Genomic DNA, 144,179 nt, shown 5'->3' with positions numbered 1-144,179 from the left:
TAGGTAGCACACAGGAGGATATTTTTCTCTGTTGAGATAATTTCCTTTTGAATTTCTAGACACGTAAAATGTTCCTGTTCTGATTATTTTAATAGAATGTGTTAGGTCCGCTTTATACCAAATTAGCATACACCCTGAGTTCCTTCCCTGTTTCACACCTGGTAGTTTGGTGGATGGGACTACCAGCTCTCTGTAACCTAGCGGGCAACCAGCGGGACCATCTCCTCTATACCATGTTCATTGTAGGATGACAATGTCTGTATTTCTAATTTCTTTGGTAAAGTCCAGGTTCCTGCTCTTTAGGCCAAAGGCCAATGACCTCAAGCGTGGGATATTCCAGGATGAGATAGTGAAGGCTTTGTGTTCCATAAAGTGTCCAATGTTGTTAGTCGTGTGGTTTGGCCTCCACAGTAAGTGTGAGCAGAGCCTGCTAAGCATCTGATACATGTCTCTCTCTCTCTCTTGTGCCAAAAAAAGAATCTTTCAGTCTGTTCTTTGCATAGATTAAAGCTAGAATCCTTAATTGAAACAATAACAAAGTGCACACCAAACCTCTGTTTTTCGGTAAAAGGCTAAGGGATGGGCCTGGAGAAATGTAGCCACTCTCAAATTCATAGCGAGAGCTATGGATGCAAGGACTGATCATCCATCATATCAAAATTATAGTTTTAACCATGTTTTATACAGTCTTTGTTTACATTTACGTGGTTCTGGTGGGGTACGACAGTTGAACTAAGCTCTCAATGCATTTATAAGTTATATTACTCAAGAATAAATGGGTAAATATTATTAATTTATAAGTCCAAAAAGTTATGTAGCAATGAAGGATTCTAGCTTTAAGGCATACGTCAAAGAATTGTATTTAGCCCAAGATGTGAGGACAAAACACCTCTTTGCTTACCTGCCATTACTTGCTTACAGTACTGTACATTGTCGTACAGTGTATGTGTGTGTGCGTGTGTCTCCATCCCATCTTTCATTCTAAGCCTTTGATGAATAATGCCTCATTGAGCCAAGCATGTCTGGGCTGGATGGGTTTAGTCCACCAATGAATTCAAATGGGAAATGGCACAGTAGTACACTGTAGTCCTTGTCAGTCCACAGGGCATATGACTGACTACTGCTGGGAAGAGAGTGGAAATAGGAGGAGAGAGTAGACTCCACATGGAAACTATTATGACGTTGATTTCACAATCTGGCTCTGATGCGCACACACACACACACACACACACACACACACACACACACACACACACACACACACACACACACACACACACACACACACACACCATTTTGACACTGGTTAATCGGTCCACAATCTGGCAAAGCTGTCTTCACGTGTTTGGTTGCACGTCGGGGGGAAAACCACACACCAGAACAACCCAGTAGCAACACAAAGGAATCTCTTTCATCCTTATGTTCACCTTGGTGTGCTGACTGGGAACAGTCTCTGCTGTGATCAAAAGAAACTTAGTCAAATGTGTGGGGGAAGGTTGGTGTTGATGTGAGTTAGAGAAACATTGTGGTGAGTTGTCATGGCATCCACCAGTGTGCTGAAGGCTGGTATCACTGAGGTGTTGGTCGTCTCTCTGTGTAGACCATATTCAGTTTGACATATCATTCAGGATTCAGGATTCAGAACAGTGTTTTATAGTGTGTGTAGTAGGGATTATATTGTGTGTTGGGGTGGAATTAGGGTGGATGTGTGGGACATGATGTTGTTCCCATAGAGTTCACAAAGTTAAATTATTTGAATTCAAGGATTTTACTAGAATCTAGGATTCCCAGTACTTTCTCCCCCAATGTGAAGTTGATAGATAGTATGTGAAGCCATGCGTGGGAGTGAGGTCGGTTGCATATCAGACAGTGTGTTATTGTGCTTTGACCGCTTGCGTAGTATGAGTGTGTGATGGTGCAATGAAGTATATTGTTCCTTATGATAAATTATGAGGTATATTTAAGCTATAAAGCCCGAGGAGGTGTGGCATATGGCCAATATCCCAACGCTAAGGACTGTTCTTATGCAGGACGCTACGTGGAGGGCCTGGATACAACCTTTAGCCGTGGTATATTGGCCATATACCACAAATCCCTGAGGTGCCCTATTGCTATTATAAACTGGTTACCAACGTAATTAGAACAGTAAAAGTAATGTTTTGTCATACCCATTGTATACGGTTTGATATATCACGGCTTTTAGCTAATCAGAATTCATGGATCAAACTACCCGGTTTATAATGTTCCTTATAATAAATTATGAGGTATATTGTTCCTTATGATAAATAATGAGGTACATTGTTCCTTATAATAAATAATGAGGCATATTGTTCCTTATGATAAATTATGAGGTAAATTGTTCATTACAATAAATGGATCACGGAGAGGAAAAGTGAAGGAACCAGGGGTTGGAACCGGTTCAGGGAACAGAACCGAAAACCGGAAGATGAATACTTTTCTCAAGGAAGAAAAACGGAACCTGGAACAAAAGTGATCCAAACTGTTCCAGGAAATACCTGTTATTTTAAAAGCATGGGAACTGCTTAATAACTGTATTTTAAGTTCCAGGCATTTTTTCTAGTTCCACAACAAAGTGCCTATGCAAAGCCCTCACTCTGTCACTCACAAACTTTTTCCAGTGTCTGCCTGCAAGCTGAAAATCTTTACCTGTGTGTGTTTAGGCTACCTGCCCCTCCCCCTCTGAAGCATAGGCTACTGTACTGTCACGTCCTGACCAGTAAAAGGGGTTGTTTGTTATTGTAGTTTGGTCAGGGCGTGGCAGGGGGTGTTTGTTTAGTGTGTTTCAGGGTTTGTTGGGCAATGTTCTATGATAGTCTAGTTCTATGTCTGTGTCTAGTTATTCTATATCTATGCTTAGTTTATTGCTTTGACCTTCAATTGGAGGCAGCTGTTCCTCGTTGCCTCTAATTGAAGGTCCTATTTAATAGGGGTGTTTTGTCTATGGGATTTGTGGGTAGTTGTTTCTCCATATAGTCATTTGTCCTTACGGGACTGTTTTTCGTCGTTGTTTTGTTCAAGTGTTTTGACAGAACTACCCACCACCAACGGACCAAGCAGCGGGCCCAGGAGGAGCAAGGATCCCGGGCCAGGGAAAGAAGGGAGTGGAGGACGTCATGGACATGGGAGGAGGTAATGGCAGGGGACAAGACCCTGCCATGGAAACAGGTGGAGACAGCGAGGGAGGAACGGCGACAGTACGAAGAGTGAGCCCAACGACGGAAGCACGAGAGGCACCCCCAAAAAAATGTTTGGGGGGGGCACACGGGTAGTTTGGCTGGGCCAAGGATGAGCCCTAAGCCAACGCCCCGTGCTTATTATGGGGAGCAGCGGATCATGAGAGCGCCGGTCTATGCGGAAGTGCGCACAATCTCGCCCATGCGCACGCCCAGTCCGGTGCGAGCGATCCCAGCCCCTCGCAAGTGCCGTGCTAGAGTGGGCATCCAGCCAGGTAGGAGTATGCCTGCGCAGCACATCTGGCCACCAGTGCGTCTCCTAGGCCCAGGCTACCCTGCGCCTGCTCTACACACGGCAGCCGTCAGGCCTCTGCACAGCCCAGTTCGCCCTGTGCCAGCACTCCGCCCGTGCAGGACTACTGTGACTACCCAGCCAGGACGGGTGGTGCAGGCTGTGCGCTCCAGACCTCCAGTGCTTGTTCATGGCCCGGTGTATCCAGTTCCTGCTCCTCGTAGTAGCCTTAAGGTGCGTGTCCCTAGTCTGGCGCCTCCAAAGCCAGCACCACACACCAGGCATCCAGTGCGTCAGCACAGTCCAGTACGTCCTGTTCCTGCTCCTCGCACTAGCCCTGTGGTGCGTGTCCCTAGTTTGGTGTCTCCAAAGCCATCCCCACGCACCAGGCCTTTAGTGCGCAGTCCCCGTCTAGAGCTTCCGGCGACAGTGCCCCGTCTAGAGCTTCCGGCAACAGTACCCCGTCTAGAGCTTCCGGCGACAGTGCCCCGTCCAGTGCTTCCGGCGACGGCCCACAGTCCGGAAGCGACAGAGACGCCCTACAGTCCGGAACCGGCGCAGCCAGAGTCGCCCTACAGTCCGGAACCGGCGCAGCCAGAGTCGCCCAACAGTCCGGAACCGGCGCAGCCAGAGTCGCCTTCCAGTCCGGAGCTCCTAGAGTCGCCCTCCAGTCCGGAGCTCCCAGAGTCGCCCTCCAGCCCGAGGTCTCCAGCGATGCGCCTTCCAGCCTGAGGTCCCCAGCGACGCGCCTCAGCCCGAGGTCTCCAGCGATGCGCCTTAGCACTGAGCCTTCAGCGGGGGTGGACAGGTTAGGTTGTGGACTAAGGCCGGAGCCTGAGCCACCTCCGTAGTTGGAGGATTGGGGAGGAGGGGTATAGCACAAGAACCGTCGGTGACGGTGGCCATCCTCCCTTCCCTCCCTTTAGGTTGGGATTATTTTTGTTTTGGGGTTTATTTTTGTGTTTTTTTTGTTTGAGGTGCATCCGGGGTCTGCACCTTTGGGGGGGTACTGTCACGTCCTGACCAGTAAAAGGGGTTGTTTGTTATTGTATTTTGGTCAGGGCGTGGCAGGGGGTGTTTGTTTAGAGTGTTTCTGGGTTTGTTGGGCAATGTTCTATGTTAGTTTAGTTCTATGTCTGTGTCTAGTTATTCTATTTCTATGCTTAGTTTACTGGGTTGACCTTCAATTGGAGGCAGCTGTTCCTTGATGCCTCTAATTGAAGGTCCTATTTAATAGGGGTGTTTTTTCTATGGGATTAGTGGGTAGTTGTTTATCCGTATAGTCATTTGTCCTTACGGGACTCTTTTTCGTCGTTGTTTTGTTCAAGTGTTTTGTTTCGTTTCTTTAATAAATAAGAAGATGAGCATACATATTCCCGCTGCATTTTGGTCTACTCCATACAACGAACGTGACATGTACTGACGTTACAAGCTTGATTCAGAAGATAGGGAGAGAAATGTTGAATTAGATTGAGAAGAATGGATTACATTTTTCTATGCTAGTTAAGGATACTATAGGCCTAGTTATCACGTTTCACATTGGATTTATTAACTAAAAAAAGGAACGACGTGTTTTTAATTCTGGTGCTGCTTTGCACACACAAGCACATTAGCTAGCTAGCTCAAAGGACATTCAAAGTTTCTCCATAGATGCCGCTCTTCCTAGGTATAATTATGTGGACCTAATTCATATAATGCATGTCATAACAAGATGCCCTGCGCTTCAAGCCTCCTCCTGAACCCTCTCTTGATCTCTCCCCACCCGCAAATTTTCAGTCGCATCTTGCGCCATTGGCTACACTTCTCTGTCCATCACGCATGTAAACAACTAGCTTTCCTGCTCTATCCGCACTGATTGGTGAAGTCATTTAATGAGCTAAATGTAAACAACTGTTAATTTCACAGGTTAAAAAGGAACAATGTAAACCTCTACTTTTTGGGGTTCTAACCAGTTCAGAACTTTATTTTTCTGGCCAGAGCAGTGGAATGAAAACCAAAAAATGGTGGTTCTGTTCAGAACGAAACGATTGGAAAATAATTTAGGTTCTAACCCTTTGAATGAACACATGTGGGGAAATGCAATTTCTTGAGTGGATCTTGGTGTAATCTGGTCACCTTGTTGAATGTTAAGTCATGGATCTGACATGCCAATTTAAATGCATTCCTTCGTTCGGCCCAGGCCGTATGAAACTGGAGTCTCTATTTCCTGTTTGGTGGGAAAGAGAGGCCAAAAGATAATGCCTTTTACAGAGAGGCAGACGTCCCACTCTCTGAAGCGGAGGTTCAGGAAATTAATGGATTTCTTGGGGGGGGGGGGGGGGGGGGGGGGGGGGGGGGTTCTCTGTACCACCTGTGGGAGCCAGATTCTTACTGTGTGAGAGGGGGACAGAGGGGTACAGGGTGGATCACTGTAGAAGACGGCAGGTAGCCTAGAGGTTTTAAGAGCGTTGGGCTACTTAACGACAGATCACTGGTTTGAATCACCAAGCCGATTAGGTGAAAAATATGTTGATGTGCACTTGAGCAAGGCACCCCAATTGCTCCTGTAAGTCACTCTGGATAAGAGCATCTGCGAAATGACTCAAATGTAAACATGTAAACATTCAAATCCACTCCTCCTCCTAAACTGCTTCTATAACATTACTTAATCTAAATTGACCAATTACAATCAACCTAGCGCTTGTTCTTTAATGCATGTGTAAAATATTGTGTAAAAATGGTGCAGTACAGAACACAAGGCATGCCGTGTGTTTGTGTGTGTAAACATATGTGTATAACCATGTGGCCGTGTGTGTCTGCATTTGTCTGTTTGAGAATGGAAACCAGGTGTTTTTGTGCTCTTCCAACAACAGTATGTACAACAGCGATTGCAATGTCAGCTAGCAGTGTGACCCCAGCAGGAGCCTTCACATCAAACACCCTGCTGATGGATGAAAAACCCATTTAGTTGGGCCAGGGCTCAGAACAAATGGGAGCAATTTACCCCAGGCAGTAAAATAGCACTCCACTCCCCCGGCCCGGCCCAGCCAAGCCCCGTTATTTTATATGAGATGTTAAATGGGGTAAGAGGGCATGCGTTACACATGGTCGGTGTTCGGTTCATGGGAAAGCTGCAAGTGTAAAAGTCTTGACTGATTTCATGTCAGCACACTTACATTTTTAAAAAAGAGTTAAGGTCTGAAGGGATGTCAGGGGGACTGAGAAAATAAAAGGCTTAAGGTCTGAAGGGATGTCAGGGGGACTGAGAAAATAAAAGGCTTAAGGTCTGAAGGGATGTCAGGGGGACTGAGAAAATAAAAGGGTTAAGGTCTGAATTGGGGGTGGGGGGGATGAAGACACATGGGGGAAAATACACACGGATAAATTATGGTGTTGATGATGTCACTGCATTCCTGTAAAACCTTCAGAGTGTGTGTGTGGTGTGTGTGTGTGTGTGTGTGTGTGTGTGTGTGTGTCTGAGTGTGTAGCTGACACAAGAAATCCAGAAGTAGCAAGGTGAACTTATTTACCATATAAACACTTTGATGCGCAATGATTTACCTCCCATGGAAAAGCTGTAAAATGGCCAACAGATGTTGCAGTTTATGGTACAGAAAATGACTTGCCAACATTCGCGTTACTGAAGTAGCCTGTTCCTCCACTGATGTATGACTAAATGAGAATATATTGCGGTGACACAATGGCTTGACACAAACAAGTCTGACAGATAATTGAATGAGAATCAGGGCTAACTTATACAAATGTCTGAGTTTTGATATACAGTATCAGTAAAAAAAACAACTACTAATTCAAAGGTTTTTCTTTATTTGTACTATTTTCTACATTGTAGAATAATAGTGAAGACATCAAAACTATGAAATAACACATATGCAATCATGTAGTAACTAAAAAAGTGTTAAACAAATCATAATATATTTTATAGTTTAGATTCTTCAAAGTAGCCACCCTTTGCCTTGACAGCTTTGCACACTCTTGGCATTCTCTCAACCAGCTTCACCTGGTGTGCTTTTTCAAAAGAAGTTCCCACATATGCTGAGCACTTGTTGGCTGTTTTTCCTTCACTCTGCGGTCCAACTCATCCCAAACCATCTCAATTGGGTTGAGGTCGGTGATTGTGGAGGCCAGGTAATCTGATGCAGTACTCAATCACTCTCCTTCTTGGTCAAATAGCCCTTACACAGCCTGGAGGTGTATTTTGGGTCATTGTAATGTGGAAAAACAAATGATAGTCCCACTAAGCGCAAACCAGATGGGATGGCGTATTGCTGCAGAATGCTGTGGTAGGCATGCTGGTTAAGTGTGCCTTGAATTCTAAATAAATCACAGACAGAGTCACCAGCAAAGCACCCTCACACCATCACACCTCCTCCTCCATGCTTGACGGTGGGAACCACACATGCAATGATCATCCGTTCACCTACTCATCGTCTCACAAAGACACGGCGGTTGGAACCAAAAATCTCAAATTTGGACTCATCAGACCAAAGGACAGTTTTCCACTGGTCCATTGCTCATGTTTCTTGACCCAAGCAAGTCTCTTTTTCTTATTGGTGTCCTTTAGTAGTGGTTTCTTTGCAGCAAATCAACCATGAAGGCCTGATTCATGCAGTCTCCTCTGAACAGTTGAGATGTGTCTGTTACTTGAACTCTGTGAAGCATTTATTTGGACTGCAATTTCTGAGTCGGGTAACTCTAATGAACTTATCCTCTACAGCAGAGGTAACTCTGAGACTTCCTTTCCTGTGGCGGTCCTCATGAGAGCCAGTTTCATCATAGGGCTTGATGGTTTTTGCGACTGCACTTGAAGAAACTTTCAAAGTTCTTTACATTTTCCGTGTTGACTGACCTTCATGTCTTAAAGTAATGATGGACTGTCATTTCTCTTTGCTTTTTTGAGCTGTTCTTACCATAATATGGACTTGGTCTTTCATCATGCAAGGCTATCTTCTGTATACCACCCCTACCTTGTCACAACCTCTGGCAGTCTCTATGGGGGTGCCACAGGGTTCAATTCTTGAGCCAACTCTCTTCTCTGTATACATCAATGATGTCGCTCTTGCTGCTGGTGAGTCTCTGATTCACCTCTACAGAGACGACAATTCCTCCTTCGGCCGACACCATTCTGTTTACTTCTGGCCCTTCTTTGGACAATGTGTTAACAACCCTCCAGATGAGCTTCAATGCCATACAACTCTCCTTCCATGGCCTCCAACTTCTCTTAAATACAAGTAAAACGAAATGCATGCTCTTCAACTGATCGCTGCCTGCACCTGCCCGCCCGTCCAGCATCACTACTCTGGACGGTTCTGACTTAGAATATGTGGACAACTACAAATACCTAGGTGTCTGGTTAGACTGTAAACTCTCCTTCCAGACTCACATCAAACATCTCCAATCCAAAGTTAAATCTAGAATTGGCTTCCTATTTCGCAACAAAGCATCCTTCACTCATGCTGCCAAACATACCCTCGTAAAACTGACCATCCTACCGGTCCTCGACTTCGGCGATGTCATTTACAAAATAGCCTACAATACCCTACTCAATAAATTGGATGCAGTCTATCACAGTGCCATCCGTTTTGTCACCACAGCCCCATATACTACCCACCACTGCGATCTGTACGCTCTTGTTGGCTGGCCCTCGCTTCATACTTGTCGCCAAACCCACTGGTTCCAGGTCATCTACAAGACCTTGCTAGGTAAAGTCCCGCCTTATCTCAGCTCGCTGGTCACCATAGCAGCACCCACCCGTAGCACGCGCTCCAGCAGGTATATCTCTCTGGTCACCCCCAAAGCCAATTCCTCCTTCGGCTGACTTTCCTTCCAGTTCTCTGCTGCCAATGACTTGAATGAACTACAAAAATCTCTGAAACTGGAAACACTTATCTCCCTCACTTGCTTTAAGCACCAGCTGTCAGAGCAGCTCACAGATTACTGCACCTGTACATAGCCCATCTATAATTTATCCCAAACAACTACCTCTTCCCCTACTGTATGTATTTATTTATTTATTTTGCTCCTTTGCACCCCATTATTTATATTTCTACTTTGCACTTTCTTCCACTGCAAATCTACCATTCCAGTGTTTTACTTGCTATATTGGATTTACTTTGCCACCATGGCCTTTTTTTACATTTACCTCCCTTATCTCACCTCATTTGCTCACATTGTATATAGACTTATTTTTCTACTGTATTATTGACTGTATGTTTGTTTTACTCCATCTGTAACTCTGTGTTGTTGTATGTGTCAAACTGCTGTCACAATTGTCGTAAGGAGTGGACCAAAACGCAGCTGGAAAATGAATACTCATCTTTTTTTATTTGAAGAAGGAAAAACAAAATAAACACGTATACAAAACAAACGACTCCAAACAGTCCCGTCAGGTGCAACAAACACTAAACCAGGAAATAACTACCCACAAACCCCCATAGAACAAACCCCCCTATAAATAGGACCTTCAATCAGAGGCAACAAGAAGCAGCTGCCTCCAATTGAAGGTCAACCCAATAAACACCACATAAAAATAGACCAACTAGAAATAACATAGAAATACACTAACATAGAACATAACCCAAACAACCCCGAAACACCCTAAACAAACACCCCCTGCCACACCCTGACCAAACTTCAATAACAAACAGCCCCTTTACTGGTCAGGACGTGACAACTGCTTTGCTTTATCTTGGCCAGGTCGCACTTGTAAATGAGAACTTGTTCTCAACTTGCCTACCTGGTTAAATAAAGGTGAAACAAAAAATAAATTAAAAAAACAACACAACTGATTGACTCAAACTTATTAAGGAGGAAAGAAATTCCACATATTAACTTTTAACAAGGTCCACCTGTTAATTGAAATACATTCCAGGTGACTACCTCATTAAACTGGTTGAGAGAATGCCAAGAGTGTGCAAAGCTGTCATCAAGGCCAAGGGTGGCTACTTTGAAGAATCTCAAATATAAAATATATTTTGATTTGTTTAACACTTTTTTGGTAACTACATGATTCCATATGTGTAACATCATAGTTTGGACGTCTTCACTTTTATTCTACAATGTAGAAAATAGTAAAAAATAAAGAAAAACCCTTAAATGAGTACTGTAAATTCCGGACTATAAGCCGCAACTTTTTCCCACGCTTTCAACCCCGCGGCTTAAACAATGACGCGGCTAATATATGGATTTTTCCCGCTTTCAATTTTTTTTCTCCCAAAAAAACACATTCTGTGACGTGCTCAGTTTTTTGGCGGTATGAAGCTTTCATTAGACCAATGAAATTGCCGAACGGGTTAAGGTCAAACAACTTTTTTTGTTTACTGTTTAGATTAAATCGAGCGCTCTCAAACTTCCCATCATTCTGATTACGGTAGTCATTTTGTCACCCTCATCATGGCAAAGACACGGAGAAATGCATATGATGCAGCTTTCAAGTTGAAGGCGATTGATCTGGCTGTTGGAAAGGGAAATAGAGCTGCTGCACGGGAGCTTGGTCTTAATGAGTCGATGATAAGACGTTGGAAACAGCAGTGTGAGGAATTGACTCGGTGCAAAAAGACAACTAAAGCTTACTGCTAATTTTGTATTTTTTGTTACAAGCCGTGTTTCGTTAAAGCCTATTTATTTTTGTTACAAGCCGTGTTTCGTTAAAGCCTGTGTAAAGTTCATTTGTTTCAATGTACCGGTAGGCACCTGCGGCTTATAGACATGTGCGGCTTATTTATGTTCAAAATATTTAAAAAAATTGAATTCAGTGGGTGCGGCTTATATTCAGGTGGGCTTAATAGTCCGGAAATTACGGTAGGTGTGTCCAAACTTTTGACTGGTACCGTATATGTTATTATGTCACAGCTCTCTAGCACTTGTATCATTATTAGGATAAAATGATTGCGTAACCAAACACAATAAAAGTGTATAAAAAAGGAACGATGTAGTAAGAGAGACAAATGGACCACAGGCATGAGGAGCTGTATGAGGAATGAAGTTTAATGGGCTTATGGTCCTTCAAACAGTTCAGGGTTTAAACAGTCAGATGGTTATAGAGGACAACGAAAACAACCAGCGCCACCTGTGTTGTCATAAACCACTTAGAGCGTTATACAAACCATTCCTCAACGTTATACAAACCACACGGGCTTATCACAGATCTGTTATTTCTGACACATATTATTGGTGGCCAAAGTCATACATATAAAGATATACTGTTGGGGACTTTCTTTCACCAGAATTCGATTTTGGTTTAAATTTGGGCAAGCATTGGACTATATACCCCATTTCTTCAACGCCCTGCTCACACCTTCCATGGGGATTTAGTGAGGCGTTACTCTCTTTTTTCTCTCTCCTTTCTCTCTCCTTTTTCTCTCTCCATCTCATCACTCATTTCTCTCTGTTAGTTTACTGAGATCAGTGTTACTCTGCTGGTAAAGTAATAGTGATCTCAGTCTGAGTTATTAACACAATGTCTGTATAGCAGTCTCTCTCCGGCCCTGACACACACACACACACACACACACACACACACACACACACACACACACACACACACACACACACATACACACATACACACACACACACACACACACACACACACACACACACACACACACACACACACACCCACACACACACACACACACACACACACTCTCTCTGGCCCTGGGACAATCACAGATTCAGAGATGCTGGGTGACTGACTGATGGACAGACACACAAAGTGCTGGTGGGTGGTGGACAGACAGACAGACATAGAGAGACAGACAGAGAGACAGTGGTAAAGAAAGGCCTGGTCCTATGTTGCCCCATGACAGGGAGAGAGGGGGGCAACAGGTGTGTTGTGGCAAGGGCTGGCATTCCTATTGGTCTGCCATCAACAAATGGGAGCGCTGTCCTGGAGCACATGTCACAGAGTGCTAGTTGTGGAGGCAGCCAATCGCTTCCCTATGTATATCCTGAGAAAGGGAGAGAGAAATATACTGCTAATATTGACAACACAATACTTATACTTATAACTTTAATCTGCAATTTTTTTAACCACATTTACCTGGTTGTTGTATAAAAACAGATTGCTGCCATTAGGAAACAGTCAGGTGGTGGTGGCCAAATAGTAGGCTACTTCATTATCATTACTAAGACAAACTGCATCCCATTATCTCTGCTGGTAGCTAATATGTCCTGTACTTCTCTGTTATATATATACACTACCATTCAAAAGTTTGGGGTTACTTAGAAATGTCTTTGTTTTTTAAATAATTATTTTTTGGGGCCATTAAAATAACATCAAATTGATCAGAAATAATGTGTAGACATTGTTAATGTTGTAAATGACTATTGTAGATGGAAACAGCAGATTTGTTATGGAATATCTACATAGGCGTACAGAGGTCCATTATCAGCAACCATCATCACTCCTGTGTTCCAATGACACGTTGTGCTAGCTAATCCAAGTTTATCATTTTAAAAGGCTTATTGATCATTAGAAAACCCTTTTGCAATTATGTTGGCACAGCTGAAAACTGTTGTCCTGATTAAAGAAGCAATAAAACTGGCCTTCTTTAGACTAGTTGAATATCTGGAGAATCAGCATTTGTGCGTTCGATTACAGGCACAAAATGTCCAGAAACAAAGACTTTCTTCTGAAACTCATCAGTCTATTCTTGTTCTGAGAAATGAAGGCTATTCCATGCGAGAAATTGCCAAGAAACAGAAGATCTCGTACAACGCTGTATACTAATCCCTTCACAGAACAGCACAAACTGGCACTAACCAGAATAGAAAGAGGAGTGGGAGGCCCCGGTGCACAACTGAGCAAGAGGACAAGTACATTAGAGTGTCTAGTTTGAGAAACTGGCAGCTTCATAAAATAGTACCTGCAAAACACCAGTCTCAATGTCAACAGGGAAGAAGCGACTCTGGGATGCTGGCCTTCTAGGCTGAGTTGCAAAGAAAAAGCCATATCTCAGACTGGCCAATAAAAACAAAAGATTAAGATGGGCAAAAGAACACAGACACTGGATAGAGGAACTCTGCCTGAAGGCCAGCATCCTGGAGTCGCCTCTTCATTGTTGACGTTGAGACTGGTGTTTTGCGGGTACTATTTAATGAAGCTGCTAGTTGAGGACTTGTGAGGCGTCTGTTTCTCAAACTAGACACTCTAATGTACTTGTCCTCTTGCTCAGTTGTGCACCGGCGCCTCCCACTCCTCTTTCTATTCTGGTTAGAGCCAGTTTGCGCTGTTCTGTCGAGGGAGTAGTACAGAGCATTGTACGAGATCTTCAGTTTCTTGGTGATTTCTCGCATGGAATAGCCTTCATTTCTCAGAACATGAATAGACGGAGTTTCAGAAGAAAGTTATTTGTTTCTGGCAATTTTGAGCCTGTAATCGAACCCACAAATGCTGATGCTCCAGATTCTCAACTAGTCTAATAAAGAAGGCCAGTGTTATTGCATCTTTAATTAGAACAACAGTTTTCAGCTGTGCTAACATAATTGCAAAAGGGTTTTCTAATGATCAATTAGACTTTTAAAGTTATAAACTTGGATTAGCTAACACAACGTCCCATTGGAACACAGGAGTGATGGTGGCTGATAATGGGCTTCTGTACGCCTATGTAGATATTCCATTAACAAATCTGCCGTTTCCAGCTACAATAGTCATTTACAACATTAACATTGTCTACACTGTATTTCTGATTAATTTGACGTTATTTTAATGAACAAAAATATGTGCTTTTCTTTCAAAAACAAAGACATTTCTAAGTGACCCCAAACTTTTGAACGGTAGTATGTGTGTGTGTGTCTTACCCCACTCCCAGTGTGAGAAGGTGTGAGACCAGCAGTGAGGGGATGAGGATCATGAGGACGTCGGAGGAGAACAGGCCTCTCTTCATCACCTCACTCTTCCTTACACTCAGGGAGCCTGACTGCTGCTTCGGGTGCTGGAACACAAACTCCCTGGGGGAGTGAGCGAGATGGGGGGAAGGCAAACAAGGGAGATGAAGAAAGAAAGAGATTTAGAGAGATCAAGAGAAATGGGAACATAGATAGAAGGAAAGGAGGAAGAGAAGGAGAGAGGGGGAAGACATAAATGAAACATTTTGGTTTGTCTTTTTCCTCAAGATAAAAGGAGATTTCTCAGGAGAAATTCTGTAGTCTCATACCATGAAAAGACAATCATATGTCATGTTCAGACGTAACGGAGAGATATTATCTGTCAGGTTTCAATGCTATTGTACACAGTTTTATTCATTATGTATTAAAATAAGAACTACATTCCCTCTAGCACATCCACAGGCCCCTCGCGAGTCAGTGCTTGTTCTAAGCAGCCAAGTACTGTGTGTATGTTAGTTAATGTGTTCACATAGCAACTGGTCAAGGAAGGTCAATGGAATTAGAATGAATTACGGTGAAAATCAATTTGGAGTCATTCCAATTATATGCGTAGGTTCTTACTTTGGTGGAAGGTTCTCAGGCCGACTGGACCAGTCCCATACCCACTCAGTCAGCCCCCTCTCCCCTTCTTCTTCGGACTGAGACGGGAGAAGAGAGGTAAAGTTAAATGTAATTTAATAAGTACATTTGCCATCATGAAAACACTGACTTGTGTGGTGTTAAAGCTATCTAATAGCAAAGGCTTGCTAATGCTACAGTAAAAGATGTGATGTGAATGTGATGTGTGTTTGTTTAGTACCTGTATGGTAACACAGTCTGTACTGCTACTGCCTTCACTGTGGGGAGGGGTAGCAACGGTCTGTGGAGGAGTCACCACCTGTGGAGGACTGAACACAGAGAGCAAATCAACAGGACTTCTCAGTAACAACACACACACACACACACACACACACACACACACACACACACACACACACACACGCACAGAGTGGGAGAGAAAAAGAGGGAGACAGAGAAAGAAAGAGGGAGAGAGTGCAAGAGGGGCATAAAGCTTGTCTTATTTCTGTTGGTGTAGGCTACTAACCTGTCATTACTCCTCCCATCTACTAACTTGTCATTGCTCCTGTCTCAGCGACTAACCTGTCATTACTCCTCCCATCTACTAACATGTCATTACTCCTCTCAGCGACTAACCTGTCATTACTCCTCTCAGCTACTAACCTGTCATTACTCCTCTCAGCTACTAACCTGTCATTACTCCTCTCAGCTACTAACCTGTCATTACTCCTCTCTCAGCTACTAACCTGTCATTACTCCTCTCTCAGCTACTAACCTGTCATTACTCCTCTCTCAGCTACTAACCTGTCATTACTCCTCTCAGCTACTAACCTGTCATTACTCCTCTCAGCTACTAACCTGTCATTACTCCTCTCTCAGCTACTAACCTGTCTTTACTCCTCTCAGCTACTAACCTGTCATTACTCCTCTCAGCTACTAACCTGTCATTACTCCTCTCAGCTACTAACCTGTCATTACTCCTCTCTCAGCTACTAACCTGTCATTACTCCTCTCAGCTACTAACCTGTCATTACTCCTCTCTCAGCTACTAACCTGTTATTACTCCTCTCAGCTACTAACTTGTCATTACAACTCTCAGCTACTAACCTGTCATTACTCCTCTCAGCTACTAACTTGTCATTACAACTCTCTCAGCTGCTAAACTGTCGATACCTTTCTCTCAGCTACTAACCTGTCATTACTACTCTCAGCTATTAACCGATCTTTACTCCTCTCTCAGCTACTAACCTGTCATTACTCCTGTCAGCTACTAACCTGTCATTACTCCTCTTAGCTGCTAACCTGTCATTACTGCTCTCAGCTACTAACCTGTCATTACTCCTGTCAGCTACTAACCTGTCATTACTCCTCTCTCAGCAACTAACCTGTCTTTACTCCTCTCAGCTACTAACCTGTCATTACTCCTCTCAGCTACTAACCTGTCATTACTACTCTCAGCTATTAACCCGTCTTTACTACTCTCAGCTACTAACCTGTCATTACTCCTCTCAGCTACTAACCTGCCATTTCTCCTCTCAGCTACTAACCTGTCATTACTCCTGTCAGCTACTAACCTGTCATTACTCCTCTTAGCTGCTAACCTGTCATTACTGCTCTCAGCTACTAACCTGTCATTACTCCTGTCAGCTACTAACCTGTCATTACTCCTCTCTCAGCAACTAACCTGTCTTTACTCCTCTCTCAGCTACTAATCCGTCTTTAGTCCTCTCAGCTACTAACCTGTCATTACTCCTCTCAGCTACTAACCTGTCATTAATCCTCCCTCAGCTACTAACCTGTCATTACTCCTCTCAGCTACTAACCTGTCATTACTCCTGTCAGCTACTAACCTGTCATTACTACTCTCAGCTACTAACCTGTCATTACTCCTCTCAGCTACTAACCTGTCATTACTCCTCTCAGCTACTAACCTGTCATTACTCCTCTCAGCTACTAACCTGTCATTACTCCTGTCAGCTACTAACCTGTCTTTACTCCTCTCAGCTACTAATCTGACATTACTCCTCTCTCAGCAACTAACCTGTCTTTACTCCTCTCAGCTACTAAGCTGTCATTACTCCTCCCTCAGTTACTAACCTGTGATTACTCCTCTCAGCTACTAACCTGACATTACTCCTCTCAGCTAATAACCTGTCGTTACTCCTCTCAGCTACGAGCCTGTCATTACTACTCTCTCAGCTACTAACCTGTCATTACTCCTCTCAGCTAGTAACCTGTCATTACTCCTCATAGCTACTAACCCATCTTTACTTCTCTCAGCTACTAACCTGTCATTACTCCTCTCAGCTACTAACATGTCATTACTCCTCTCAGCTACTAACCTGTCATTACTACTCTCTCAGCTACTAACCAGTCATTACTCCTCTCTCAGCTACTAACCTGTCATTACTCCTCTCAGCTACTAACCTGTCATTATTCCTCTCAGCTACTAACCTGTCATTACTCCTCTCAGCTACTGACCCGCCTTTACTCCTCTCAGCTGCTAACCTGTAATTACTCCTCTGAGCTACTAACCTGTCATTACTCCTCTCAGCTACTAACCTGTCATTACTACTCTCAGCTATTAACCCGTCTTTACTACTCTCAGCTACTAACCTGTCATTACTCCTCTCAGCTACTAACCTGCCATTTCTCCTCTCAGCTACTAACCTGTCATTACTCCTGTCAGCTACTAACCTGTCATTACTCCTCTTAGCTGCTAACCTGTCATTACTGCTCTCAGCTACTAACCTGTCATTACTCCTGTCAGCTACTAACCTGTCATTACTCCTCTCTCAGCAACTAACCTGTCTTTACTCCTCTCTCAGCTACTAATCCGTCTTTAGTCCTCTCAGCTACTAAGCTGTCATTACTCCTCCCTCAGTTACTAACCTGTGATTACTCCTCTCAGCTACTAACCTGACATTACTCCTCTCAGCTAATAACCTGTCTTTACTCCTCTCAGCTACGAGCCTGTCATTACTACTCTCTCAGCTACTAACCTGTCATTACTCCTCTCAGCTAGTAACCTGTCATTACTCCTCATAGCTACTAACCCATCTTTACTTCTCTCAGCTACTAACCTGTCATTACTCCTCTCAGCTACTAACATGTCATTACTCCTCTCAGCTACTAACCTGTCATTACTACTCTCTCAGCTACTAACCAGTCATTACTCCTCTCTCAGCTACTAACCTGTCATTACTCCTCTCAGCTACTAACCTGTCATTATTCCTCTCAGCTACTAACCTGTCATTACTCCTCTCAGCTACTGACCCGCCTTTACTCCTCTCAGCTGCTAACCTGTAATTACTCCTCTGAGCTACTAACCTGTCATTACTACTCTCTCAGCTACTATCCTGTCATTACTCATCTCAGCTACTAACCTGTCTTTACACCTCTCAGCTACTAACCTGTCATTTCTCCTGTCAGCTACTAACCTGTGTTTACACCTCTCAGCTACTAACCTGTCATTACTCCTCTCTCAGCAACTAACCTGTCTTTACTCCTCTCAGCTACGAAGCTGTCATTACTCTTCCCTCAGTTACTAACCTGTGAAAACTCTTCTCTCAGCTACTAACCAGTCATTACTCCTCTCATCTACTAACCTGTCATTACTCCTCACTCAGCTACTAACCTGTCATTACTCCTCTCAGCTACTAACCAGTCATTACTCCTCTCAGCTACTAACCTGTCATTACTCCTCTCTCAGCTACTAACCTGTCATTACTCCTCTCTCAGCTACTAACCTGTCATTACTCCTCTCATCTACTAACCTGTCATTACTCCTCTCAGCTACTAACCTGTCATTACTCCTCTCTCAGCTACTAACCTGTCATTATTCCTCTCATCTACTAACCTGTGATTACTCCTCTCTCAGCTACTAACCTGTCATTACTCCTCTCAGCTACTAACCTGTCATTACTCCTCTCATCTACTAACCTGTCATTACTCCTCTCAGCTACTAACCTGTCATTACTCCTCTCTCAGCTACTAACCTGTCATTACTCCTCTCAGCTACTAACCTGTCATTACTCCTCTCAGCTACTAACCTGTCATTACTCCTCTCATCTACTAACCTGTCATTACTCCTCTCAGCTACTAACCTGTCATTACTCCTCTCTCAGCTACTAATCTGTCATGACTCCTCTCTCAGCTACTAACCTGTCATTACTCCTCTCTCAGCTACTAACCTGTCATTACTCCTCTCAGCTACTAACCTGTCATTACTCCTCTCAGCTACTAACCTGTCATTACTCCTCTCTCAGCTACTAATCTGTCATGACTCCTCTCTCAGCTACTAACCTGTCATTACTCCTCTCTCAGCTACTAACCTGTCATTACTCCTCTCAGCTACTAACCTGTCATTACTCCTCTCAGCTGCTAACCTGTCATTACTCCTCTCAGCTACTAACCTGTCATTACTCCTCTCTCAGCTACTAACCTGTCATTACTCCTCTCAGCTACTAACCTGTCATTACTCCTGTCAGCTACTAACCTGTCATTACTCCTCTCAGCTACTAACCTGTCATTACTCCTCTCAGCTGCTAACCTGTCATTACTCCTCTCAGCTACTAACCTGTCATTACTCCTCTCTCAGCTACTAACCTGTCATTACTCCTCTCAGCTACTAACCTGTCATTACTTCTCTCAGCTACTAACCTGTCATTACTCCTCTCAGCTACTAACCTGTCATTACTCCTCTCAGCTACTAACCCGTCGTTACTCCTCTCAGCTACTAACCTGTCATTACTCCTCCCTCAGCTTCTAATCTGTCATGACTCCTCTCTCAACTACTAACCTGTCATTACTTCTCTCAGCTACTAACCTGTCATTACTCCTCTCAGCTACTAACCTGTCATTACTCCTCTCAGCTACTAACCTGTCATTACTCCTCCCTCAGCTTCTAATCTGTCATGACTCCTCTCTCAACTACTAACCTGTCATTACTCCTCTCTCAGCTACTAACCTGTCATTACTCCTCTCAGCTACTAACCTGTCATTAATCCTCTCAGCTGCTAACCTGTTATTACTCCTCTCTCAGCTACTAACCTGTCATTACTCCTCTCAGCTACTAACCCGTCGTTACTCCTCTCAGCTACTAACCTGTCATTACTCCTCCCTCAGCTTCTAATCTGTCATGACTCCTCTCTCAGCTACTAACCTGTCATTAATCCTCCTCTCATTTACTAACCTGTCATTACTCCTCTCTCAGCTACTAACCTGTCATTACTCCTCTCAGCTACTAATCTGTCATTACTCCTCTCAGCTACTAACCTGTCTTTCCTCCTCTCAGCTACTAATCTGTCATTACTCCTCTCAGCTACTAACCTGTCTTTCCTCCTCTCAGCTACTAACCTGTCTTTACTCCTATCTCAGGTACTAACCTGCCTTCCCTGTGGCTCAGTTGGTAGAGCATGGGGTTTGCAACGCCAGCATGGTGTGTGCAATGCCAGGGTTGTGGGTTCGATTCCCACGGGTGGCCAGTACAAAAAAAAATAAAAAAATGCTTAAAATGAAATGTATGTATTCACTACTGTAAGTTGCTCTGGATAAGAGCGTCTGCTAAATGACTAAAATGTAAAAATGATGTCATTACTCCTCCCTCAGCTACTAACCTGTCATTACTCCTCTCTAAGCTGCTAACCTGTTATTTCTCCTCTCAGCTACTAACCTGTCATTACTCCTCTCAGCTACTAACCTGTCATTACTCCTCTCAGCTACTAACCTGTCATTACTCCTCTCTCAGCTACTAACCTGTCATTACTCCTCTCAGCTACTAACCTGTCATTACTACTCTCAGCTACTAACCTGTCATTACTCCTCTCAGCTACTAACCTGTCATTACTACTCTCAGCTACTAACCTGTTATTACTCCTCTCAGCTACTAACCTGTCATTACTCCTCTCAGCTACTAATCCGTCTTTAGTCCTCTCAGCTACTAACCTGTCTTTACTTCTCTCAGCTACTAACCTGTCATTACTCCTCTCAGCTACTAACCTGTCATTACTTCTCTCTCAGCTACTAACCTGTCATTACTCCTCTCAGCTGCTAACCTGTTATTACTCCTCTCAGCTACTAACCTGTTATTACTCCTCTCAGCTGCTAACCTGTCATTACTCCTCTCAGCTGCTAACCTGTTATTACTCCTCTCAGCTGCTAACCTGTTATTACTCCTCTCAGCTACTAACCAGTCTTTACTCTCGAGTTGTGCCTCTAGCAGGATCCTCTGTAGCTCCCCCTGCAGGGCCCAGGAGGCTGTGTCCTGTTCTGGTCCTGTCAGACTCTCCCTGCTGCTCACTGCTGATAGCAGCTCCTCCAGCTCCACCCACGAGTCTGTGTGTGTGTGTGTGTGTGTGTGTGTGTGTGTGTGTGTGTGTGTGTGTGTGTGTGTGTTTGTGTGTGTGTGTGTGTGTTTGTGTGTGTGTTTGTGTGTGTGTGTGTGTGTGTGTGAGAGAGAGAGAGAGAGACAGAGACAGAGACAGAGACAGAGACATGCAACCTGTCAGCAATGTTGCAAACTGAGAGCTGAGCTAATTCTGGAACATTCCATAGTTTACTTTTCAGTTAATCTTTTTCAATCTCCCGGAATAACTTTACTAAATCCCCATTTCTAGAAGACTGTAGGCTAAACCAGGAGGGTTTGGCAACCGCCTATCAGCCAGCAGCCATGCAAGTGAGGGACACAGCATGAGCACACTCAAAATAGACAAATAAATCTGCCCTCCAAGGCATTTACAGCACGCTATGTCATAGGAAGGCCCAGAAGACCATGAAGGACTTCAGCCACCTGAGCCATGGCCTGTTCACCTCGTTACCATCTAGAAGGCAGAGACAGTACAGGTGCATCAAAGCTGGGACCAAGAGTCTGAAAAATTCCAGGCCATCAGATTTTTAAATAGTCACCACTAGCCAGCCTGCTCCAAGTACCCTGCCCTGAACTTAGTCACTGTTACTAGCCGGCTAACATCCATGTCTTTCACCAGCACCTTAGAGACTGCTGCCCTATGTACAGTTGAAGTCGGAAGTTTACATTCACTTAGGTTGTATTCAGTAAAACTCGTTTTTCAACCACTCCACAAATTTCTTGTTAACAAACTATAGTTTTGGCAAGTCGGTTAGGACATTTACTTTGTGCATGACACAAGTAATTTTTACAACAATTGTTTACAGACAGATTATTTCACTGTATCACAATTCCAGTGGGTCAGAAGTTTACATTCACTAAATTGACTGTGCCTTTAAACAGCTTGGAAAATTCCAGAAATTGATGTCATGGCTTTAGAAGCTTCTGATAGGCTAATTGACATCATTTGAGTCAATTGGAGGTGTATCTGTGGATGTATTTCAAGGCCTACCTTCAAACTCAGTGCCTCTTTGCTTGACATCATGGGAAAATCAAAAGAAATCTGCCAAGACCTCCGAAAAATTATTGTAGACCTCCACAAGTCTGGTTCATCCTTGGGAGCAATTTCCAAATGCCTGAAGGTACCACGTTCATCTGTACAACCAATAGTACGCAAGTATAAACACCATGGGACCATGCAGCCGTCATACCGTTCAGGAAGGAGACACGTTCTGTCTCCTAGAGATGAACGTACTTTGGTGTGAAAAGTGAAAATCAATCCCAGAACAACAGCAAAGGACCTTGTGAAGATGCTGGAGGAAACCGGTACAAAAGTGTCTATATCCACAGTAAAACAAGTCCTATATCGACAGGAAGAAGCCACTGCTCAAAAACTGCCATAAAAAAGCTAGACTACGGTTTGCAACTGCATGGGGACAAAGATCGTACTTTTTGGAGAAAAATAGAACTGTTTGGCCGTAATGAATATCGTTATGTTTGGAGGAAAAAGGGGGAGGCTTGCAAGCTGAAGAACACCATCCCAACTGTGAAGCACGGGGGTGCCAGCATCATGTTGTGGGGGTGCTTTTCTGCAGGAGGGACTGGTGCACTTCACAAAATAGATGGCATCATGGGGAGTGAAAATTATGTGGATATATTGAAGCAACATCTCAAGACATCAGTCAGGAAGTTCAAGCTTGGTAGCAAATGGGTCTTCCAAATGGACAATGACCCCAAGCATACTTCCAAAGTTGTTGCAAAATGGCTTAAGGACAACAAAGTCAAGGTATTGGAGTGGCCATTACAAAGCCCTGACCTCAATCCTATAGAAAATGTGTGGGCAGAACTGAAAAAGCGCGTGCGAGCAAGGAGTTCTACAAACCTGATTCAGTTACACCAGCTCTGTCAGGAGGAATGGGCCAACTTATTGTGGGAAGCTTGTGGAAGGCTACCTGAAACGTTTGACCCAGTTAAACAATTTAAAGGCAATGCTACCAAATACTAATTGAGTGCATGTAAACTTCTGACCCACTGGGAATGTGATGAAAGAAATAAAAGCTGAAATAATTTATTCACTCTACTATTATTCTGACATTTCACATTCTTAAAATGAAGCAAATCCTAACTGACCTAAGACAGGGAATTTTTACTTGGATTAAATGTCAGGAATTGTGAAAAACTCAGTTTAAATGTATTTGGCTAAGGTATATGAAAACTTCCGACTTCAACTGTATATACACTACCGTTCAAAGGTTTGGGGTCACTTATACATTTCCTTGTTCTTGAAAGAAAATACATTTTTTTGTTCATTAAAATAACATCAAATTGATCAGAAATATAGTGTAGACATTGCAAATTTTGTAAATGACTATTGTAGCTGGAAACGGCAGACTTTTTACGGAATATCTTCAAAGGCGTACAGAGGCCCATTATCAGCAATCATCATTCCTGTGTTCCAGTGGCACGTTGTGTTAGCTAATCCAAGTTTATCATTTTCTGATTAAAGAAGCAATAAAACTGGCCCTCTTTAGACTAGTTGAGTAGGCTCAAAATAGCCAGAAACAAATATTTTTATTCTGAAACTCGTCAGTCTATTCTTGTTCTGAGAAATGAAGGCTATTCCATTCGAGAAATTGCCAAGAAACTGAAGATCTCGTACAACGCTGTGTACTACTCCCTTCACAGAACCGCGCGAGCTGGCTCTAACCAGAATAGAAAGAGGAGTGGGAGGCCCCAGTACACAACTGAGCAAAAGGAGAAGTACATTAGAGTTTCTAGTTTGAGTAACAGACACCTCACAAGTCCTCAATTGGCAGCTTCATTAGATAGTACCCGCAAAACACCAGTCTCAACGTCAACAGTGAAGAGGCGACTCCAGGATTCTGACCTTCTAGGCAGAGTTGCAATGAAGAATTCAGACTGGCCAATAAAAATAAAAGATTAAGATGGGCAAAAGAATACAGACACTGGACAGAGGAACTCTGCCTAGATGACCAGCATCCTGGAGTCGCCTCTTCACTGTTGACGTTGAGACTAGTGTTTTGCGGGTACTATATTTCTTCATTTCTTTATTAATTTTTTTTGTATTTGCTTGTGTTGTTTTCTATTGTTAGGTATACTAACATAAGGATTTCGCTGTACCTGCAATAACAGCTGCAAAATATGTGTACTCGACCAAAAGCATTTGATTTGATCTAAAGAGGCTTTTTAATTGTCTGTTGGCCCAAGAATTTAACCCTGTGGCACCCCCATAGAGACTGCCAGAGGTTCGGACAACAGGCCCTCAGATTTGACACACTGAACTCTATCAGAGAAGTAGTTGTGAACCAGGCGGGGCAATCATTTGAGAAACCAAGGCTATTGAGTCTGCTGATGAGGATGTGGTGATTGACAGAGTCGAAAGCCTTGGCCAGGTCAATGAATACGGCTGCACAGTATTGTTTCTTATCGATGGTGGTTAAGATATCGTTTAGGACCTTGAGCGTGGCTGAGGTGCACCCATGACCAGCTCTGAAACCAGATTGCATAGCGGAGAAGGTGCGGTGGGATTCGAAATGGTCGGTAATCTGTTTGTTGACTTGGCTTTCGAAGACTTTAGAAAGGCAGGGTAGGATAGATATAGGTCTGTAGCAGTTTGGGTCAAGAGTGTCCCCCCCTTTGAAGAGGAGGATGGCTGCAGCTGCTTTCCAATCTTTAGGAATCTCAGACGACATGAAAGAGAGGTTGAACAGGCTAGTAATAGGGGTTGCAACAATTTCGGCAGATCATTTTAGAAAGAAAGGGTCCAGATTGTCTAGCCCGGCTGATTTGTAGGGGTTCAGATTTTGCAGCTCTTTCAGAACATCAGCTGACTGAATTTGGGAGAAGGAGAAATGGGGAAGGCTTGGGCGAGTTGCTGTGGGGGGTGCAGTGTTGTTGACCAGGGTAGGGTTAGCCATGTGGAAAGCATGGCCAGCCGTAGAAAAATGCTTATTGAAATTCTCAATTATAGTGCATTTATCAGTGTTGACAGAGTTTCCTATCCTCAGTGCAGTGGGCAGCTGGGAGGAGGTGATCTTATTCTCCAAGGACTTTACAGTGTCCCAGAACTTTTTTGAGTTTGTGTTACAGGAAGTACATTTCTGCTTGAAAAATCTAGCCTTTGCTTTTCTTTTCTATTGAGGCGGTGAAGGTAACACAAAGTGGTCTTGTGATGTTTGTTTGGGTTTCTTCAGATCAGAGGGAGGAGGCACTCCATGCGATGCAACTTGGGTCAAGATCTGTTTTTTGCTTTGCTCTTAGGAACAGGGCACGATTGAAAGGAGTGAAAACTGGGGTAGCATTACGTGTGGAGGTGGAGCATTTGAAGTTGAAGATTCCTGGTGTTTGTGACGCCCACCGTTTGGTGTGACGCAGACCCGGTGGTGAGCGTGGTGAAACAGAGGAGTCACTGTCAGTCCTTTTGAGTTTTGAGTCAGAGTCTTTACCTGACAAGGTCATGTTAGAATATAGCAATTATCCTGTTAGAGTGTTTGTGGCGAATCCACTGCACTGTTTCAGGTGCAACGTTTATGGTCATGTCACAGCTGTGTGCAGGAGGGAGATTCCAAGATGTGGGAAGTGTGCAGGAAGGCATGGGATAGAGGACTGTGTAGTTTTGGTGGATAATGTTCTGTGTGTCAGCTGTAGGGGTGCACATGTTGCTGGGGATCAGAAGTGTCCAGTGTGAGAGAGGCAGGTTGAGGTGGCTAGAGTCAGAGTAGTGCAGAAGTTGTGGCTAGAGTCAGAGTAGTTCAGAAGTTGTCGTATGCTGAGGCAGTGAAAAAAGTAGAGGAGGATGGGTCAGTAGTCAGGGATTCTGAGAGGATCCCTGTGAATAGTAGATCTGTTCCAGCAGGGAGGGATAGACCAATGAGTGACATATGCTTCAGTAAGGTTGGCTTAGCATTCATAGCAATGGTTATCAACTGTACCACAGAAATGGAACGTGAATCACAGAAAATAGATGTTGTGGTGCCAGCTGCAGAGAAGTACTTGGGGGGTATGAGATTTGACTTCAGAAGAGTTACAGAGTGTGTTGAGTGGTAGTGTCCCGTCCTCTCAGGACATTGGCCTGGGGTAGGATCAGATAGGGTTAAAGTAGTGGAATTATTTACTGTTTGGTGTTTTAGGCTGGGTTTCTGTACAGCTTATGTAAGAAGGGCTTCATAAATACATTTGATTGATTGATTAGAATAAGTTACAGGTTTTAATTAGTATAGGGTTAGTAGGTAGGGTAATACAATATTTATATATATACATATCACCTGGAGTGCTTTTCCAACTGTCTTGAAGGAGTTCCCACATATGCTGAGGACTTGTTGGCTGCTTTTCCTTCACTGCATTCCAACTCATCTTAAACCATCTCAATTGGGTTGAGGTCGGGAGATTGTGGGGCCAGGTCATCTGATGCAGCACTCCATCACTCTCCTTTTTGGTCAAATAGCCCTTACACAGCCTGGAGATGTGTTGGGTCATTGTCCAGTTGAAAAACAAATGATAGTCCCACAAAGCGCAATCCGGATGGGATGGCGTATCGCTGCAGAACGCTGTGGTAGCCATACTGGTTAAGTGTGCCTTGAATTCTAAACAAATCACAGACAGTGTCACCAGCAAAGCACCACCACGTCATCACACCTCGTCCTCCTTGCTTCACGATGGGAACCACACATACGGAGATCATCCGTTCACCTACTCTGCATCTCATAAAGACGTGGCGGTTGGAACCAAAAATCGCAAATTTGGACTCATCAGACCAAAGGACAGATTTCCACCTGTCTAATGTCCATTGCTAGTGTTTCTTAGCCCAAGCAAGTCTATTTTTCTTATTAGTGTCCTTTAGTAGTGGTTTCTTTGCAGCAAATCGACCATGTTGAGATGTGTCTGTTACTTGAAATCTATGAAGAATTTATTTGGGCTTATTTTGTCTTCTGCAGCAGAGGTAATTCTGGGTCTTCCTTTCCTTTGGCAGTCCTCATGAGAGGCAGTTTCATCAAAGCGCTTGATGGTTTTTATGACTGCACTTGAAGAAACTTTCCAAGTTCTTGAAATTTTCCGCATTAACTGACCTTCATGTCTTAAAGTAATGATGGACTGTCATTTCTCTATGCTTATTTGAGCTACTTTAAGAATCTCAAATATAAAATATATTTTGATTTGTTTAAAAAATGTTGGGTTACTACATGATTCCATATGTGTTATTTCATTGTTTTGATGTTTTCACTATTATTCTACACTGTAGAAAATAGTCAAACTAAAGAAAAACCCTGGAATGAGTAGGTGTGTCCAAACTTTTGACTGGTAATGTATATATTACTATATATTACTGTATATATTAATTAATATAAAATAAAACAATCCTGGTTCCCCTTTCCCATTTTTTATCACAAAGTGTAATGGATCTATACTACAGTTAATTTGGGGCTCGTCCTGAGACTGGTTGAATGAGTTTGTGGACCATTACTTATTAAGTACAATTTTTCACAAATTAAGCTACTGTGTTTGCGTCGCGTTACTGGGCCAATACTAACTTCAAGACCCTAGTGAGGACGACAAGCCCGCAGATGAGCTTCCCTGAGATGATTTCTGACAGTTTGTGCAGAAATTCTTCAGTTGTAGAAACCCACAGTTTCATCAGCTGTCCGGGTGGCTGGTCTCAGACGATCCCGCAGTTGAAGAAGCCAGATATGGAGGTCCTGGGCTGCCGTGGTTACACATGGTCTGCAGTTGTGAAGCCAGTTGGATGTACTGCCAAATTCTCTCTAACTCTGGCAACAGCTGTGGTGGACATTCCTGCAGTCATCATGCCAATTGCACGCTCCCTCAAAACTTGAGTCATCTGTGGCATTGTGTTGTGACAAAACTGCACATTTTAGAGTGCCGTTTTATTGTCCTCAGCAGAAGGTGCACCTGTGTAATGATCATCCTATTTAATCAGCTTCTGGATATGCCACACCTGTCTGGTGGATGGATTGTCTTGACAAAGAAGAGATGCTCACTAACAAGGATATAACCAATGTGTGCACAGCATTTGAGAGAAATAAGCTTTTTGTGCACATTGAACATTTCTGAGATCTTTTATTTCAGCATGGGACCAACACTTGTTGCATTTCTATTCTTGTTCAGTACATTTAGGTCATCTGGTAGACTCGCGTCACTGGGCAGTTCGCGGCGGATATCCTTTTGTAGTCTGTGATAGTTTGCAAGCCCTGCCACATCCGACTAGTGTCAGGGCCGGCATAGTAGGATTCGATATTAGTCCTGCATTGACGTTTGCAAGTTTGATGGCTCGTCGGAGGTTGCGGCGGGATTTGTTATAAGAGTCCGGATTAGCAGCAGCTCTAGCCTTTAGCTCAGTGCGGATGTTTCCTGTAATCCATGGCTTCTGGTTGGGATATGTACGTACGGTCACTGTGGGGAAGACGTCGTCGTAGCACTAATTGAAGAAGCCGGGGATGTGGTCAACTCCTCAATGTTATTGGATGAATCCCGGACATATTCCAGTCTGTGCTAGCGAAGTTCTATATTGAATTGATCTGGTGATATACCGGTGATTATTGATATTAGATGGGTGCACCTGAGGTACTGAAATACCCATAGACTATTTACCCAAGGTATTGAAATACTAATAGACTATTTACCAGAGATATGGAAATGTAACTAGGCCTATTGTGAACATTGTTTATTGTGTGAATCACGTTGTGAATTGTATATATTTTATTATGATAACAACTACAACTATATTCCTTAAAATGCATTTAGCACTTATCTTTAAACCTACTGGTCTCTGGTCTTTAACATGATAATCTCATCACTGCTCCCTCTGAAACTAGTCCGTTGCATTGTTTGAGTGTTCCATGATAAGCACATGCAACACATGCACACGGACGAACACAACACACACTAACACACACAAACAAACAGGACCAAGCACTGACAGAGTGCCCTGGCAGAGTGCCCTGGCAGAGTGCCCTGTCAGAGTGACCTGACAGAGTGCCCTGACAGAGTGCCGCCTGCTTACATAAGATCTTATTTCTGTATGAGATGATCCACCCTCTCCTCTCTCCTATCTCATTAACTCTCTCTCTGGAATGCATGTATGCAAACATCATCAACCCTCATCCCCTCTGTTTGTCTCTTCCCCTTTTTTATTTTCTTTAAGGAAGTGAGAGATCATGTAAATAGTAACAGTGGAGAGGGCATATGAATAGAGGAGAGGGTGGAGAAGAGAGCACAGAGGGGAAACTATGCTGTTGCCCTCGTTTTCCTCCCAGAGAAAGAGAGTTATGACATAATCACTGGCTGCCAGCCTGCTGTTTCTCTCTCTCTTTCTCTCTCTGTGGCCTTGACCATGTTGCACTGCAGCAATATCCAATGCCTGTCGATAGTCCAGTATCCATCCATAGAATTAGTGCCAATCAGGTTTATGTAATGTCTGTTAATATAGGCCTAGTTCTTGAAAAACAAAGCACAAATGTGTTGTTGTGCTCGTTCCAAAGCATTGCGTTAAAGTCCAAGATATTATGGCTTTATAAATCTGTTTACGGTTCAACCATGTCCAATGTACTATTCCCATCTGTGTATGAGTTGTCTATACATACATTGACAGCTGGACAACATCTCCCATTGTCACACCCTGACCATAGAGAGCCTTTTTTATTCTATATTTTGGTTAGGTCGGGGTGTGACTAGGGGGGGTGTTCCTATCTAGGTTGTCTAGTTCTATGTTGGCCTGGTATGGTTCCCAATCAGAGGCAGCTGTTTATCGTTGTCTCTGATTGGGGATCATATTTAGGCAGCCATTTCCCCACTGGTTTTTGTGTGATCTTGTTTATGTGTAGTTGTCTGTGAGCACGCCATAGCTTCACGTGTTCGTTGACCTTTATTGTTTTTGTGAGTTTCATTTAATAAAGATGTGGAACTCTATGTACGCTGCGCCTTGGTCTGAGTATGATTACAATGACGATCGTGACACCCATGTACTGTTGAGGCTATAAGCAAACTGTACGGTGAGCTATAAGCCTCAGGGAAATCTCCCGGGTTTAATTGGCTTAGGAAGATAGAAAAAGGTGAGTCATGAAATCCGTTTACACAATGACATGTCAGTTGCAACAACTCCAAACGGGTGTGCTAACGTTTCTCCCCTAACCTGCCCTTTTAGTCCACGCTATCCATGCATTCTGTCATGGTTAATGATTATATAAGCGTTGTGTGTGAATTAAGTAAAATGTAGCAAACAACCTTCTTCTAATGAAAAAGGTCAATGTTCATGCATCATTAATTGATTGTTACTAACAAATAAGCGTTATAGGCCTAAGGATGAACATAATCATTTATACATCAATAGTGTTATTTTCCTGATGACCCCTTTTGGAATTATTTATAAAGAATGTAACCTAGAAAAACACTTGGACATAGTTAATCCCTATGGTAAACACAGTGAAAGAGTCATCCTAGGTCAGTAACAAGGCTTTTAGAAACATTTGATAGTAACACACAAATCAATCATCATTGACTCGACTTTGCATTGACCCAAAAACAATAAATAATTTGTTATACATTGACACAAAGTAACCACCCCGGCCAGCTCAGTCCCCCAAACCCTTACCGTACAAGCCGTCCTCTGGAGTCTGCGAACCTGACAGAGACATGGTTAGTGGCCGAAGGATGATTTAAATTCAGAGAGAGAGATTCTCACACTGACAAACACGAGCAATGAGGAGAAAACTGTATCCTAAACTGCCTTTTCTTCATTCACTATTGTTATGGTAGCACGTAGACTATGATGATCAGAGCGCGCTAATCCGCCAGCACTCCCTCCCTAACCACGTGCAGAGAAGATCGAGGTAAACAAAACAGACTTGACCCACTGGGCACACACTGGTTGAATCAACGTTGTTTCCACGTCATTTCAAGAACCAACGTGGAATAGATGTTGAAATGACGTCTGTGCCTAGTGGGGAAGCTCAACAGTAAAGAGCCATACTGCAATTTAAGTAGCTGACAACACTTGTACAGTGGATTAGATTAATTAACTCACTTCAACTCCATTCAGACAATCTGTATTGAAAGTTGTAACCTACATTTGAAATTAATTTAAATAATCTTTTTAAATGCACATCCAGGCAATGTTTAAAAAACAAACAAATTCACCCATTGTCACGTCCTGACCCTTGTAAGAGGTCATTTTCTACAGTAGATGGGTCAGGGTGTGACAGGGGGTGTTTGGTTGGTTTTCTGGTTTTCTATTTCTAGGTTTTGTGTTCTAGGTTTTCTATTTCTAGGTTTTTTGGGGGGGTTGATCTCCAATTGGAGGCAGCTGGTCCTCGTTGCCTCTGATTGGAGATCATATTTAAGTAGTAGTTTAGTAGTTTTAGTTTTGGGTTTGAGGGTTGTTTATTTTGAGTAGTGTGTTTTCCTCTCTGCGTCACGGTTTGTTGTTTTTGTATTTTTCAAGTATTTGGTGTTTTGCTACGTTTCACAATAAATATAAAGATGTGGAACTACAACCATGCTGTGCGTTGGTCCAATCATTTGAACAAACGTGACAGAACAACCCACCACAAAAGGACCAAGCAGCGTGGTAGGGAGTATCTGGAGGAATGGACTTGGGAGGAGATTTTGGATGGTAAAGAACCCTAGAGGCAGGCTGGGGATTATCGTCGCCCGAGGGTGGAAATTGAAGAAGCAAAGAGGGAGCGATGATACTACGAGGCGCTATATCCACCTAAAGGCAAGGCGGAGAGGCAGCCCCCAAATTGTTTTTGGGGGGGCATATGTGGAGTTTGGCGACATCAGGGGGAGACCTGATCTAACTTCCCGTGCGTATCTGAGAGAGCCGTGGAGCAGAAAGGAGCCAGCCAGGGAGTCAAGCGCGGAGCTCGATGCAAGATTCCGAAGAGAGGTACTGGCAGAAAGAGCACTACGGAGTGGGCGTGCTGAGGAGCGAGTGGATGAAAGAGCAATGGGTTATGGTGTGATGCGCAATATATCGCCCATACGCATTCACAGCCCGGTGCGCTCGGTGCCAGCTCCTCACCGGTGTAGGGCGAAGATGGTGATTCAGCTAGGAAGGAGTAGGCCTGCTCAGCATGCCCGGTCTCCAGTTCGCCTCCATAGCCCGGTATGTCCTGTTCCTGCTCCCTGCACAAGTCCTGAGGTGTGTGTTACCAGTCTAAGCCAGTTCCACGCATCAGACCTCCAGTGCGCATGCCCAGTTCGGAGTGTCCTGTTCCTGCTCCCTGCATTCGTCCTGAGGTGTGTGTTACCAGTCTGGCGCCACCTAAGCCAGTTCCACGCATCCGACCTCCAGTGCGCATGCCTAGTCTGGAGTGTCCTGTTCCTGCTCACTGCATTCGTCCTGAGGTACGTGTTACCAGTCTGGCGCCACCTAAGCCAGTTCCACACATCAGACCTCCAGTGCGCATGCCCAGTCCGGAGTGTCCTGTTCCTGAACCCTGCACTCGTTCTGAGGTGGGGGTTATCAGTCTGGCGCCACCCATGCCAGTACCACACATCAGGATTCTAGTGCACATTCCCCGTCCAGAGCTTTCGGCGACAGGTCCCCGTCCAGAGCTTCCGGCGACAGTTCCCCGTCCAGAGCTTCCAGCAACAGTTCCCCGTCCAGAGCTTCCGGCGATAGTTCCCCGTCCAGAGCTTCCGGCGACAGTTCTCAGTCCGGAACCTACTGAGACGGCCTACAGTCCGGAACCTACTGAGACGGCCTACAGTCCGGAACCTACTGAGACGGCCTACAGTCCGGAACCTACTGAGACGGCCTACAGTCCGGAACCTACTGAGACGGCCTACAGTCCGGAACCTACTGAGACGGACCTCAGCCCGGAGCCTCCAGCGACGCCTCCCAGTCCGGAGCCTCCAGCGACGCCTCCCAGTCCGGAGCCTCCAGCGACGCCTCCCAGTCCGGAGCCTCCAGCGACGCCTCCCAGTCCGGAGCCTCCAGCGACGCCTCCCAGCCCGGAGCCTCCAGCGACGTCTCCTAGTCCGGAGCCTCCAGCGACGCTCCTCAGTCCGGAGCCTCCAGCGACGCTCCCTAGTCCGGAGCCTCCGGTGACGCTCCCTAGTCCGGAGCCTCCTGCGACGCCTCCCAGTCCGGAGCCTCCAGCGACGCTCTGCAGTCCGGAGCCTCCAGCGACGCTCTGCAGCCCGGAGCCTCCAGCGGCGGTCTGCAGCCCGGAGCCTCCAGCGGCGGCCTGCAGCCCGGAGCCTTCAGCGGCGGCCTGCAGCCCGAAGCCTTCAGCGGCGGCCTGCAGCCCAGAGCCTTCAGCGGCAGCCAGCAGCCCAGAGCCTTCAGCTGCGGCCAGCAGCCCAGAGCCTTCAGCGGCAGCCTGCAGCCCAGATCCTCCAGAGGCGGTCTGCAGCACAGAGCTTCCGGTAATGATCTACAGTCCGATTCTTCTAATAATGATCCACAGGTCAGTGTTACAGAAGCGGAGGGATCTGCGGGCGGAATGGGGGTTACGCCCGGAGCCGGAGCCACCTCTGTTGCTGGAGGATCAGAGGGATAGGAAGGTTCTGGGTTTAGCACCAGAGCCGCCATAGACTTTTGTCACCCTCCCTACCCTCCCCTTGTGTTTTTGTGGTTGTTTTGTTGGTTTTTTCTTTTGTGTGCAGTCGGGGTCTGCACCTTTGGGGGGGGGGGGGTACTGTCACATCCCGACCCTTGTAAGAGGTAATTTTCTATAGTAGATGGGTCAGGGCGTGACAGGGGGTTTTTGGTTGGTTTTCTGGTTTTCTATTTCTAGGTTTTGTGTTCTAGGTTTTCTATTTCTAGTTTTTTGGGGGTGGGGTTGATCTCCAATTGGAGGCAGCTGGTCCTTGTTGCCTCTGATTGGAGATCATATTTAAGAAGGGGTTTTTCCTTTTGGGTTTGTGGGTTGTTTATTTTGAGTACCGTAATTTCCGGACTATTAAGCACACCTGAATATAAGCCGCACCCACTGAATTTAAAAAAATATATTATTTTGAACATAAATAAGCCGCACATGTCTATAAGCCGCAGGTGCCTACCGGTACATTGAAACAAATGAACTTTACACAGGCTTTAACGAAACACGGCTTGTAACAAAAATAAATAGGCTTTAACGAAACACGGCTTGTAACAAAAAATACAAAATTAGCAGTAAGCTTTAGTTGTCTTTTTGCACTGAGTCAATTCCAGACGCTGCTGTTTCCAACGTCTTATCATCGACTCATTATTAAGACCAAGCTCCCGTGCAGCAGCTCTATTTCCCTTTCCAACAGCCAGATCAATCGCCTTCAACTTGAAAGCTGCATCATATGCATTTCTCCGTGTCTTTGCCATGATGAGGGTGACAAAATGACTACCGTAATCAGAATGATGGGAAGTTTGAGAGCGCTCGATTTAATCTAAACAGTAAACAAAAAAGTTGTTTGACCTTAACCCGTTCGGCAATTTCATTGGTCTAATGAAAGTTTCATGCCGCCAAAAAACTGAGCACGTCACAGAATGTGTTTTTTTGGAGAAAAAAAAATTTAAAGCTGGAAAAATCCATATATTAGCCGCGTCATTGTTTAAGCCGCGAGGTTCAAAGCCTGGGAAAAAGTTGCGGCTTATAGTCCAGAATTTACGGTAGTGTGTTTTCCTCTCTGCGTCACGGTTTGTTGTTTTTGTATTTCAGTATTTGGTGTATTGCAACGTTTCACAATAAATATAAAGATGTGGAATTACAACCATGCTGCGCGTTGGTCCGATCATTTGAACAGATGTGACACCCATATAATAATATCTACAGTGTATCCTATATACACATACAGTGTATATATAGTGAACAAAAATATAAACACAACATGTAAAATTGTTAAAATTGTTGCATTTATATTTCTGTTCAGTATACAATCTATGAGCCTACCCCACTTGAACAATTTTTCGTCTTTAATTATTTGAATCAAATAGAGAACTTGTGAGTTGTCACAGCTTGTGGTGGTTGGTGGACAGTGACTGATCTATTTAATTCCTTTGAAAAGTAGCCCAGCAACTAGTGACATCAGCACTCCGCATGTAGACTCAGGCTCGTTCAGTGCCTGTGAAGTAAGTGCATGTTGTTGTGTCCATAGAGATACCATGGTGCACAAGGGCGGGCTGTCATGATGCACAGTAGCTCTTCTGATTCCATGTTTTTGCCCTTTCCTTCCTATCTTCCTCTTCAAACACACACACACATGGCTCTAAATTAATATTGTTCATTGGTAGCACTGGTGCTCCTAATTTTTAAAAGTTAGGAGCACAACATGAAATCTAGGAGAACCAGAATATTTTTGTTATTGATCGATATATAGTATATTGGGCCTATATCTACTTTTGAAGCACATGTTGTGCTCTAGAAACCAATATTTAACCCTGTAAAGATATTTGTTTATTATAAAAAGATAAAATGTTGATACAAAAACCTGTAATTGAAACTAATTCAAAGTCATTTGTGGAACAGTAGGTTTCTACATGGTGTAAAAGCACTACCTATTGAGATGCATTAAGTAGAAAATTCTACACTGTCTCTTTAAGAACGCAACGTTTTTGAGTGACGACATGCAAGAGATCAGTCATTTTATATTGCTATGGTCTTTGATTTTCTAAAGAAGCTAGTCATTTTCCTTTCTTTCTGTGCTCCCAAATGTTTAGATATTCTGGTAAATTAACCAGGTTTTTAACTAACTAATGAGTTAACATGAAGGAACAAGGTGTAAACAAATGCCTGTGAGTGGATTTGGAATGACCTTCGACATGGTTTACGAACAGGGCCTAAAAACGTCATTTTTGGCCCACCAGCCGCTGTGGCAGCTAGATGAAAAAATATACCACACTCAGAATTCTTACCAGCCAATACATTTATTCACCATAATAACACACAAAAAAGATCAAAGACACAGGCAGGAGGCGACACCGCTACTCTAGTTAGCTAGGACAATGGTAAACACTGTGTGTGTGACACCAGTGGTGTAAAATACTTAAGTAAAAATACTTTAAAGTACTACTTAAGTTTTTTATTTTTACTATTTATATTTTTGACAACTTATAATTTTACTTCACTCCATTCCTAAAGAAAATCATGTACTTTTTACTCCATACATTTTCCTTGACTATGTAGATTATGTAGGAGAGGCTTCCATTAAAGAACACCCTCTGTGTTCTGTTAGACAGGTAACTCTTTATCCACAATATAGCAGGGGGTGTAAAGCCATAACACATACGTTTTTCCAGCAGCAGAATACAATATGATCGATAATATCAAAAGCTGCACTGAAGTCTACCAGAGTTTGCAAAACAAAAGACCACACTCTTGATACAAATCATCATGATATCAAACCCAATTTTATTGGTCACATACACATATTTTGCAGATTTTATGACGTGTGCAGTGAAATGCTTATGTTCCTAGCTACTACAGTGCAGTAATACCTAGCAATACACCACAATAACACCAAGTTATCTGTTATGGCTTTTCAATCTCTGCTATTTTGTGGATTCAGAGCTATCTATCTAATAGAACGCTTCTCTAATGTCAAACATGTAAAGTGTGGTGTACCGCAGGGCAGCTCTCTAGGCCATCTACTCTTTTCTATTTTTACTAATGACCTGCCACTGGCATTTAAAAAAATCTGTGTGCCCATGCCGATGATTCAACCCTATACGCGTTAGCAACCACAGTTAGTGAAGTCACTGAAACCCTTAGCAAAGATTTGCAGTAAGTTTTGAAATGGGTGGCCAGTATTAAAATTGTCCTGAACATCTCTAAAATGAAGAGCATCATATTTGGTAAAAAGCTGTGAATGTTGTGGCTGTTGAACAAATTGAGGAGACTAAATTACTTGGTGTTACCTTAGATTGTAAACTGTCATGGTCAGATCATATAGATTCAATGGTTGTAAAGATGGGGAGAGGTCTGTCCTTGCTAATGAGATGCTCTGCTTTTTTGACACCACACTCCACAAAGCAAGTCCTGCAGGCTCTAGTTTTATCTGATCTTGATTATTGTCCAGTTATATGGCCAAGTGCTGCAAAGAAGGACCTAGTTAAGCTGCAGCTGGCACAGAACAGAGTGGCACGTTTTGCTCTTCATTGTAATCAGAGAGCTAATGTCAATACTTGCCCTCATTATGTATTTGTATTCATTATGGATCCCCAAGGTGTTGCTGTTCCATAAGGTGTATTTGTATGTTATTAAATCTAATTTTACTGCTTGCATAAATTACTTGATGTGGAATAGTTTTCCATGTAGTCATGGCTCTATGTAGTACTATGCATCTCCCATAGTCTGTTCTGGACTTGGGGACTGTGAAGAGACCTCTTGTGGCATGTCTTGTGGGATATTCATGGGTGTCCGAGCTGTGCGCCAGTAGCTCAAATACAGCTCGGTGCGTTCAACATGTCAATAACTCTCATACTGTAAGGGCTGTCTTCAGGAATGGACCAAGGTGCAGCGGAGTTAGTGTTCATCTTCAATATTTAATAAAGCAAGAACACTCTACAAAACAAACAAGAAAACCGACAGCCAACAGTCCTGTCAGGTGCAAACACACTAAACAAGAAACAATTACCCACAACCCCAAAGAAAAGCACACACTACTATATAGGACTCCCAATCAAAGGCAACTCAACACACCTGCCTTCAATTGGGAGTCCAACCTCAATTAACTAAACACATGACACCAAAACATCTCTGCCACGTCCTGACCAAAACCAATACAATTGCTCCCTCTGCTGGTCAGGACGTGACACATACAGTGCATTCGGAAAGTATTAAGACCCCTTTCCTTTTTACACATTTTGTTACGTCATAAGCCTTATTCTAAAATATATATTTTTTTTTATTCCCTCATCAATCTATACACAATAACGCATAATGACAAAGTGAAAACAGGTTTTTAGAAATGTTTTTCAATTCATTAAAAAAACTAAAACATAAATACAGCCTGCTTGGAGTTCGCCAAAAGGCACCTAAAAGACTCTCAAACCATCAAAAACAAGATTCTCTGGTCTATTGAAACCAATATTGAACTCTTAGGCCTGAATGCCAAGTGTCACGTCTGGAGTGAACCTGGCACCATACCTACGGTGAAGCATGGTGGTGGCATCATCATGCTGTGGGGATGTTTTTCAGCGGCAGGGGCTGGGAGACTAATCAGGATCGAGGGAAAGATGAGCGGAACAAAGTACAGCGAGATCTTGATGAAAACCTGCTCCAGAGTACTCAGGACCTCAGACTGGGGCGAAGGTTCACCTTCCAACAGGACAACAACCCTAAGCACACAGCCAAGAAAATGCAGGAATGGCTTTGTCACAAGTCTCTGAATGTCCTTGCGTGGCCCAGCAAGAGCCCAGACATGAACCCAATCGAACATCTCTGGAGAGACCTGAAAATAGTTGTGCAGCGACGCTCCCCATCCAACCTGACAGAGCTTGAGAGGATCTGTAGAGAAGAATGGGAGAAACTCCCCAAATACAGGTGTGCCATGCTTGTACCCAAGAAGACTCGAGCCTGTAATTGCTGCCAAAGGTGCTTCAACAAAGTACTGAGAAAAGGGTCTGAATACTTATGTAAATGTGATATTTCCGTGTTTAAAAAATCCCCAAATCTTAACATTTCTAAAAAGCTGTTTTTGCTTTGTTATTATGGGGTATTGTGTGTAGATTGATGAGGATAAGGCTGTAACGTAACAAATTGTGGAAGAAGTAAAGAGGTCTGAATACCTCCGAATGCACTGTAAATACAAGTAGGGATTAAGTCAATCTCTCCTCCACTTTGAGCCAGGAGAGATTGGCATGCATATTATTAATGTTAGCTCTCTGTGTGCATCCAAGAGTCAGCCGTGCTGCCCTGTTCTGAGCCAATTGCAAAGTCCCTTTATGTGGCATCTGACCACACGACTGAACAGTAGTCCTGGTGCGACAAAACTAGGGCCTGTAGGACCTGCCTTGTTGATAGTGCTGTTAAGAAGGTAGAGCAGTGCTTTATTATGGACAGACTTCTCCCCATCTTAGCTACTGTTGTATCAATATTATTTGACCATGACAGTTTACAATCCACGGTTACTCCAAGCAGTTTAGTCACCTCAACTTGCTCAATTTCCACAAGATTTATTACAAGATTTAGTTGAGGTTTAGGTTTTAGTAAATGATTTGTCCCAAATACAATGCCTTTAGTTTTAGAAATATTTAGGACTAAGTTATTCCTTGCCACACACTCCGAAACTAACAGCAGCTCTTTGTTAAGTGTTGCAGTCATTTCAGTCGCTGTAGTAACTGACGTGTATAGTGTTGAGTCATCCGTATACATAGACACACTGGGTTTACTCAAAGCCAGTGGCATGTCTGTTGTAAAGATTGAAAAAAGTAATGGGCCTAGACAGCTGTCCTGGGGAATTCCGGATTCTACGTGGATTATGTAGGAGAGGCTTCCATTGTGTTCTGTTAGACCGGGCCCAGGTGTGTTCCATTTCGCTGATGACCCTCCCACTCTGTTTGCCGGATTCTTCTCTTTGTTCTTGTTTTCCTTAATAGGATGTCAGTGGGCGGAGCTGGGAGGGTCGTCAGTGAAATGGGACACACCTGGACCCAGACACACTGTTGGATTTTGGTTGTGGCATTTTTGTGGCCATTTAGTTTGTTTGCTTTGGCACCTTTCAACACCCCTCATTATCACATCTATGCACGCAACCACTCACTTGCTGACTACATACACCATTGTTAATTGTATATAGGTTGCTTCAGTTAATAAATATATTTTTGTTATTCCTTGATCTCTACGTTGTCTCCCTTTTTGTTAAGGGCTTGGAGTCGGTTCGTAACACAGGTAACTCTTTATCCACAATATAGCAGAGGGTGTAAAGCCATAACACACGTTTTTCCAGCAGCAGACTACAGTGTGATCGATAATATCAAAAGCTTCACTGAGGTCTAACAAAACAGCCCCCAGATTTTTTGTTGCATCAATGTCTCTCAGCCAATCATCAGTCATTTGTGCAAGTGCTATGCTTGTTGAATGTCTTTCCCTATAAGCGTGCTGAAAGTCTTGTTTACTGTAAAATATAGCATTGTATCTGGTCAAACACAATTTTTTCCAAAAGTTTACGAAGGGTTGGTAACAGGCTCATTGGTCGGCTATTTGAGCCAGTAAAGGGTAGCAGAATTACTTTTTCTTCCCTCCAGACCTGTAGGCACACACTCTCTAGTAGGCTTAAATTGAAAATATGACAAATAGGAGTGGCAATATTATCCGCTATTATCTTCAGTAATTTTAGATCCATGTTGTCAAACCCCGGTGGCTTGTCATTGTTGATAGACAACAATAATTTTTTCACCTCTTCCACACTCACTTTACGAAATTCAAAATTATAATGCTTGTTTTTCATAATTTGGTCAGATATACTTGGATGTGTAGTGGCAGCGCTTGTTGCTGGCATGTTATGCCTAAATTTGCTAATCTTGCCAATTAAAAAATTATTGAAGTAGTTGGCAATATCAGTCGGTTTTGTGATGAACGAGCCATCTGATTCAATGAATGATGAAGCTGAGTTTGCCTTTTATCCCAAAATTTCATTTAAGGTTGCCATGTCTTTGGCATCATTAAAGTGAAGACTGTTATTTTATCAAATCAATTCTCTGTAATTATTATTACGTGATTAATCTAATCATGTAAATGTAATTAACTAGGAAGTCGGGGCACCAAGGAAAATCTTCAGATTACAAAGTTATAATTTTCCTAATATAACTTTTGAGATATTTTAATATCTGATCAATTAGTCTTCTAATTAATGAATTATTCTTTACCTCACGTTAGTCTCATTCCACATGCTGTAAATTGTTGGTTATCTGCACGAACATAGTCTTTGCTATGAATCATCCATACATCAATTGTCTTAATCATTTATTTACTAACTAATTAAATAATCACAGAAATGCATAACAAACAAACAAACAGTAGGTATGGTTACAAGGAAATGATAGGGGATGTGCCCTAGTGGGCTAAACCGGTATGGCGGCTTGGTAGACAAAGGGACTGAGAAGGGCGCAAAAGACACTACACATTTGATAATTATAATAATTGAAATGCTAATCCTTTGCACATGAACGCTCACTCATTTGGGAATAATTGCAATCAATATATATATTTACGCTCAGTGTGTCGTCGTGATCTCTGTTGGAATCGTCCTTTTCTGTTGGAAAGTTCATCCGAGATTCTTTCTGTGTCCCTGGAATCTTTGGTTAGAATGGATACTTCAGAGTAACATTCAGAAATGTTCTAATAGATAGATGTTTCGGCGGTTGTCGGTCTTCGCATTCAATGGTACATAATTCCTAGCTGCAGACTAGTAATTAGTATTGAAGATTTGCTCTTATTCTGTCGGTATCGATAGTCTCAGATTTTAACCACATGGTATGGTTAAGAATTCAGCAACCAAACCAACTCAAACCTTAGCCCTCTCGGTAATCGAGGTACGCTTGGTCTCAAGTGGGCTTCTCTAAGTGGGGGTTTTATTCAGAACAGCAGGAAAGGCTATCCCATGACGCCAGATCAATGTCTGTGCTCATGGGGCGGGCCAATGACTTAGTTAACTTTAAAGGGAATTGGATTCTCTTTCATTGAACAGTTTAAAATCACATTACATAATTTAACAAATAGTTTCATCTTTACTAATTCATTTTATATAATAATTAGATGCAAATCTCATAACAGAGACTCTTGTATAAACAGAGTTATGGTAATGTGACTGTATTGTCTCTCAATGAGGTCACAAACTTTAAACAAAATGGACCGGTCGTAGCTGGATTATCCACCGACCGGTTACACATTCTCCAAAACATGGATATTGTTCAGTTCTCAGGTTCTGTGATGTAGAAGAAGTTCCTTTGTTCTACTGTGAACCTTTCTCTCTCTATACTGCATTAGGGAGAGAGTCTCCTCCAGGAATTTACAACCTGAGATAACAGAGCCTGGGTGTAGGGGGAAGAGAGAGGTGGTGAGAGAGTTGGTGCTTGCTATATCCAAAGAGGGCCACGTCATGACAAGGTGCTCCAAAGCTTTTTACTATCATTCTTTATGTAATTTGTATTTTGTTTCATAGGGTAGTTTCTTCTTCTTTTTAATTCAGTTTAGTCACATGATTTCTCAATTTGCAATACATTGGCCAATCGCTTGTGCAGCCAGACTTATTTGTATTTCCTTTTGCCTCATCCCTCTCAACCATACAATTTTCAAATTCCTCATCAATCCACAGGGATTTAACAGTTTTTACAGTCACCTTAATGGGTGCATGCTTATTAGTAACTGGAATAAGCAATTTCATAAATGTGTCAAGTGCAGCATCTGTTTGCTCCTCATTACACACCACGGACCAACACATATTATTTACATCAACAACATGGGAATCACTACAAACTACTTATACACTATATTAGGCCCAGCTTTGAAACTTTGGTTTTCCTAGATATGGCTATGATATTGTGATCACAACATCCAGTAGATTTGGATTTCTGCAGCATTAGTAAAGATGTGATCAATAGATGTGGATGATTTCATACCTGTGCTGTTTGTAAATACCCTGGTAGGTTGACTGATAACCTGAACCAGTTTGAAGCTTTTTCTTGAGTAGGCAGCTTGATGAAAGCAGGTCAATATTTAATTCAACCAGAAAATATACCTCTCTGTTGATATCACATACATTAACACCCCGGACATGCTTAACACCCCGGCGGTCCTACAATCTAAACTAGATGCACTTAATCTCACACAAATTATCAAGGAACCTACCAGGTACAACCCTAAATCCGTAACTATGGGCACCCTCTTAGATATCATCCTGACCAACTTGCCCTCTAAATACACCTCTGCTGTCTTCAACCAGGATCTCAGCGATCAGATGCCTGGTTGCTCTTCAAAAGTGCTTTCCTCACCATCTTAAATAAGCATGCCCCATTCCAAAAATGTAGAACTAAGAACAGATATAGCCCTTGGTTCACCCCAGACTTGACTGCCCTTGACCAGCACAAAAACATTGTGTGGCGTTCTGCATTAGCATTGAATAGCCCCCGCAATATGCAACTTTTCAGGGAAGTAAGGAACCAATATACCCGGTCAGTTAGGAAAGCTAAGGCTAGCTTTTTCAAACAGAAATTTGCTTCCTGTAGCACCAATTCCAAAAAGTTTTGGGACACTGTAAAGTCCATAGAGAAAAAGAGCACCTCCTCCCAGCTGCCCACTGTACTGAGGATAGGAAATACTGTCACCACCGATAAATCTACAATAATCGATAGTTTCAATAAGCATTTTTCTATGGCTGGCCATGCTTTCCACCTGGCTACCCCTACCCCGGCCAACATCTCAGCACCCCCTGCAGAAACTTCCCCAAGCCCCCCCCCTCCCCGCTTCTCCTTCACCCAAATCCAGACAGCTGATGTTCTGAAAGAGTTGCAAAATCTGGATCCCTACAAATCAGCTGGGCTAGACAATCTGGACCCTCTCTTTCTAAAATGATCCGTCAAAATTGTTGCAACCCCTATTACTAGCCTATTCAACCTCTCTTCCATATCATCTGAGATCCCCAAAGATTGGAAGCTGCCACGGTCATCCCCCTCTTCAAAGGGGACATACTCTAGACCCAAACTGCTACAGACGTATATTTATCCTACCCTACCTTTCTAAGGTCTTCGAAAGCCAAGTTAACAAACAGATCACTGCCCATTTCGAATCCCACCGTACCTTCTCCACTATGCAATCTGGTTTACGAGCTGGTCAGGGATGCAACTCAGCCACGCTCCAGGTCCGAAACGATATCATAACCGCAAACGATAAAAGACAGTACTGTGCAGCCATCTTCATCGACCAGGCCAAGGCTTCGAATGTGTCAATCACCACATTCTTATCGGCAGACTCAATAGCCTTGGCTTCTCAAATGACTGTCTCGCCTGGTTCACAAACTACTTCTCAGATAGAGGTCAGTGCGTCAAATCAGAGGGCCTGTTGTCCGGACCTCTGGCAGTCTCTATGGGGGTGCCACAGGGTTTAATTCTTGGGCCGACTCTTTTCTCTGAATATATCAATGATGTCGCTCTTGCTGCTGGTGATTCTCTGATCCACCTCTACGCAGACAACACCATTCTGTATAGTTCTGGCTCTTCTTTGGACATTGTCCTAACAAACCTCCAAACGAGCTTCAACGCCATACAACACTCCTTCCATGGCCTCCAACTGCTTTTAAATGCTAGTAAAACAAAGTGCATGCTCTTCAACTGATTGCTGCCCGCACCCTCCCACCCGACAAGCATCACTACTCTGGCCGGTTCTGACCTAGAATATGTGGACAACTACAAATACCTAGGTTTCTGGTTAGATTGTAAACTCTCCTTCCAGACTCACATTAAACATCTCCAATCCAAAACTAAATATAGAATCATCTTCCTATTTCACAACAAAGCCTCCTTCACTCATGCTGCCAAACATACCCTCGTAAAACTGACTATCCTACCGATCCTTGACTTCGGCGATGTAATTTACACCATAGCCCCAACACTCTACTCAGCAAACTGGATGTAGTCCATAACAGTGCCATCTCTTTTGTCACCAAAGCCCCATATACAGTTGAAGTCGGAAGTTTACATACACTTCGGTTGGAGTCATCAACCACTCCACCAATTTCTTGTTAACAACCTATAGTTTCGGCAAGTTGGTTAGGACATCTACTTTGTGCATAACACAAGTAATTTTTACAACAATTGTTTACAGACAGATTATTTCACTTATAAATCACTGTATCACAATTCCAGTGGGTCAGAAGTTTACATACACTAAGTTGACTGTGCCTTTAAACAGCTTGGAAAATTCCAGAAAATTATGTCATGGCTTTAGAAGCTTCTGATAGGCTAATTAACATAATTTGAGTCAGTTGGAGGTGTACCTGTAGATGTATTTCAAGGCCTACCTTCAAACTCGGTGACTCTTTGCTTGACAACATGGGAAAATCTAAAGAAATCAGGACCTCAGAAAAAAATTGTAGACCTCCACAAGTCTGGTTTATCCTTGAGAGCAATTTCAAGACCTCAGAAAAAAATTGTAGACCTCCACAAGTCTGGTTTATCCTTGGGAGCAATTTCCAAATACCTGAAGGTCCCACGTTCATCTGTACAAACAATAGTACGCAGGTATAAACAGGTACAAAAGTATCTATATTCACAGTAAAACGTGTCCTATATCGACATAACCTGAAAGTCCGCTCAGCAAAGAAGAAGCCACTGCTCCAAAACCACCATAAATAAGCCAGACTACGGTTTGCAACTGCACATGGGGACAAAGATCGTACTTTTTGGAGAAATGTTCTCTGGTCTGATCAAACAAAAATAGAACTGTTTGGCCATAATGACCATCGTTATGTTTGGCGGAGAAAGGGGGAGGCTTGCAAGCCGAAGAACACCATCCCAACCGTGAAGAACGGGGGTGGCAGCATCATGTTGTGGGGGTGCTTTGCTGCAGGAGGGACTGGTGCACTTCACAAAATAGATGGCATCATGAGATAGGAACATTTTGTGTATATATTGATGCAACATCTCAAGACATCAGTCAAGAAGTTAAAGCTTGGTCGCAAATAGATCTCCAAAATGGACAATGACAAAGTTCCAAAGTTGTGGCAAAATGGCTTAAGGACAACAAAGTCAAGGTATTGGAGTCGCCATCACAAAGCCCTGACCTCAATACACATTTCTAAGTGACCCCAAACTTTTGAACGGTAATGCACATTTTAAAATAAATTGTTAATATTTATTTATTTACCTATCATGATGGAATGGTCCCGAACCCTATACCCTAGACACCCACCTGAGTTCTCATCTGTTTTATGGGCCTACTCTACTGTAAGTAGCCTATACGCAGCCAAAACATAAAGATGAATGTGGTCAGAGACCTACTAAAGCAGCACCGCCCCCTCAAGATTCTGAGCCTGCCAGGCAAGGTTGGTCCTACAAGGCCAAAGGCCCTTGATGGGAGAGCATAAAACATGGAAATTCTTAAAGCTGCTAAAGAGAACCTTGGCGACCTTGTACAGTACCTAGCCGGTGGGGATTTCTCTGGGATGCCCCCACCCAGGCAGTGGCAGTGCTGGCAACACTAGCTGCAGTAACCCATGGGAAGTGGGTCACACTCAGACATTCAGAGAGAAGGGGCATATTATTGTAGTCCCGGTGGCACAAAATCATCAAAGGTCTGACTGCACAGAGATGCTTGGGCATATGGTCACAACGGGGGACCACGTGTGGGTGTTTCAGTGGAAGGGGGTGTATCTGATCTCCATCAGCTAGGACTTGACAATGGTTAATCAAATCTCCCTATTTTTGCAAAATTTAGCATGCCTTCTTATACATCTGCAACTGTTGAGCATCTGAGTTTATGGTTGTTTGTGGGGGAAAGGGGTTGCGTGTGTGTGTGTGTGTGTGTGTGTGTGTGTGTGTGTGTGTGTGTGTGTGTGTGTGTATCCCACAACTGTTGCTAGGGAGTAAAGATGATAGGGACAATATACTGTAGGATGAATCACAATAATTGTTTGCTAAAATAATAATTGCCTGCTAAAGTGTCATTTTTGTAATGGCAATACTGGTAAGACGTAACAATCCTTTGCATGAACTACCTACATTATTACAAATAACAATTCTTAATTATGGAAATTAAGATAAGCAGGATTTTATAGAAATATATATTTTTTAATAGCTATATATAATGCAAATGGAAATGCTTTTGGTGGCTGATCTGCTTCTGTTCTGTGGGTGGAACTGTGTGCTCTTTTCGAAGGATGGGTCCCGTTCTCTCGGGGGCCATGGGATCCAGGGGGTCAGGGGTGGTCTGCGGTCACTGGGATGACAACACATCTCGGGATGGGAAGGGATTTTAGCAGGTAGAATAGTGGGGACCAATTGGAGGTTTACTTAGCAAATATCATGTATAGCTTATTTGGACACTCAATCACTATGGTACTTCTTAATGGTGAGTTTTGTATTTGAAACTTGTATTCATTCATGGTAAATGGTGAAATAAGTATAGCCAGTTATAATTGTAATGGCTTAGCAGAAAATATGAAAAGACGGTCAGTATTTACCTGGCTAAAAGAGAAGGAATATAATATCTATTGTTTACAAGAAATTAATTCAACAATTTTAGATGAAGTTGTGTGGAAAAGGACTGGGGGAGCAAAACATATTCATCCCATGGGAAAAGAAATTCAAAAGGGGTGATGACATAAGTAATTTTGATCCAAATGTGTAAATTGTCCTAACAGATCCTCAAGGTAGATGGATGATTTTAAATATGTTATTGGACCATAAACATATATGGCTTATTAACCTATACAGTCCAAATAATGATGATCCATGCTTCTTTGAAAATATATATAATATTTTATCAACTCTACAAGCAATACAATACTCTATTATTATGGTGGGAGATTATAATACAGTTTTAAATACCTCTATGGACCATAAAGGAAATCACACAACAAACTATCACCCTCATGCACTTAAGGAAATCATGAATGTCATGGATATATTGGAATTAGTGGATATATGGAGGCTGAAATTCCCTGACCTAGTGAGATATACATGGCTAGTCGTCTTGATTACTTTCTTATGTCATTCTCTCTGGCACCAAAAGTTTTAAACAAGTGTTGTAAGCAGAAAGAATGCGGTCACATAATTGGCATATATATTACTCTTACAGAATTTCCACGTGGGCGAGGATATTGAAAATGTAATCAAAGCCTACTTGTTTTTAACTAGGACATAATCATTTATAACTAACTTTTTCTGATATAACATAGGTACAGCAGATCCCCTTATTATATGAGACACATTTAAATGTGCCTTTAGAGACAATGCAATTCACTCATCTATAAAACAAAAGCAATTTAGGTCAAAAAGCAATTTAGGTCAAAAAGAGTCCATAGTAACGAAGGAAATTGAAGGACTAATAGTACAGATAGAGAGCAATACAAACTGTACCATAGAGGCTCAGTGTAAGTTAGAGGAAAAACAAAAAGAAATGGAGGAACTTATTGAAGAAAGTTCCAGTGTAATATATTGTAAAAATAAAGAGAACTGGATGGAATATGCGGAAAAATCCTTCAACATAGAAATGCTACCCAAAATAATTTATTGGAACTACAATCATTACTGGAACTACAATCATTTGGTGACTCCCACGATTCACCAAACGATATTTTGGAAGAGGAAGTAAAGTACTTTAACATGCTGACCAAAACCAAATCGCTGGCGCGCATGTAGATTTTGTACCCCTACACAAGACACGATCAGGACGTGCAGGTTGAAATATCAAAACAAACTCTGAACCAATTCTATTAATTTGGGGACAGGTCGAAAAGCATTAAACATTTATGGCAATGTAGCTAGCTAGCTGTTGCTAGCTAATTTGTCCTGGGATATAAACATTGGGTTGTTATTTTAGCTGAAATGCACAAGGTCCTCTACTCCGACAATTAATGCACAGATAAAACAGTAAACCGAATTCGTTTCTTGTCACCTCTTCACCTTCCTTCAGGCTTCTTTTTCTTTTTTGGACTTTATATGGCAGTTGGCAACCAACTTTATGGTGCATTACTACAACCAACTGGAGTGTAGACTTCAGTTCATCTTTCAATCACCCACGTGGGTATATGCTCCTAAAAACCAATGAGGAGATTTGAGAGGCAGGACTTGCAGCACGTTGAGCGTCACAAATAGAACCAAGTTCTATTTTAGCACCTAGCCATGCAGACGCTCACTGTCTTGCCCGAGCAGTGTGGGTGCAATGATTGAATAACATTGCACCCACACTGTTACTTGCCTCGAAGCGAGCATAGAAGTAGTTTAGCTCGTCTGGTAGGCTCGTGTCACTGGGCAGCTCTCGGCTGTGCTTCCCTTTGTAGTCTATAATGGTTTGCAAGCCCTGCCACATCCGACGAGCCTTGCTGTTCACACAGTTTAACTTCTCCCTCTCATATCGACCGGGATCCAGAATGTCAAGCCGGATGCACTGTCTCACCATTATAGTCCCACGGCTAATACCAAGGAGCCCGAGACCATCCTTCACACCTCGTGCCTGGCAACGGCACTCAGCTGGGGTATAGGAAAACAGGTCCGGGAGGCACAGTGTTCCCAGCCGAACCCCGGGGGGGGGGGGGGGGGGGGGTCCTGATAGCCGGATGTCCGTGCCTGACGCGGTCCGCTCCCTGGCGTCTGTGGGGACGACGCTTTTGCCGGCCCACAATGGTTCCTGATGTCTCTGCATTTGTCGCCTCTTGCACAGTGTGTGCTCAGAACAAGACTCCTCTGCAAGCTCCGACTGGCCTTCTGCAAGCTCTGCCTGTCCATCACTGTCAATGGTCCCACATATCCCTGGATATTGTCGCGGGTCTCCCCCCATCTGAGGGCAACACTCCCATCCTGACGGTGGTCGACCACTTCATTCCTCTTCCCAAACTACCCTCGGCCAAGGAGACGGCCCAGCTCATGATGCAGCACATGTTCCGGATCCATGGACTGCCCGTGGACATGGTCTCCGACCTAGGCCCTCAGTTCTCGTCCCGGTTCTGGAAGGCGTTCTGCACCCTCATTTGGTTGTATGGCTATCCAGAAGGTATGGCTATCCATCCGGGGTCATGGAATCCCGCAAGCTCTCCCAACGGTTTATTGGCCCGTTTCCCATCTCTAAAATGTTTAGTCCCTCTGCTGTTCGTCTTCTGTTGCCCTGTACCCTTCGTATACACCCCACCTTTCGTGTGTCCTGAGTTAAACCCATGTCTCACAACCCCTTGTCCTCCTGGTTTTGACCATTGCCTGTCCTGACCCTGAGCCCGCCCGCCTGACCACTCTGCCTGCCCCTGACCTGACCCTACCTGCCATCCTGTACCTTTGCCCCTGTTGCTGTAATAAACATTGTTACTTCGACACGGTCTGCATCTGGGTCTTACCTTGATTCCTGATAAAAATATAACTATTGTAAAATAGAATGTGTCCGTGAAATGTATGTTTCAAGAGGGGCTGAATTGCTTTTCTGAATGCAAGTTTCACCATCCAAAAATTTCAGATTTACAAGTTTCACCAAGAATGGCACCAGCTGTTGCATATGATCATTTTACATTTACATTTATATTTTAGTCATTTAGCAGACGCTCTTATCCAGAGCAACTTACAGTAGTGAATGCATACATTTCATACATTTAATTTAATTCCATGCATTTTTTGTACTGGCCCCCCGTGGGAATCGAACCCACAACCCTGGCGCTGCACACACCATGCTGGCATTGCAAACACCATGCTCTACCAACTGAGCCACAGGGAAGACATAATTATTGTAATACGATGTATTTTGTAATTTAGCAGACTCTCTTGTACAGAGTGACTTACAATAGCAAGTAGGGTTAAGTGCCTTGCTCAAGGACACATCAACAGATTTTTCACCTCGTCGGTTCAGGATTTCTAACTAGAAACCTTTCAGATACTGAACCCAACGCTCTTACCCTTTAGGCTTCCTGTCGATTTGTGCGTGATGTCCATGCTGGCGTTTGTGGGCTACCTGAGACATGAAACAGATAGGTGGGAGGGCACACAGGCTGTCGACAATTTATGAATGTGTATTTTGCCTACATGGGTAATGGAAACCCTTCAACCACCTCATTTTTATTCAACACGGTAGTTTTTTTTTTGTGGGTTTGACATCGTTACGTCCAGCTGTTTTTATCGACGCAAGATAGTTAACTAGAAATGCACCTTAGCAGGCAATTGTCTTTATTTATTTGCAAAAAATCACAAGACAAGTTAATGGAAACATAACTAGTGATTGTATTCTTTAATATTCTTTACATGGAGGCTTTGGATTGAACAAATCTGTGCTCGCTTTTTTCTCTAGGGCATTCTGAAAAACAACTGCCCAGTGAAGCCTATCATTACAACAATTATTAATCAATTGTTGTCATCTCTAATCAATGGGCCTGCAGTAAGAAGATTATTAAATATTGATTATGTAGGCTAATATACACCACTTCAGTTGTTGTTGATGTTGCTTTGTGTTGGTCATACAATTGGTTATCCTTCTCCTCACAGACAACACTGCCACCTGGCTGTCACAGCTCTCAATGATGACTATGTACCATATCACTGCAAGACCTACACTACACTAGAGCTTTGTCCAGCTTTCACACCCAGCCGGGCCTATGTTAAACTGCACTAATATTCAGACACTTTTACTACTGCATTAGTATTCCAAAGTTGATGAGCAACCTAATGCAATTTGAATTGATTCAAACAGAGAAGTGATGAAGTTTTCATATTCACAGAATGCCTTATACAGCTAAAAGCTGAGGGATAAGTCCATATCCCATAATGGTGTTTTTCTCTCAGTCTCTGACCAAAACCTCAGGCCCCTAAAACGCTGGTGCCAAGACTAGGTCTATGATATTGGCTTTCACAAACTATTCTTTTACCCATTTTCTCCTCCCTTCCATTGATACACTTTGTTTCTCATCTCATCTGACCTCCCATTCTGCCTTGAGACAGAAACCCAGAAGTTAGCCATTCATCAAAGGAGCTTAAGATCTCTATGACAATGTTCCGTCTCTGTCTCGTAGAAGAATATGTGCATTCTGGGATGACACGCTCTTAAGAGACCAGCAAATGACCATCCGTGGTACTCATCCATCATGTTTTACGTTTGCAGATAGCGAAAAAATAAAACCTTTTCAGGTAATGGTTGCGGTTAGATCATCCCATTAGACAATGTCCCCAATTCTACAAGACTGCATTAGGAGATGATTGATGACTTGATCTGAGTCGGCACTAAAGGCTTCTGCTTAAAATTCGCTCTTGTAGCAGGCCAGACGTGGCATGCTTGATTAATGAACGCCAATAAAACTAGTTGTGTTCTTTCGTTGGCTCCCGTGGACCAGGGGGAAACAGGATCTGATTGGCTGCCCTGCCGAGCCCGCTTGGATTAGTGTGATAAATAATAATTACAGTTCCCGGTCTCGCCCCTAGAGGACGGACGCCTATTGGCTCAGAGAGGGATCGTGGATCGACACTACGCCATGGTTCTGTGTTACTAAACAGCCAAGGCCTATTGCACGTATAAGCACTCTGCTCACACTTTTAGATGTATTTGATGAATTGAGGGACGTGACTGCAGTCACGGCTTGTTTTTACATAATAACTGGCTCAAATCCACCAAGGATGAGTTCCAGGAGCTTCATGTTAATTAAGTTTAAGTGGCTGTCATCCTCTCGCCACCTCCACCAATGACACTTTGAAGCTTCCTTATTCATCATATCCTATCATGTTATTCATAGTCCTTGCTGGATAGAGAGAGAGAGAATCAAATGGGATGAGATCTGTCTACCCTCCACCCCCCAGGCATTTACCTTATCTCTGCATCCCCTCTCCCAGCAAGCTCTACAACACTAGGTGGATGACAAGTACTGCAGGAATAATGATACAGTCGTAACAATACAAGGAGAAAATTGCTTGAATCAATTGGTTCTAGTCAACAGACTGCGATCAGAAAATAGCATACTCTCTTTCATGTAAAACAGAGAGAAAGAGCAACACCCTGAGCGTGACAGAATAAAACAACATATTAGATTTATCCACTGTGGCGTGACATCACAGCACACTGCTTAATTTGCACATAAACACACACACATGCAAGGAATGTGAAAATATGTGTGGCAGCGCAGTCACACACACACACACACACACACACACACACACACACACACACACACACACACACACACACACACACACACACACACACACACACACACACACACACACACAAAGAAATACACAGACTTGCACAGACACACACACACACACACATACACACACACACACACATGCAAAGACCTCAGCATAAATTGCAGCCAAGGCCAAATTAATCTATGAATCATCACTTGGATAAAACTGCTTATACGTTTTTTTTTTATCAACATCAAGGTGATTTGAAATATCTTTATACGGTAGATATACTGTATCCATACAGAACAGCAGTTTAACCTTCTATTTAAACTGTGTGTGGCAACGAATAGAATTCTAGAATTGGACATAGAATACGGTGTATGCTTTACTCATACGCTCTCCATTGTTCCCCTCATCATGATTCTCTGGTTGTGCTGCTTCTGTTCATATTATGAGTAACATACATCTGCAGAATTAAACCTCTCTTCTTATCTCTTATCCTCCCTCTTTTCTTCTCTGCTCCCCCTCTCTGCCCCTCTTCCATCCCTATACAGCTAACCTTGGTGTCCTGTCATACCTCCTTCCTTTTCCCACCTCACATGCCAGGGTTTCCCTCTCTCACTCTCTTACACTCTCTTACACACTCTCTCTCTCTCTCTCTCTCTCTCTCAATTCAATTCAATTTAAGGTCCCTCTCCTCCTCTCCCCCTCTCTCACACACTCTCTCTCTCTCTCTCTCTCTCTCTCATGCTCTCAATTCAATTCAATTTAAGGTCCCTCTCTCTCTCCCACTCTTTCTTCCTCTCTCAATCAATTCAATTATATCTCTCTTTCTCCTTTTTCCTCACTCCCTCTCTCTGCAGCTGTACATACTCTGTTTTTTAATTAGACAGAGACACAAGCCCCACCTTCTCCTACCTCCTACTCTCTCCCCCATCTCTCACTCCACACTCTCTCGCTCTCCCTCCCTCCCCCCTCCCTCTCTCTCTCTCCCTCTCTCTATCCCTCCCTCTCATTCTCTCGCTCTCTCCCTCTCTCTCTTGGTCTCTCTCCACTGACAAGGATACAGGACTTGCGCGGTGACACAGAGGGACAGAAAGGTCAGAAAGGGAGAGAGGGAGCGAGAGAAAGACAGAGTGAGGGAAACAGAAAGAGAGGGAGCAAGAGAAAAACAGAGCGAGGGAGACAGAAAGAGAAGGAGCGATAGAAAGAGAGCGGGAGACAGAGAGAGAGCGAACTGAACGGCGCATCTAAGAGGATAACTGCCTGTTTATTCACTGTGTCTCTGACTCCTGCTCTCCCTCCTGTTCTCTCTTACACATGCGCCTGCGCACACACTCTGACACACACTTTCAGACTCACACACACATACATGCTGACAGTCACCTGCAAAGCCACTGTGCTCAGGCTGGGAAATGAGTAGGCTTATAGTTGAGGAGATGACTCTGAGGAGAAGAGAGTGAAACAGAGGGCACAGCAGGGAGGGAGAGAGAGAGAGAGAGAGAAGAGGAGGAGAGGGACAGATGGAGTCCTTACTGATGATGCTAGGGAACGGAGAACACCGAGCAGCAGTGAAAGAGAGATGTGAAAGAAATAAAGGGGGAAAAAACTGAAGCGATGTAAGAATGGAACAAACAGAGCATAGGAAAGAAGAGGAAGAAGCATATGAGTGAAAAAGAAGAGAGATAGAGATGGTGTGTGTGACTCTGTTCAGCATTCTGAAGGATATTCCCAGCATCATTTCACTTCTACCCAAACAGCCCACGACAGAGGGAGAGGAGGAATGGTCCCAGGAGAGTAGGAAAAGGGACAACAGATTATCAGAGGACAGGTGTAAAGGAGCAATAAAAGGAATACATGCAGTGGAGTTACTGGTGAGTAACTGGTGAGTAACTGGTGAGTAACTGGTGAGTTATTGATGAGTTACTGGTGAGTAACTGGTGAGTAACTGGTGAGTTATTGATGAGTTACTGGTGAGTTACTGGTGAGTTACTGGAGAGTTACTGGTGAGTTACTGGTGAGTAACTGGTGAGTTACTGATGAGTTACTGGAGAGTTACTGGTGAGTAACTGGTGAGTAACTGGTGAGTTATTCATGAGTTACTGGTGAGTTACTGGTTTCTGCTTGTTTAGACTTGTTTGTGTTTCTCTTCCTTTCTACTCGGGTGTGCAACCTTATCACAACCATGGGGGAAATGAATGGGAGAGAAAGCTGTTTGTGTGTGTGTTGTGTGCGTGTGTGTGTGTGTGTGTTAGGAAGTGCTTTACAGCCGGTGTGGGAGTTGTGTGTGAGATTGCTTATCTTTATGAGCGGCTTTAAAGACCAAGGGGCTTAGATTGGGTTGTCAGAGATGCCGGTTTGCAGATTGAAGCAGAAAAAATATATATAAAAAAGGTTTTATTGTCACATACACTGGATAGGTGTAGTGAAATGTGTTGTTATTCAGGGTCAGCCATAGTAGTATGATAGGTGTAGTGAAATGTGTTGTTATACAGGGTCAGCCATAGTAGTATGATATGTGTAGTGAAATGTGTTGTAATACAGGGTCAGTCAGAGTAGTACAACTCCACTGGAGCACATTAGGGTGAAGTGGCTTGCTCAAGGGCACTGTAACAGATCTTTCCACTTGTCGGCTCAGGTATTCAAACCTGTAACCTTTCGGTTACTGGCCCCTCACTACTACCGCTAGGCTACCTGTCACCCTAGAATGCTGTCAGTGCATATTTTCCATGAGTGAGAGTGTGTGGGGGTCTACGTATTTAAGAGAGCACACGTGTACATTGTCTGTGCACTTAATGAGAGGCATTCCTTTGTGTATACTGTATGAACGTGTATTTAATGATGCACACTGTAACTGGTCCATAGTGATATTGTAAATAATGCTTTCTTGATGTAAATCCTTCACCCACGCAACCTTCTCAAACAGTGTTCTTTATTCTAACACACAGAAAGCGTAATTTAACACACCCAGAGAACAAAGTCAATAGAAAACAGTCACCTTGACCATAAAGGATAGTACATTGGAGTCCTGGTTTTCACTGAATTGTTTAGTTGACACCTGTTTTTTTTACAGTGTGTGTGTTGTCATCTCACCCATAGGGTAAGGAGGTATGTAGAGTACATAGGTAACGCAGATGTTTTTTTATCTTAACAATATCATACTCACACTCACATACTCACTTAAATGTGAACATCAATATACACATGCATGCACACACGCACGCATATACACTACACTACACTACACTACACTACACTACACTACACTACACTACACTACTCTTTGTGGAAACACTGTGTTGTTAGTCATGTCTGTCATCCTGCTTCTCCTTTCTCCCCTCCCTGTCTCCCTCTCTTTTCCCTCATCTAATCACTGTGCATTTTTTGGGTCGGTTTAGGCTCCTCGCCAGAAATGTAACCTTGCTGTTTCCATCATCATCATCATCATCATCATCATCATCATCATCACCATCTCCCTATCTTTACCTCCATTTATTTTCCTTTAGATCTCTCGCTTCATCCACCTCACCTTTTCATCACTATCCCTCCATCTCTCCATCCCTGCATCTCCATCTCCCCATCCCTCTATCCCTCCATCTCTCTATCCCTCCATCCCTCCATCTCTCACTCTCTCCATCTCTCCATTCCTCACTCTCTCCATCTCTCCATCCCTCCATTTCTCCATCTCTTTAATTCTCGTCCCCTCTTCACAGCTTTTTACTTTCCTCATCTACCTCTATTTCATTCTCTACCTTTATTTCTCCCCAGTTATTTATTCATCGCCCGTTCCCATGATATTCAGGCCTCTGAGACTATGCCACCGCAACCACCTGGCATGGGCCACAAAATGTGACTTTACCACTGTTGTGTCATCAGCAAACTTAATGATGGTGTTGGACTCGTGCCTGGCCGTGCAGTCATGAGTGAACAGGGAGCACAGGAGGGGACTGAGAACGCACCCCTGAGGGACCCCTGTGTTGAGGATCAGCGTGGCAGATGTGTTGTTACCTACCCTTACCGTCTGGGGGAGGCCCGTCAGGAAGTCCAGGATCCAGTTGCAGAGGGAGGTGTTTAGTCCCAGGATCCTTAGCTTAGTGATGAGTTTTGAGGGCACTATGGTGTTGAACGCTGAGCTGTAGTCAATTAAAAGCATTCTCACATAGGTGTTCCTTTTGTCCAGGTGTTAAAGGGCAGTGTGGAGTGCAATAGAGATTGCATCATCTGTGGATCTGTTGGTGCTGTATGCAAATTGGAGTGGGTCTAGGGTTTCTGGGATAATGGTGTTGATGTGAGCCATGACCAGCCTTTAAAAGCATTTCATGGCTTCAGACATGAGTGCTACGGGTCGGTAGTCATTTAGGCAGGTTACCTTAGTGTTTTTGGGCACAGGGACTATGGTGGTCTGCTTGAAACATGTTGGTATTACAGACTCAGACAGGGAGAGGTAGAAAATGTCAGTGAAGACACTTGCCAGTTGGTCCGCGCATGCTCGGAGTACACACCCTGTTAATCCGTCTGGCCCTGCGGCCTTGTGAATGTTGACCTGTTTAAAGGTCTCACATGCTGACCACACTGCTTGCGTCCCGTGCGCTCGCGTTGCAAAATAAATGTACACATACATGTTATTCAATCATTGCACCCACACTGCTTGCGCGCGCCAACGAGCGTCTGCGTTGCCAAGCGCTAAAATACAAGTCAATTCTATTTGTGACGCTGAACGCGATGCAAGTCCTGCCTCTCCCATCTCCTCATTGGTTTATAGAAGCAGATACCCACGTGCCATCTCCTCAGTGGTTATACCCATGTGGGTGATTGAAAGATGAACTGAGGTCAGTCGGTCGTTGTGCTAATACTACGAAAGTTAGATGCCAATCGCCATATAAAGTCCAAAGAAGAAAAAGACTGGAAAGAGGAGAGATGACTAGAAATTGTTTTATATGTGGAATAATTGTCGAAGTAGAGGACCTTGTGCATTTCAGGTAAAATAACAACTCAACATTTATATCCCAGGACAGATTAACTAGCAACAGCAAGCTAGCTAAATAGGACAAATTAGCTAGCAACTGCAAGCTAGCTAGCTAAATTTGCCAGAAATGTTTAATGCTTATCGACCTGTCCCCAAATTAATATAATAGGTTCAGAGTTTGTTTTGATATTTCAACCTGCATGTCGTGATCTCATTTGGTGTGGGGGGACAAAATCAATATGCGCACGATGGCGCACGCGCGGGTCCGGTCTGTGCATGGTGTTACTAATATCGGCTGCGGAGAGCGTGATCACGCAGTCATCTGGAACAGCTGATGCTCTCATGCATATTTCAGTGTTGCTTGCCTCGAAGCGAGCATAGAAGTTGTTTAGCTCGCCTAGTCAAAGCTGGTGTAGTACGATTTGATCTAAGTCCTGTATTGACACTTTACCTGTTTGATGGTTCGTCGGAGGGCATAACAGCATTTCTTATAAGCTTCTGGATTAGAGTCCGGATTAGAGTCCGCTCCTTGAAAGCGGCAGCTTTACCCTTTAGCTCAGTGCGAATGTTGCCTGTAATCCATGGCTTCTGGTTGGGGTATGTACATACAGTCACAGTGAGGACGACATCCTCGATGCACTTATTGATAAAGCCAGTGACTGATGTGGTGTACTCATCAATGCCATCGGAAGAATTCCGGAACATAATCCAGTCTGTGCTAGCAAAACAGTCCTGTAGTTTAGCATTTACTTCATCTGATGACTTTTTTATAGACCGAGACACAGGTGCTTCGTGCTTAAGTTTTAGCTTGAAAGCAGGAATCAGGAGGATAGAATTATGGTCAGATTTGCCAAATGGAGGGCGAGTGAGAGCTTTGTACACATCTCTGTGTGTGGAGTAAAGGTGGTCTAGAATTTCTTTCCCTCTGGTTGCACATTTAACATGCTGATAGAAATGAGGTAAAACTGATTTAAGTTTCCCTGCATTAAAGTCCCCGGCCAATAGGAGCGCCACCTCTGGATGAGTGTTTTCCTGTTTGTTTATGGCGGTATACAACTCATTGAGTGTGGTTTTAGTGCTAGCATCAGTCTGTGGTGGTATGTAGACAGCTATGAAAAATGCAGATGCGAACTCTCTAGGTACAGTAGATAGTGTGGTCTACAGCTTATCATGAGAAACTCTACCTCAGGTGTGCAAAACCTTGAGACTTCCTTAGATATCGTGCACCAGCTGTTGTTTACATATATGCAGAGGCCCCCGCCCCGTCTCTTACCAGAGGCTGCTGTTCTATCCTGCCGATAAAGTGTATAACCCGCCAGCTGTATGTTCTTAGTGTCATTGTTCAGCCACGACTCGAATGTCCCGTTGGTAGGATATATGTGCTTTCAGTTCGTCCAATTTATTTTCCAGAGATTGAACGTTAGCTAGCAGGACGGAAGGCAAAGGCAGATTAGCCAAGGCAGATTAGCCACTCGTCGCCTGATCCTCACAAGGCACCCTGATATTTTTGCGCAAAATATCAGTTTCCTTCTCCAGCGAATGATCTGGGCCTGGTCGGTTGTCTATAGCATATCCTTCCCGTCTGACTCATTGAAGAAAAACTCTCCATCTAATATGAGGTGAGTAATCGCAGTTCTGATGTCCAGAAGCTATTTTCGGTCATAAGAGACGGTAGCAGCAACATTATGTACAAAACAAGTTACGAACAACGCGAAAAAACAAACAGAACAGCATGGTTGGTTAAAAGCCGATAAGACGGCAGCCATCCTCTCCGGCGCCATCTTTCAGGCTATATGAGGCTATAATGATAAATTCTCGTTGTAATGTGTTGTTTTTTTGGTTGAGAAGATGTTAAATAACCAGACTACAACTAAACTATCTCTGTTGCTGCCAGATAAAGGCATCTATTTTTCATGACGCTATCAAGGTACCCAGATTACAATCAGATGTATATATACACTACCGTTCAAAAGTTTGGGGTCACTTAGAAATGTCCTTGTTTTTGAAAGAAAAGCAATTGTTTGTTGTTGATTAAAATAACATCAAATTGATTAGAAATACAGAGTAGACATTGTTAATGTTGTAAATGACTATTGTAGCTGGAAACAGCTGATTTTTAATGGAATATCTACATAGGCGTACAGAGGCCCATTATCAGCAACCATCACTCCTGTGTTCCAATGGCACGTTGTGTTAGCTAATCCAAGTTTATCATTTTAAAAGGCTTATTGATCATTAGAAAACCCTTTTGCAATTATGTTAGCACAGCTGAAAACTGTTGTGCTGATTAAAAAAACATTTAAACTGGCCTTCTTTAGACTAGTTGAGTATCTGGAGCATCAGCATTTGTGGGTGTAACGGCTGTCTGAAGAGAGAGTAGACCAAGGTGCAGCGGAGTTAGTGTTCATCTTCAGGAATTTATTAATGACGAAAGAACACTATACAAAAAACAAGAGAACCGACAGCCAAACAGTACTGTCAGGTGCAAACACAAACGAGACAGAAAACAATCCCCCACAAAACCCAAAGGAAAAACAGGCTCCTTATGTGTGACTCCCAATCAGCAACAAAGAACTACAGCTGTGCCTGATTGGGAGCCACACACGGCCCAAAACAAAGAAATACAAAAACATAGAAAAATGAACATAGAACGCCCACCCAATGTAACACCCGGGCCTAACCAAAATAAAGAACAAAAACCCCTCTCTATGGCGAGGGTGTTACAGTGGGTTTGATTACAGACTCCAAATGGCCAGAAGCAAATAACTTTCTTCTGATACTCGTCAGTCTATTCTTGTTCTGAGAAATTAAGACTATTCCAGGCTATTCACTGTGTACTACTCCGTTCACAAAACAGCGCAAATTTGCTCTAACCAAAATATAAAGAGCCATGGGAGGCCCCGGTGCACAACTGAGCAAGAGGACAAGTACATTAGAGTGTCTAGTTTACTATCATATCAAAGTAAATTTGGAGTCATGCAATGATAGGGTGTGTGGTCCTCCCACTACGACTCAGGAAACCATGCAGTTTATTAGGCTACAGATGTTATGATGAACTTCATAGGGTGGTGAAAATGCATGGTAACATGATGATCAATGCTTGACTGCCATAATAATCTCATCATGACTAACCTACCAACAGAGCCTACCTGCACTGTACCTGCAACAGTTTTTGTGACAAAACTATCGCTAGAGTGGAAAATGCGATGGAAACACATTGAACATTAGATTTTTATTTTGTACATGAAAACTTAAGCAAAAAAGTACATTTTGTGTGCACTATGTCATCAAGCACTGATTTTTATCCGCAACAATTCAGTTTGGTGGAAACACCACTGGTTGGAAAATGGCCATATTTTCTTTATACATATTTTTGAATATTCGCATGAAAATCTGTTGCCAATTGGATGTAAACCTAGCTACTCATTGCAAAAGTTGTGAGTAATCTGGCTAGGGGCTAACTTCAAACTGGGAGGTAGTTTGTTAAAAATGTTGAGCTTGGGAGTCATGAGTAACCTTCCCTTAAACCTACATTGTAGAATAATAGTGAAGACATCAAAACTATGAAATAAGACATGTGGAATCAGCTTTGCACACGCTTGGCATTGAGAGAATGCCAAGAGTGTGTAAAGCTGTCATCAAGGCAAAAGGTGGATACTTTGAAGAATCTTTTTTTTTTGGTTGCTACATGATTCCATATGTGTTATTTCATAGTCTTGATGTCTTCACTAGTATTCTAGAAAATAGTAAAAAATTAAGAAAAACCCTTGAATGAGTAGGTGTGTCCAAACTTTTGACTGGTATTGTATCTATATATATTTTTTAACCTTCCATTATGATCCAATGCAGTGATATTCTCAGCAAACTTTCACATCAGACAGAGCTTGGAGCAGGCTCTAAGCTTTAACTGTTACGTAGCTGTAGCCACTGGCTGTCCAGCTATCTAGATTTCTATTGTAATGTGGCCTGGCACCTGTGAAAACATATTGTTCTGTGAATGGCTATCTCGCGCCCTTGCTATATGAGGTCTTATCTGGTCAGCCTACTTGTTAGAGGGGTGGGCTCAGCTCTAGCCTGGAGGCTTGTTTAGCGTTGCTCACTGTACCACAGCTAATATGTTGCACACAGTCCCCACTACATTTACTGTAGGATTTACGGGAAATATCTGATGGGCCGATGTGTGTGTGCATGTGCACGCTTGTGTGTGTGTGCATGTCTGTGTGTGTACAGGTTTTTGTGTTTGTGCTCACGCATGTGTGTTTACTGGGTCATTATCAAACATAATGAAATATTTTCCCAGGAGAAACCTCTGTAGCGAAAATCTTAATCTACTTCATAAATTACAGTTATAAACACACTTAATACAATATGCACCTACCTAGGGACGGCTCCTTGGAGGTGTTTACTGAATTGGACTCGCTCTCTCGCTCTCTCACACACAACAAACACACCACTATTGCCTCTGTTCTGCCTGGCCATAGAAATATAACCACAGGAGAACCCATCACTATTGCCTTGTGCCTTGCTGTGCCTGCCTATAGATTATGTGCCTTTGTTCAGTCATCTCATCGATCTATAAATACAATCACATTGGCTGTGCAGGTATCTATTCTCTCTCTCCCAATGGCTGTGTAGGTATCTCTCCTTTCTCTCCTCTCTTTTCCCTTGGCTTTGCAGGTGTCTCTCCTCTCTCTCTCATTGGCTGTGCAGGTATCTCTCCTCTCTCTCCTCTCTCTCCACTTGGCTGTGTAGTTATCTCTCCTCTCTCTCCTCTGGCTCACTGGGTTCCCAGAAACCAATAACTGATCATGTACCTTTTTTTATTTCCTCTCCAGTTCCCCCTTAAACGCCCTGATACGCTGATGCTACTTATTTACCACTTCACTGAACTCTAACCATGGCATTTCCTCTCCTTCGCTGCAAGGGGGTTGTTCCCTTCCACACTCCCTCCTGCCTCACTCTCTCCTTTTCCCCATCCTCTCGCCTACACCCACCCCCCACAGCTCTCCAGCTATGTGTCTCATTGTCCTTTTCTCTCTTCTCTCTCTAAATATATCCACCCACCCTCTCTCTCCACCCACCCATGTCTATCTACATTCCCCCTCCTCACCCTCACCCCCCCTCTCCCCCTTCCTCTGTTGGTGGCTGTGCGTGTACAGTCCTGTCGGATAAAGTTAGCCATGCCCAGACAATCTAATCTGACACGCCTTTACATAACAATTCAATCTGAAGCACTCTGCCTGCATCCCCTTAAAACACACACACACACACACACATAGCCAAAACTCCAAGGTGCTTTATTTTCATTAAACATGATTTGTAAGATCACAAGAAATGAAATATGTAACACTTAGCCTCTCTCATCTCCTGTGTATATCTGTTACATCCTGTACATGTGCACTATATCTTGTTTTGTCTCTCAATGTCAACATGGGTTAGAAAGCACAGAGATCAAACATGACCTTTGCGCCTTCACACCGCATTTCGCACACTCACACTCACTCAGTGTTTTCATGTCGACGGGCCGCGGAGAGAGGTAGAAACCTCTCTAAGGTGTAGGCCCCGGAGAGAGGAAGGAACCTCTCTAAGGAGAAACCTAGTAAATCTTAAATAATAACAACGGAGAGTTATAACCCGGCTGACATTATTCCGCTGCACACCTTGACTTCTCCTGGCTGCTGTTTTATCTGTTGTCTGCCAATAAAGCTTTCCATGAAAATGTCACATGAGGAAAGGCTTGGCCTCCAGAGTGTGCGGAGCATTAAGAAGCACTGGATTCATTAAACTGTCTGTCAGCGTAAATCTTGATCTGAGGTCAGTTTGCAGACTGAGTGGGAGGAGAGAAAGCGAGGGAAGGAGGTAGAGGAGGAGGATGAGAGAAACTGAGAGAAAAGATGAGGATAATGGGAGAGAAAGAGAGGATAAGAAAAAGAAGGGTGGAGATAGGATGGGAGTAAAAAAAAGGACAAAAGAGAGGATTGGCAGATGAAAGAAAGAAGGATGGGTTGGAATTGGGTTGACGTGGAGGAGAATGAGGGGAGGGTAATGGTCCTGCAACGAGTGTAACTTGGGAAACCTGTCAGGGTGAAAGGTGAATGGAAAACTCTCAGAGAGAAGGAACATTGAGGAGAGAGAGAAGGAGAAATAGGGAGGATGACAATCACTGTTAAGAAATAGTTTTGATTAAAGTTTGACCATAAACAGGAAAAAAAATACAGTGATGGAAAAAGTACCCAACTGTCATACTTGAGTAAAGTAAAGCTACCTTAATAGAAAATGACTCAAGTAAAAGTGAAAGTCACCCAGTTAAATACTACTTGAGTAAAATACTAAAAGTATTTGGTTTTAAATATACTTAAGTATCAAAAGTCAATATAATTGCTAAAATATCATTAAGTATCAAATGGAAAAGTAGAAATAATTTCAAACTCCTTATATTAAGCAAACCAGACGGCAAAATGTTCTAGTTTTTTTACATTAACGGATAGCAAGGGACTCCAACACTCAGACATAATTTACAAATGAAGCTTTTGTGTTTAGTGAGTCCGCCAGATAAGCGGCAGTAGTCCTGCTAAGCATTTGAAATGTAAATGAGTACTTTTGGGTTTTAGGGAAAATGTATGGAGTAAAAAGAACATTATTTTCTTTAGGAATGTAATGAAGTAATAGTAAAAGTTGTCAAAAATATAAATAGTAAAGTACAGACACCTCCAAAAAATGACTTATTTTTACTTAAGTACTTTACACCACTGAAAAAATACAGCTGTATTATAGATACCAGTGAGTTACTGTATGTTCTCAATGCTGCAATGAAAGCGTATCATTCATAAAGACCCGTCCACATCTAGTACGATAATATATAACAATAATACATGCCATTTAGCAGACACTTTTATCCAAAGCGACTTACAGTCATGCGTGCATACATTTTATACATATGGGCGGTCCCAGGAGTGAAATCCAATATCCTGGTGTAGTAGAGTGATGTTGTTCCCCTAGATTATGCACCAAGTTGCACGCAAGGACAGTTCAAGTAGGCCAGGGCAAGAGGGGATGTTAATAACTTAATAACAATAATAATAATTCAATGTGTTTTCTTTATTTAATTACAGCAGCATAGTTAATGTTATTTTTCAGTGTACAAACATTTTTTGATATCTATATTGTAAATACACCTAATTGTAAAAGTTTGTATATTTTGGTTTGGTCCATCGCGGGTTATCCGTACTTGCGGACCCTGTTATCGTTCTCTTTTGCCGGACCTTCAGCTAGCAAGGTATGTTGTCCTTGGCGCCGTAATTTGGCAATATAAAACTGTGGTAAAGTTACATAAAGTGCTGTTACTCAATTATAGGGTTTGTTACAATGTGAACAATTATAACGATTTATGTTAACTTTCACCAGCTCGCTAATTAGGGTACCTATTGTAACTCGGGAGTATTTGGGACCGTGTTTGAGTGAGTTGCTATGTGGTCACGCAGGTGCCCGAGAGCTGTGACTGCACCGAGGGCTAACCTATTGTGTGTTGTCTCTTCGTGTGCAGGTATGTCTTTTATTTTGTTCCGAATATGTTGTATATAATTTTAACTGTATTGTATAGTGTGCTGATGGGCACTGAATGTATGTATGCAGTTCCCGCTCTTTTGCCGGACCTTCAGCTAGCAAGGTGCCCGAGAGCTGTGACTGCACCGAGGGCTAACCTATTGTGTGTTGTCTCTTCGTGTGCAGGACCAATAAACATGATTCAACCATCATAATTCCAGTTGTGGCAGTGTCCTGATTAAAAGTACACAACGCAGAACGAACCACGCTACACTGGCGTTACAAGCGCCATGCTCTACCATCTGAGCTACAGCACGATAACTAAAATGACAAAAACATCTTTCTAATTCAAGCAAATGTCTGTCCTCCCACTACAGTGTTTCAAGGCCGTGATAATCATTAATTATTTCTAAAGTCCATTCATATCCAACACATTAACTATAACAACAAAATCATTCTAATTCAAGTGAATGACTGTGTCTCCACTGAAGTGTGTTTCAATGTAGCGACGTTGATGTATCATCATTAGCAAGTCTGATAGACGCTCCTCAGTGAGTCACATTTAAGCAGATCATCGGTACACAGACACACACCGCAGCGATAACAAGAAAGTAAAACAAGGATGAAATTCTGGGTTCCTCATCCACTAACTAATACACATACGTGCAGGAGCCACAGTTCCTTCCTTATCCCCTTCTTGGGCCTGTCAAGCGTGACTGTAATCATAATCAATCCTAAAAATCATGTTTTTAAAAGGTTGACGGCGGGGGCGTGGAATTGACAAAGATGTTCCTCTTCAAAAAAAAGAAACAAGATATGAAAAAATTAATTAACCCCCATGGGGTCCCTATTCCCTAAATAACCGCTAAGTTGTGAGGCAACACTAACTGTCTCTGGCTCTGCAGAGAGACCGTCAGACCTAAGGAAACAGGCTTGCATCTTGTCACAAAGCATCTTGTCATGGCTGGCCATTTGTCAATCACTGAAAGGATATGTATATGTCCTATTTTTGGTATTCTCTCTTTTTGTCTAATTCTGTTTCTCTGTTTCTCTTTCTCTCTCTCACAAACACACTTACGCTCTCTCTCTCTCTCTCTCGCTCTCTCTCTCTCTCTCTCGCTCTTTGTCAATGCTTCCTCATTCTGTCTTTCTCTCCTTTTCATTACTTCTCTTAAACTAACTTAATCTCCCCTTCTCACGCTTTGTGTGTCTCTCTGTTGACCCTGCTCTTATTAATTTTTTAAAACTGGCTACCTCATTATAAACTTCATTATTATGAGGTCATCTCATTATCCAATGGAAATGAGAGGACCACAATATGAAGACTAATGCTCTTTCTCTCTCTATGTCTTTCTGTCTCTCTATCTCTCAATTCTATTTCAATTCATTTTAAGGGCTTTATTGGCATGGGAAACATATGTTAACATTGCCAAAGCAAGTGAAGTAGATAATAAACAAAAGAGAAATAAAAAATACAAATTAACAGTGAACATTACACTCATGAAAGTTCCAATAGAATAAAGACATTTCAAATGTCATATTATGTGCAAATAGTTAAAGTACAAAAGGGAAAATAAATAAACATAAATATGGGTTGCATTTACACTGGTTGCCCTTTTCTTGTGGCAACAGGTCACAAATCTTGTTGCTGTGATGGCACACTGTGGTATTTCACCCAACAGATATGGGAGTTTATCAAAAATGGGTTTATTTACTAATTCTTTGTGGATCTGTGTAATTTGAGGGAAATGTGTGTCTCTAATATGGTCATACATTTGGTAGGAGGTTAGGAAGAGCAGCTCAGTTTCCACCTCATTTTGAAGGCAGTTTGCACATAGCCTGTCTTCTCTTGAGAGAAGCCCATCTGTAAATAGCCCATCCAACCAACTACCTACCTCATCCCCATATTTTTTTTGTGAATTTTTCTGCTCTTTTGCACACCAGTATTTCTACTTGCACATCCTCATCTGCACATCTATCACTCCAGTGTTAATTGCTAAATTGTAATTACTTCGCCATTATGACCCATTTATTGCCTTACTTCCTTACTTCATTTGCACACACTGTATACAGATTTGTTATTGTGTTATTGACTGTATGTTTTTTTATCCCATGTGTAACTCTATGCTGTTGTTTTTGTCGCAATGCTGTGCTTTATCTTGGCCAGGTCGCAGTTGTAAATGAGAACTTGTTCTCAACTGGCCTACCTGGTTAAATAAGGTGAAATATATATATTTTAAAGAGCCATGTCTGCCTACGGCAGCCTTTCTCAAAAGCAAGGCTTTGCTCATTGAGTCTGTACATAGTCAAAGCTTTCCTTAACATTTTACATTTACATTTTAGTCATTTAGCAGACACTCTTATCCAGAGCGACTTACAGTAGTGAATGCATACATTTCATTATTTTTTTTCTCCCATAAGTTTGGGTCAGCCACAGTGCTCAGGTATTCTGCCACTGTGTACTCTCTGTTTAGGGCCAAATAGCATTCTAGTTTGCTCTGCTTTTTTGTAAATTCTTTCAAATGTGTCAAGTAATAATCTTTTGGTTTTCTCATGACTTGGTTGGTTCTAATTGTGTTGCTGTCCTTGGGCTCTATGGGGTCTGTTTGTGTTTGTGAACAGAGCCCCAGGACCAGCTTGCTTAGGGGACTCTTCTCCAGGTTCATCTCTCTGTAGGTGATGGCTTTGTTATGGAAGGTTTGGGATTCGCTTCATTTTAGGTGACTAGATTGTCATGAATCCCGCTTCCTGAGTGTGTTTTCTGCCTGAGCTGACTGTTTTCTGTTTTGGAGTCTGTTTCCTGAGGTTCCTGAACGCACCCTGTCTGGTTGCCAGGTGATGAAGCTAGGCGGGAGATCTCTCGATTACCCGCACCTGCATCTCATCAGCTATCTGCACACCTGGTCCTGATCATCACCTCTTCACTTTATAAGCTCTGACCTGACATCCATTCCCTGCCGGATCGTTAGCAATGAACAGTATGTTGTGTCAGCGTATCAGCCTCAAGTCACTAGAGTTAGTTTTGTTGTTCTGTACTTTTTACCGGTTACTCACCTCCATTTACTCTGTCTACAGTCATTCTCCCGGAACATTCACCCCCCCCTGCCTGGTCGTCGGTGGCTTCTGTGACATCATTGGATCTGCCTATTCACTCTCATCAACTCACCTCCGCTGCCGCTCCGTCTCCTGGATTATTCTGTTTTCACCTTGACTCTGTAAATAAATACTCACCTTCATTTTACTCACCTTGTCCTGGTCGGCTGGTGGGTTCTGCTTTAGAAAATCGTGACATAGATGGAATTTGTATTTGTGGTCCTGGCAACTGGACCTTTTTTTGGAAGACATATTTTTGTCTTACTGAGATTTACTGTCAGGGCCCTGGTCTGTGCAGAAGATATAGGTGCTGCTGCAGGCCCTCCTTGGTTGGTGGACAGAAGCACCAGATTCTCAGCAAAGAGTAGACATTTGACTTCAGATTCTAGTAGGGTGAGGCCGGGTGCTGCAGACTGTTCTAGTACCCTCGCCAATTCGTTGATATATATGTTGAAAAGGGTGGATCTTAAGCTGCATCCCTGTCTCACCCCACGGCCATGTGGAAAGAAATCAGTGTTTTTTGCCAGTTTTAAACAAACACTTGCTATTTATGTACAGTTGAAGACGGAAGTTTACATACACCTCAGCCAAATACATTTAAACTCAGTTTGTCCCAATTCCTGACATTTAATCCTAGTAAAAAGTCCCTGTCTTAGGTCAGTTAGGATCACCACTATATTTTAAGAATGTGAAATGTCAGAATAATAGTAGAGAGAATTAATTATTTCAGCTTTTATTTCTTTCATCACATTCCCAGTGGGTCAGAAGTTTACATACACTCAATTGGGATTTGTTAGCATTGCCTTTAAATTGTTCAACTTGGGTCAAATGTTTTCAGTAGCCTTCCACAAGCTTCCCACAGTAAGTTGGGAGAATTTTGGCCCATTCCTCCTGACAGAGCTGGTGTAACTGAGTCAGGTTTGTAGGCCTCCTTGCTCGCACACGCTTTTTCAGTTCTGCCAACAAATGTTCTATAGCACTGAGGTTAGGGCTTTGTGATGGCCACTCCAATACCATGACTTTGTTGTCCTTAAGCCATTTTGCCACAACTTTGGAAGTATGCTTGGGGTCATTGTCCATTTGGAAGATCCATTTGCGACCAAGCTTTAACTTCCTGACTGATGTCTTGAGATGTTGCTTCAATATATCCACATAATTTCCTCCCTCATGATGCCGTCTATTTTGTGAAGTGCACCAGTCCCTCCTGCAGCAAAGCACCCCCACAACATGATGCTGCCACCCCCGTGCTTCACGGTTGGGATGGTGTTCTTCGGCTTGCAAGCCTCCCCCTTTTTCCTCCTAACAAAACCATGGTCATTATGGCCAAACAGTTCTATTTTTGTTTGATCACACCAAAGGACATTTCTACAAAAAGTACGATCTTTGTCCCCATGTGCAGTTGCAAACCGTAGTCTGTTTTTTTATGGCGGTTTTTGGAGCAGTGGCTTCTTCCTTGCTGAGTGGCCTTTCAGGTTATGTCAATATTGGATTAGTTTTACTGTGGATATAGATACTTTTGTACTTGTTTCCTCCAGCATCTTCACAAGGTCTTTTGCTGATGTTCTGGGATTGATTAGCACTTTTTGCACCAAAGTACGTTCATCTCTAGGAGAAAGAACGATTCTCCTTCCTGAGCGGTATGACGGCTGCGTGGTCAATGGTGTTTAAACGTGCATACTATTGTTTGTACAGATGAACATGGTACCTTCAGGTGTATGGAAATTGCTCCCAAGGATAAACCAGACTTGTGGAGGTCTACAATTTTCTTCTGAAGTCTTGGCTGATTTCTTTTGATTTTCCCATGATATCAAGCAAAGAGGCACTGAGTTTGAAGGTAGGCCTTGAAATACATCCACAGGTACACCTCCAACTAACTCAAATTATGTTAATTAGCCTATCAGAAGCTTCTAAAGCCATGACATCATTTTCTGGAATTTTCCAAGCTGTTTAAAAGCACAGTCAACTTGGTGTATGTAAACTTCTGACCGACTGGAATTGTGATACAGTGATTTATACGTGAAATAATCTGTCTTGTTGTAATTGTTGTAAAAATTACATGTCATGCACAAAGTAGATGTCCTAACCGACTTGCCAAAACTATAGTTTGTTATCAAGAAATTTGTAGGAGTGGTTGAAAAATGAGTTTTAACCTGTTGGGAGTGTAGGGGGCAGTATTTTCACGGCCGGATGAAAAAACATACCCAAATTAACCTCTCTGGGCAGGAGTAGTAACCAGATTAAATCGGGTACGTTTTTTATCCGGCCATGTAAATACTGCCCCCTAACCCCAACAGGTTAAACTGGTTGCTACTCTTGCCCATAAACTAGAATATGCATATTATTAGTAGATTTGGATAGAAAACACTCTGAAGTTTCTAAAACTATTTGAATGGTGTCTGTGAGTATAACAGAACTCATATGGCAGGCAAAAACCTGAGAAAAATCCAACCAGAAAGTGGAAAGTCTGAGAATTGTAGTTCTTCTTTTGATTCTCTATCAAAACTACAGTTTCTGTGGGGTCACGTTGCACTTCCCAAGGCTTCCATTGGCTGTCAACAGCCTTCAGAAAGTTCTTTCAGCATTCTCCTGTCACTGGGCAGATAATAGGAGCTCAGTCAATCAGTGGACTGCCTGTGGACAAAGGGATTGGATATGCGCGGTCCTGCGAGCGCGCCGTTCCTTCTTTTTCTTCTTGAATCAAATCAAAGCAAATCAAATATGCTATTGTCCGGTTGGAATATTATCGCGATTTTACGTTAAAAATACAATAAAGATTGATTTTAAACAGCGTTTGACATGCTTCTAAGTACGGTAATGGAACATTTTGACTTTTCGTCTCTGGTACCGCACTCGCGCGTTATGCCTTTGGATAAGTGATCTGTACGCACAAACAGAACTGAGGTTTTTGGACATAAATATGGATTATTTCGAACAAAAACAACATTTCTTGTGGAAGTAGCAGTCCTGGGAGTGCATTCTGATGAAGATCAGCAAAGGTAAGAGCATATTTATAATACTAATTCTGAGTTTAGTTGACCCCCGAACTTGGCGGTTACTCAGAATATTGAAAATGTGCTTTCTCCGTAAAGCTATTTTAAAATCTGACAGAGCGGTTTTATCCAGGAGTAGTCTATCTATAATTCTTAAAATAATTGTTATATATTTTGTCAACATTTATGATGAGTATTTTTGTAAATTGATGTGCACATTCACCGAAAGTTTTGGTGGGAACACATTTTCTGAACATCACGCGCCAATGTAAAATGCTGTTTTTGGATATAAATATGAACTTTATCGAACAAAACATACAGGTATTGTGTAATATAATGTCCTAGGAGTGTCATCTGATGAAGATAGTCAAAGGTTAGTGCTTCATTTAGCTGTGTTTTGGGTTTTATTGACACATGTCCTTGCTTGGAAAATGTCTGTGTGATTATTTTTGTCTATGTACTCTCCTAACATAATCTAATGTTTTGCTTTCGCTGTAAAGCCTTTTTAAAATCGGACAATGTGGTTACATCAAGGAGAAGTGTATCTTTAAAATGGTGTAAAATAGTTGTATGTTTGAGAAAGTTGAATTATGACATTTTGTTGTTTTAAATTTGCCGCCCTGATATTTCACTGGCTCTGTCCCGCAGGTGGGTAGCCCATAGAAGTTAATGACTCCAACTAAGTGCATGTAAACTTACGACTTCAACTGTACATGGATTTTATAATGTTGTATGTTTTTTCCCCAACACCACTTTCCATCAATTTGTATAGCAGACCCTCATGCCAAATTGAGTCAAAAGCTTTTTTGAAATCAACAAAGCCTGAGAAGACTTTGCCTTTTTTTGTTTGTTCGTCAATTAGGATGTGCCGGGTGAATACGTGGTCTGTCGTACGGCAATTTAGTAAAAAGCCAATTTGACATTTGCTCAGTACATTGTTTTCACTGAAGAAATGTACGAGTCTGCTGTTAATGATAATGCAGAGGATTTTCCCAAGGTTGCTGTTGACGCATTTCCCACGGTAGTTATTGGGGTCAAAATTTTTTCCACTTTTGTGGATTGGGGTGATCAGTCCTTGGTTCCAAATAATGGGGAAGATGCCAGAGCTAAAGATAATGTTAAAGAGTTTATGTATAGCCAGTTGGAATTTGTGGTCTGTATATTTTATAATTTCATTGAGGATACCATCAACACCTCAGGCCTTTTTGGGTTGTGGGGTTTGTATTTTGTCATGTAGTTCGGTTTGTATTTTGTCATGTAGTTCATTCAATATAATTGGAAAACACAGTGGGTTCTGGTAATCTTTAATAGTTGATTCTAAGATTTGTATTTGGTCATGTATATGTTTTTGCTGTTTGTTTTTTGTTTTTGGCCCAAAAAGTGCATACATCTTTGTTTTGGATAGATAAATCTTCATGTTGTTGTTTGTTCAGTGTTTTCCAATTTTCCCTGAAGTGGATAGTCTATGGATTTTTCAATTACATTGAGCTGATTACTGACGTGCTGTTTTTTCTTTTTCCTTCGTCTATTTCTATATTGTTTTAGTGATTCAGCATAGTGAAGGCGTAGGCTCAGGTTTTCTGGGTCTCTATGTTGGATATGTTTCTCAATTTCTTTCTTAGGTTTTTGCATTCTTTATCAAACCATTTGTCATTGTTGTTAATTAATTTTCTTCGGGTTTTCTGTTTGACATTTTTAGATTTGATAGGGAAGTTGAGAGGTCAAATATACGGTTTAGGTTTTCTACTGCCAAGTTTACACCTTCACTATTATAGTTAAACGTTTTGTCAACGAAGTTGTCTAAAATGGATTGAATTTGTTGTTGCCTAATTGTTTTTTGGTAAGTTTCTACACTACTTTCATTCCATATATAGGATTTCTTAATATTATTCAGTTCCTTTGGCTTTGATGCCTGAGTATTGCTCTGTTCATGTAGACTGTGATTTTGCTGTGGTCTGATATCGGTGTCAGTGGGCTGACTGTGAACGCTCTGAGAGACTCTGGGTTGAGGTCAGTGAGGCAGTAGTCTAAAATACTACTGCCAAGAGATGAGCTTAAGGTGTACCTACCATAGGAGTCCCCCCGAAGCCTACCATCGACTATGTACATGCCCAGCGTGCGGCAGAGCTGCAGGAGTTGTGACCCGTTTTTGTTGGTTATGTTGTTGTAGTTGTGCCTAGAGGGGCATATGGGGGAGGGAATGCTGTCACCTCCTGGTAGGTGTTTGTCCCTTTGTGTGCTGAAGGTGTCAGGTTCTTGTCCAGTTCTGTCATTTAGGCCGCCACAGACTAGGACATATCCCTGGGCCTGGAAATGATTGATTTCCCCCTCCAGGATGGAGATGCCGTCCTCATTAAAGTATGGGGATTCTAGTGGGGGGATATAGGTAGCACACAGGAGGACATTTTCCTTTTGAATTTCTAGCCAAATGTAAAATGTTCCTGTTTTGATTAATTTAATAGAGGGAGTTAGGTCTGCTCGATAACAAATTAGCATACCACCTGAGTCCCTTCCCCTTTTCACACCTGGTAGCTTGGTGGCTGGGACTACCAGCTCTCTGTAACCTAGAGGGCAACCAGTGGGTCCATCTCCTCTATACCATGTTTCTTGTAGGATGACAATGTCTATATTTCTGATTTCTTTGGGGACGTCCAGGTTCCTGCTCTTTAGGCCAAAGGTAGATGACCTCAGGCCTTGGATGGCCTTAGGCTATGTGTTCCATAAAGTGTCCAATGTTGTTAGTTGTGTGCTTTGACCAGTAAGTGTAAGCAGAGTCTGCTGAGCATCTGGTACATACCATTGGCTTGGGCTAGTGTAAGAGTGGGATTGGGTTTATTTGTTTGCCTGCTCACGGCCTGGGCTTATGTGTGACTTTCATGTTGAAGCCCTCTTCGCGGGAGTGGGGGGGGCATGGGGTGGGCAGGAGGGGTATTGGTCTGATCTGAGGGAGCCTAAATTGGGTGTAGGCATGGTTGACTTCGGGGGGGGGGGGTTGATTGGTTTGGTGTGGGGGTGTGGATGTAGGTCCTTTAGGGTCAAGGCGAAGGTGGGCACTGCTGCCTTGTATAGGTGAACTTGGTCGTAAAGGCTATTCAAGTCCAGGGTGGAGTGGTGGGCCAGGTAGACATCTGGTTTTGAGGTGCAGTCACAGGAAATACTTGCATTTACCCGCTGTATGGTAGCAGGTTGGAAGTCTTTTCGAAGAAGCAGGGTGGAGATAACCACTTGTGCTTTTGGGAAAGTAGAAGAAGCTTTTTTAATCTCTTTCTTGAATGCTGTAGTCACCCTTTCCTGTTGTGTTCTCAGGTTGTTTGTGCCTGTGTGTATTATTATGTGGCTGGGTGACCTTAGTTGGTCCTCAGACAGAAAGTTCTAGGGTGCGCTTGGTGTTTGGACACCAGAGTTTAGACATTGTGTGTTTGGGAAAAAGTCTATTTTCTTGTATAAATTTCCAATATGAGTCCATAAGGAGTTCAATCTGTGGCTTGTGTATGTACTCAGTGGGTGTGCAGGGGTTGTCAGGAGGGCTATCAGGGTGGCTGACGGAGGGATGCTCAGAGAGGGTGGGTTGCCCTGGGCTTTGGTTTCTTCATTTGTCTGTCCTGCTGTGATGCCGAGGCTATGGTCAGGGTCTGAGGTGGGCTGTTCTGCTGGCTTCTCTGCGGGGGTAGCCAACTCTGTAATGGGTTGTTCTCTGTCACACATCATCATTCACACCTTCTCCTCGAGCACTTTCACCTTCTCCTCTAGTGCTCTGTTCTTCTCCTGCTCTTGCTCTTTCTCCTGTTGATGTTGTCTCACCACAGTCCAGAGTGCAGATATGTCTCGCCCCACCTCCAGCACTCCAGGTCTGGTTGAGGGGGTGGTGTTGAGCTGGACAATCTTTTGTGCTGACTGGAGTGTGTTCACCTGCTGTTCCAGCTCCACCTGCCTTACCTCCAACTGGGTGAATGTATCCTTCATTTCAATGAGGGAGTAGTACTCTGTGATGGGAGGTTGACTTTCCGCTTGGGGTTGTTCATCTGTGGGGTTGTATAACAAAGAGGTCTGGTCTGATACGCTCGGGGTGGGGGTATCTTTCTCAAGAGAGAGCTTATCCTGCTGAGCTATCTCTTTGATTATGTGAAAGTCCAGCTGAAACTGTTTTGGGTTGCCCTGTACCATTACTGTTCCAGACTTGCACAGGTTGACACTGGCTGACTCAGAGTCCTCATTGTCTAATATCCTAAGTTACCACCCATCGCTACCCCCCCCCCCCCCCCCCTTAACTTCACTAGGGTAGGGGGGCAGCATTCTGATTTTTTTTGGGGGGGGGGGGCAAAGCATGCCCAAATTAAACTGCCTGCTACTCAGGCCCAGAAGCTAGGATATGCATATAATTGGTAGATGTGGATAGAAAACACTCTAAAGTTTCCAAAACCGTTAAAATAATGTCTGTGAGTATAACAGAACTGATATGGCAGGTGAAAACCTGAGGAAAATCCATCCAGGAAGTACTATTATTTTGAAAGGCTGTTTTTCCATTGAAAGCCTATCCACCATATAAAGACTTAGGACCCAGTTCACGATCTCTATGGCTTCTTCTACATGTGGCCAGTCTTTAGGCATTGTTTCAGGCTTTTACTCTGAAAAATGAGGGAGATACAGCACTTTCATTGAGTGGACAGTGGAAATTTCCAGACATGAGTCCAGAGCGCGATCGGGAGTGCGCCTTTCTTGTTTCTTCTTTTCTATTGATGAAGCTTTTGTCTGGTTGAAATATTATTTATTATTTATGACAAAAACAACCTGAGGATTGATTTTAAACATCGTTTGACATGTTTCTACAAACTTCTACTGTACTTTTTAGATTTTTCGTCTGTCTTTTGTGACTGCACTTTGTTCCAATGGATTGCTGAACAAAAAGCACCAACAAAACTGAGGTTTTTGGACATAAAGAGGGACATTATCAAACAAAATGAACATTTATTGTGTAACATGGAGTGCAACCATATGAAGATCATCAAAGGTAAGTGATACATTTTATCGCTATTTCTGACTTTTGTTACTCTTCTTCTTGGCTGCAAACTGTTTGTAATGATTTGTCTGCTGGGCGCTGTTCTCAGATAATCGCATGGTTTGCTTTCGCCATAAAGCCTTTTTGAAATCTGACACCGTGGTTGGATTAACAAGAAGTTTATCTTTAAACACATGTATAACACTTGTATGTTTCATGAATTTCTATAATGAGTATTTCTGTTTTTGAATTTGGCGCTCTGCAATTTCACTGGATGTTGGCCAGCGTCCCACACGCTAGCGTCCCACACCTCCTAGTGAGGTTAACAAAGGGGTAGTGTGTTAATATAGCACTGCACAGGGGATGATCTGTGTGGAAGATGAGGTTGCTTATGTTCCCATTTTAATAATAGTCAGAAAAAAGTGTCTCTTGATTTTCCATAAGGAGCTTCTTTTTGTTTTATTTTCGTGCCGTATCATTTATTTTTTACATCCAGACAGTACTGTATTGTAATGATCTCTGAACAGAGGGAGGGGGCTTCAAAGACCTCTGCATTTGGATGGGGGAGGCTGTGAAACTCTCCTGTCATTGTTGGGCTCAAGGGCTTTCACACCTCTCACTTCACACCTCAGTGCTAATTGAAGTTGCAGACGGATCTGTTCTGTCCTAGCAAGCTTGGTAGCTTTAACTTAGCATTCAGTCCTTATAAAGCAAAATATAACATTGTAATGTATTTTTTTTCTTGTTTTTGAAAGTAGCTTCAGACTAAACATTACTTACTCAGTTCCAGGTTGGATAGTGTTTTTAGGTTACTGTTGTTTGTTTGCCAGAGCATTTGCTGTGAAGCTTGGAAATAAGAATCTTTGGTAGTAGGAATCCTTCCAGGAAATGTCGTCCAAAATCAGGTTGTAGGTTTGGAGTTTTGATTTGGAGTGAATGTTATGTTGTGGAGGGTACTATCCTGTATATGTCCTTGTGGAAAAATCCAAGTTTATCTAACTCTAAATCTATATTTTTGTAAAAACATGCTGAAAAATGCAGGAGCTCATCTGCTCTCTCTCTCTCTCTCTCTATTGCTCTCTCTCTCTCTCTCTCTCTCTCTCTCTCTCTAGATAAGGTAAATGCCTAAATGCCTGGGGGTGGAGGGGGCGCTGATTGCTTATCTTGTCTCATCTCTTGTCTTATCTCTTGTCTGTCTCTCTCTCTCTCTTTCTCTGGTCACCTCAGGAACCTGGGCTATCCTGTTATCCAGCAAAATGAGTGGAAGATGAGTCACTGAGAAGAGGTATTGGAAGAGAAAAAAAGAGAGAGAAAGAGAGAGAGAAAACGTGAGAAAGCGAAAGAGGAAGATAGAACATTATGGGGAGTCACACAACGTTATCCCACTCCTTAGCAATCCAATCTCCCTCCAGCCCCGTGGGACAATAGTGGGTTGGCAGATTTTGTATGAGGGAGATCTGAGCCATGCTTTAAGTTGGCTCTTGCTCCCATGTTTAACGTGCTGATATCAATTATACATTTAATGTGGCCATATAGAACAGATCTATAAGGAAATCAGGACTCTATGTGGACTATTACCATAAATAAATGAAGTTCTGTGGACTATGAGAATCCGGTTCACCCTGAAGACTTATTTTATGAAGTCCAGGATACAGTTCTCTCTATCTGTAGTTTGAGCAAAGTACAGACCATCTGGCTTTGGTTACATCTCTCAGGAAGTCAGATATCCAGAGCAACACACACACACACACACACACACACACACACACACACACCTGAGGAAGGACTAGTCATTTGGAGTGCTGCAGAAGGGGGATGACAGGACAAACGGCACTGCAGTGTGACAGTTATTTCCAATCATCTCCATGACCACTCAAACCAACAAGCTACAGCTGTCTCCCCAGATCTGCTTGTTGATGGCACTCCAGCTCAACAAATCCGATAATACCGATAATCCATTGTTATAGAGAATAAATAATAGTCAACAGACAAATTGCATTGAGCTAGATAGAATATAATTACTCTCTGACAGAGGATTTCATCACATCAAACGGCCTGCAGAGACTGTGGATGTCGGGGGGAAGAACAAGACGCCACAGGAGACATGGTGAGCAAAGAGACTAATCACTTGGTCACTGGCCAACACACCAACAGCAAGACCACCGACAAGCTGCCTGGCGCTATGACAGTGCGCTCAGTGCTACTCAACCGCGACTCGCCGGATATCGAGAGCCACTTAAAGCGCCGCCGCAACCGTACCCAACAGGTCCGCTTCAAAGACCTGGAGGATGGACTAGGCAGCGGGACCACTGGAGCCAAGAGTTACCAGAGGACTGCCGCTGAGTGTGACAGCCCCCACCCCTTCCGGAAGAACAGCCCCACAAGCCCCATGGCCCCCCAAGGATGGCTTACGGAGGCCTCGGTGGTGGGGGCAGTCCGAGGGGACATGGCAGACACCATTGAGGTGGTGGCGGCGTTTTTGGCCCGGGCGCCCCCTCACCCACTCACCCCAGGGCCCACACGCCGCTGCTGGGCACCACCACCATCACCCCCACTGCCGTGCTCACTTACGCTGCCCCTCTCCCGGAGGCAGTGCACTAGCATGGCCATCCAGACCTCCCCCCGCCTCCAGAAGCCCAAGCCCTCCGTGCTCTCAAATGTCCGCAGCGTGGGGGACTCAGTGGGGGTGGATGGGGACGACAAAGAGGACAACGAACATGATGAGTACTACACTACCCACAACTACCTTTCAGAGCCTGCATCCAGAGATGGAAACGGCCCTGGGTTTAAGGCTAAGCAGGGATTGGTGGACCAAACCCAGTGCCTCAGGACTAGTGAGGCTAACGCAAGCTTCCTTGCTGTTGAGAATCACATAGACTCTTCCTGGCATAACTCTTCTTGTTTTTCCCCTCCTAAATGCCAGGGGAGTGCAACTCTGTCCCAAGTGAGAAGGAGAAGGCGCATAAACAATGCTATCAGTGACCCAGGAAGGGAGGTGTCCTACTGTACCACTCCAACGCAGACAGACAGTCCCTGTGTCTCCCCTCCTAACACCCCACCTCCCTTGACAGTGCAGCCCTGCACCTGCCCACCTCCCTCGACTGTGGGACCCTCCACCTGCCCACCTCCCTCAACTGTGGGCCCCTCTACCTCCCCACCTCCCTCAACTGTGGGACCCTCCACCTCCCCACCTCCCTCGACTGTGGAACCCTCCACCTCCCCACCTCCATCGACTGTGCAGGCCTGCACTACCCACACACAAACTGACAGTCCCTCCACCTGCCCACCTCCCTCGACTGTGGGACCCTCCACCTGCCCACCTCCCTCAACTGTGGGACCCTCTACCTCCCCACCTCCCTCGACTGTGGGACCCTCCACCTCCCCACCTCCATCGACTGTGCAGGCCTGCACTACCCACACACAAACTGACAGTCCCTCCACCTGGCCACCTCCCTCGACTGTGGGACCCTCCACCTGCCCACCTCCCTCGACTGTGGAACCCTCCACCTCCCCACCTCCATCAACTGTGCAGGCCTGCACCACCCAAACACAAACTGACCGTCCCTCCACCTTCCCACCTCCCTCGACTGTGAGACCCTCCATCTCCTCACCTCCTACTGTGGGACCCTCCACCTCCCAAACTCAGACTGTGCTTCACTATGCCTCCTTACCTAAAACTGTGCTAGCCTCCACCCATCCACGTTGTGAAATTCCCCCACTGGTGGTTCTGCCTTGCGTCTCCCAGAATGAGTCCACCTGTACATCTCCCCCCAGAAAATATGTGCTTCCTCCGACTGTGTTTCCATCTAAAGCTCAAACCATTCCACATCACACTACAAAAACTGAACCTGTTCCCCCCTGTACTTCCCTGATTCAAATCAAACCAACATGCACCACCACAACTACAACCAAAGCCTCAATTCCAAATTGGCCCACCCAACCACCAACTCCATTGATAGATCCGGACACAGCCCCAAATTGCCTCGACCCAAAACAAACTCATGTTCTAGCCCCCTACACTGCCCAATTTTGCCCCACTACAACTCCAACGATAGCCCCCTACTCAGCCCCAACTTGCCCCACCACCCCGACTCCAACGATAGCACCCTACTCAGCCCCAACTTTCTCCACCACTCTGACTCCAACTCCGACGATAGCCCCCTACTCAGCTCCAACTTTCTCCACCACCCCGACACCGACGATAGCCCCTTACTCAGCTCCAACTTTCTCCACCACCCCGACTCCAACTCCAACGATAGCCCCCTACTCAGCCCCAACTTGCCACACCACCCCAACTCCAACTATAGCCCCCTGCACCATCCTAACACAAACTGCCCCACCCTGTTCCTCCTTAAATAAAGCATTAATCTACTGCACCTCTCCACCTCCAACTGTGACATCGTGCCACCCAACAACCCAAACCGCCCTTCCCTACATCTCCTTAATTCAGACCATACCACCTGGGAACCCCCCATGTCAGACCATACCACCTGGGAACCCCCTATGTCAGACCATACCCCCTGGGAACCCTCCATGTCAGACCATACCCCCTGGGAACCCTCCATGTCAGACCATGCCCCCTGGGAACCCCCCATGTCAGACCATACCACCTGGGAACCCCCCATGTCAGACCATACCACCTGGGAACCCCCCATGTCAGACCATACCACCTGGGAACCCCCCATGTCAGACCATACCACCTGGGAACCCCCTATGTCAGACCGTACCCCCTGGGAACCCTCCATGTCAGACCATACCACCTGGGAACCCCCTATGTCAGACCATACCACCTGGGAACCCCCTATGTCAGACCATACCACCTGGGAACCCCCTATGTCAGACCATACCACCTGGGAACCCCCTATGTCAGACCATACCCCCTGGGAACCCTCCATGTCAGACCGTACCACCTGGGAACCCCCCATGTCAGACCATACCACCTGGGAACCCCCTATGTCAGACCATACCACCTGGGAACCCCCTATGTCAGACCATACCCCCTGGGAACCCTCCATGTCAGACCGTACCACCTGGGAACCCCCTATGTCAGACCATACCACCTGGGAACCCCCTATGTCAGACCATACCACCTGGGAACCCCCCATGTCAGACCATACCACCCTGCTCCTCCCAACCTCCAGTAGTTCCTTCCTACTCCGCCCACATTCAAATCCAAACCATAAAATACTGCTCCTCTCACTCTCCCATCGTAAAAAGCTGCAACTCCCCACCTCCAATGGTAAAATCCTACCATACACTTCCAACGGGTCCATCTTGCGCCACTCCCACAAAAACTGTGCCCCTCTATGCTTCCACATTTCGGCCTGCACCCCCCTACACCCCCCCACCTCAGGCCCAACACTGCATCACTCAGGACAGGAGGGTGATAGAGTGGGAGTGTAGAGGGGAGAGAAGGATACTTCCACCGCCACCCCCGCCACCTCCCCCATACACCCCACGCAAAGAGGGGGTGAGCTGCACCTCAGGCCCAGGTCACCGGGCGCCCCTGCTCAGGCGAGCGAGTGAGAAGGAGAAGTCAGGGAGATCAGGGTCACCTGTGCACTATCCCCGAGCCGGTTCTCTGAAACACAAAGCTCAAACACCCCCGGAGGTCCCTCTGAAGGGGAACCAGAGGGACCAGGGTTCCTCACCAACCAAGGCAATCCCCAGACCCACCTGCCTGGGCCAGGCTCAGGCTCAGCTGGGGGCTCAGATTGGTGCCCTCCATAAGATGCTCTGCTCTGGGCCCAACACCCCCAACAGCCAGCACGCTTTCCCCCCCGGCCAGTACCTCTCCGGGGCTCGGGGCTGCTCTGGCTCTGGAGGGGGCTCCTCGGCCGGGCCCCTGACCTCCATCCAGGCAGACACACTGAGGCAGGTGCAGGAGATCCTGGGGGGGCTGGTGTCAGGGACCAGGAGTAAACTGGATCCCACCTGGGTGGCAGAGAAACTGATGGGTCCCAACGGGCCCCTGCACGACATCCGCAGCCTGCAGACCCAGCTGCACAGCCTGGAAGGGGTCTTGGAGACCAGCCAGAATACCATCAAGGTACTGCTGGACGTTATTCAGGACCTGGAGAAGAAGGAGGCTGAGAGAGATGGGTGAGTGAGTCCCACTGAGCCAACACAGATCATCGGCAATTACCTTTTTGTTCCCAATTAGTTCTCTGAATATGACCTGACAAATTAAAATTAAAGGGCGATGACCATGAAAACTCAAGACCATACATAATGCCTGCTTGGGGACAATATTATAATTATACAGTCGCGTGTATAAGCCATGCTTCCCCCAAAAAATGGACCAAGAAAATAATTGATATTTCGTCATAATTTTCATTCAATTCACAAGATGCTGAATATATCTCACGGGAGAAAGCATCCGAGCGAGCAAAACAGCGGCCCTCTGTTCCTGTATGTGTAGCCCATCTATCTGATGCTGTCTGGAAAATAGTATTATATTGTTGTCGCCCATGGCATTGAATGCAAGGGAAGCCAGTGAGCATTTGGCCTGCTTTGTTCCAAAAAGTATCAAATAAAAGCCTATCAGCGTTGAACTAAACTGAGCGAGCTCAACTGTAAATGGCCCTGGCTCACCCCCCAATAAATGTCAAGGGAAGCCAGTTTGGATTTTTTTCACATCAATCACATCAAAAACTTGAATTGTTGCATCTCATTGTGTTGTTGTCCTCTGGTGGCTAGCTAGCTAGCTAAAATTGGTCATTCCTGCATTAGCCATAGATGGAGATAGGGTTTTGGACTTGTGGTGTTATTTAATTCTTCGTAATGGCCAATGATTATAACGGTGACTCTGATCCAACCATAAATTCATTGTGCCCCTTGCCTGAGATGATGGAAGTTCAATATGTAGCTAGATGTAGTAGGCTAATGTTAACTAGCTGGCTCATCGTTGCCCATGAAAGGAAGTTAGGCTACCGAGCAAGAATTTTAACCAGGTAACTAGGACAAAAAAACTAAAAGCGTGTACTGTATGACAGAGTCATAGACCGTTTTGGCAGCATGAAAGAGAGGAGGATGGCATTGGCATTTCTCTATGTGCACACACACAGGCACACACATATACACACACACACAGACACAGACAGAGAAATCAGTACCATGGACAGCCACATAATTTTTAGCTTACATTGATTGGACCAAATCGTTTTTGGGTATTTTAGTTGTCACTGTATTAGACGAAGTATAGGTAATTTGATGATGTTGAAATGGTGCTGGAATAGTGGAGACAGCTCTTGTTTTCTTTGCGAACTCTCTGTGGTTCTAAATGAATAGATTTTAGTAGTCCGAAAATGTCGGAAACATTAACTTGCTTGACCATACTGTAGGTCATCTAACTGGTTGTTACATGCAACATGCTTTGTGGACTTCACCGGGCAGATGTTGCTCTCCGGTTTTGTGATAAAGCACAGGTGTGGTTGAATTTATTTTGCCACTGTGTCTTCTTATTGTCTCGGCCTTAGACCTGTATATCACCGTGGCAAGGCATATGAACTAACAGGTTATAGAGCGAACAACGCAATTATCACAACACATACTGTAGGTTGTCATATGGATATTTTTTCCAGACTTGGCTTCCCCAGTGATTTTACCCACTCATCGCTACTGCAATTATATAAGCCTAACAGAATTCTGAGAACAAAAATGTTATTTAATTGGTTACTTTTAAGAAAGAGGAGGAAAAATTGAGAAAACTGAAGAATGGTTAGTGGAATTATAGAAAAGATAAGGTAAGGATAAGAATAAAGGAATGCCTAGAAGCACAGAAACACAAAGGACAAGAAAGTAAATGTCACACATAAATGGTCTTAGCTCTGCTTCGAGAGGTTATTGTTTGTGGAAAGATTTGTCCAATGTGAAAATGAATCAGCCCCAGAGTATACCATGTGATCATAGCTTGGCACGACAACATTTTCTTTCTCATTCTGGAATCAAATCGAGGGTTATTGTTGGTAGTTGTCACTCCTCGGATGATGATAGAAAAACCAACAGCATGCAGCCCTGTTATAATCCAGCATGTGTTGTGTTATTCATATTACAGATGGACGTTTGTTTTGTTTGAGCTTTCCTGTTCTACCGCCCATCTATTTATAGGCCAACCCCAGCATGGTGAGGCTGTAAATACTTTGGCATCAAGGCTGTGCTGGGCGGACAGAATGAAATGTACATTTGGTAAAAATGAGGAGAGGAGAAGCAGGGAGGGTGTGAGAAGGAGATGCCAGATGAAAGAAAGAGAGAGAGACAGCGAGCGAGCGAGAGAGAGAGAGAGATTAAATCCAAATGGTGAAATCCACCACGTCAACAACAAGTCAAAACTTTTTCCATATTCCCACCCAAATTTCCAAAACTTCAAATGAGAAATTAATACGCATTATTTATTTATTTATTTATTTGTATTAATTTTTTATTTTTGGGGGGGGGGGCTACACCTCATTTCTATATAATTTCCTCATTGCAACGGGCGGCAATAGCAATCAGTGCTGATGATGAGGTCATGTGGGTGCAGGCATTGGGTTTAGTTGCGGCACAGGCTCTTAGTGTAAACCCTTTATGATTCCCATCAGCACTTTAATTAATCTACTTCCCACATTTCTAAGCTATTTACGGATTTTTCCACCGTCGGTATCATACCAACATGGTAGATCAGAGGAGGGGGAGAAACTCCTGGAGAGAAGACATCCATGTGGTCTATGGAGGAAAAAGTCTGTAATCATGAACGGTGTAATCACCAATGTAATGTGGTTGCGAATGTGAACGCCTGGGTGGGATAACATATTTCAGCCTGGTCTCATAGACGAGACGTAACATAGTAAATGTAAATCCAGGACACTCAAATGAACGTTAACCCTTCCCCTAACCCAAACCGTTTAACCTAACTCCAAAACTTAACTTTAACCTTAACCCTTAACCGTAACCCTAACCCTAACCCTTAACTGTAACCCCTAGCCTAGCTAACGTTAGTCACCAAGCTAGAATTTGTATAAGGCAAATGTATAGCAACCCAAAGGTTTCAAGATCGAATCTCATCACGGAAAACTTTTGCATTTTAGCTGATAACCAAATCCTAAACTTAACCCTAACCCCTAAGGTTTTGTAAATCGTAACATATTGTAAGTTTTGTAAAGTATTGTAAGTTTTGTAAATTCATAACATTACAAAATGGGTAATGAACATACACAAATTAATACATACACTACCGTTCAAAAGTTTGGGGTCACTTAGAAATTTCCTTATTTTTGAAAGAAAAGCACATTTTTTGTCCATTAAAATAACATCAAATTGATCCGAAGTACAATGTAGACATTGCTAATGTTGTAAATGACTATTGTAGATGGAAACAGCAGATTTTTGATGGAATATCTACATAGGCGCACAGAGGCCCATTATCAGCAACCATCACTCCTGTGTTCCAATGGCACGTTGTGTTAGCTAATCCAAGTTTATCATTTTAAAAGGCTAATTGATCATTAGAAAAACCTTTTGCAATTATGTTAGCACAGCTGAAAACTGTTGTGCTAGTTAAAGAAGCAATTAAACTGGTCTTCTTTGGACTAGTTGAGTGTCTGAAGCATCAGCATTTGTGGGTTTGATTACAGGCTCAAAATGGCCAAAAACAAAGAACTTTCTTTGAAACTCGTCAGTCTATTCCGGGGCCTTCCACTCCTCTTTCTATTCTGGTTAGAGCCAGTTTGAGCTGTTCTGTGAAGGGAGTAATACACAGCGTTGTACGAGATCAGTGCCATCACAAAGTATTCACACCCCTTGACTTTTTCATACTTTTCTTGTATTACAGCCTGAATTTAAAATAGATTTTGTGTTACTGGCCAACACAAAATACCCCATAATGTCAAAATGGAATTTATGTTCTTAGACAATTTTACAAATTCAAAAATATTCCAAAACATGCGTCCTGTTTGCAATAAAGCCCTAGAAGTATAACTTCAAAAGTGTGGCAAAGAAATATATGTCCTGAATACAAAGTGTTTAATTTGGGGCAAATCCAACACAACAGAGTACAACTCTTTGTATTTTCAAGCATGGTGGTGGCTGCATCATGTTATGGGTATGCTTGTCATTGGCAAGGACTAGGGAGTTTTTTTAGGATAAAAATAAACTAAGTACAGCTAAGCACAGGTAAAATCCTAAAGGAAAACCTGCTTCAGTCTTCCTTCCATCAGACACTAGGCGACAAATTCACCATTCAGCAGGACAATAAACTAAAACACAAGGCCAAATATACCTAGATGTTGCTTACCTAGACAACATTGAGTGGCCTAGTTACAGTTTTGACTTAAATCGTCTTGAAAATCTATGTCAAGACTTGAAAATGTTTGTCTAGCAATGATCAACAACCAACTTAATGTCTATCTAGCAATGATCAACAACCAACTTGACTTAGCTCAAATAATTTACAAAACAATAATGTGCAAATATTGTACAATCCTGGTGTGCAAAGCTCTTAGAAACTTACCCAGAAAGACTCACAGCTTTAATCACTGCCAAAGGAGATTTTAACATGTATTGAGTCTGTGAATACTTATGTACATTAGATTTTTCTCTGTTTAATTTTCAATAAATTCGCAAACATTTCTAAAACCATGTTTTCACTTTTGTTATTATGGGGTATTTTGAGTATATGGGTGAGAAAAGAATTCATTTAATTCATTTTGATTTCAGGATGTAACTAAATGTGGAATAAGTCAAGGGGTATGACTACTTTTTTAAGGCACAGTGTATATACAGTTGAAGTCGGAAGTTAACATACACCTTAACCAAATACATTTAAACTCAGTTTTTCACAATTCCTGACATTTAATCCTAGTAAAAATACCCTGTCTTAGGCCATTTAGTATCACCACTTTCTTTTAAGAATGTGAAATGTCAGAATAATAGTAGAATAATGATTTATTTCAGCTTTTAGTTCTTTCATCACATTCCCAGTGGGTCAGAAGTTTACATACACTCAATTAGTATTTGGTAGCATTGCCTTTAAATTGTTTAACTTGGGTGAAACGTTTTGGGTAGCCTTCCACAAGCTTCACACTATAAGTTGGGTAAATTTTGGCCCATTCCTCCTGACAGAGCTGGTGTAACTGGGTTTGTAGGCCTCCTTGCTCACACACACTTTTTCAGTTCTGTCCACATATTTTCTTTAGTACAAACAATAGTACACAAGTATAAACACCATGGGACCACGCAGCCGTCATATCACTCAGGAAGGAGACGCGTTCTGTCTCCTAGAGATGAACGTACTTTGGTGTGAAAAGTGCAAGTCAATCCCAGAACAACAGCAAGGGACCTTGTAAAGATGCTGGAGGAAACGTATCTATATCCACAGTAAAACGAGTCCAATATCAACATAACCTGATAGGCCGCTCAGCAAGGAAGAAGCCACTGCTCCAAAACCGCCATAAAAAAGCAAGACTACTTTTTGCAACTGCACATGGGGACAAAGATCGCACTTTTTGGAGAAATCTCCTCTGGTCTGATGAAACAAAAATATAACTGTTTGGCCATAATGACCATCATCATGTTTGGAGGAAAAAGGGGGAGGCTTGCAAGCCGAAGAACACCATCCCAACCGTGAAGCACGGGGGTGGCAGCATCATGTTGTGGGGGTGCTTTGCTGCAGGAGGGACTGGTGCACTTCACAAAATAGATGGCATCATGAGGGTGGAAAATTATGTGGAAATATTGAAGCAACATCTCAAGACATCAGTCAGGAAGTTAAAGCTTGGTCGCAAATGGGTCTTCCAAATGGACAATGACCCCAAGCATACTTCCAAAGTTGTGGCTAAATGGCTTAAGGACAAGTAGCCATCACAAAGCCTTGACCTCAATCCCATAGAAAATTTGTCAGCAGAACTGAAAAAGCGTGTGCGAGCAAGGAGGCCTACAAGCCTGGCTCAGCTACACCAGCTCTGTCAGGAGGAATGGGCCAAAATTCACCCAACTTATTGTGGGAAGCTTGTGGAAGGCTACCCGAAAAGTTTGATTCATTTTTTTGGTTGCTAAACAGACGTTTACAAATCGTCCTTATTATACAACCAGTATACAACCTCTCCATGACATCAAAAGGACATAGTGAAAGACATCATTGCAGCCAGATTTGGCCCTGGGTGTATATGACTCTGTATATCACTCGGACTGTACAGTCTTGACCTATCTTTCAAGTTAACCTCTATGGGCTAGTTGGGACTCTCCCCCTCAATCTACACAATACCCCGTAATGACAAAGCAAAAACATGGTTTGTAGACATTTTTGCAAATGTATTAAAAATAACAAACTGAAATATCACATTTTATAAGTATTCAGACCCTTTACTCAGTAATTTGTTGAAGCACCTTTGGCAGTGATTACAGCCTCGAGTCTTCTTGGGTATGAGGCTACAAGCTTGGCAAACCTGTATTTGGGGAGTTTCTCCAATTCTTCTCTACACATCCTCTCAAACTCTGTCAGGTTGGATGGGGAGCGTTGCTAAACAGCTATTTTCAGGTCTCTCCAGAGATGTTAACCTCTCTAGGGTAGGTGGCACCAAATCGTCCCACCTACTCAACAGCCAGTGTAATCCTGTGGCGCGATATTCAAATACCTTAGAAATGCTATTACTTCAATTTCTCAAACATATGACTATTTTACACCATTTTAAAGACAAGACTCTCGTTGATCTAACCACACTGTCCGATTTCAAAAAGGCTTTACAACGAAAGCAAAACATTAGATTATGTCAGCAAAGTACCCAGCCAGAAATAATCAGACACCCATTTTTCAAGCTAGCATATAATGTCACATAAACCCAAACCACAGCTAAATGCAGCACTAACCTTTGATGATATTCATCAGATGACACACCTAGGACATTATGTTATACAATACATGCGTTTTGTTCAATCAAGTTCATATTTATATCAAAAAACAGCTTTTTACATTAGCATGTGACTAGCATGTGACTAGCATTCCCACCGAACACTTCCGGTGAATTTACTAAATTACTCACGATAAACGTTCACAAAAAACATAACAATTATTTTAAGAATTATAGATACAGAACTCCTATATGCACTCGCTATGTCCGATTTTAGAATAGCTTTTCGGTGAAAGCACATTTTGCAATATTCTAAGTAGATAGCCCGGCATCACAGGGCTAGCTATTTAGACACCCACCAAGTTTAGCCCTCACCAAAGTCAGATTTACAATAAGAAAAATGTTATTACCTTTGCTGTTCTTCGTCAGAATGCACTCCCAGGACTTCTACTTCAATAACAAATGTTGGTTTGGTCCCAAATAATCCATAGTTATATCCAAATAGCGCCGTTTTGTTCGTGCGTTCAAGACACTATCCGAAGGGTAAATAAGGGTGACGCGCCCGACGCGTTTCTTGACAAAAAAATTCTAAATATTCCATTACCGTACTTCGAAGCATGTCAACTGCTGTTTAAAATCTATTTTTATGCCATTTTTCTTGTAAAAAGGCGATAATATTCCGACCGGGAGTGGTTGTTTTCGTTCAAAGAGAGAGAAAGTAAACATGGTGTCAGCTCGGGCACGCGCACCCCAGTCTCATTGTCCTCTGATCGACCACTTACAAAATGCGCTAATGTTTTTCAGCCAGGGCCTGCAAAGCCACGATTCAGCTTTCTGGCGCCTTCTGAGAGCCTATGGGAGCGTTAGAAAATGTCACGTCATGCCAGAGATCCCCTGTTTTGGTTAGAGATGATCAAGAAGGCCATGAAATGGTCAGAGAGCGCTTCCTGTTTGGAATCTTCTCAGGTTTTGGCCTGCCAAATGAGTTCTGTTATACTCACAGACACCATTCAAACAGTTTTAGAAACTTTAGGGTGTTTTCTATCCAAATCAAACAATTATATGCATATTCTAGTTACTGGGCAGGAGTAGTAACCAGATTAAATCGGGTACGTTTTTTATCCGGCCGTGCAAATACTGCCCCCTAGCCCCAAAAGGTTTAAATACGTTTCTACTAGTCTTTAAAGCCTGTAGAAGCACGGAATCTTCTCTCATAAGGGCTCTTGTTCTGAGATCTACATTTAAGGAATTCAGACTTGACTTTTCCCTCATCAGCATTATTTTGTCCCTGAAGATAAAGTGAGTCATTTTTTGTGTAACCATCAGGGAGTCAGTTGAGGGAAATCATTCATAAGTAATGATCAGGAGTGGGATTCTAGATGAGGAGTTAGTTGGAGGAGAATCATGGGACTGAGGCAACACTTCATCATGATTAAAAAAATAAGAGCTAGCTACTTCTCAGAGGAAGTGATGAAACCTAGCTAGGGATGGTAAAACTGAGATCCTGCTTATTTCTAATCCCATACTCTCTCTCTTATACACACACGCACGCACTACTGTCACATCATGGTCTCTCCTGATGCTGTGACTCAAGCCAAGGTGACGGATACTATGATCCCGTGGTGATGATGTCATCTGTTTTTCCCCTCCAGGAGACACTCCTACCGGACAGGCCAAGACATAGAGAACTGTGGTACGTGTAGAGACTGTGCCTGCATCATATACAGGTATGACATGGCTTTAGAGTGTGTGTGTCTGCACGTGTGTTTTGAGTGTGCATGTGCGCATGATAATGCGCATGTATTAAATAGGGATGTGTGTTTCCTATATGTTGGATGTGTGTATTCTATATGCAGGATATGTGTGTCCTACGGTAACGTACGGTTCACTGTCATTTCAAATCTCGTCCCTATTGGCTCAGCAGGATTACGACATCCATGTGGCAGTCTCTGTGATTATCAAGCAATGGCACGTAACACTTAGGAAGTCGGGCATTCCACACTCACACACATTCACCTACACACTCACATATATTCACTGACACATGAACAAAAATGCAGAAGACTCTTAAAAAAGATAGAGCCACACACACACACAGGTAAAGTCACAGATACTGCTTAATCACCCCATTGCTGTTTGAAATTTGAATTGAAATCAATCAATTAACAAACAGGATTTCACAGTTTACAGTAAGATTAATAAAAGGCAGACGAGCACTGGAGGATTACTATGAAATGGAAATCCATGTCTCTTAGTTGTAAATGTAAAAATCATGAGAAAAAACACAGGAGCAGTGGAGAGAGAGAGGAGAGGGAGAGGGAGAGAGGGGGAGAGAGAGAGAACACTGTAGAAGTTGGGCCTGCCAGGTCCCTGCTGAGATCTAAGAGAAACATAGCGAGAGAGGGAGAAGGCAAGAGACTCAAAGAAAAGGAATCATCCCAAAACTGAATGCAGCTCCCACATCTGAAAAGGGTATTAAAGAGAAAAGGAAACCCAGAGACTAGCAGTATAGTGAGATGAGACGAAGAGAGAGAGAAAAGCCTGCCTGAGAGAGAGTGCGGAGATAGAGAGAGAGTGCGGAGAGAAAGAAAGAGATAGTGAGAGAGAAAGCAAGAGATAGTGAGAGAGCAAAAGAGTAGGAAAGAGAGAGTTTGCGTGAGTGGGAGAAGAAGAGATAAGTTATTAAGAATTTAGACAGGCATATTATCCTCCCCAGCTAACCCAGGCTGGTCTGGCGTTTCTCTATACTAGTTAATGTTACTGTTACACACGGTCATATTGTTTTCCGGTCAAAAGAACACTTGTCACCATAGTGTCCTGTCTAGGCCGTAGCGTTCAGCTCAGCTCAGCTTGACATGTGGATTTCACAGGCTTTAGTGAGGAGGATAATTTCCTTTTTTTTAAGCTTAGTTGAGCCTGGTCTGGCAGAGGATGGAAAGAGATGGAGAAAACGAGAGGTGAGAAAGAAGGAAGAGAAGAAAGACATGAAAGACTCAGGTTCTTGTTCTTCTTATTGCTGATTGATTGAATATCAATACCTTATTATTTTACCTTTCAGTTTGTGTGCCAAGTGTTTCAGTAGTTCGATCTCTGTAAATGGGTTGGTGTGTTTGATGTTTATGGATTTTGAACATTAATATGTTTTTTAACTCTCTGTTTTTATCACCGGTTGTGTAGCTGTATTAACCCCCCAGCATCACAAACTTCCCACAATCACATCCAAGTCCTGGACGAAAAGCATTCTCAATGGGAATCGCCATAGTGTTTTTAGTCAAGGACATGGCTTAATCTGTGTCAGGGAAATGGGCTCATAATGTTTGACCTTTTACAGTAACAGAACATAACATACTGTATCCTCATGAAAAGATATGTCCATGGTTACCATTTCTCATACCACACTCTCATCTATACCCTTTGAAGACCAACACTTCCCTCCATAGACACAGAATACAGCGCCACCCTCTGTCTCACTCTCCTCCACATGCTCCTACGTGCCAATGCATTCCCTTCAATGGCTCATATTGTGCAATCTATCCCAGACTTTATTACAGCTCTAAGGTGGATCTTAAAAAAAAAAAAAGTAGGCTACATGAAAATTGCAATGCTGTTTACATAACCCTGTGTTACATTTATGCAAATCACAAAGCTCAACTGCATTTCCTGCAGTACAGAAAAATGATCCGCAACAAAAGAGTGATCAAATTAAGATCCTATACCTGTATATCTAGTCAGATATTTTCTCTTTATGCAGCTCAATACTGCACTCTCGAACCCAGCAGACAAAATGTTGTCATAAAAGACGTCAGATTGATGTCATTGCAACAGTTTTGCCCACTGGGAATGGCTCTAAGGGAAATGTATGTCAATTGGCTTAATATACAGACTTAAACCTTGGATCTTCAGTTCCCTCCGAATATTTCCTTTTAAAACAAGCCTTACTTGAAAATGCTAATGAAAAACTTTAAGCAATGCAAATGTAAACATGATTGCACTAAAATGTAACATAGTTACAAATTGCACTGCAGCTCGCCAAATAAATGCTCCATTTCTTTCAATTTTTTTCCTCTAAAGCTGGTATCTGTAAAAGTAGAGGAACGCTTGTATCTGATGTTATTTATCCAGCACCCGTGGCGCATTAACGGCATATTAATATGCAAATATCATTGTGAGGTGTGCAGGAGCGTTAATTAGGGAGCAGCGTTTGGAATATAAAAGTCCTTCCTATTATGCATTTTGCTAATGGCATATTTATGGAACAAAGCTTGAGTTCTAACAGGGAACTCTTGTGCTTGGAGCCCTATAAGGTTTACAGGGACAGCAGTCTAATCAGATCACTGGCCAAACCTCTGTCTCTTCCTCACAAGATATTGTTTAATGATGCACCTTTCTTGAGGAAGCCGATAGGGCCCTAGACTATGATGAATTAGTTTAATGCATGGAGAAAAAATGAAGCCACTGTGGATGATGAGTTTTGAATTACTGTGAGTGGCTCCTAAGAGTTTATGGTTTGCGAGGACAATCCTTCATATCGTACTCGGTGAACTGCAGATAAGCGCTATAGAATGGCTGCTGAGGGTGCATTTTTCCTCATGCGTTTCTTGTGCGTTTATCATTCAGCGGTGCTCATATACTGTTTGATACCAATGGCTTTCATTCATGTTTGAAGACCATCCCATGTGAACCTTTGACCTCGAATTAGTCTCAAATGATTTGGAGCTTGTCGACAAACCCGTCAACCCCCTTGAAGTGTAGAGTGTCTTGCAAATGCAGAAGAATCTCGGCTGGGCCTGCAGGGCGAAGGAGGGAGTAGAGGGGAGAGTAGAGGATTGAGTCACTGGAGCAAGTGTGAACTCGCAATGATCCGTCTCATGGGTTTGAGATGAACGTCCCCTGACAGCGCCTACTAACTCATCATTCTCCTTCTCTCCACACACACACATCATGACTCAGCGCTTTCCCGCAACAGAACTCCACTGACACAACACTGGGTGACAGTACTGGACTCTCACACACTATACTGTCCTCTGACTGACTATGCATCAGAGGAGAGGAGAGGAAAGGAAAGGAGAGGAGAGGAAAGGAGAAGAGACCTGGGCGAGGCAGAGGAGTAGCGAGACTGCATGTTGGAAGAAGAAGAGGTGACTCTCCCTGCATCTCAATGTCTCTTTCACTCTCTCTCCTCTCTCTCGTCTCTCTCCCCTCTCTCTCCTCTCTCCTCTCTTTCACTTTTTCTGCTGCTTTTTCTATCTTTTTTCTGATCTCCTGACTGTGGTGTGCCACGTTGAAATATTAATCTGCTTTAAATATTCATCAATGTGTTAAAATATTTTTTTTAAGTGACAATAGAGTTAAAGGGACAAAACATCTCTCCTCACGACCCGTCTGGTCGGTGTCTGAAGGATCCGAGCCAGAGGGCTGGACTGGGCTGGACTGAGCTGTCCTTGCGACTAAGCATGCTACGCTCTCTGCATGTTAAAAAACCTTAGAGGGATGACAGGAATTGATAGACTTTAACGGAATTAAATGCATTTTTTTAAAAGGACATGACTCACTCAAACCATCAAGGTCCCAGTTCCTTGCCAGTTCCTGTGCTGTAAGTATTAGCAAAAGGGCACACTGCGCACTGTGCGGGGGTTAAAATATAAAAACGGGTACATTCCCTCCAAAAAGATCCAGTGTGTGAGTGTTTGAGTGTGTGTGTGTGCGTGTGTGTGTTTGAGACCAGTGCAAAGTGTAGAATCTAGTAGAAACAAAGCACAGCATCTCCTTCTGTCACTCAAGGGACATCAGCTGTGGTGAAAGAGCCCCCTTTCCAGTGGCAACCCCACCTGTTTAAAAAATAATAATAACAATACAAGTTGGCCTGTTTTGCATGTAATTCTGGCATTTATTTGTGTCACATATCAGTTTAGCAAACAATGTAATTATTTTTTTTTAAATCCTTGAGTTATTAAAGCAGCATAAAAACATGGTATTTTACTTTGAGTAAGGCAGCTCCATAACGCAGCTGTTTCAGAATAGCACAGTGCTTTCTGTGGTGGAGTGCCAGCCAGTGAAAGCACAGAGCGTACTCTGGTTATGCTGTGATTGGCTCAGGGTTCTGTCACTCATGGGGACACTACATCACCGCTGAATCTATGGGAGAACTAGGCAGTTCAAGTCCACCTGGGAAGTTAACGTAGATTTACAGTAGAAATGCCCATCCAAGAAGGCTCAAGGTCATTGGCCACAGATAAAATGATGTCAGTTCATGTTATATTTCCCGTAGCTTTGATTGGACTGATCATGTCAATATCATGCATCTCGGTGCTCTTGGACCATTTTACATAAACATTACAAAACAAGTCGGTTATTGCAAATTCAACAATGTGGTTTGGAAGGAAGCAGTGGCTTACTGTCTCAAAACATGAAAATTGTGCATCACAAGTAGACAACGCTGTTAAACTGGGATTACTGGGGAAATCAAACGTTGTGGCTCAGCTAGACGCCACATATAGACAAGCCGCGACCTTCACAACCAACAGACGGAGGAGAGTAGGTACAGTACGTGCTTGCCAGAATCATAGCGTGCATTAAATTGTGTGGATGAAAAAATAGGCATATAGGCTACATCAGTCTCAGCTTGCTCATGTCTTATTCGAAATGATGGCTTGCCTCTTATCCGCTCCTCCTCCCGTTATGCCATACAGCTCCATTGTTATATTTCTTATATGGCTATCACATTAGTATCTTATTCATCATTTAGGTCATGTTAGAATGATACATATCATTGTTTTGTTTACTTTGTGTATTATAATCAGCTCATGTGCTTTTCTACACGAGGAGGGATATTGTTGTTGGGTCTGTAACCATGTTCGCCAGTGACAGTCACTTCCCATTAAAAAAATGTAAATACAAAAACGCTCAGTAATAGACACATGTAATTCCAGTTGATATTGCAAGGGTTGTTTTGTTAGCTTAATGCGCTGTCTGTGCGTCGATATATTGTCTATTAAAGTGGATCCTCGTGATTGTATTTTCCTTGCTTTTTAGACCACAAGATAAAATATGTCAAATAGTAGGCTAACCTCTGAGTCCACGTCTCGCTCTCGCTCTCCCTCCATCTCTCTCTCTTTCTCTGTGTTGTGACTTAAAGAAGAGTAAAGTTCTGGCCTCAACATCTGGCTGAATTTATCTGAACATCTCTCTGAATTCCTGTCGCTGAACGAATAGGCCTACCTCATCGCAGTTTGTTTGCTTGCACTTATACTTAGAGCTGTTAATGATATAAGAATAAACATTGTGAATTTACTGAACATAAATGTAGTAATGTTTGTGTATGGTTCAAAAGTCAACTCATGTCGACATTCATTATTATTGAAGGAGAATGTGGTTCTTATCGAGTAACACAAATCCACAAGGAGCCAGTAAAAAACATGTTTATTTAAGCAAATTAGCCATATCCGCTATGGTTTTTAAAAAGCAAGTAAATGTGGTTGAATGAGCTGTTTCTCTGCTAGACGAGGCTCCGCCAGGTGTAGGGGTGGTAAGGATTCACTCCATGGTGCTGAAATGAAAGCTCCACTGTTGGCACAGCTTTATGTAGGCCTTAACAGTTTGTGGGCACCGTTTGTCACCATTATAGTGCAATTAATGTATTGTTTATGTTGTGTAGTGGCTTCGCTGGCATGCATCTAAAATAAAATGCTGAGTTTGCCCCATCAAGATTTACATGCTAAAATCACCACTGTAAGTTTCACTCCTCTTATGACATTCATAATGTGCTTCTGGCTGGCTGCAGAGCTCCAGAGACCCAGAATGCTCCTATCGTCCCGGGTTTTGGGTTCACGTCTGCTTTCATTGGCATCTCCCTCACTTCCTCAGTGCGGAGCCTGAGTCTGAGCCCGATCCGTAGCAGGGCTTGGCAACTACATGAAGACATTTTTCTGTGAAAAGGGATAGCCCATAGGATGTGACAGCTGGGTATTTTCGTGGATTGATCCTCAGAAATATGTTTTTTGACAGACATCAGGCATGACCGCCTCCTCTATTAGATTGGCTGTGTCACTTTCCCCTCCCATCTCTCTGCTCCGCAGAATACCAATACATTTCACACCTAAAGAGGGATGAGGGATGATGGGGGAAAGCTTGGTGCATACTCAGAGGGAGGGGAAGGGGAAAAGAGGAGAGGGGAAAGGAAAGGAGGAGAGGAGAGGGAAGAAGAGAAGAGGAGGAGAGAGGAAGGGAAGGGAGGAAGACTGAAGGGAGGCCACAGAAGGTGAGAGGAATAGGTACTGCGTGGGTGGGTTACTTACCGGTTTGTTTTCCACCTTGACAACTGAATGAATTAGAACAAAATATTTCCCTATGCCCTGACGAATCAAAACCTGCTTTACAATACAACAGCAGAACAGCCACTATATCCTTCGTCTTCTAGTCTCCTTTGTTATGCCTTACAAACACATACTGACTTCTGACCAAGATTAACTTTCTGTGTGACTACATCTCTGGAAGGAAGTCTTCTCACCCGGTGCAAACCCTAAAGTCATTCATTAAACATTGACGACAACGACAGTACCTGAAACGATCGTAAAAGGTAGCGGAAAGCCCTGGCAGAGTAGGAAATCACATTAGGCTCCTAAAAATGAGTATGTGTATGTGTGTGTGTCAGTGGAGACTCAGTGGAGGAAGGGGAGGACCATCCTCCTCAGTGAATTTCATACAAATAAAAATAGTAAAACATTAAAAAAAGTTATCCTTTTTAACTATACTAAATATATTCACATCACCAAATAATTGATTAAAAGACACTGTTTTGCAATGAAGGTCTACAGTAGCCTCAACAGTACTCTGTAGGGTAGCACAATGGTGTACCGGAGGACAGCTAGCTTCTGTCCTCCTCTGGGTACATTGACTTCAATGCAAAACCTAGTAGGCTCATGGTTCTCAGACTTACATAGTAATTAAAATGTAGTTGACTCAAAGAGAGAGAAAGACAATAGTTGAACAGTTTGGAACAAATTAATTTCTTTCAAAAATGGAGAAGCGAGAGAGAGAGACATTTCATAATTTAGTATTTTTTTCTCACTTTCACTTACTTACAGTAGCTATCAAATGCAGCTAGCTAGTTTTGCCAACTCAAACACCCGGCTCAAACAGAGGGATGCTATGTCAGCTTTCGGACTATGACTATCCAACACTGGAACTCTTCCTAGTCAAGGTAAGCTTTTGGTTTTACTAATTTATTGACACGGGGCCCACCGGTGTAACTGCTAAACTGCTTACTGACTGCTTACTGTACTGCATGATTGTAGTGGGTTTACTAACGTGTTAGTTCTATTAGTTATGTTGACTATGATGTTACTTTAGCTAATATGGTGACAATGATATAGGGGTTAGCGGTTATGTGGTTTGGCTTGGAAAGTTTTTTTTTTGCCTGGTCACAGACAGCTGATATTTTGTACATTGAAGTCCAGAATTGGAGGGAAAAGGTGAGCAAAGGAGAGTCCCATGTACTGTAGCTCCATTGGTAGAGCATGGTGCTTGCAGTGCCAGGGTTGTGGGTTTGATTCCCACAGGGGACCAGTACAAAGAAAATGTACTAAGTACTCTCTGGATAAGAGTGTCTGCTAAATGATTCAAATGTAGGAGAGAGTGGAAATGTGAGAAGGACTACAAAGTGGCTGCTATGAAAGTGAACTCTGTTTATGTGTATTCATTCTGTTGAAAAATGTTTTGCAAATGGAACAAAATGGGGATAAACATACTTGAATTTATCCAATAGAAACTCTTGTTTGCAACTGTTGGACTAATGATTACACCGTAGATCAGCTAGATGCAGGCAAGACTGTGCAAGGCGGTATTGAATGTGTCACTGTTTCTCCATATGTCAGTCTGCCACCTAAAATCTTTCTCTTGACCTGTGTGCACCTACGTTGTAAACTTTCATTAATTGGCTAGGTTGTAGCAATCTCATGTTGGGTATAGGGAAAATAACAGTATCATGTAGTAGCCTAAACCTATTGATGTTGCATCGAGCTGGGTGAATGGAATATGAACGACAATCATCCAATGTTCTGTAATAGAAATAAGGCCATGCTCATAAAAAAAAAGAATCGTCCTCCCTCATCTTAAATGGCACCGACCTCCAATGGTGTGTGTGTGTGTGTGTGTATGGTGGTTGTGTAAGAAAGAAAGAGAGAGGGGAAGAAATAAAATAACAGAAAGAGTAAAGCGCTAAACGATAGACTGGCCGTGTGCATTCTGCAGAACTAGATGAGTAGGCATCAGGTTTTTCTAAAGAGGGATTTGTCCGATTTTTTTTACGCCGACCTTTCGCTAATATACCCTGTCAGTGTATCTGAGTTAGCGGCCTGTGGATGAGGCGGACAATAGAGTAGATGGTTTGTGTGTACACACGTGTGCATGTGTGTTTGTAAAGGGCAGGGTCGGTAGTGCGCTGTGCTCCTGATGCAATCCATCTTTCCTTCGGAGGCAGCCAGGCCATGGAGCAACAGGCGGCTCACAGGGTAGAGGTGGAAGAAACCCTGTAGGTTCGATTCCCATTCGGATGAAATAGCACAGGGTTATGATGTTCAGCCAGCATGATCTGGCTCTTCTCTCAGCAAGATCCACATTATAATAGAGCTACACACACCTTCAAGTGAACATAATAGGATACAATAACGCACACTGTGATATAATGTAATGGCACATGTTGTTATTGCTGTAAACCAGGGATCCATAAATGACATTAATTTAATGGTGTACTCCATTGAGATGTAAAACATATTTGTTGTATAGTATGTGTGTATGTGACTGCAGGTGTTTATTTCTGAAACTGAAACTCTGGGTGTGTGTGTGTGTGTGTGTGTGTGTGTGTGTGTGTGTGTGTGTGTGTGTGTGTGTGTGTGTGTGTGTGTGTGTGTGTGTGTGTGTGTGTGTGCGAGAGAGAGAGAGATGGAAAGAAAGCGATAGAGAGCCCTTGTTTATGCTGTCTTTGGCAATAATCACAGCTACCGCTCATGCCAATATTGATGCCAGATGGTATTCATCCGTGTCATGCCATCATGTCTTTGAAACGGGAAGAGAGTGGCGTACATAACAAGAATAAACTGCCTAATGTGGCTGTGTCATATAAATACTAATCACACTCATATCACACCCACAGCTAAATTAGCCAAGCTAAACAGCTTACATTAGCACAATCCCCAATCTGCTGAAATAGGTCGTCTCTTAATGTAGGAGGATGCATCTGCTATTTGGATGCAATATGAGAAGGATCCCATAGACGTCAGTTCAATGTCTTGTTTTGATTAGAATATATGATATATGATATGTAAAAAAAACATGATTTTTTAAAAATGTCACCATGTCATTGTTTCCACGTCATTTCAACACAAAACATCTATTTGATGAAGTTCACTCACCATGGAAAACTGAATGGATTTGCAAAAAAGTAATCAACCAATGGGCTTTTTTTTTTTAAACTTATGACGTGGAAACAACATTGAATCAACCAGTAGGTAAAAAAAAACACACAAAATGCCCATTGGTTGATTACTTTTTTGCAAATCCAATCAGTTTTCCATGTTGAGTGAACTTCATCAAATAGATGTTTTGGGTTGAAATGACGTGGAAACAACATTGAATCAACCAGTGAGATGGTTCTATTTGTCCAATAATGTTAAACTAACAGATAGACTCAATATCATTTATTCTAATTTACAGAAATGTCTGTAAATGTTACAAAGTATTTTGGTGAATAATTCAATAACCAAAAAAGTTACAGACAAAGACTGTTCGTTTGCTTCAGGCGACTAAAAGTATTTTTATGGTGGTGGAAGTCTGGGAGAGCCTAAATATAATAAAGGAGAGGGAAAGGGATACCTAGTCAGTTGACCAACTGAATGCATTCAACTGAAATGTGTCTTCCGCATATAAAGCAACAACTCTGAAGTAAGAATAGGTATGATTGCTTTAGGTTAATTATAAAAGTGTAATTTCATATCACTGCACTGTTCCTTTTACTCCACCAGTAGTTCTCACCTAATGGACTGCAACAGTAGTTCTCACCTAATGGACTGCACCAGTAGTTCTCACCTAATGGACTGCACCAGTAGTTCTCACCTAATGGCCTGCACCAGTAGTTCTCACCTAATGGACTGCACCAGTAGTTCTCACCTAATGGGCTGCACCAGTAGTTCTCACCTAATGGACTGCACCAGTAGTTCTCACCTAATGGACTGCACCAGTAGTTCTCACCTAATGGACTGCACCAGTAGTTCTCACCTAATGGACTGCACCAGTAGTTCTCACCTAATGGACTGCACCAGTAGTTCTCACCTAATGGACTGCACCAGTAGTTCTCACCTAATGGACTGCACCAGTAGTTCTCACCTAATGGACTGCACCAGTAGTTCTCACCTAATGGACTGCACCAGTAGTTCTCAGCATTCATTCCTTCTTCCATCCCTTTTACAGAGCACCATTAAAAAAACGTTGTGGTCAGGTTGATGTGCCTGGCCGCTGCTGTCGGTGACAACCGTCCTCCATCAGTCGCCCGAGGATGTCAAGTTTTGTGGAGCATTAAGTGTGTTCCTGCCCATTCCCTATTTCCTGCCTCTCCGCACACCCCTCCCCTACCCTCCCCTTCCACCACTCTCTCGCTCCACTCCTCAACCATATTTTTGCCTCTCCCCTTGGGATCATCTTAACCTTCACAGTCCGAAAATGTAAAAAGGCTAAAAAACAAACGAAAAGAGTAAGCTCAACGTGGTCGCTATGAGTGTGTTCATGTGTGAGTGAATGGGAGAGACAGTTGGAGAGATGCTAAGTGATATTTACCTCTCTCTCTCTTCCCCATCCCTCCATTCCACCAGTAAGGCGACTGTCACACTTCTCCTCCTGAAATATCATCTGTATCCATCCATCCACCCATCCCTCCTTTCTTTCTTCCTTCCATCCATCCATCCATCCATCAGCCCCTTTCGTTCCAGCAGCTATCAGTCAATAGCTCAGCAGTGCAGCAGTTAGTCTCAGGACAAACAAAGGCAGTATCCAGCCATCCATCACCTCAACTCGCTTTTTAATCCACCACCACTGAGTAGCCAAACTACCTGTTTTAAAGAGCACGCACACATACAAGCATACACACAGGCATTTTTGCATCTATTTCTCTGTGTGTGTACTTTAGTATATTAGGATCCTATGATGCAGCTGGATTAAAGCTATATACTGAAAGTGCACCCCCTCTCTCTTAGTTCTACTACAAAATGTCAGTTTGAAAGGTCATATTTAAAGTCGAACTGACAGTGTTTTAGCAACATGAAATCTTATTAAAATCTGTTCATGTACACTCCCAGGAAGAATCGGACAATTTTTTTTTACATTTTCTGACAAGCAAGCACTTAGATATGGTCCTTTTCACATTTTCATAAATCCATAGAATGTTTGGGAATGACGTATAGTAAGGCATTTGTGAAAATTTTATAGCAATATAGAGTGGGAAAGTAGCCGTGTGTTTGAACAATTAATAGACACTGCAGTAAATAAAATTGAATAAAAACATCTGTCTTGTCCAGGACTGGAGTCTACGCAGACCGGTGCGCCATAGCCAATCAGAGCTACAGTAGGCCTATATGCATATTAGCCATTTGCCACTTGGGCCTGCCATTCACTTTGAACTGGACTATGTGTTTACAGGTAGTAGCAACAGCGCGACTTTAGAGCATTAAAACGCATTTGCCAAAAGCCACAAAATAAACCTGAATGGATTTCTGTAAATATGCAAATACCATGGGAGTTCTCTTACATTTGAGAACTTCACAGTCCTATTGATCAAACAACCATGAAAAGTTAGGCTATCTCTCCCTCATTTGCCTTAGCACATCAACAATAGCAAGATCAACTAACGCTAGCCAGAGCGTGATGAGCTTATCGAGTCCGATGAGAAGGATATACTGCTTTCACTGGAACCGGCCCAGATCCACGCCTTTTGCGTGGAGAAAAGACGCCAGAAAAGGGAACGCAGATCGGGGATCCTGCTGAGAAGCCAGAGGCGAGCAAGTAAACACCCAATGCCTTCCATTCTCCTTGGTAACGTGCAATCGTTAGAAAATAAAAAGTGATGACCTACTATTATCCTACCAAACGGGACATTAAAAACTGTAACATCTTATGTTTCATCGAGACATGGCTGAACGAAGAAACGGACAATATAGAGCTGGTGGGATTTTTCATGCACCGGCAGAACAGAGACGCTACCTCTGGTAAGACGAGGGGTGGGGGTGTGTGTCTTTTTGTCAATAACAACTGGTGCGCGATGTCTAATATTAAAGAAGTCTCGAGGTATTGCTCGCCTGACGTAGAGTACCTTCTGATAAGCTGTCGACCACACTATCTACGAAGAGAGTTCTCATCTGTATTATTCGTAGCCGTCTATTTACCACCACAAAGCAAAGCTGGCACTAAGACCACTCTCAACCAACTCTATAAGGCCATAAGCAAAGAAGAAAATGCTCACCCAGAAGTGGCGCTCCTAGGGGCCGGGGACTTTAATGCAGGCAAACTTAAATCAGTTTTCCCAAATTTTTACCAGCATGTCACATGGGCTACCAGGGGAATACAAATCCTAGACCACATTTACTCCACACACAGAGATGCATACAAAGCTCTCCCCTGCCCTCTATTTGGCAAATCTGACCACAGTTATATTCTCCTGATTCCTGCTTACAAGCAAAAGCTGAAGCAGGAAGTACCAGTGACTTGCTCAATACGGAAGTGGTCAGATGACGCGGATGCTACACTACAGGACTGTTTTGCTAGTACAGACTGAAATATGTTCCGGAATTCATCTAATTGCATTGAGGAATACACCACCTCAATCAACGGCTTCATCAATAAGTGCATCGATGACGTTGTCCCCACAGTGACTGTACATACAGTTGAAGTCGGAAGTTTACATACACTTAGGTTTGAGTCAAAATGCTTTTTGAAATTCTCGATAATCGTGGATTTATCGGTGGTGACAGTGTTTCCTAATCTCAGTGCAGTGGGCAGCTGGGAGGAGGTGCTCTTATTCTCCATGGACTTTACAGTGTCCAAAAACTTTTGGGAATTTGTGCTGCAGGATGCAAATTTCTGTTTGAAAAAGCTAGCCTTTGCTTTCCTAACTGACTATGTATATTGCTTCCTGACTTCCCTAAAAAGTTGCATATCGTGGGGACTATTCGATGCTAGTGCAGTACGCCACAGGATGTTTTTGTGCTGGTCAAGGGCAATCAAGTCTGGAGTGAACCAAGGGCTATATCTGTCCTTAGTTCAACATTTTTTGAACGGCATGCTTATTTAAGATGGTGAGGAAAGCACTTTTAAAGAACAACCAGGCATCCTCGACGGGATGAGGTCAACAGCCTTCCAGGATACCTGGGCCAGATCGATTAGAAAGGGCCGTGTTTTCAGGAGCGTTTGACAGTGATGATGCTGGTTGTTTGACCGCGGACCCATAACGGACGCAGGCAATGAGGCAGTGATCGCTGAGATCCTGGTTGAAAACAGCAGAGGTGTATTTAGAGGGCCCATTTAGAGGGCCCATGAAGGTGCCCATGTTTACGGATTTGGGGTTGTACCTGGTAGGTTCCTTGATAATTTGTGTGAGATTGAGGGCATCTAGCTTAGATTGCAGGACGGCCGGGGTGTTAAACATATCCCAATTTAGGTCACCTAGCAGTACGAACTCTGACGAAAGATGGGGGGCAATCAATTCACATATCGTGTCCAGGGCACAGCTAGGAGCTGGGGGGGGTCTATAACAAGCGACAACAGTGAGGGACTCATTTCTGGATCTCGAACTGTTTGGGCATAGACCTGGATAGTATGACAGAACTCTGCAGGCTATTGCTTTATTGCTTTATTTGAAAAAATATGGCCGTTATAATTCCCACTTATGTACATAGGATGCTGTATATATAATTTTAACATATTAAAACAAAAGAAAAGATCAATAATATTTGTCCAGCCTTTGCTGCTATGCTTGCAGATGTGCATAATATGCTGTGACCCTGATCTAAAAAGGGTTTAACAACTCCAAATAACAAAAACATAGCTATAGGACACACAAAAGCAGCGCAATTTAAATTGAATTCACAGATGCTGGCGCATCAGACTGTAATTTCATAAAGTAGATGATTCAACTGTTATTTATACTCGCTTGTGTATTCTATTCGGCCCGCGGACCTTGTGTTTGACACATGTGCGCTAGCCTATTGGGCACGTTATGACTGACTTGTGATCATTGTCCTTGCTAGTTTGTATTGGCATTCACAGCCTTAGTTACAGTGGTGTGTTTTTGTTCGAAATATTGAATCATTGAAACTGAAAGAGTGAATCCCGAATGTGAGGATGCAGCAAACAATGTACCAGGCCATCTCTGATTTATAACCTGATAGCAGTATTTTTTTGGGACTACCAAGAAATGTATTAGTGAATCATGCATTGAACTGCATCGATCTATTTTGCCAACAATGTCTTACTGTGTGTCATGTAATTTTGAGTCCAATAGAACATATTTTTAAAAGCTCTTATAAAGTTGGTTTTGAAGCATAAACTGGGAATTTTATATTATGATTGTCTGTTTGTTTCATACCTGAAAGTAGTTACAATTGTGTCAGCGACTGTTGTCCAGCAGCACTTGATAACATACTGTTGGAGAGTCTAAAGTAATAGGATAACAGCCTACAAAATGGCACCCCTCTGGATACGTAATAAAACATCTAAACAACGGTAGTTAGGTCTCTATGACACACATTCTTTATAGCTCACTACACAATCTGCCCGTCCTGATGGTGTACTCAAGTAAAAAGAGAGACTATTTTCAAAGAATGGTCAGAGTTTGGGAACTGAATGCCAATGAGGTACTTGGTGGAACAGAATGCAAATGTGTCCAAGTCTCTGAGTGAGTGAGTGAGTGAGTGAGTGAGTGAGTGAGTGAGTGAGTGAGTGAGTGAGTGTGAGTGTGACTTTAGCACAATGTTTAGTTTCCCACTAAAACAAAATGTTATTTTCTTTTAGCATGTTCAGTCCGGGTTCCTTGGAGAGAACTACAAAGATATCTTGCTGTTTTCTGCTGGTAAATGTGGAAGAAATTCTCCAAGTGTATAAGCACTTTCTGACACCTGCTGATGTAAAAAAAGGGCTTTATAAAATTTGATTGATTGAAATGTCCATCACCTACTGTTCTTTAAAACCTCTTACATCTACACGTTCCGCTAGCGGAACGTCTGCTCCAATATCCAATGATGGGCGGGGCGCGAAATTCAAACTCCTCTAAATCCGAAAACTTACACTTTTCAAACATATGACTATGTTACAGCTATTTAAAGACAAGACTCTCCTTTATCTAACCAAACTGTCCGATTTCAAAAAGGCTTTACAGCGAAAGCAAAACATTAGATTATGTCAGCAGAGTACCCAGCCAGGAATAATCACACAGCCATTTTTCAAGCTAGCATATCATGTCACATAAACCCAAACCATATCTAAATGCAGCACTAACCTTTGATGATCTTCATCAGATGACACACCTAGGACATTGTGTTATACAATACATGCATGTCTGTTCAATCAAGTTCATATTTATATCAAAAACCAGCTTTTTACATTAGCATGTGACGTTCAGAACTAGCATTCCCACCGAACACTTCCGGTGATTTTACTAAATTACTCACGATAAACGTTCACAAAAAGCATAACAATTATTTTAAGAATTATAGATACAGAACTCCTCTATGCACTCGATATGTCCGATTTTAAAATAGCTTTTCGGATGAAGCACATTTTGCAATAATGTAAGTACATAGCCCGGCGTTACAGGGCTAGCTATTTAGACACCCTGCAAGTTTAGCCTTCACCAAAATCACATTTCCTATAAGAAAAATGTTCTTACCTTGCTTGTTCTTCATCAGAATACACTGCCAGGACTTCTACTTCAATAACAAATGTAGGTTTGGTCCCAAATAATCCATCGTTATATCCAAACAGCGACGTTTTGTTCGTGCGTTCTAGACACTATCCCAACGCTAAATCTCGGCCACGAGCATGACGCAAAATATGACAAAAAATTTCTAAATATTCCATTACCGTACTTCGAAGCATGTCAACCGCTGTTTAAAACCAATATTTATGCAATTTATCTCGTAGAGAAGCGATAATATTCCGACCGGGAATCTGCCTGTCTGTAAACTGAGGAAAAAACCAAAAGCCGGGGGCGGGGCGTGTCACGCGCCTAAGGCTTAGTCCATTGACTGACCACTCAGCTTTTGCTCTCGTGTGCTTCAGCCAGGGCTTTGAATTACATCATTCCTGTTTTTCCCGGGCTGTGAGACTCCATTGTTGACGTGAGAAGTGTCACGTAAGAGCAGAGATCCTTTGTAAACGATAGAGATAATCAAGAAGGGCAAGAAATGTTCAGACAGGGTACTTCCTGAACAGAAGCATCTCAGGTTTTTGCCTGCCATAGGAGTTCTGTTATACTCACAGACACCATTCAAACAGTTTCAGAAACTTTGGAGTGTTTTCTCTCCAAAGCTAATAATTATATGCATATTCCAGTTTCTGGGCAGGACTAATAATCAGATTAAATCGGGTACGTTTTTTATCCAGCCGTGAAATTACTGCCCCCTAGATGTAAGAGGTTAACTGCTAGCTACTCCTAAATATGAATATAATATAAAAGTCATGGGTTGAGACATACTGAATCTCCCACCTGAATCAAACAACTCCTACATGATGCCCCCTGGAATATCACCAAGCACAGATGGTGAGCATAAAACTTTACTGCCTCTATAATTGTACAATCTAATCTCCAATACATAAAAAACAGGTAAACACTGAAATCATAAATGTAGTGATCTGTGTCACTACCTCACAGGAGAGGCATTTGAAAGTAAACATCATTTTTTTCAAAATGCGTTTTTGAGCAGAAATGTCTTCCTGAACATGTAAACTTTCATGTGCCTTCATAACAAATGTGTATGCCATCTGTAAATACAAATACAATTGTTAAATTATGAACCTAGTTGGTTTAGCCACAGAAAAAGACAGGAATGCTCCCGCTAGCCATGATTGTCTGAAATAATGGATGGGCTGGACATGCTGAGAGATGAGTTCGGATTGGTTTGCCATGTAGCACTATTCTGTCTATAATGAGCTGCTCAGTATGTGTAGGTAATCCTTTCTAACTCAGATTTTTTTTAAAGATGGCTCTCCACTTTCTGGAGGACTGAGTTTTGAAATCAGTGGAATGCCCGGTGAAAGCAGAGTATGATAGCTAAGAAGATGGAGAAAATTCAGGCGTTTGATTGCAAATGCAGAGGGAGTCGAAGGCTATTGTATAAAACACCTGTCTCCAGATTACATCTTCAAACTAAGGGCAACCATGGCATCCATGACAGAAAGGGAGAAGTGCTCATTGTGTATACGGGTAAGCGAGTCTACTTAGCTAGTTTCTAATTTTGTCAGAAGTCATTCTCATTGCAAGTTAAAGCAGCTAGCTAACATTACATGTATGATATGTGTAGTAAATTATTCGTAACTCAGAGCCATTTGCATTGCTGGTTATTGAACTTAGCTAGTTGGTGAGCGTTTAGCTACCTGTAGATTCATGCAGGGTAGTAACGTTATGAGTTGGGATTATGGTTAATTGTTTAGCTAACTAGCTACGTCTAAACAAGACTCCACTATGCAAGTAACTATTTCACTGTACCTTTTACACTTTCTATATCCTGTGCATGTGACAAATAAACTTAGATTTTATTTGATATAGTGTGTGTTTACCAGAGATGGTAATGTGAAGAACAACATGACCTGCACCAAAGTCAAATTAGGATTTAACATTAGGCCAACGAGAAAAGTTCAACAATTATCCAGTAGAATGCCCTGCTTTTAATTCATCACACTCACAACCGTAAGCAATTTTTTCTAATTATCTCGCCATTAACTTGCAAATAATGATCTTGTTGTGAGTTTACTTTCCTGTTATAATGAATGACAACTGTATACAGACATGTCGATAGACCTAATATAAACCAGCTTTTAGTCTTGAAATCTTTGGTTGTTTACACATGTGAATCCTTAAAGAGATGGTTGGGGCTAAGGCTTAATAGGTTGTGAACAATGCTGAATGGGTGTAGACAAAGAAGAGCTCTCCAGTAGGTGTACCAAAACATTCAAGAGCCTTTTTCTCAAAAGTGGGGTTACAAGTTTATACATTTTCAAAGCAGAATTACTTTCCCATTGTTCCTTACCTGTTAGTGTATGATATACAATCTTCTAGCTCTGAGTCTCTATTTTTATCCAATGTAAAAAACACAATTTCAAATTTTGCTACATAAAACCGAATTGAGCTGGTCGGTCACATTTTACTATCCAATCCACCGGAGCCCATTCCCTTTGGACAAAATGGTGTTTCATCCTGGATGATCAGACACTCATCTGAGTGAGTGAGTGTCACTCTACCCTTAATAGAATTGTTTCAGCCAATAGTTGGCTCTGTTCTTGTGTTTATTTTCTCTAATAATATTGCCGTAACACCTTGGGGTTAGGACGACTAGTGGGGTTGTGACCAGAACATTGCTGATTCAAGTCCCTGGTGCGGTACGCTGTTGTGGTGCCCTTGAACAAGGTCGCTACTGTTTCAGCATACTACCGGTACCCAGTTGTGGAAACAAACCAAAAAAAACTGTTTAAAAAGTAAAGTCTCAGAAGATAGAAACGTTTGCAGAGCAAGGTCAGGCCTCTCAGTAGAATGGGATGGCTTGCTGCTAAAACCTTTTCAGCATTGAGAGGAACATTCCCATTTATTTTATTGTTGACTTTGGATCTCTTTGATCCTCCTCTCCCTAGTCCCTATAGGCTGTAGCTGTGTTCAACTCAACCCCCCACCAATAGAATCAAGAAAAACTCAGAAAACTGTCCAATATTGCCTTACAGTATATGATAACATCTTACAGTATTTTCTCAAACTTCTTCACATAACCATGTCTTCAAATATTTTCAAAAATATCTAATTAAAGATCAGATTAAATGCATACACACCGCACAGTGTATAGATGCATATCAGCGATAAGATCCCATGTAAAGAATCCCATACCTATCACTTTCTCTCAGATCTCACTATCGGAATCTGTTTCTGTGTGTGTGTGTGCACATGCGCGCATGTGCATGCGTGTGTTGTGTTTGGTGCTTAGCTTCCTGCCACAGCACTGTACTGTAGTCACTACGTAGGCTCCTCGAAGTTAGCCGAGATAATTAAGGTTGAGGGAGGACAGCTCCCTCCAGTGCCCTAGACCCCTGATCACGCTGGGCCCACTGACTGGGGCTATTCATTTGCACAGAGGAACACAGCGCGAACACAGGATATCTCCCCGGGGGAGTGATGTTGGGATAGTGGTGGCGCGTACAGAGGTGTGAGGTGTGTGTGTGTGCGTGCGTGTGCGTGTGTGTTAGGATGGGGCAGAGGGAGTAGGCTACTCAGCTAGTGTTTGATGCTGTTTCTCCACTATTTATGCTTTGCTGCAGTTGGTCTGTGTTTTTGTTTGAAGCTTTAGCAGTCCGCCACACAGCAGACCTCTACGCGCTCTAGGTTCCAAGCTGCTATGAATAGGCTCTTTACATTCTAGAACGAAAAGAGGTTTCGTTTTGAAGTGGCTTTCCACCACCTTCTAGTCTACTGTCTGTAGTGTATAGTGGGGATGGATCCTCTTTGACATACCCTGTCTGTAATGTTCCCATTTAGTGTTTCTGCCTGCTGTTTGTCGACTACTCTACCTGCCTTCGTCTGTCTGAGTGCCTGAATTCCTGAATGTGTGTGTGGCAAATTCTGACAGCTAGTATGACTCGAGAGGAATATGAAGCTCCCGTTACGTATCATTGTTCTGCAGTTGTTGCTCTTCTGAAGCTCAGGGTCCTGCTGTTGTGTCAAGTCTCTCCCTCAGCATCTCTCTCTCTCTCCTCCCACTGAAAGAGGGACTCCTCGCTTCATCTAAGCATCTGCGCTGTGATGAGAAACTCCACCTAGCAAACTAGGACACTCACTGCGTAATCAGCAAGAATAGCAGGCAGCAAAGTCAAAAAAGAGAGAAGAAATCTGTTTGCAGTGGGAAGCACAATTTCGTATACTGAGCGTGCAACTGCTGACAAAAGTAGTTCAGCCAGTAAATATTGTCCATATAGGCTTTTCTTTATCTACGATGTGTTTATTTATTAATGCCTCACCCGAATATCTTAAAGACTGTGGAGGGGGTGCATCAGAGTTTAAAACTGACGCTACACCTACATACTGGGTCCTGAAGCTATAATGTCTCTTCTATTCTGACACTGTATCTTAGCTGCCTTTTCTTTTACTTATTTCTTCCCTTCCTTTTTCTACCCCTCTTTTGGTTTATTCGCACTACAGAGTCAAGCTGAACCAAGCCGAGCCAAGCTGTACTCTGCTGAACTGCTTGCTTATCCAACATAGTTGCTGGAACCAAGCACACTTAGAAAAAAGGGTTCCAAAAGGGTTCTTCAGCTGTCCCCATAGGATAACAGTTTTTGGTTCCAGATAAAAAAAAACATTTTGGTTCCAGGTAGAACCCTCTGTGGAAGGAAGAACCCTCTACATACAACCCAAAAGGGGTCTACCTGGAACCAAAAGGGTTTTTCAAAGGGTTCCTCTCTGTGGACAGCCGAAAAAACATTTTAGGTTCTAGATAGCACCTTTTTTCTAAGAGTGCAGGAAAGGACAATGGGCGCGTTGGTAAATTGCCTCCAGTGTCAGAGTGCGCTCTGGGACATTCATGAATTCAGAGTGTTGTCAGATTTTCAGTTTGTAAATTCAGAGCCATTCACTATCAGAGTGGTCGGAGCGCATACTGGATGCTCTGGCTGCTTGGGCTGAAGAGTAGGGTTGATCCGAGCGTTCTGATCTCACAACGACAGTCAAGCACCGAAGTTAACTGGCTAAAGTTGGCTAGCTTGCTAGCTACTTTCAGACATAAATTAGAGAACACTTCACTCTGGCCATTTTACTTTCCCTAGCAGACCTGGTTATAGGGCTACACTCTTGGAAAAAAGGTGGTATCTAGAACCTTAAAGGGTTCTTCGGCTGTCCCCATAGGAGAACCATTTGAAGAACCCTTTTTGGTACCAGGTAGAAACCTTTTGTTCCATACAGAACCCATTCCACAGAGGGTTTTACATGAAACCAAAAATGTTCTATCTGGAACGAAAAAGGATTCTCCTATGGGGAGCCTAAGAACCCTTTTTTCTAAGAGTATACTGTATAAGGGTTAGTGATTGTAACTGTGTTAATGGCAACAATTGAATTGTGTTTTTTTATGTTTACTGAAACCTGTCTTAACAACCGGTTGTAGGTTGTTCGTAAATGCATCAATTATTCTGCACTCTGAGACTATCAAACCAGAGTGCACTTATATCACAGTAGATTGCCAGAGTGAATTTATGAATGCACCCAATGTGTAAAGAAAATATCCAAGCCAGCAGTTTTCAGGTTGACATGATCATGTGAGATGGGTATTTGTGACATAAACCTTCCTTCTCTCCCTCCTTTGCAGTGTGGAGCATGACTTCCGACTGCAGGAGGGGGCAGTGACCCGCACGTGGAGGGTAGAGGACCCTCCAGAGGGCTCCCCCCTGCCCGCTGTGATCCCTCAGCCCACCACGCCACACCGCCAGGAAACACCCCTGCCGGTGACACCGGCACGCCCCCCTCACAGCGGCAAGAAAAGCAGGAAGAAGTGCTTCTGGTTCTTGTGAACTATAAACTTTGGAGGGAGGGTGGGACAGGGAAGGACACAATGAATAAGGCCACTCCTTCTTAAGATTGTGAAGGACGGCGATGTATACAGTACTTTACATGCTTCCTCTATAGACTGTGAGGCTCTGAATGGTAGTGTGTGAAGTGATGTGGATGGAGAGAGAGAAAGAAAATGGAAGCTCAAAACAAGTGTGAGAAGAAGCAGTAAAACGAGTTTAAAAGAGATATAAAAGAGGTATAAAATAGATATAAAAGAGGAATAAAATATAAATAAAAGAGGTATAAAGAGAAATCAAATATAAATAACAGAGGTATAAAAGAAACATAAAAGTAGTTAAAGGACCTGGAAGAACCATAGTGTGTAGATGAATGGAATCTGATCCTGGTGTTGGAACTGTATAGAGTGAAGAATGGAACGAACATGCTTGTGTTGTAGTTGCACCTAAATAAATGCCTCTTCAGCACCTGAGATCAGTTTTTAGTGCAGGGAGGGAGGTACTGTAAAATGTTCTAAAATGTACTAAGCTTTGAACAGGCCTACCTGGTAGGGGCAATTATAGAAGTGAAAGTGTAGAAGATGAAAATAAAGGGTAAGGATAAAATGAAGGATAAGGATGTGAGGAGGTATAAAAGGCTAGGGCATGGTGGGATTAAATAAGAGCAGAAAAGAATGAGTGTACAGAGAGAAGAGTGGAATGATCCATCGGCATCACTAATGGACAAATGATGGTTAGAACACCAGCTTTTATATCCTGAGATGTTTCAACAAATCAATTATTATGATGTCCCTTATTTAAAACTTTTAATAGAATTGATCATACAAAAACTACACACATACATACAACAACACAGGCTGAGAAATGCACCAGGAGAAAAAATGAGGGGGAAAAAAACATATTAAAGTGTACATAAAACACAGAGTTCTACTGGTTGAATTGCTATATTTCAGATACGGATTACTGCTCTATAAAGTATTTTACAACAACTTGTTTGGGTATATTGTCGTTAATGCTCTCATTGATTTTAACAAGATTAAGTCTTGAGATGAGTCACAAGTTGGTATAACTTGTTAGCAGTGCTTTTTGTCGTCGGGTAGCTACAGAACACCTGTTGCCTGGCCTAAACACAATTAACGTTGTTACCTCGTACCCCTGCACATCGACTTGGTACTGGTACCCATTGTATATAGTCAAGTTATTGCTGCTCATTTGGTATTTAATCCTCATTATATAATTTTTCTATTATTTCTAATTGTTTCTCTCTGCATTGTTGGAAAGGCCCCTTAAGTAAACGAAGCATTTGACATATACAATTTTATTTGAGCTCCACTGTTATAGCATCCCACTCTCTAGCTCTCTGTCAGTTCCCACCGTTCGGAGTTAGCTAGCTGAACTTTTGATTGTCTTAGCTGGCTAGTGGGCTAACGGCATCACAGGTGTTTTAGCTAGCAACCTTTGGGCTAAACCCCCATTCGGTTTGTTTGGCTAACACGAGCGGTGCTGTTTCTTCAATGGTGTGGAAACGACCATAGCTAAATCATCTTACCACACCATTGAAACACCATCCCTTTTACATTCCCCTGTAAAAGATAACCTAGCCATGCATTTCTACCTCAAGATACTCGAGTCAGAAATTGTTATTTCACGCGACGGCTCAGCTAACTTTCTATCATCAGTTAGCCAGCTAATTACACTGAACAAAAATATAAACGCAACTTGCAACAATTTCTACGATTTTACTGAGTTACAGTTCATATAAGGAAATCAGTCAATTGAAATTCATTAGGCCCTAATCTATGGTTTTCACATGACTGGGAATACAGATATGCATTTGTTGGTCACAGATACCTTCAAAAAAGGTAGGGGCGTGGATCAGAAAACCAGTCAGTATATGGTTTGACACCATTTGCCTCATGCAGCGCGACACATAGAGTTTATCAGGCTGTTGATTGTTGCCTGTGAAATGCTGTCCCACTCCTCTTCAATGACTGTGCGAAGTTGTTGGATATTGGCGGGAACTGGAACACGCCGTCAAACACATCGATCCAGAGAATCCCAATCATGCTCAATGGGTGACATGTCTGTTGAGTATGCAGGTCATGGAAGAACTGGGACATTTTTGCTTCCAGGAATTGTGTACAGATCCTTGCGACATGAGCATATGCATTATCATGCTGAAACATGAGGTAATGGAGGTGGATGAACGGCACGACAATGGGCCTCGGGATCTCGCCATGGTATCGCTGTGCATTCAAATTGCCATCAATAAAATGCAATTGTGTTCGTTGTCAGTAGCTTATCTATTCCCATACCATAACCCCACCGCCACCATGGGGCACTCTATTCACAACGTTGACATCAGTAAACCACTCGCCCACACGACACCATATGCGTTGTCTGTCATCTGCCATCTGCCAGTACAGTTGAAACTGGGATTCATCCATGAATAGCACATTTGTCCAGCGTGCCAGTGGACATCAAAGGTGAGCATTTGCCCACTGAAGTTGGTTACGACGCCAAACTGCAGTCAGGTCAAGACCCTGGTGAGGACCACAAGCATGCAGATGAGCTTCCCTGAGACGGTTTCTGACAGTTTGTGTAGAAATTCCTCGGCTGTGCAAACCCTCAGTTTCATCAGCTGTCTGGGTGGCTCATCTCAAACCATCCAGTTTGTGAAGAAGCCGGATGTGGAGGTCCTGGGCTGGCTTGGTTAAACGTGGTCTGCGGATGGTCTGCAAAATTCTCTAAAATGACGTTGGAGGCAGCTTATGGTAGAGAAATTAACATTATATTCTCTGGCAACAGCTTTGGTGGACATCCTCAAGTCAGCATGCCAATTGCACGTTCCCTAAAAACTTGAGACATCTGTGATATTGTGTTGTGTGACAAAACTGCACATTTTAGATTGGCCTTTTATTGTCCCCAGCACAAGTTGCACCTGTGTAATGATCAAGCTGTTAAACAAGTTCTTGATATGCCACACCTGCCACCTGGATGGATTATCATGGCAAAGGAGAAATCCTTAACAGGGATGTAAACAAATTTGTGCTCCACATTTTTGAGAAATAAGCTTTTTGTTCGTATGGAACATTTCAGGGATCTTTTATTTCAGCTCATGAAACATGGGACCAACACTTTACATGTTGCGTTTATATTTTTGTTTAGTGTAAATATCCCTTTTAGCTATACTTTCACTACACCGAAGGCATAAAGACTGCATTTATTTCCCAGCAGCCTGGTAAATAAAGATTTCTTAATCTGCTTACCTGGCTCGTGTTGTAGTACAGTAGCAGCACGTGGAGTAGCTAGCCCCCCGATCATTCCATTTGTGTTCGTCTGGTCAAAACGAGATGTTGACAGGCTTACCGGGCGAAGTCGCCAGGGAAGGGGTAGAAAAAGCAGTGCAAGCCTAGCAAAGCTCGTCCCGGCAATTGTTGGCATTACATGTCCCTAATGGATTCCCTTCCGCTCTGTACTACTTTCCTCTGCGCTGACTATGCTATGGAGGCTCTCGTCGACCCTGCTAGTTGTGTGCATTGTGCTCAGTGGGCTCCGGTGTCCTTAGACATAGTGCGAAGTACATGGAAAGTATTGCCCAGGCCTCATCCTTGCTCAAGGATGACTCCGTTGACAATGAAGTCCAATAGGAGGGGGAACCTACTCCGGCTTGCGCTTTAGGCTGATTCGGAGGACCCCCATCTTTCCCAGAGGGCAGACCTTAATTACTACAAATTCGGAAGTGAGGACGATGGCATGTCTCTTGCAATCTCTGACCAAGAAATGGATTACGCAGCTGAAGAAGAATTTCTCTCCTCTGCTCAGTTTGTGCTACCCAGCCAGACTGAAGAGGTAGGGCAGGAGTTAATAACTGACCTCCACTCCTTCGAGGCAATCAAGACTAGGATGGATGGAATCTCCTCTCAGAGTAATTCTACATCTGTCCTACTGTGTGCACCAGCCTTCTCAGACTATCTGACGTTGTTGGAGTCTTTCTGGGCAGAGCCACTCAAGTCACCTTCTCCTGTGACTGGCTACCCCCATGGGCTACACCCATAGAGTTGTCGGGATGCCTCAAGGGGGTCCCAAAAAACTTGCATAAACACAATGAATTTAATGTAGGCCTACCTGTTAGGGTAACTTGGGGTAAACCGCCATGGGAAACACTGTATTCCACCCTCATCCCGAGCTGATGGATCTCTGGGACTTATACGTGAGAGGTCCAACTTAGACTCGGTGGGCTTGCCTCCGAACGTGGTTGCCACAGACTGGATCTTAGCCCTGTTGCTCGCCTTCTCCACGGCCAAGGGAATTGCGACCTTCATGCGCTCTCGGTTCATCCTTCATGCAGTCAATTTGCCTCTGAATACTCCAAGGTAACGATACGTCCTAAGGTCATTCCCATGACTTATAGTAATAGTCAAGCCACTGACCTCTTTCCCTTCCACCTTCTGCTGCTCTCTTCTCCAGAGCAGTGACGCCTTAACACGTGCAGCGGCGCCTTAACACCCTGCACATCTACATGGACAGGACTAGGCCATTCCGGAGTTGTGATCAACGCCTCTCCCACTGGGTAGTGGAGGCTATCACCAAGGCATACAGTTGTCTGGGATTACAGTCTTTCCTGGATGTCCAGGCACATTCCACTAGAGGTATTGCCACGTCATGGGCACTGTTCAGTGGCATCTCGTCTCTGAGATTTGTGCAGCGGCTCGTTGGGGTTCCCCTCACACTGTGCCCTCCCTGGCACACACAGTCCTCGGCGCTGGAGCTGATTAGCATGGATGAGGTACATTACCATGTACAACAACAGGCTTCTCAGGAAACGGGCTATTGGCAATCGGGGCATTTTGCAAGTGTCCCATAGTGAGATGTAAAACCAAGACGACTGAAAAAGAAATTTGAGTTACAGTATGTAACCCCGGTTCTCTGAAGGAGACATCTCACCAGATTTCCTTTCTTGCAAGACTCGTGTAAGAGGTAGTTCCCTTTCAGTCAGTCAACTTCAGTACAACATACTATGGGGAGTCGCACTCTAGCGACTTCGGTTGAAGGATCTACAATCACGCCTGAGAAGTCCACTGAAATCCGCTCCTCGCTGGAAGCCCCGCCTTCCACAGTTTATGTGAGGCTCGGATTCATTCCTTGAATTATTCCGCTTTTCACCTCGTGTGAACAGGAATGATTCACTCGACTAAAACAAACAATTGGAACACGAGACTGTACGTTGTGCCAACAAAACTGTCCCTTAGTGATAGAGCGTGGTCACCCCCTGGATGTTGTGTACTGAAGTTTGTATGGTTCTCATAAGTTTCCTAATCATGAACAATTATTTATTCTTCTAAATACTTGGCCTGGCTATAGCAATAAGTAAAATGGCTAACGCGACCGAAACGACAAAGGCTAACAAGCTGGGTTCGGGTTTGTGACCATGCCCCAATAAATTAAAAGATACTCACGTTTGTAGTCTTGTATGTCACGGCTCAGTGCATGCTTAGGCTGCCCCAGCTCTAATCATTTGTGTGCTAGACTAGGGGACGGCTGGCACTGTTCCTCTACTAGTCTGCTGCGCAGGTTCTCTTGACAATCGTGTAGCATTCTTTAGGAGGCTTGGCGCTCTTTTAAAGATGTAAATCTTTACACTTCACGAGAAAACAGGAACAGACAAACTGGCACACAAGTGGTTGCTGACCCTCCTTTACACGTTTCCGCCAGTGGTTTATATTCAGCCTACGTTGAAGTGGGTGCCTTACCATTGATTCTTGTGGCTCCCCGTTGGCCAAGGCAGCCTTGGTTCACAGAGATCATTCTCCTTCAGGGAACAGTAGTTAGAATGAGGTCAACCGTGAAACGCCTGTTGACCTAAATGCAGGACCCAAAACATTTATGCATCTAATGTGATTACGCAACCCAACACAAGGAGATGCAGAAGCAGTGCATCATGGTGCCCCAGATGGCTGTGCAGACAGCTCACTTCTCCTGGACGCTGCAGGGCCTATCTCACAAAAAGAAGCCTCATCTGCTTTAAGACTGCAAACAACAAAAACCACGCCAGAATCCTTGTTAGTGATGGTCTCTCTCGTCGTGAGACATACTTGTGTCAACAATGTACACAAATATTTGATAACAACAGTGTCACTTTGTTTTGTTCTAAATTCTATGCAATTGATTCAAATGATTCTAACCAGCCCTATTTGTAACAGAAATGTAGATGCCAGTTTTCCAATAGAGACTAGACAGTGTTCTCTGAAGGAAGGAGAATGGAGTATTTTGTATGTGAACAGATGTAGTGTGGCAGATATAGCAGAGAGGGAATTGATATTTCAAGGCTTCACAGACACAACCCAACAGCCTAACTGTTTCAGGGTGCAACGCTCTGAACACGTTTCAAGCAACATGCCCCTGTTTGTCGATAGATAGGACACTTGGCTGAACATTTGGAGAGAGAGAACTGGCATGTTTTGAGCACTCAGATATGGATCCTCACACAGTCAGTCTCTCTCTCTCACTCTCACACACTCAGTCACTCACTCGCACATACACTACCGTTCAAAAGTTTGGGGTTACTTAGAAATGTCCTTGTTTTTGAAAGGACAAATACATTACAGTGTCTAGTTTGAGAAACAGACGCCTCACAAGTCTTCAACTGGCAGCTTCATTAAATAGTACCCGCAAAACATTTGTCTCAACGTCAACAGTGAAGAGGCGACTCCTGAATGCTGGCCTTCTAGGCAGAGTTACTCTGTCCAGTGTCTGTGTTCTTTTGCCAATCTTAATCATTCATTTTTATTGGCCAGTCTGAGATATGGCTTTTTTTCCCCAGAGTCGTCTCTCCCAGAGTCGCCTCTTCACTTTTGACGTTGAGACTGGTGTTTTGCGGGTACTATTTAATGAAGCTGCCAATTGAGGACTTGTGAGGCATCTGTTTCTCAAACTAGACACTCTAATGTACTTGTCCTCTTGCTCAGTTGTGCACCGGGGGCCTCCCACTCATCTTCCTGTTCTGGTTAAAGCCAGTTTGCGCTGTTCTGTGAAGGGAGTAGTACACAGCGTTGTACAAGATCTTCATTTTCTTGGCAATTTCTTGCATGGAATAGCCTTCATTTCTCAGAACAAGAATAGACTGACGAGTTTCAGAAGAAAGTCTTTGTTTCTGGCCATTTTGAGCCTGTAATCAAACCCACAAATGCTGATGTTCCAGATACTCAACTGGTCTAAAGAAGGCCAGTTTTATTTCTTCTTTAATCAGGACAACAGTTTGCAGCTGTGCTAACATAATTGCAAAAGGTTTTTCTTTAAAACCTGTTAAGGATAGGGGGCAGTATTTTCACGTTCAGATGAAAAACCTGCCCAAATTAAACTGCCTGCTTCTCACTCAGAAAGTAGGATATGCATATTATTAGTAGATTTGGATAGAAAACACTCTGAAGTTTCTAAAACTGTTTGAATGATGTCTGTGAGTATAACAGAACTCATAAGGCAGGCAAAAACCTGAGAAGAATCCAAACAGGAAGTGGGAAATCTGAGAATTGTAGTTTTTCTTTTGAATCCTTATCGAAACTACAGTGTCTGTGGGGTCACGTTGCACTTCCTAAGGCTTCCATTGGCTGTCAACAGCCTTTAGAAACTTTTTTCATCCGTCACCTTTTACTGGGCAGAGAATAGGAGCTCAGTCAATCAGTGGACTGCCTGAGGACAAAGGACTTGGTTATGCGCGAGCACACCGTTCCTTCTTTTTCTTCTGGAATGAATACGCTATTGTCCGGTTGGAATATTATCAACGTTTCATGTTAAAAAATACCCTAAGGATTGATTGTAAACAACGTTTGACATGTTTCTACGAACGGTAATGGAACATTTTGACTTTTCATGTCTGGATTTACGCTCGCGAATTATGCCTTTGTATAGTGATCTGAACGCGCGAACAAAAGGAGGTATTTGGACATAAATATGGAGTATTTCGAACAAAACGAACATTTCTTGTGGAAGTAGGAGTCCTGGGAGTGCATTCTGACGAAGATCAGCAAAGGTAAGTGAATATTTATAATACTAATTCTGAGTTTAGTTGACTCCAGAACTTTGCTGGTATCTGTATAGCTTGCTTTGATGGTTGAACTCTGTACTCAGAATATCGAAAAATGTGCTTTCGCCGTAAAGCTATTTTGAAATCTAACACAGCGGTTGCATTAAGGAGAAGTGTATCTATAATTCTTTCAATAACGGTTGTAAAGTTTATCAACGTTTATGATGAGTATTTTTGTAAATTGATGTGCTCATTCACCGGAAGTTTTGGGTGGCAATACATTTTCTGAACATCACGCGCCAATGTAAAATGGGGTTTTTGGATATAAATATGAACTTTATCTAACAAAACATACATGTATTGTCTAACATTGAGTCCTGGGAGTGTCATCTGGTGAAGATCGTCAAAGGTTAGTAATTCATTTTAGCTGTATTTCTGGTTTTTGTGACGCCTCTCCTTACTTGGAAAATGGCTGTTTGGCTTTTCTTGTTTTGGTGATGTGCTAACATAATCTAATGTTTTGTTTTCGCCGTAAAGCCTTTTTGAAATCGGACATTGTGGTTAGATTAACGAGAATCTTATCTTTAAAATAATGTATAATACTTGTATGTGTGAGAAATTTGAATTATGAGATTTTAGTTTTTTTTTATTTGGCGCTGTGCTATTTCACTGCCTGTTGTCAAATCGATCCCGCTAACGGGATTCACGTGTTAAGGGGACACTAAGAGGATAATCCATAAAAAATCTGCTGTTTCCAGCTACGATAGTCATTTACAACATTAATAATGTCTACACTGATCAATTTGACATTATTTTAATGGACAAAAAAATTGTTTTTCTTTCAAAAACAAGGACATTTCTAAGTGACCCCAAACTTCTAAATGGTAGTGTACATTCTGGGACGTTGCATCACACAGCCTAACTCAGTTTAATAGAGGCCCGAGGCTCACCAACTGAACTCTCCATCCTGCTGTGCTTCAGCGAGGTATACAAATCAAGTCAAATCAAAATGTATTTGTCACATGCACCGAATACAACAAGTGTAGACCTCACGTGAAATGCTTACTTACAAGCCCTTAACCAACAGTGCAGTTCAAGAAGAGTTAAGAAAATAAAAGTATAAGTAGATGTGCTTTTGCGGTGCAAGTACCACAGTCCTAAAATGATAAACACACATACACCCCCCCACCAACACACACACACTAGCCCCCTATAACACACACACAAACCCCCAAACACACACACACCCCGACACACATGTATTGTGCTTCTCTCAGAGAAAAATACATTATCTCTCAGACAGAGCAACACAGTTGTTTCTCACCCACACATCCAGAGGCCAATCCCCATCTCTCTTCCTTGGCTCTGTGTGAGGAGTATAGAGTTGTCAGTCATTAATCCTGTACAGCAGTGAGCTGTAATCCTGATGACAGAGATGGGTTTACAGAACAGAGAAGATCTGAGGTCCGCCTGGAGGAAGGAACAAAGGGGAAGAGAGGAAGACTGGCTCGGAATGCATAAAAAGCCAGCCAGGTTGGGCTGGAAAACGGTAAGGTAAGACGTTTTGTCTGTGCTGCGGAACAGATAAGGGTGATACACAAAAGAGTCTCCCCTCTCACGCCAATGCAGCTCTGCTCTGTCAGTGTGAGTTCCAAGGCAGATGTCAGAGTTTATCAGATGGGCTCGGCTCCGTGAGGGTCATTACGGAGAAGCAGGAGTGAAGCAGGAGTGATGGGTTCAAATGGATGACCATAATGTCTGTTTTCAAGACACTTCAAAGCAATGCCAGGTCAAAGTTGGCCCAAGCGACGCAATCCAATGCAATGTGGCTAATAGGCTTCACTGACTCTGACTCGAGGCATCAGCAAAAGTGCATGAAGTGCATGTGACAACTGAGACTGCCCTTGTGCAGTAGGTGCTGGAGAGCAAAGCTAATGTGAGTCATTAGTCTAAGCTGTTAAATAATAGAGAAATGAAGTCTCACATCAGATCATAACAAAGGACTTCAATACACAGTCAATGTGATAAAAACTGCCTGGGTGTCAGAGGCAGACACATAGAAATCCTACCAATCCCTGAGACAGCGACACAAAGAACTGGTTTGCCAAAATGTCTAAGAAATGACGTGGAGCGAGCTAGATGTCGATTATTATTTCCTAAATAGTGGTTTCATTAACTACACCCCTAGCCTGTAACGCTGCACCAATATTTTTTTGATCTGTGAGCTGCTCTGACAGTTGGTGCTTAAAGTTAGTGAGGGAGATATAAGTCTCCAGCTTCAGTGATTTTTGCTATTCGTTCCAGTCATTGGCAGCAGAGAACAGGAAGGAAAGGCGGCCAAAGTGGGAATTGGCTTTGGGGGTGACCAGTGAAATACACCTACTGGAGCGCGTGCTACGGGTGGGTGCTGCTATGGTGAGTCTTTGCTAGGTAAAGCCCCACCTTATCTCAGCTCACTGGTGACCTGGAGTCAGTGGGTTTGGCGACGGATATGAAGCAAGGGCCAGCCAATGAGAGCATACAGGTCGCAGTGGTGGGTAGTATATGCGGCTTTGGTGACAAAACAGATGGCACTGTGATAGACTGCATCCAATTTGCTGAGTAGAGTGTTGGAGGCTATTTTGTAAATGACATCGCCGAAGTCAAGGATCGGCAGATAGTCAGTTTTACGACGGTATGTTTGGCAGCATGAGTGAAGGATGCTTGGTTGCGAAATAGTAAGCCAATTCTAGATTTAATTTTGGATTGGAGATGCTTAATGTGTGTCTGGAAGGAGAGTTTATAGTCTAACCAGACACATAGGTATTTGTAGTTGTCCACATATTCTAAGTCAGAACCGTCCAGAGTAGTGATGCTGGACGGGCGGGCAGGTGCAGTTAACAATCAGTTGAAGAGCATGCATTTAGTTTTACTTGCATTTAAGAGCAGTTGGAAGCCACGGAGGGAGAGTTGTATGGCATTGAAGCTCGTCTGGAGGTTAGTTAACACAGTGTCCGAAGAAGGGCCAGAAGTATACAGAATGGTGTCGTCTGCGTAGAGGTGGATCAGAGAATCAGCAGCAGCAAGAGCGACATCATTGATGTATACAGAGAAAAGAGTCGGCCCGAGGATTGAACCGCATAGAGACTGCCAGAGGTCCGGACAACAGGCCCTTCGATTTGACACACTGAACTCTGTCTGAGAGGTAGTTGGTGAACCAAGCGAGGCAGTCATTTGAGAAATCAAGGCTGTTGAGTCTGCCGATAAGAATGTGGTGATTGACAGAGTCGAAAGCCTTGGCCAGGTCGATGAACGGTATTGACTACAGTGAGGAGGGGAAACATGATAATATAATACTGAATGGTTAGTGGAAAGATACGGGATTTCATGCAAGATTTGAGCCTTGTGTTATAGCATGTGCTAAACTCATTCCACGGGGGGCCGAGTGTCTGCGGGTTTTCCCTCCTCCCTTGTTCTTACCTGATGAATTAAGGTCACTGATTAGTAAGGAACTCCCCTCACCTGGTTGTGTACGTCTTAATTGAAATGAAAAACCAAAAACCAGCAGAAACTAGGCCCTCCATGGAATGAGTTTGAAACCGCTATATTTGAGGCACACTAATACATTCACACACATAGTGGAGATGGAGAATAAACTTTTCTTAACTGCAGGGAGTTAAACAATGCCCCGGCACATCTCCTAGCACCGAGTAATGGAAGGATTTCAAAGGCAGAAAAGCCGTACTTATCCGAGTGTCTTCTACATGTGTACTGCCGCTGCAGTGGCTATGTCACAGGTGCGCAGTGAATGATTCATTAAAAAGACGACCTGCCGAGTTTCTAAGTCAACTCAGGCTCAGATTGGTTTAATAAAATATTAGCTAAATTCTCCCCTGCCACCCCCCACATCAACGCAGTGAAGAAATACCAGGACATTAGTCAGTATATGTAAATAAAGCCCAGTTAAATAAATCGCTTTGAATCCCAAGTTAACGCTGGTGTGATTTAGTGCTTCCAAGCCCTTTTAAGCATTGTGTGTTTGAGCGAGAGACTGCATTGGACTGTTTTATGCATTGGATTTGTCTATTTCTTCTGCATCCGCTGATACCAACCATTATCCTGTGTGATTAACGGGGGATGAATTAGAGCCGTGTTTGTGAGAAAAGAGTGAATACTGAAAACGTCTGTAAACGTCTGTAAAGTCTGAACGGTATGAGTTACAAACTATTGTGACCACAATATGAAAAGCTGATACTCTCACGAACATTAACCCGTACATGGCATTTTGCTCTATGACGCTCACAAGCCATGCAAGAGTCATTAGAATTGTATTTATTATTTGTATTTAACCGTTATTTAACTAGGCAAGTCAATTAAAAACAAATTCTTATTTATAGTGATGGCCTACCAAGAGTCAAAATGCCTTCTGCGGGGACGGGGGCTGGGATAAAACATTTTTTATGTAGGACAAAACACACATCACGACAAGACACACATCACGACACGACACCACAACACTACTTAATTAAAGAGATACCAAAGACAGAAACACAACATTGTAGCAATACAACATAACATTCCTCTTACCACATGACTATTGTTGTGGAGGTGTTCAGAAGAAGGTTAGGGGCAGAGAAAGCTTGTTGGACATTAAGAAAGCTTTGTTGTAGAGCGTTTAAGGAGGTAAGTATTTTGGATTAATAAACATTGTAAGACTCCAAACAATCTGCCTCCTGTGTCTGCATCTGGGTCCCGCCTTGTGTCATGAACTGCCGGTCTGCGGCCTCTGGAACTGCCGGTCTGCGGCCAACAAGGCAGAGTTCATCTCAGCCTATGCTACCCTCCAGTCCCTCGACTTCTTGGCGCTGACGGAAACATGGATTACCACAGAAAACACTGCTACTCCTACTGCTCTCTCCTCGTCTGACCACGTGTTCTCGCATTCCTCAACAGCATCTGATCAGCGGGGTGGCGGGACTGGAATCCTCATCTCTCCCAAGTGGACATTCTCTCTTTCTCCCCTGACCCATCTGTCTATCTCCTCCTTTGAATTCCATGCTGTCACAATCACTAGCCCATTCAAGCTTAACATCCTTATCATTTGCCCTCCAGGTTCCCTTGGAGAGTTCATCAATGAACTTGACGCCTTGATAAGTTCCTTTCCTGAGGATGGCTCACCCCTCACAATTCTGGGTGACTTTAAACTCCCTACGTCTACCTTTGACTCATTTCTCTCAGCCTCCTTCTTTCCACTCCTCTCCTCTTTTGGCCTCACCCTCTCACCGTCCCCCCTACTCACAAGGCAGGCAATACGCTTGACCTCATCTTTACTAGATGCTGTTCTTCTACCAATCTCACTGCAACTCCCCTCCAAGTCTCCGACCACTACCTTGTATCCTTTTCCCTCTCGCTCTCCTCCAACACTACTCACTCTGCCCCTACTCAGATGGTATTGCGCCGTCGCAACCTTCGCTCTCTCTCTCCTGCTACTCTCTCCTCTTCCATCCTATCATCTCTTCCCTCTGCTCAATCCTTCTCCAACCAATCTCCTGATTCTGCCTCCTCAACCCTCCTCTCCTCCCTTTCTGCATCCTTTGACTCTCTATGTCCTCTATCCTCCCGGCCGGCTCGGTCCTCCCCTCCTGCTCCGTGGCTTGACAACTCATTGCGAGCTCACAGAACAGGGCTCCGGGCAGCCGAGCGGAAATGGAGGAAAACTAGCCTCCCTGCGGACCTGGCATCTTTTCACTCCCTTCTCTCCACATTTTCTTCCTCTGTTTCTGCTGCTAACGCCACTTTCTACCACTCTAAATTCCAAGCATCTGCCTCTAACCCTAGGAAGCTCTTTAACACCTTCTCCTCCCTCCTGAATCCTCCCCCCCCTCCCCCCTCTCTGCGGACGACTTTGTCAACCATTTTGAAAAGAAGGTTGATGACATCCGATCCTCGTTTGTTAAGTCAAACGACACCGCTGGTCCTGCTCACATTGCCCTACCCTATGCTTTGACCTCTTTCTCCCCTCACTCTCCAGATGAAATCTTGCGACTTGTGACGGCCGGCCGCCCAACAACCTGCCCGCTTGACCCTATCCCCTCGTCTCTTCTCCAGACCGTTTCCGGAGACCTTCTCCCTTACCTCACCTCGTTCATCAACTCATCCTTGACCGCTGGCTACGTCCCTTCCGTCTTCAAGAGAGCGAGAGTTGCACCCCTTCTCAAAAAATCTACACTCGATCCCTCCGATGTCAACTACAGACCAGTATCCCTTCTTTCTTTCCTCTCCAAAACTCTTGAGCGTGTCGTCCTTGGCCAGCTCTCTTGCTATCTCTCTCAGAATGACCTTCTTGATCCAAATCAGTCAGGTTTTAAGACTGGTCATTCAACTGAGACTGCTCTTCTCTGTGTCACGGAGACTCTCCGCACTGCTAAAGCTAACTCTCTCTCCTCTACTCTCATCCTTCTAGACCTATCTGCTGCCTTTGATACTGTGAACCATCAGATCCTCCTCTCCACCCTCTCCGAGTTGGGCATCTCCGGCGCGGCTCACTCTTGGATTGCATCCTACCTGACAGGTCGCTCCTACCAGGTGGCATGGCGAGAATCCGTCTCCGCACCACGTGCTCTCACCACTGGTGTCCCCCAGGGCTCAGTTCTAGGCCCTCTCCTATTCTCGCTATACACCAAGTCACTTGGCTCTGTCATATCCTCACATGGTCTCTCCTATCATTGCTACGCAGACGACACACAATTCATCTTCTCCTTTCCCCCTTCTGATAACCAGGTGGCGAATCGCATCTCTGCATGTCTGGCAGACATATCAGTGTGGATGACGGATCACCACCTCAAGCTGAACCTCGGCAAGACGGAGCTGCTCTTCCTCCCGGGGAAGGACTGCCCGTTCCATGATCTCGCCATCACGGTTGACAACTCCATTGTGTCCTCCTCCCAGAGTGCTAAGAGCCTTGGCGTGACCCTGGACAACACCCTGTCGTTCTCCGCTAACATCAAGGCGGTGACCCGATCCTGTAGGTTCATGCTCTACAACATTCGCAGAGTACGACCCTGCCTCACACAGGAAGCAGCGCAGGTCCTAATCCAGGCACTTGTCATCTCCCGTCTGGATTACTGCAACTCGCCAGGACAGCGGAGTCAATCACCACCTTCCGGAGACATCTGAAACCCCACCTCTTTAAGGAATACCTGGGATAGGATTAAGTAATCCTTCTAACCCCCCCCCCCCTACCCTCCCCCCCCAAAAGATATAGATGTACTATTGTAAAGTGGTTGTTCCACTGGATATCATAAGGTGAATGCACCAATTTGTAAGTCGCTCTGGATAAGAGCGTCTGCTAAATGACGGAAATGTAAATGTAAAATGATATTTCACGTCAAATCATTTTGTGTTCTACTTGTAGCCCTGGTTGTCCTGAAAAGAAAATGGTAAAACACTTCAATGTTAGGCTAAATATGAGGGCAGAGAAAGCAGATGAATGAAAGCAGTGAATTTCAGGTTTTTCAACCAGAGGATTCCCTGGGTATGAAAGAGGTCTGGCTTCCATCATCAGGAGGAACATAGGGTTGAGGTATTCATTGTGCTGTGAATTGTAATGACTAACTTACTATATTACTCATATGGCTAGCCCTGCAGCCACTTTCCACAGTAGCTAGTGCGTATAATTAGAGGGGTTGTGTAGGTAAAGCAACCTGGCCTATTGCCTGTGTATTAGACTGCATAAAGGGCATATTTAAAATGAGGGCTAAACCATTTTCTTTTAGCAGTTATTACTGGTTAAAATAGTAGCAATAGCTGCTGAAACAGTCTCAGACCGAGACGGTCCCTGGAAACACATTCAAATAACTGAACAATCCGAAGGTTTTAATAGCAAGCAACAACTGCTGAAAACAAAAACTAAAGACTTTCAGACTTTCAAAACTTCAAGATGTTTTGTGTGTATTTCCATTCAACAACTGACCCCTAGGGACCTGTACACTAGAGGTGCAATAAAAGTTAATATTAAAGCAAGACATTTTAACACCAAATAAATAGGTAGGAGGACTGGTGCCTTAGTTACCCGCAGGGCAGTCAAGGTGCTCAAGAACACAGTTTAACAATTATTTCCAGAGGAATTTGCCATTTATTTGAGAGGAATGTTTTTAAACATCAAAGTCAGTCTCTCTCAGTATATGTTATATAACTTCAAAGTGGTGTGACTGCTTGCAGAGAGGTGCATTTTCTTTGTTTTGTTCAGCTTTCATCCAGTTCGTTTTTTTCTCCAAAGAGGAATACTAGATTAATACTCCAATTCAAAAGGAACACATTTAACTGAAAAAAGGGAATTCATCTTCGAGCACAACTATTGCAAAACATTGAATACACAATGCAGAATTACAATGAATGATTCATATCAATAATAAATCAACATTGGCTCCATGATGAAATTATAATATAGAGTGCCTTCGGAAAGTATTCAGACCCTTTGACTTTTTCAAAATGTTATTACGTTACAGCCTTATGTCACGTCCTGACCAGTAAAGGGGTTATTTGTTATTATAGTTTGGTCAGGACGTGGCAGGGGGTATTTGTTTTATATGGTTTGGAATGTGTGTTTATGTAGAGGGTCGTTTTATTTATGTTTCCGGGGTTTTTGGTTTAGTTCTATGTTGTACAGTTCCATGTCTGTTTCTAGGGTGTTTATTTATATGTTTAGTATTTGGGATTGGGGCCTTCAATTGGAGGCAGCTGGTTATCGTTGCCTCTGATTGAAGGTCCTATAATTAGGAGTTTGTTTGTTTTGGGGATTGTGGGAGATTGTTCTTTGTATTGCTGTGGGAGCCTACAAGACTGTTTGTCATCCGTTCATCGTTTTCTTGTTTTGTTTCGTGTTTAATAAAAATGAGCATTCATATACCCGCTGCGCCCTGGTCCATCCATTATGACGACGTGACACCTTATTCTAAAACTGATTAAATTGGTTTTTTTCCTCATCAATCTACACACAATACCCCATAATGACAAAGCATATTTTTTTGAAAATGTATACAAAAAACCCCGGAAATATCACATTTACGTACATATTCAGACCCTTTACTCAGTACTTTGTTGAATCACCTTTGGCAGTGATTACAGCATCGAGTCTTCTTGGGTATGACGCTACAAGCTTGGCACACCTGTATTTGGGGAAATATCCCATTCTTATTTTCAGGTCTCTCCAGAGATGTTTGATCGGGTTCAAGTCCGGACTCTGGCTGGGCCACTCAAGGACATTCAGAGACTTGTCCCGAACCCACTCCTGCGTTGTCTTGGCTGTGTGCTTAGGGTCGTTGTCCTGTTGGAATGTGAACCCTCACCCCCAGTCTGAGGTCCTGAGCGCTCTGGAGCAGGTTTTCCTCAAGGATCTCTCTGTACTTTGCACCGTTCATCTTTGCCTCGATCCTGACTACTCTCCCAGTCCCTTCCGCTGAAAAACATCCCCGCAGCATAATGCTGCCACCACCATGCTTCAATCTTAGGGATGTTGCCAGGTTTCGTCCCGACGTGACGCTTGGCATTCAGGCCAAGGAGTTCAAGCATGGTTTCATCAGACCAGAGAATCTTGTTTCTCATGGTCTGAGTCCTTTAGGTGCCTTTTGGCAAACACCAAGCAGGCTGTCATGTGCCTTTAACTGATGACTGGCTTCCGTCTGCCTAGTCTACAATAAAGGCCTGATTGGTGGAGTGCTGCAGAGATGGTTGTCCTTCTGGAAGGTTCTCCTATCTCCACAGAGGAACTCTGGAGCTCTGTCAAAGTGACCATCGGGTTCTTGGTCACCTTCCTGACCAAGGCCCTTCTCCCCCGATTGCTCAGTTAGGCCGGGCGGCCAGCTCTAGGAAGAGTCTTGGTGGTTCCAAACTTCTTCCATTGAAGAATGATGGAGGCCACTGGGTTCTTGAGGACCTTCAATGCTGCAGAGGTTTTTGTGTACCCTTCCCCAGATCTGTGCCTTGACACAATCCTGTCTCGGAGCTCTACGGACAATTCCTTCGACATCATAGCTTCGTTTTTGCTCTGACATGCACTGTCAACTGTGGGACCATATATAGACAGGTGTGTGGCTTTCCAAATCATGTCCAATCAATTTAATTTACCACAGGTGGATATTTCTTTTCTACATTTTCAAAAACTCTGTTTTCACTTTGTCATTTTGGGGTATTGTGTGTAGATTGCTGAGGAAAATGTTTTATTTAATCCATTTTAGAATAAGGCTGTAACGTAACAAAATGTGGGGGGTCTGAGTACTTTCTGAAGGCACTATATATATATATATATATATATATATGTATATATATATATACCATTCAAAAGTTTGGGGTCACTTAGAAATGTCCTTGTTTTTGAAAGAAAAGCAAATTTTTTGTTGATTAAAATAACATCAAATTGATCAGAAATACAGTGTAGACATTATTAATGTTGTAAATGACTATTGTAGCTGGAAACGGCAGATTTTCTTATGGAATATCTACATAGGCGTACAGAGGACCATTATCAGCAACCATCACTCCTGTGTTCCAATGGCACGTTGTGTTAGCTAATCCAAGTTTATCATTTTAAAAGGCTAATTGCAAAACCCTTTTGCAATTATGATAGCACAGCTGAAAACTGTTGTCCTGATTAAAGAAGCAATAGAACTGGCCTTCTTTGGACTAGTTAAAAGTATCTGGCACATCCGCATTTGTGGGTTTGATTACAGGCTCAAAATGGCCAGAAACAAAGACTTTCTTCTGAAACTCGTCAGTCTACTCTTGTTCTGAGAAATGAAGGCTATTTCATGCAAGAAATTGCCAAGAAACTGAAGATCTCGTACAATGCTGTGTACTACTCCCTTCACAGAAGTGCGCATACTGGCTCTAACCAGAATAGAAAGAGAAGTGGAAGGTCCAGGTACACAACTGAGCAAGAGGACATGTACATTAGAGTGTCTAGTTTGAAACAGACGCCTCACAAGTCCTCAACTGACAGCTTCATTAAATAGTACCCACAAAACATCAGTCTCAATGTCAACAGTGAAGGGGCGACTCCGGGATGCTGGCCTTCTAGGCAGTGTTCCTCTGTGTTCTTTTGCCCATCTTAATCTTGTCTTTTTATTGGCCAGTCTGAGATATGGCTTTTTTTTGCAACTCTGCCTAGAACGCCAGCATCCCAGAGTCGCCTCTTCACTGTTGACATTGAAACTGGTGTTTTGCGGGTACTATTTAATGAAGCTGCCGGTTCGAACCCACAAATGCTGATGCTCCAGATACTCAACTAGTCTAAAGAAGGCCAGTTTTATTGCTTCTTTAATCAGGACAACAGTTTTCAGCTGTGCTAACATAATTGAAAAAGGGTTTTGTATTGATCAATTAGCCTTTTAAAATGATAAATTGGATTAGCTAACACACATGCCATTGGAACACAGGAGTGATGGTTGCTGATAACGGGCCTCTGCAAGCCTATGTAGCCATTCCATAAAAAAATCTGCCGTTTCCAGCTACAATAGTGATTTACAACATTAATAACACTGTATTTCTGATCAATTTCATGTTATTTTAATGGACTTTTTTCCCTTTCTTTCAAAAACAAGGACATTTCTAAGTGACACCAAACTTTTGAACAGTCGAGTATATATATCAGCAAAACATTTAAAACATTATCTCGTTCTGGGAATGGATTGAGAATCAAATGTACATTCAGAGGGTGTCAGTTCAAGGTCTTCTTAAAGGGATACTTTGGGATTTTGGCAATTAGACCCTTTGTCTACATCCCCAGAGTCAGATGAACTTGTGAATACCATTTGTATGTCTCTGTGTCCAGCATGAAGGAAGTCAGACCTAGTTTCGCTAGTCAATGCTAACTACCATTAGCGTTAGCGTCAATTGTGCTAGCACTAATTAGAAACTTCCTTCAAACTGTAAGCAGAGACATAAAAATGGTATCCACAAGTTCGTCTGACTCATGAGAAGTAGATAAAGGGCATCATTGCCAAAATCTCTTTAACACAATAAATGCTGGTTTTAATGGATAACAGATAGGGATCGATAATATTCCACTGACGTGTAGATCCCAGTTTATCCACTACCACTGTCCTGAACTGATCCTGAATGAATAGGAGAAATCAACAATCTCTGAGTCTGCCATAATTACATTGTTAGCACCATCTCAAGGACAGCGGTGTCAACTCCTCACTAATCAGGCTACTCGTCTGCCATACAGAGAAGCCTAGTCTAGGCCTAATCATACAGTACAATTAAACATTTCGAAGGGAGGGATTGAAAGTATACGGTCAACATGTGTCAGTCACTAAATCCTTCATACGCTAGGCCATTTATTAACTCTTAATACTGGATAAAGTATTTGTAAATGACATAATTGTTGTCAATCAAATCACACATAGGCTCCATACACTTAGTCTACAAAATATTAGGAACACCTTCCTAATATAGAGTTGCACCCCCTTTTTGCCCTCAGAACAGCCTCAATTCGTCGGGCATTGACTCTACAAGGTGTTAAAAGCATTCCACAGGGATTTGGGCCCATGTTGACTCCAAAGCTTCCCACACTCGTGTCAAGTTGGCTGGATGTTCTTTGGGTGGTGGACCATTCTTGATGGTCCACACATGGGAAACTGTTGAGTGTTAAAAACCCGTTCACCCTCTGAATGGAACAGATACACAATCCATGTCTCAACTGTCTCAAGGCTTAAAAATCCTTCTTTTACCTGTCTCTTCCCCTTCATCTACACTGATTGAAGTGAATTAAACAAGTGACATCAGTAATGCATCATAGCTTTCACCTGGATTCACCTGGTCAGTCTATGTCGTGGAAAGAACAGGTGTTCCTAATGTTTTGTACACTCACAGTATAGTGAAATATGCAATTTGACCAATAGGCCTAGCTGATTTTATCACCTGTGAGTGACTGAAAGAAGATTGTGCGGGGCCATTGAAGATGGCAATCTGATATCTAGGCTAGTCTGCTTTCTAAATGAAGTCTGCCATTCAATGGTAGATTCAACAGAGAAAGTATATTTCTGCAGGATATGTTTTGAACGCGGTCATTCACCGATAGGCTAGTATTCTTCCTTTTTCATACAGTAGGCCTACCTTAGTAAATTACAACTGCCTTGGTATGTGAAGGCGCTTCAGACGTTGAAAAGAATTAGAGGGAAAGGTTTTGTAAAAACATCTGAGAAAAAATACATGGAATTTACCTTTTTCTTCCAGAATAGTGGGATTTTCATGCTTTTTTGAATGGGGAGTCTTGTGCCACTGTGTCAAATGCTAATTTACACAAATGACTGGAAGGTCAGGATAAATGGGGGACCTGCCTCTGCAGACAGCATAGCGGAGAAATATGGATTACACAATATGTATTACACATGGATTACACATGTTTGGAATACCCAAACACGGGCTAATTTAACCATCAGTAAAAAAATAAATATTACTTTCATGCATTGGGTTGACCTAGCAGCTGGGTCTTTTTTTAATATAATCCATAGGTTATGTTCAGGAGGCATGGCCTACTAGGGACATGGCTTTCAGATAGTTATTTGTGGCCACCTGTGAGAATAAATGTAATTCCTGTTCATCAAGTTTGTACTCTGCAAATGTAAATGTTCCTTGAATATTTTTGCACATTACACTGGGATATGTATAGGCTGTTGAGGAATTCATGCACTTGTGTAAGTCTCATTAAAGCTACAAAAGTGTCAGTGTTCAACCTTAACATTGTAATAACAATACAGCAGAACAGATTAACAGAAATTACATTTACTCTCACTTGTGGCCAAAAATAACTATCTGAAAGCCACGCCTCTATTAAGCCACACCTTGAGTCTTCTGATCTGAACCGCTGGGTCATATCTCAATAACCCATCACCAACAACCCAACCATGCTCTTATAAAGATAACAACCCAACTAAATGACCCAATGCCTGCAACCTAGCAGTTGGGTCATCCAAACAACCCAGCATTTGGTTCGAAAGATTTATTTCAGTAATCTCACAACTTCAGATGTTCTTCGACAGTTTGAATGGGACCAGGGAGTCATAATTTCCATTTATGGATGACAACAGCAGTACGGTCCTAGATGGATTAGCCAAAGCACTACTCTTACTGTTTTGTCCTTCCCTCTATTCGGGTCCTGAAAAAAACATGATCTGTTTTGTGTGTACTAAACTAAGTTCCGTTTTGTTTAGGTCCAGGCTAACATACAGTACGTAATGGTGGCATTATGATAAACCTGGGTGTCAGAAAGGAGTGTTCCCACGGTGTAGCTCAGCCCATGACTCAGTACCTAGGGCTCAGGTTGCCATGGCCTGAATGTTTAGCAGGGGTATAAAGGAACATTTTCAATGACTGATGTCAATGTCAGCTTCATTATTTATCAGCCATTTAGACATGGGGCCACAGTTGAAAAAGCAGCGGACCTCATTAGGATTCATAATCATGATTGTGTATTTGTGTGTTTATGTATTTCCTACTTTCCTCAGATTGGATCACTGAACAACTTTTATAGTTTTCGCCACAGCGGTCGACGGTGTCCAACAAAGACGTTACCGGCCACATCACCAAGGATACCAAGGTACTGTAACTAGAGTCCACTGGAGGTGTTATTGGCACCCTCCTACATAATTTATCAGCTGCATGACGTCCTGCACACACGCAGGCACACACACATTAGACACACTAGATTTACATAAATACATATATATGAATATCATTTGACCTTTCACCTGTAAGGGATTCAGCAGAATCAGCAAACATGCAAAACAAAAGTGTGCATTCCATACTAAGTAGCTTACAGTAGTGGTCCTGTAACCTCCATGTCACTGGAGGTGGAGTGGATGCAGCAGCAGGTGGTCCATCAGAGGACCAAAAGGAACTCCAGAGCCAGTCACATCTACTCAGTCGATGTCAGGACTAAACACACTCACCCAGGCCCCACCCAACCTAACCAGACCCAGAACTAGACCCAGAATCAGAACCAGAATCAGAGCCAGAGCCGGACCCAGACACTGGTCTTCAATGACCCCCAGTAGAGCACACTGTGGTGCATTGTATTATACTATCCCTCCACTGAGCTCAGACGAGGGCACACAAACTACACTGCAGACATAATGGCCTCGTTGCAACACTTTTAAAATGGATCTTTTGTTCTTACCTTGAGGTAATCACTAATCTGACATGACATGATTGATGAGAGCAATGTAAAGTGAAACAGATCAGTGATTACCTCAAGGAAGAAAGGAAGGATACATGTTAAAGTCATTTGAAAGGTATTATTGAATACTGCATTGTCGGGGTTAGAGCTTGCAAGAAAGGCATTTCACTGTACTTGTGCATGTGACATTAACACTTGAAACTTGGCCTTTGGTTTACAAACATGCTGCAGGTTTGTGTGCATTACCCACATATGCCCCATTGTTTTGTGTTTTGTGAGGACCCCTTGCAGTTATAACTATTACTAAAGTGATAGATAATGATCCAAATAAACAAGTAAACATGATATTGCTGCGGGACTTGATTCCATTCAGCCACAAGAGCATTAGTGAGGACGGAAACTAATGTTGGGCGATTAGGCCTGGCTCGCAGTCAGCGTTCCAATTCATCCAAAAAGGTGTTCGATGGGGTTGAGGTCAGGGCTCTGTGCAGGCTAGTCAAGTTCTTCCACACCGATCTCGACAAACCATTTCTGTATGGACCTCGTTTTGTGCACAGGGGCATTGTCATGCTGAAACAGAAAAGGGCCTTCCCAAAACTGTTGCCACAAAGATGGAAGCACAGAATTGTCTAGAATGTCAATGTATGATGTAGCGTTAAGATTTCCCTTCACTGGAACTAAGGGGCTTAGCCCGAACCATGAAAAACAGCCCCAGACCATTATTCTCTTCCACCAAACTTTACAGTTGGCACAATGCATTCGGGCAGGTAGTGTTCTGGCATCCACCAAACCCAGATTCAAACCCAGATGGTGAAGCGTGATTTAGTACTCCAGAGAACGCATTTCCACTGCTGAGTCCGATGGCTGCAAACTTTACACCACTCCAGCCGACTCTTGGCATTGCAAATGGTAATCTTAGGCTTGTGTGTGGCTGCTTGGCCATGGAAACCCATTTCATGAAGCTCCCGAAACACAGTTATTGTGCTGACGTTGCTTCCAGAGGCAGTTTGGAACTCGGTAGTGAGTGTTGCAACCGAGGACAGATGTTTTTTGAGCACTACGGGCATCAGCACTCGGCTGGCCCGTTCTGTGGGATTGTGTGAGCCATTGTTGCTCCCAGAAATTTCCACTTCAATAACAGCACTTAAAGTTGACCGGGGCACCTCTAGCAGGGCAGACATTTGACAAACTGACTTGTTGGAAAGGTGGCATCCTATGATGGTTCCACGTTGAAAGTCACTGAGCTCTTCAGTAAGGCCGTTCTACTGCCAATGTTTGTCTATGGAGATTGCATGGCAGTGTGCTCAATTTTATACACCTGTCAGCGGGTGTGGCTGAAATAGCTGAATCCACTAATTTGAAGGGGTTTGGCAAATGTCCCGAATGTAAAAGTCCAGAGCGTAGACAATATGCAGTCAAAGCTCTTGGCCGGGAGATTTTAAAGGTCAATGCAGAGTATTAAAACGCAAGCTAAATGTCTGGTCTACTTTGTCTGCAGACACCGCCTGGTTGATTTGTGAGTAACAAGGTTATGACTGGTGTGATAGAAGAAAAAGCACCAGACTTGAATGGAGGAAAAAAGGCCAATTGGCCACTAACTTTTTTTTATGTCTGTGTATCTTAGGACCCCTTTGCCCGTCAGGATGTCAATGGGAATGATGATGATCCCACGGCCAGATATGACTCCTGCCATGACGTCTGAGCGACAGGTAGCCTAGCGGTTAAAGTATTGGGCTAGTAGCTGAAAGGTCGCTGCTTTGAATCCCCGAGCCGACGAGGTGAAAAATCTGTCAATGTGCCCTTGAGCAAGGCACTTAAGCCAAATTGCTTCTGTAAATCGCTCTGGATAAGAGCATCTGCTAAATAAGTAAAATTTAGATGACAATGTACAGGTCGCTCATTGCTAGAGCCAGGAGTTTTCCTTGGTTAGGCCACATGGTGGAGGCGGATGCCAGGAGAACTGCCAGGTCTCTGACCTCCTCCCTGCCCGAATGCATTGTGACAACTGTAAAGTTTGGTGGAGGAGGAAAAATGGAAGCGAAGGTAACCTGCATAAATGATTACCACCCCGTAGCACTCACGTCAGTAGCCATGAAGTGCTTTGAAAGGATGGTCATGGCTCACATGAACAGCATCATCCCGGATACCCGATACCCACTCCAATTTGCATACCGCCCCATCAGATCCACAGATGACGCAATCTCAATCGCACTCCACACTGCCCTTTCCCACCTGGACAAAAGGAACACCTATGTGAGAATGCTGTTCAATGACTTTAGCTCAGCGTTCAACACCATAGCGTCCACAAAGCTCATCACTAAGCTAAGGACTCTGGGACTAAATACCTCCCTCTGCAACTGGATCCTGGACTTCCTGACGGGCCACCCCCAGGTGGTAAGGGTAGTCAACAACATGTCTGCCACGCTGATCCTCAACACTGGAGCCCCTCAGGGGTGCATGCTTAGTCCCCTTCTGTACTCCCTGTTCACCCACGACTGCGTGGCCAAACATGACTCCAGCACCATCATTAAGTTTGCTGTTGACACAACAGTGGTAGGCCTGATTACCGACAATGATGAGACAGGTCAGGGAGGAGGTCAGAGACCTGGCAGTATGGTGCCAGGACAACAACCTCTCCCTCAATGAGAGCAAGACAAAGGAGCTGATCGTGGACTACAGGAAAAGACGGGCCGAACAGGCCCCCATTAACATCGACGGGGCTGTATTGGAGCGGGTCGAGAGTTTCAAGTTCCTTGGTGTCCACATCATCAATTAACTATCATGAGCCAAACACACCAAGACAGTCCTGAAGAGGGCACGACAACACCTTTTCCCCCTCAGGAGGCTGAAAAGATTTGGCATGGGTCCCCAGATCCTCAAAAAGTTAAACCGCTGCACCATCGAGAGCATCCTGACCGGGTGCATCACCACCTGGTATGGCAACTGCTCTACGTCTGACCATAAGGGTAGTAAGAGGGTAGTGCGTATGGCCCAGTACATCACTGGGGCCAAGTTTCCTGCCATCCAGCACATATATACTAGGCGGTGTCAGAGGAAAGCCCCAAAAATTGTCAAGGACTCCAGTCACCCAAGTAATAGACTGTTCTCTCTGCTACCGCACGGCAAGCCGTACCGGAGTGCCAAGTCTAGGACCAAAAGGCTCCGAAACAGCATCTAATGCCAAGCCATAAGAATCAAATCAAATTTATTTATATAGCCCTTCGTATATCAGCTGAAATCTCAAAGTGCTGTACAGAAACCCAGCCTAAAACCCCAAACAGCAAGCAATGCATGTGAAAGAAGCACGGTGGCTAGGAAAAACTCCCTAGGAAAAACTCCCAAGAAAGGCCAAAAACCTAGGAAGAAACCTAGAGAGGAACCAGGCTATGAGGGGTGGCCAGTCCTCTCTTGGCTGTGCCGGGTGGATATTATAACAGAACATGGCCAAGATGTTAAAATGTTCATAAATGACCAGCATGGTCAAATAATAATAATCATAGTAGTTGTCGAGGGTGCAACAAGCACGTCCGGTGAACAGGTCAGGGTTCCGTAGCCGCAGGCAGAACAGTTGAAACTGGAGCAGCAGCATGGCCAGGTGGACTGGGGACAGCAAGGAGTCATCATGCCAGGTAGTCCTGAGGCATGGTCCTAGGGCTCAGGTCCTCCGAGAGAAAGAGAGAATTAGAGAGAGCATATTTAAATTCACACAGGACACCGGATAAGACAAGAGAAATACTCCAGATGTAACAGACCCTAGCCCCCCGACACATAAACTACTGCAGCATAAATACTGGAGGCTGAGACAGGAGGGATCAGAAGACACTGTGGCCCCATCCGATGATACCCCCGGACAGGGCCAAACAGGCAGGATATAACCCCACCCACTTTGCCAAAGCACAGCCCCCACACCACTAGAGGGATGTCTACAACCACCAACTTACCGTCCAAAGACAAGGCCGAGTATAGCCCACAAAAATCTCCGCCATGGCACAACCCAAGGGGGGGGGGCGCCAACCCAGACAGGAAGACCACGTCAGTGACTCAACCCACTCAAGTGACGCACCCCTCCCATGGACAGCATGGAAGAACACCAGTAAGTCAGTGACTCAGCCCCTGTAATAGGGTTAGAGGCAGAGAATCCCAGTGGAAAGAGGGGAACCGGCAAGGCAGAGACAGCAAGGGCGGTTCGTTGCTCCAGCCTTTCCGTTCACCTTCACACTCCTGGGCCAGACTACACTTAATCATAGGACCTACTGAAGAGATAAGTCTTCAGTAAAGACTTAAAGGTTGAGACTGAGTCTGCGTCTCTCACATGGGTAGGCAGACCATTCCATAAAAATGGAGCTCTATAGGAGAAAGCCCTACCTCCAGCCGTTTGCTTAGAAATTCTAGGGACAATTAGGAGGCCTGCGTCTTGTGACCGTAACGTACGTGTAGGTATGTACGGCAGGACCAAATCGGAACGATAGGTAGGAGCAAGCCCATGTAATGCTTTGTAGGTTAGCAGTAAAACCTTGAAATCAGCCCTTGCCTTAACAGGAAGCCAGTGTAGGGAGGCTAGCACTGGAGTAATATGATCAAATGTTTTGGTTCTAGTCAGGATTCTAGCAGCCGTATTTAGCACTAACTGAAGTTTGTTTAGTGCTTTATCCGGGTAGCCGGAAAGTAGAGCATTGCAGTAGTCCAGCCTAGAAGTAACAAAAGCATGGATTTATTTTTCTGCGTCATTTTTGGACAGAAAGTTTCTGATTTTTGCAATGTTACGTAGATGGAAAAAAGCTGTCCTTGAAACAGTCTTGATATGTTCTTCAAAAGAGAGATCAGGGTCCAGAGTAACACCGAGGTCCTTCACAGTTTTATTTGAGACGACTGTACAACCATCCAGAATAATTGTCAGATTGAACAGAAGATCTCTTTGTTTCTTGGGACCTAGAACAAGCATCTCTGTTTTGTCCGAGTTTAAAAGTAGAAAGTTTGCAGCCATCCACTTCCTTATGTCTGAAACACAGGCTTCTAGCGAGGGCAATTTTGGGGCTTCACCATGTTTCATTGAAATGTACAGCTGTGTGTCGTCCGCATAGCAGTGAAATTTAACATTATGTTTTCGAATGACATCCCCAAGAGGTAAAATATATAGTGAAAACAATAGTGGTCCTAAAACGGAACCTTGAGGAACACCGAAATTTACAATTGATTTGTCAGAGGACAAACCATTCACAGAGACAAACTGATATCTTTCCGACAGATAAGATCTAAACCAGGCCAGAACTTGTCCATGTAGACCAATTTGGGTTTCCAATTGCAATAAGACTGCTGAACAAGTCATAAGACTGCTGAACAATTAATCAAATGGCAACCGTACTATTTACAATCGACCCCCCCATTTGTTTTTACACTGCTGCTACTCGCTGTTTATTATTTATGCATAGTCACTTCACCCCTACCTACATGAACAAATTACCTTGACTAACCTGTACATTGACTCGGTAACGGTACCCCCTGTATATAGCCAGTGTAGGAAAAAGTACCCAATTGTCATACTTGAGTAAAAGTAAAAATACCTTAATAGAAAATGACTCACGTAAAAGTGAGTCACCCAGTAAACTACTACTTTAGTAAAAGTCTGAAAGTATTTTGTTTTAAATATACTTAAGTAACAAAAGTAAATATAATCGCTAAAATGTACTTAAGTATCAAAAGTAAAAGTATAAATCATTTCAAATTCCTTATATCAAGCAAACCAGACGGCACCATTTTCTTATTTTTTTAATTTACGGATAGCCAGGGGCACACTCCAACATTCAGACATAATTTACAAAAAAAAGCATGTGAGTTTAAGTACTTTACAACACTGTATATAGCCTCGTTATTGTTGTTTTATTGTGTTACTTTTTATTATTTTTTACTTTGTTTATTTGGTAAATATTTTCTTAACTCTTTTTGAACTCCATTGTTGGTTAAGGGCTTGTAAGTAAGCATTTCACGGTGAGGTCTACACCTGTTGTATTCAGAGCATGTGACAAATAAAGTTTGATTTGATTTGACACAGTCAGGAAAAATCTCTGTCTCATTGCAGTTTTGCAAAAACATAGTCTATTTTATAAAGTAAACATGTTTTGCCCACAATTATGCTGTCACGCCCTGACCATAGAGAGCCATTGTTTCTCTATGGTGAAGTAGGTCAGGGTGTGACTGGGGGGTATTCTAGTTTATTATTTCTATGTGGGGTTCTAGGCTATTATTTCTATGTTGGTGATTTGTATAATTCCCAATTAGAGGCAGCTGGTATCGTTGTCTCTAATTGGGGATCATATTTAAGTAGTAGGTGCCTATTTGCACTTCACTGTCTTCACGTTTCATTTCTTCATTTATTGTTTTTGTATTTTGCTAAGTTTCACATTATAATAAAGACATGGAACGCTACTCACTCTGCGCCTTGGTCCAATTATGACGACGATCGTGACATATGCTCATATACTGTATTATGTTCATATCAGGGTTGGGGTCAATTCCATTTAAATTACAGTCAATTCAGGAAGTATACTGAAATTCCAATTCTCTTCAATGCTTTTCAATTAGAACATTTTAGAAATTCTAATTGTGTTTACTTTCTGAATAGACCCCAACCCTGGTTCAATTGCATATTCAATTTGTTTGATGTCGTATGTATTGCCTGTTTCCTCATACATACATTGCATTCGGAAAGTATTCAGGCCTCTTGACTTTTTCCACATTTTGTTATGTTACAGCCTTATTCTAAAAAAACATATTTTTGTAATTTTTGCAAATGTATTCAAAATAAAAAACGGAAATATCACATTTACATAAGAATTCTGACCCTTTACTCAGTACTTTGTTGAAGTACCTTTGGCAGCAATTACAATCTCGAGTCTTATTGGGTATGACGCTACAAGCTTGGCACACCTGTATTTGGGGAGTTTCTCACATTCTTCTATGCAGATCCTCTCAAGCTCTGTCAGGTTGGATGGGGAGCGTTGCAGCACAGCTATTTTCAGATCTCTCCAGAGATGTTAAATCGGGTTCAAGTCCGGCCTCTGGCCGGGCCACTCAAGGACATTCAGAGACTTGTCTTGAAGCCACTCCTGCGTTGTCTTGGCTGTGTGCTTAGGGTCATTGTCCTGTTGGATGGTGAACCTTCGCCCAAGTCAAGTCTGAGGTCCTGAGCACTCTGGAGCATGGTTTCATCAAGGATCTCGTACTTTGCTCCGTTCATCTTTCCCTCGATCCTGACTAGTCTCCAAGTTCCTACTGTTGAAAAACATCCCCACAACATGATGCTGCCACCACCATGCTTAACCGTAAATGATGATGCCAGGTTTCCTGCAGACGTGATGCTTGGCATTCAGGCCAAACAGTTCAATCTTGGTTTCATCAGACCAGAGAATGTTGTTTCTCATGGTCTGAGAGTCCTTTAGGTACCTTTTGGCAAACTCCAAGTGGGCTATCATGTGCCTTTGACTGAGGAGTGGCTTCCGTCTGGCCATTCTACCATAAAAGCCTTATTGGTGGAGTGCTGCAGAGATGGTTGTCCTTTTGTTAGGTTCGCCCATCTCCACAGAGGAACTCTGGACCTCTGTCAGAGTAACTATCAGGTTCTTGGTCACCTCCCTGACCAAGGCCCTTCTCTCCGATTGCTCAGTTTGGCCCGGTGGCTAGCTCTAGGAAGAGTCTTGGTGGTTCCAAACTTCTTCCATTTAAGAATGAAGGAGGCCACTGGGTTCTTGGGTTCACTGGGTTCAATGCTGCA

The 144,179-nt window shown here is 43.2% G+C and overlaps 3 protein-coding genes across 5 annotated transcripts in view; 2 read left to right on the top strand and 1 right to left on the bottom strand.

Annotated features, from left to right (window-relative positions):
* Window positions 1-12,070: 12,070 nt before the first annotated feature.
* Window positions 12,071-31,112, bottom strand: LOC115149351 (BCL2/adenovirus E1B 19 kDa protein-interacting protein 3). The gene is made up of 6 exons (XM_029692151.1): window positions 30,903-31,112; window positions 21,123-21,267; window positions 15,173-15,260; window positions 14,935-15,011; window positions 14,287-14,436; window positions 12,071-12,434 (listed from the first exon to the last, which is right to left on the bottom strand). The coding sequence occupies exons 1-6, from the start codon at window positions 30,943-30,945 to the stop codon at window positions 12,386-12,388; spliced, it is 552 nt and encodes a 183-aa protein (XP_029548011.1). The 5' UTR covers window positions 30,946-31,112; the 3' UTR covers window positions 12,071-12,385.
* A 23,122-nt stretch (window positions 31,113-54,234) lies between these two features.
* LOC115149344 (mucin-2) lies at window positions 54,235-113,898 on the top strand. Of its 3 annotated transcripts, none has more exons than XM_029692138.1 (4): window positions 54,235-54,907; window positions 77,848-82,722; window positions 91,094-91,168; window positions 113,033-113,898. In XM_029692138.1, the coding sequence occupies exons 2-4, from the start codon at window positions 78,725-78,727 to the stop codon at window positions 113,232-113,234; spliced, it is 4,275 nt and encodes a 1,424-aa protein (XP_029547998.1). In that variant the 5' UTR covers window positions 54,235-54,907; window positions 77,848-78,724; the 3' UTR covers window positions 113,235-113,898. The 3 variants fall into 3 exon arrangements, with proteins under 3 accessions (XP_029547998.1, XP_029547999.1, XP_029548000.1); XM_029692139.1 differs by having other exon boundaries at window positions 54,235-54,918; XM_029692140.1 differs by having other exon boundaries at window positions 91,094-91,134; window positions 113,033-113,217.
* A 21,022-nt stretch (window positions 113,899-134,920) lies between these two features.
* The window catches only part of LOC115148338 (proprotein convertase subtilisin/kexin type 6-like), a 29,314-nt gene continuing 20,055 nt past the window's right edge, over window positions 134,921-144,179 (top strand). Inside the window, exons 1-2 of the mRNA XM_029690259.1 lie at window positions 134,921-134,930; window positions 135,767-135,832. Coding sequence (XP_029546119.1) covers window positions 134,921-134,930; window positions 135,767-135,832 — 76 coding nt within the window. The remainder of the gene's footprint in view (window positions 134,931-135,766; window positions 135,833-144,179) is intronic.

This window comes from Salmo trutta, chromosome 15, assembly GCF_901001165.1.
Source record: "Salmo trutta chromosome 15, fSalTru1.1, whole genome shotgun sequence".
NCBI lineage: Eukaryota > Metazoa > Chordata > Actinopteri > Salmoniformes > Salmonidae > Salmo > Salmo trutta.
This window is presented reverse-complemented; position numbering and strand designations above follow the sequence as displayed.

What these genes read in the sequence shown, in the direction of transcription:
- LOC115149351 (XM_029692151.1), bottom strand. Translation starts at nt 30,945, where the DNA reads ATGTCTCTGTCAGGTTCGCAGACTCCAGAGGACGGCTTGTACG. An exon ending in TCCAGAGGACGGCTTGTACG is followed by an intron (nt 21,268 to 30,902) that starts GTAAGGGTTTGG and finishes ACACACACACAG; the next exon opens with ACTCGTGGGTGGAGCTGGAG. An exon ending in CTTCTCACACTGGGAGTGGG is followed by an intron (nt 12,435 to 14,286) that starts GTAAGACACACA and finishes TCCCTTTCTCAG; the next exon opens with GATATACATAGGGAAGCGAT.
- LOC115149344 (XM_029692138.1), top strand. Translation starts at nt 78,725, where the DNA reads ATGGTGAGCAAAGAGACTAATCACTTGGTCACTGGCCAACACACCAAC. An exon ending in AAGGAGGCTGAGAGAGATGG is followed by an intron (nt 82,723 to 91,093) that starts GTGAGTGAGTCC and finishes TTTCCCCTCCAG; the next exon opens with GAGACACTCCTACCGGACAG. An exon ending in TGTGCCTGCATCATATACAG is followed by an intron (nt 91,169 to 113,032) that starts GTATGACATGGC and finishes CCTCCTTTGCAG; the next exon opens with TGTGGAGCATGACTTCCGAC.